The sequence below is a fragment of the Balaenoptera acutorostrata genome, chromosome 1 (genome assembly GCF_949987535.1).
Source record: "Balaenoptera acutorostrata chromosome 1, mBalAcu1.1, whole genome shotgun sequence".
NCBI classification, from domain to species: Eukaryota; Metazoa; Chordata; class Mammalia; order Artiodactyla; family Balaenopteridae; genus Balaenoptera; species Balaenoptera acutorostrata.
In genome coordinates this window covers 123074400-123218578 of record NC_080064.1, presented here as the reverse complement: position 1 = coordinate 123218578, position 144179 = coordinate 123074400, and the positions used below count along the sequence as shown (strand labels likewise).

The 144179-nt window shown below is 37.1% G+C and overlaps 2 protein-coding genes across 2 annotated transcripts; one reads left to right on the top strand and one right to left on the bottom strand.

The window, feature by feature from the left end:
- Positions 1-29726: 29726 nt before the first annotated feature.
- Positions 29727-44300, bottom strand: LOC130705939 (protein piccolo-like). Its single transcript, XM_057536281.1, has 6 exons — positions 44279-44300; positions 36946-37039; positions 35646-35717; positions 33485-33665; positions 31692-31886; positions 29727-30536 (listed from the first exon to the last, which is right to left on the bottom strand). The coding sequence occupies exons 1-6, from the start codon at positions 44296-44298 to the stop codon at positions 30472-30474; spliced, it is 627 nt and encodes a 208-aa protein (XP_057392264.1). The 5' UTR covers positions 44299-44300; the 3' UTR covers positions 29727-30471.
- A 13747-nt stretch (positions 44301-58047) lies between these two features.
- Positions 58048-112553, top strand: TMCO1 (transmembrane and coiled-coil domains 1). The gene is made up of 7 exons (XM_007191080.3): positions 58048-58273; positions 58691-58768; positions 67649-67708; positions 79498-79544; positions 80902-80969; positions 90656-90800; positions 111976-112553. Exons 1-7 carry the CDS (start codon positions 58204-58206, stop codon positions 112072-112074), a joined length of 567 nt encoding a protein of 188 aa, XP_007191142.1. The 5' UTR covers positions 58048-58203; the 3' UTR covers positions 112075-112553.
- Positions 112554-144179: the final 31626 nt, after the last annotated feature.

Sequence of the window (144179 nt, the reverse complement as noted above, 5' to 3'; positions counted from 1 at the left end):
TATATATGTGTTAGCATATGGTATTTGTTTTTCTCTTTCTGACTTACTTCACTCTGTATGGTAGTCTCTAGGTCCATCCATCTCATTACAAATAACTCAATTTCGTTTCTTTTTATGGCTGAATAATATTCCATTGCATATATGTGCTACATCTTCTTTATCCATTCATCTGTCAATGTCAAGTTGCTTCCATGTACTGGCTATTGTAGATATAGCTGCAATGAACATTGTGGTACATGACTCTTTTTGAACTATGGTTTTCTCAGGGTATATGCCCAGTAGTGGGATTGCTGGGTCGTATGGTAGTTCTATTTCTAGTTTTTTAAGGAACCTCCATACTGTTCTCCATAGTGGCTGTATCAATTTACATTCCCACCAACAGTGCAAGAGGGTTCCCTTTTCTCCACACCCTCTCCGGCATTTATTGTTTGTAGATTTTTTGATGATGGCCATTCTGACCGGTGTGAGGTGATATCTCATTGTAGTTTTGATTTGCATTTCTCTAATGATTAGTGACGTTGAGCATTCTTTCATGTGTGTGTTGTCAATCTGTATATCTTCTTTGGAGAAATGTCTCTTTAGATCTTCTGCCCATTTTTGGATTGGGTTGTTTGTTTTTTTGATATTGAGCTGCATGAGCTGCTTGTAAATTTTGAAGATTAATCCTTTGTCTGTTGCTTCATTTGCAAATATTTTCTGCCATTCTGAGGGTTGTCTTTTCATCTTGTTTATGGTTTCCTTTGTTGTGCAAAAGCTTTTAAGTTTTATTAGGTCCCATTTGTTTGTTTTTGTTTTTATTTCCATTTCTCTATGAGGTGGGTCAAAAACGATCTTGCTGTGATTTATGTCATAGAGTGTTCTGCCTATGTTTTCCTCTAAGAGTTTTATAGTGTCTGGCCTTACTAAAGTTTTTTTCTTTAATATTAAAAAAATAAATGGGTAAAAACATTCTAATTTAGAAAAAACTGAAAATAAAGTGAGAATAACAATGAGACGGGCACTGACAGATACAAATAGACTGAAAAGTCAACGAAATATTCCATAAAGTTCATTACCAGCCATGAATATTCTTGAAAATTTTGAGTATGATTGATATGGTATTTCATATTAGTGAGGAAAGGAAAGCTTATTCAACAAATGTTTCCAGGAAAATTTCTTGACTATTACCTCATCACATGGCATAAGCAAAATTTATTTAAATAATTCAATATTACCTTTCACACCACAAAAGAGCTAGAAGAAAATAGAAATCATTATGTACCTAATATCTTCTGTGTGTGTAAAGAATATCTAAACAAATGATTAAAGAAGAAATGATAAATAAAATTACTTATAAATTTGATCCCTCATATTTTTGTATTTAAGTTTAGGGATAAAAGTCAGGGATTTAAATTGTCATTTTAAAAGGAATGGATACAACCTTTTGTTCACATGCTATGTTGCGCACACCCTGGACTGAACAACTGCCCTCTGCACTGTTCATTCTTCTCAGTAACCTCAACAACTTCTAACTCCTGGGAGGCAGCAGTGTGCTGGTTAAAAGTATGAACTTCTTTAGTATCAGACACAACTGGGTTTTGGTCTTGACTTTGCCCCTAATGGCACTAAAATCCTCTGATTTTCAATCTCCCTGTATGACTTGCAGGGGGGAAAAGTCTATCATCTGAGGTTTTTCTTGTATTGGTGGTTGGAGCTTGGAAGAGATAATGCTCCTCTCTGCTCCTGGTTCACGTTAAGTGCTCCACAAATGTTACTACCTCATGACTCTGCATAATTGAGACCTATATCCTGAACTCTAGATTCACATTCCAACTATATAATATGCATTGTTTCTACTTGGATAGCGTATATTTACTTCAATTCTTGAAAAGTCCTAAGAGGGGATTTGAATAAAAAAGAGGTCTACCTTTGCTCTTCCATAGAAAATTCAATATTATTAAGTATTGATACTGTCTAAATTCCTCATTAACATTTAATAGCTTCGCACTTTCACAGAAGCATTGAACTCCCTTGTCTGATCTAACTTTGTACAAGTTAGATCCAATTTTTCTGCTCTCTCTGGCACGCTTTGCTCCACTTGCACTGAATTACCTTTCCCCTACATACCCCTAATCCTTTCTTCCATTTGTATCTTTCCTCAGATTGTTCCCTCAGTCTGCAATTTGCCTCTCCCATTGCCACATGTTTAGAGCTTGTCCACCTTCCAAAGCAGTTACCACCTGTTACCTCTCTCACAAAACCATGCCCCCTGACTCCTACAGATTTAGCAATGCTTTCAAATCCCAAAGCACATAATTTTCTCTCTCACTTATAAATTTTCATCCTAATTCTTCCTTGCATTGCTGTTATTAAAGGTGATCAAATAGTTAACAAGGGGTATGGCACAGTCTCCAACCAATGCCGTTGCTCAATGACTGTACACACTAGTTAAGCATGCATGCCTACCGGTTGATGATGAGACAGGACCACACTAGATCGTAAGCTCCCTCAGATCCGCGTATATATTAAATTGACCTCTGTAGCATCCAAATTTTTAACACGTCTTGCACATAATAGACTTACTCATATTGATCACTAAGCAACTTAAAGAATATAAAAAAGAAAATGATGTATCAGTCAAATTAGGGCAACAAGCTCACAAACAACTAAACATATTCAGTCGATGGAAAACAATTTTACAATATAATGTGCACGGTGGTTGGTTTTTGAAAACAATATGTGTAGGACAAATAATCAAATGACACAAAAGAATCCACTAATCACATTGTTTTTGACAATATCCTGACCTCAAAATTGAGGTAAAAATCAGATAACATCACAATTCCTTCTTAATTTTAACAACACATCTACAATATAAATAGGTTGTCAATCAATTTTATCTATTGCCAGCTTTAGTAAAACGGAACAAAATACACATACTTTTTAATTTAAAAATTAACTCCTTGAAAGATCATTCTTGACCTCGGTAAAATGAAGAGAATTAGGAAACTACCAAAATGATAAAAGGGGAAGTGATAGAAGACACAAAAAAGGCATTACGTATTTCATTTGAAAGTTCCTTGGTTTAATTAGAAACAGAGCCTGAAGAAATGGGAATGTCTGGAGTCGTCATGAATTTTTCTTCAGGAACAAGAGTGTTAACTATCATCTGAGTTGTGGGAAATCTGCTGGGAGCTCCTGGAGGCCAAGGATTATGTCACATTCCAAACTGCATCCCCAGTGCTAATCCTAGTTCCGTTAGCCACAGCATTTGCTGAGGGACTCTCTGGATGCCCTAGTAACAGCTGCTATTCTGTTCTAGTTGGGGGGTCTTCCAGAATGGTTTTGTATTTTTGCCTTTGCAAGCTAATTTTTAAACAACCCAGTTGGACAGGAAAATGAGGAAATTAAATGAGTATTTTACATAGAGCACTTGGATATTCCAATCTACAACCTCCTAGAGAGATAACTATCATTTACTCCATTTTCTTTTCCCTATTTAAAAAGAGAAAATACTTGGAGAAAATACTTTTAAAAACCTTTTTTTGTATTTATCAAAACAAGACAACAAGATAGAGGACTCCAATCCTGGGACCTAGATTTTTCTTGGTTTAATTCAGGAAGTCATTTCTGTTGTACACTTGCTTCATGGACTTTGCAAAATATGTCCATTCATCTAACAAGGATTCGAACTAATCACTATTAGAGCTATGTATGAAACATATACCTATATAAAATAGACTTGAGATGCCAGTTAAAATGAGATTGTTGTGGTTATTATAGATTTCCATTATTTCTACATAAATTGTTATGCTTTTTTTAAAAAAAACCCACTTCCAATAATATATTAAGTCAAATCTTGTTCTCTACCCTAAACCCCTCCGCACCACATCTTTAGGTGATGTGCTTTCACACACTCAAGTATCTGAACACATGTGTGAGTAGACCTTAGCATATTTCTACAGTAATAGAGGTTTATTTGTTCTGGCCCACTGAAAATTGAAATTGAGTAATTAAATTCAGGCTTCCAAAGATACTTAAGAGAATAAATGATGTATTCGGGTTTTTTATTCTTTAAATGCACGCAGCCAGGCAAATTAAGCTTCATACAAAGTCACAATCCTAATGCCTGCTGCTAAAGCTTGTGAACACCTGGTTTAGAAGAAAAAATGGGTCAAGTCAGTCACTGTATGTAATATACATGGATGCCCACCAGCAAAGAATAACACAGTTAGAAATTTTAAAAATGTGGGAAAGAACCAGATCGTCTATTTTGAGGGTATTCGAAGTTTTTAAGGTAAACTGGGAAAACACTTGTCAGACTTGGAAAGTCTAATGGATTTGATCTAAATCTTTAAAGGAAGTGGTCTAGCTCTTCCAAGAAGTGCATATTTTGTCTTGATTAATATCACTCTTTTGGATGGGATTCAAATGGCTCTCTCTTATATCCACTTCTCATTTAATAGTAGCTACAATTTAAAGAACGTTAATCACGTGTCACACATGGTCCTTACTCACTCTTTACATTGTGCACTTACTTAAACTGTGGGCATTCAACCATTCATTAGTAGAGACAGCCCACAAGACTATTATTATTTTCCACTACAACTTAGGTCAGAATTCCAGAACTTTTGATTGATCTTATATTCTGACCCACGGAATTAATCTCATGCTAGGATTAAAATTTATAAGTCACTGCTGTACAGGAGATGTATCATTGTTAGAGAAAATGATTAAGATGAAAGTAGATTTTTAAAAATCAGAACCCAGAATAAGTAGACTTGCTCAATAAGTAGAATAAGGACACAGCTATTTAGCATTAAAAAAAATCTCAACGTGCTCAACACAAAATTTCAGTCCCATAAAACATTACTTTTTGCATTCTGTACACTATAATTCCAAAACAAGAATAAACATTTTTATGAAAACAGACTGTCTAAAGATGATTACTTAAAATCTATGATATGTGTCTGATTTAAAGTATGACTATCCTAGGGCATATCAATTTCACTTAGAGTGGACCGAGGTGTTCACAAAACAAAGTGCTTAAATGAATAATATGAAAGGTTCAAGATGAAGTGGAACATTGCCATATTTACAATTTCAAGAAAACTGTACTAATCTACAAAGAGACACTATTTTTCTGATGCTATGGTGAAGAATTAAAAGGAGGAAAATTCTGGTCAGTAAACTATATATTATGTTTAAAAACAAATTGAACTAACTGTTTTGTCTGTTCTTTGTTTTCCCAGGAATTGGCTGTTTTTGTTGACTGACAACAAAAGGAAGTGAAAGCAATCCTCTGGATCACTCAAAACAGACAAAATTTACATCATACATATATCTCAAGTCCAACACAAGGTTGAGTCCATATTTCTATGGGGACAAAACAAAATCTTACACTTTAAATTGGTATCTTCTTCTTACCTGCTTAGAAAAAATAAATTTCTGCCTGATTCAATAATTTTCTCCCCAACCTCTGCCTATATATTCTTCTTAATGTAAAATTGTTCGTAAAGGTTTTTTCTTTTTTAATATATTTATTGGAATATAATTGCTTTACAACGGTGTGTTAGTTTCTGCTGTACAACAAAGTGAATCAGCTATATGTATACATATATCCCCATATCCCCTCCCTCGTGAGCCTCCCTCCCACCCTTCTTATCCCACCCCTCTAGGTGGACACAAAGCACCAAGCTGATCTCCCTGTGCTATGCACCAAGCTGATCTCCCTGTGCTATGCAGCAGCTTCCCACTAGCCATCCATTTAAAATCTGGTAGTGTATATATGTCAGTGCTACTCTCTCACTTTGTCCCAGCTTCCCCTTCCCCCACCCCTGTGTCCTCAAGTCCGTCCTCTACGTCTGCATCTTTATTCCTGCCCTGCCACTAGGTTCATCAGTACCTTTTTTAGATTCCATATATATGCTTTGGCATATGGTATTTGTTTTTATCTTTCTGACTTGCTTCACTCTGTATGACAGACTCTAGGTCCATCCACCTCATTACAAATAACTCAGTTTTGTTCCTTTTTATGGCTGAGTAATATTGCATTGTATATATGTGCCACATCTTCTTTATCACACTTGTAATAAATGTTTAACATTTACTCTTCTCGCTAGATTGTAAGCTCCATGAGGGCAGTCTGTCTTAATCATTGTATGTAGCACAGTACTTGGCACATAGTATTTGCTCAGTAAATATTGTTGTCTGGCCATAGTTTAAAAGAAAACTATGTTGAAATATTATTTTAGATTTCTTTTTAAAATTTACTAACGATATGAAAATTTTATTACATGAAGAGCATAGTGAACAGGTCTTAATGAAATGATTTATAAAATGAATCTATACCAAGTGTTTTGTCTCCTTATTTAGCTATTTCCTTTGATATGATCAGTACCAATTTATTTTGTGTTTTTGTTATACTATTTCAAAGGAGGGGACTTTCTAGTGCATTAATTGTAAGTGTACACACTACACCCTGTGAAAAATAATACAGAAAAGCAAAGAAAGGTGTAAATGAAAAATAATTTTTTCATAGATTTTGCAGCCTCGACTAAATAAATGGAGAAATTTTGTGTTCCTTTTTAAAGCTCCTACAAGTATAATGTATATTTACTTGGTATCTAAGTAAAATTTCTTCACTTGGGACTTGAATCATCACAGTACTTCACATAGTACTTCTTTGTTTGTTGTTAGACATGGATGCTTTCTGATTCTGGCACGTGGCTAGGCCTAACTGAGATACCCCTCTCTGTGGTATGCTACTGTTCACGTGGGGGCAGGGACCCTGCTGCAGCCAGGGCACTGCTAGCCCACTGACAGCCTCTCTGAGGCCAGAATATCCCTGTAGCTGGTCCAGGGTATACCTGCTGGATTTTGAAGTACAACTTTCCTATAAAGGTTTAATATTTATTGCAGTTTTCTTTTTCATATTATTAGCAATCTCTTATGTATCTCTTATAGAACTACCTACAACTTCACATAAATGTGTTACTTGTAAATTTGCTTATTGTCAAAATGTCATAAGTAACTCAGTCAAAAATAATTTGTCCAAAATATTGCTGCCAAAAGGGCATGACTCATATTACATTACATATTCCATATGGTTCCCATCCTCAACTCCCAACCCTCTGCTCAGTAACTTATCTGAGATTAACTGTTGAAAAGGGTCAGTTCACTAAAATATAAACACATTGACTCATAAGTTTAAATAAAATATAAAGTAGCCTACGACTGGCTTCTTCTTGGAAAACAAGCATGTTTTGTGTGGGACTGATAGGAAATAAGAAGGCAACATTAGGATGAACAATTTCTATTCTTTTCAAATGTTAACATCTATACTAAAATAATTTTATTTATAAACTTTAATGTTAAGAGAAAGATGAAGTTAAGTAGCTAAAACTTTTGGGAAAAAGCACCCATGCATTGCTTCTCTGTATACATGAAGTATAGAGTCAGGTGAAAATCAATGGCCATTACTTTAATATAAGATTATATTGTTTATTCATTCACTTAAACATTCTTGAAGCAACTTTATGGGCAAGGCTTTCTGCTAAGTGCTGGGACACCAAGATGAATAAATCATAGTTCTGGTCTGAGAGTTGTTCAGCCTTATGAAGGAGACAGGCATAGAAATGGGTAAATTTAAGTCAAAGAACAATGATAACACAATATGAAAATTATGGTATAAATAGACACAGATTTTGTGAGTGATAGAAAAGTATAGGAGGAGAAAGAGGAAAAATTGAATTCAGGGCATATGTAGTTTGATGCATCTATGGAATTTCCAGGTAAAGTATTGTACCAGCCCTATGCCTGTGTGCCCTTGGACGCATCTTTGGTCTTTCTCTGCCCTGCTTTCAGAAGAGCTGCTCCCTAGCATGTTTTCCAGGCTCCCCTGTTAGTTGGCTTCCAGCTGATTTGATCAGGCCCTGGAAGAGACTGGAGAAGGGGAGGAAGGGAGAAACTGGGATATTTCTCCCCATCCTTGTCTATCTCAGTATATATTTCTACCTTTTGTTGTATCTCTTCCTTACCTCCTGATCCCAGAAGACAGGCTTATCTTGGTTTCAGCTCTCCCTGTCCTCCAGCCTTTAGGGACAGTGGCTTTCTTCTGCTACCTCCCTACCCCCTGCTGGGTTTCTCAGCATCTTCCACGCGTATATAATAATTGCCAGCCATAAATGTCCTATTTTTTAAATACGTATATATTTTTTTTATAAATTTATTTATTTAGTTAGTTTTGGCTGTGTTGGGTCTTCGTTTCTGTGCGAGGGCTTTCTCTAGTTGTGGCAAGCAGGGGCCACTCTTCATCGCCGTGCGCGGGCCTCTCACTATCGCGGCCTCTCTTGTTGTGGAGCACAGGCTCCAGACGCGCAGGCTCAGTAGTTGTGGCTCACGGGCCTAGTTGCTCCGCGGCATGTGGGATCTTCCCAGACCAGGGCTCGAACCCGTGTCCCCTGCATTAGCAGGCAGATTCTCAACCACTGCGCCACCAGGGAAACCCCTAAATACGTATATTTTTAATATGGTTTCTATTTTCTTGGTTGGGCACAAATGCCTGGTGGACATCTGAGTCTGAATTCCAGTGAGTGTGGATGGCAATCAACATATAGACAAGAGTTGATGAGTTTATGCAGAAGGAAGATGGGTAAAAGGAAAGGTGGATTGAGGATGGGACCGTGGGACCATGGCAACAAGTAGAGGAAGCACAGTCTTTGAATGAGTTCAAAGAAAAAATTTTAGTAGAACCAGAAATATGTGATATCTATTTAAGTCCACTATGAAACTTAAGCATCACTTAGACCCAGCATTTTTCAGATCAGGTTTCTAAAGATAGAAAGATCAGGTCACCAGTCAAGACAAGATTTGAACCTTAAATCTGGGTTTCCTATTTCCCCATCGAATGTCCATGTGGTACCATGCCATTAATCATTCTTTTTAATAGCATGTGATTTGGCATCATTTTCCTGGATTCAATCACTTGCTCTTACCTTGTGTGATGTTTGCACTTCAGTTTCTTTTCATGTAAAACCAAGTACCTTCATAGGTAATTGTAAGAATTAAATGAGATAATATGTGAAAAGTACTTAGAATAGTGTTAAGTACTTAGAATAGTTAAAATTCTTGAGAGTGTAAGTCATGATGGATACCAGTGCTATCAGATCTTATCAAAACATTAGGAAAAAAATTTTTTAAACGAAGGATAAGTCATTGTGCACCTTAGAGATACTGATTATGTGTGGAAGAAAAGGATTTTTTATTTTTGCATTTTGTAATACATTTATAATACTATTTAATAAAACAAAGTTTAATTTCAAATTAAGTTTTCACTTTAGAAGTTAGTTCAGTCATTATTTTTTCTATAAAAAGATTTTTACACCATTAGTTTCTTCTTAGTTCCACATTTTTAAGGCTTGCCATTGACTTAAATGAGGTGTCATGATTTTCTATTTGTATAATATTTTAAACAAAAACATTTTTTTTTTATTTCAAGATATTTTTTCCCTGAGATAGTCTTCAAGTTTCGTTCTGTAATCCTCATTCTTCTTTCCCTTTAAAATTTGTAGTACCCCAAAGTGCTTAAATGTTAAATATGAATGTTAAATGAAGTGACAAAGTCATTCTAATTTAATAGATCATACAGATAATGGTGACTTATTTCCTAGTGCTTTTGGTATTAGTACTTAGAAATTAACATTCATATTAAAACAAAAACAAAGCAAACAGTATAGCATACAGATACAACCAAAATCCAGTGTATTGTAAACTGTAACTTACCTTCAGTGTCTGCTAGTCCTATGCCTACTCCTGGCTGTTTTATAGTCTCTTGCCCATTCTGCCCCATCTTTCCTCTGTTTAAAAAGGAAATAAAAGTTTATATATTCAATTATGATCCTAAATGCAAATGAGGAGTCCAAGTTTGAAAGACTAGAATGACATCATATATTCAGACCTGCAACAAATTACTTGAATGGCAAATGTTGTACAAACACAATAAATCACTCTATATCATGTTAATTTTAAAGTGGAAATTTGTTTATCATTCCTGTTTAGTCCAAACATAGTATCTCAAAATTCAGTGTCTTATTCATGGGCTCATTTATCAGACATGACCATCATGAAATCTTCAAATTTTGTTTTAGAATTGGGTTTTTTTTTCCTGCCATTTTTAACTCAAGAAGGAGAAGGGTTTTTATATCTTCACACTTTGTTATGATGAGTTGTATAGATCCTTTGGTGAGAAGGGTAATTTTGAATTGAATAATTTATAAATATAATATTGTAATTACATGGATTATTATTTCTTTCAGATCCTTCCTGTATTTTCAGCTGTGCGTAGCACATTGGCTTTTGAAGTCATACAGCTTGGTTTCTACTTTTGGCTTTGCTACTTTATGCTATACGTCATGTAAGGTAAATCTTTTAATCTGGTGAAGACTATTTCTTCTTTTGTAATTTAAGGATAGTAACATGAGCTACCATTTGGTTATGGGAAAATCACATGGAAAATGTATGTAAGTGCTTAGCATAGTGTCTGAAACATCATAATATTCAATAAATATAAAGTACTAATAGGTAGATATGTACATAACAGCTTTAGAATTCAGCCAAAGGCTGCAAACCATTTTTAATTTCAGCCTTAAACTTCTTGGAAGGCCAAACAGATGAAGAATTCATTATACTCTGAGCACTGTGGTTCAGAATATTGATAATGTAAGAGCCAAAAGATTATAGGTCACTTCTTATTTCTTCAGAGAAAAAGCTACATGGCATACAAAAGATTTGGAAGTTGCCTTTATGTGTAGTTATATAAGATGTTCTAAAAAGATGGAATAAAAATGCTTAAGTGTTAAAAATGGTGCTTGAACAAAGGAATGTCTTAATACTACATTTTCTAGACAATAATTCAAACATAGCAGTATTTACTAACAATTCATTCTTACTCTCACAAAAATATTCAGTTTGCCCAACCAGCTGAAAATGTAACCATACTTATTTCTCAAGACTCCAATTAGATCTTACTTGAAAACTTCTCTAAAGATCCTCTCATCATTCTACTGAAATGGTTCTGCACATAATGAAAGAGGAACTGATGTAAATTCAAAAATCATTTTATCTTGAAAGCCATTACATTGTTCCAAGACGACAATTCTAGGTCAAAGTTTTAAACACAAATTTTTATTAAGTGATTATGTGAAGGATAAAGTGCATGAAGAAATGTTATAAATTATATATATAATATATATATATGTTATAAAATATATATAAATTATATATATAATATAGTTTGCATCTGAATATATACAAAAAAGACTTAAATTTGTATAATTACTTCAATGAGATTCAAGACAAAGTGTTGATAAATTAAAAAAATTAACTTTGTCTGCCAGGATTAGACATGGAGTAAGCTTAATAACTTAGTAGCAATCTCACCTTTAGCAGTATACTATACAAGCAGAGCAGGCCAAAACACATCTTGTTACTGAGCCAAACTCAATTCAAAGTGAGGATCATTTTAGTAGTGCTAATCAAGTAGATGAGAGTACTGAAAAATTACTATCCTATACTTTGCCAAACTTTAACAAAATAAGTATAATTTTTAGTAATTGTAATAATTTTTTTTGATAATTTTTATTTGATCTTGAGGCCTACTTTTCATATTTTAATGATGCTATTCAGCTGCAGTATTTGCTTCTAATGAAAACTGATTTTAACATTTGGTATTTAGCCAAAATATGTATTAGGTGCATTTCTAAGATTATACAGAAAACTTGCAGCACTGTGAAGCTAAATGAAGTACAAAGGAAATGTAACTGTGGGTCATAAAGGATGCAATTTTTCTGAATTCCCAATAAATAATCTTCATCTCAGAACATTCTGACTGCACAGGTTATAATTTATCTTTGTTAAACAATCACCAAAAAATCTAGAAACAATAAATGCTGGAGAGGGTGTGGAGAAAAGAGAACACTCTTGCACTGTTGGTGGGAATGTAAATTGATACAGCCACTATGGAGAACAGTATGGAGGTTCCTTAAAAAACTAAAAATAGAACTACCATATGACCCAGCAATCCCACTACTGGGCATATACCCTGAGAAAACCATAATTCAAAAAGAGTCATGTACCAAAATGTTCATTGCAGCTCTATTTACAATAGCCAGGACATGGAAGCAACCTAAGTGTCCATCATTGGATGAATGGATAAAGAAGATGTGGCACATATATACAATAGAATATTACTCAGCCATAAAAAGAAATGAAATGGAGGTATTTGTAATGAGGTGGATGGAGTTAGAGTCTGTCATACAGAGTGAAGTAAGTCAGAAAGAGAAAAACAAATACAGTATGCTAACACATATATATGGAATCTAAGGAAAAAAAAAAGGTCATGAAGAACCTAGTGGCAAGACGGGAATAAAGACACAGACCTACTAGAGAATGGACTTGAGGATATGGGGAGGAGGAGGGGTGAAATGTGACAGGGTGAGAGAGTGTCATGGACATATATACACTACCAAATGTAAAATAGATAGCTAGTGGGAAGCAGCCGCATAGCACAGGGAGATCAGCTCGGTGCTTTGTGACCACCTAGAGGGGTGGGATAGGGAGGGTGGGAGGGAGGGAGATGCAAGAGGGAAGAGATATGGGAACATATGTATATGTATAGCTGATTCACTTTGTTATAAAGCAGAAACTAACACACCATTGTAAAGCAATTATACTCCAATAAAGATGTTTAAAAAAAATTACCAAATAGTTATTGGACACTTATGCTAGCCCGAGAAAAACTGTGTTAGATACAAAGAGAGACAGAAAAGAACCACCAAATACTGCTTTTTACTTATATCCTATAATACTTTAGAAAAGAGAATCTTCTTTGTGCTCATATGGGAAAAACAATAGCCTCCTATGCAGTTTTAAAAGCTTTTGATTTACAAGAGGAACAGGAAAATAGGAAAAAGCAAAATTGAAATGTGGTTTGTATGTAAAAAAGCCAATCTACTTCCACTTCAGACATTCAGATATTGAGGAAATAATGTATTTTATGTTCTGAAAGTTATAACTTTATCATCAGTGTTAGATTATATATTTTGAAAGGTACAGATAAATTGGAAGGATAGTAAGTGATGTGTGGTGCAAAACCTTTACAAATTTATATGATATTCACAGCTTGGAGAGAGAAGAATGTAATGAATTTGTAGAAATTCTCTTCAGTTAAATTGGATCATCAGAGTCTGCGGACTAATGAGATCACACTCCTTTTAGAAATAACTGCCAATAAAAAAAGAATTGATTAAATACAAATAACTCCATTGAATCCACAGCCTATGTCTCAAAAACAATAGACAGATAATCCAATAATTAGTCAATTTAAGTAGGAAAAATGTAACCCGAAAATCACAAAATAAACACATTTTTCACTTTACAAATCCATTTTCCCCATTATTTTGCTTTTATAAACTTGAGCCAGTATCTAAATGTTAGAACTATTCTGGGGATCAAAAGGAAAGATTCATAAAAAACCATGATATTAAAACAAAGAGAAATAGAAGTTCCACTCCCAGAGATGGTTTCACTTAACAGAGAAAATGAAAAAGACCCTCTAACAAGGGCCCAGACCAGGGATCTTCAAACTCACTTTGCAAAGGGCCAGACAGTGAATGATCTGAATGGTGCCTGTTGTAATTATACAAGTCTGCCCCTAGAGCACAGACAACATTAGGCAACACGTAAGCAAACTGGTGTGACCGTGTTCCAATAAAACTTAACACATGGACACTGAAATTACAAATTCATGTAATTATCATGTGTCACAAAATGCTATTCTTCTGGGTTTTTGGGAAACATTTAAAAATGCAAAAGCCATTTTTAGTTCTTCACAGACCTTACAAAACCAAGCAGCAGGATGGACTCACCCTGGGCTAGATCCTGGAGTTGCATGGCCCAATGGTGTTTTTGAAAACTTAGAAAACTAGTTACTGGAGAAAGTCAGGAAGTTTAGATTTTGATATTGGAATAGAGATAACATATTTATCTTTGATTTATCTTGGATGCTGCTAGATTTTGCCACCAATATGACTAAACCCATTCTAACACATTTTAAATACAGTCTGCTTTAGTTTTGCATTTTATTTGTAATATGATTTTCTCGAGGCTTAACGTATTATAAATTAACTTTACTCCAAGAGTATCTATTTGGGGACCTATGTACTGCTTGTTATCTGTTCTAGAAAATATGGATCCACTTCAAAATCTTCTATTTTAATGGTAGAGGAATTTATAGTTGAAAAGTCTATATGAGCAGCCCAATGTGTTATTTCAAATGTGATATATGAGTTCTTTAAATATGTTTAAATATCTCCTGATTCAAAATCAATTAATCTATGCATTATGCGATTAAAGCATCCATGTATTACTGCTGCTGAACTTGATTCAGGCATAGCTAAGTTATTATTAGTTTAGCAGTTTTTCTGTTAAATACAGAATGCACTGATTAAGTAGTCCTGGTGGTGACCAGCATTCATGCTTAGAATTCACTAAATTAATCCGATCTTTCCTGAACAGTCTATTTTTTACATAGGCATAAACAGTTGAAGTGCTTCAGGGACACTGACTCAGACTTGGATAATTCTCTAGTTATTTCCTTTTCAATGTCAAGAAAAGCTTACTCATGAGCCTGTTAACTTTCCAGTGGGGGGAAAAAAAAAAACACCACTTACATCCTTGGAATAGGAAATAGATTAGTGTCCCCTGCAGTGCTGCTGCTTCCTCCACTGTCCACGCTATACCCACTGCCAAAGCTGCTGCCCGAGGAGCCAGTGGACACGGAGCTTTCTGCAGGCCGGTGATTGGTGGGCTTGGCTGCATGGTGTGGGAAGAGTCAACACCACAGTCAATCAGTGGACCTCCCATTGATCTCTGAATGCATACTTATATATTTTCTTCATTTACGTGTGTAAAGAAACAGCTCTAGCAAGAACTCCACATCTCTTAACCTGCCTTTCATTTTCTTTTCCTTAACCAGTAACTCTTGGTGGCAACACTAAAGCCCTTGATTGTTTTTGTTGGATATAAAAGAAAAAAAAAATTAACTTCTAGGAATCAACCATCAGATTTTTAGACTGAGTTAAATAGTATTATTATTACTTGTGATTTCTTTATACAGTATTGCAATAATGATATGGCAAACAAATAAGAATTGTGGCTATTTCATGGAGAAAGGAATTTAGGAAGACTTGGGTAGATAGAAATGACAGGATATGTGAAAATTGCTTAATTATTTCCCATATTAATAACCAGTAATTTGTTTTTCTCCTGAGAAGTGAAGATGCAAAATAGAATAGATAATTTCAGGAAAAGACTGAAAATCCTGGACTTGTTTGTATGTAGCTCTACCAACTACCTCCAGCAGGTTTTTAAATTTGAAGATATTTGTTTCCCCTTAGGCATGTCCTAGTTTATGACTGGGACTTGTTTTAAATAACCCATGAGTTTGATTTTTTGTATATAAGAATCCATATTCCCATAGAAGAGTTATGAATTTGTGTTATAAATGATGCAGTAAGAGAATAGTAATATTGTTAGCAGAGTTCTAGATTAGAGATTTGGGAGGAAATTCTGATGCAAAAGGAATGAAAACAAGTGTAGGCGATTGGGATTGACATGTATACACTGATGTGTATAAAATTGATGACTAATAAGAACCTGCAGTATAAACAAACAAACAAAAAAAACAACTAATACTAAACTTTCTTTGGGTTATTTGTATGGAAATATGTTAATATAAATGTTTCAGACATTACATGAAATTTCTAAAAATCTTATATGTTCTGGTATAATGTTATAAACCATAATTCTAGTTATTACTTTAAAATGTATATCTCAGAAATAACTAAAAAAAAAAAGAAGGCAAGTGTTTCCTCTTTTTTTGTGGGGGTGGAGATTCTCTAGGCAAATTTTTGAAATTGTCATTTGTCTTCTGACACATGGTCAGAGTTTAAGAGCATGAGCTCTGATCACACAGATCTGGTTTTGGATCCCAACTCCTGCTGAAGTTAACTCTAGGTGGTCTCAGTTTCCTCATTTAAAAATAATGGGGTCAGTAAAGCCCCCCTCATAAGACTGTGATTATGAGGAGTGAGATAAAACAGGAACTCAGTAACTCACGCTTCTTTGTCTTGTGATTTAATTTGCTGTACCCCCAAGCTCTTCTTCAGGGCTTTATTGTCAATGGCTGTTCCCCACTGAACAGCGCACCTAGTCCTGGACAATGAATTCACCTTGATTCTCTTCTAATTTCACGTGTATTCTAGGCTGCAAAAGTACTTAAGAGTCTCTCTCCTCCATAAATATTCTCCTCTTGTTCACTCAGGAGTTTCTCAAGCAGTTGGATAGATCCACACAACTGGGTAAAGAGTTCATAATCATTTAATGATTCTAAATTATCAACATTTTTCTTAAGGAAATGTATAAAAACACAATGACAATCCGGTGGAGTTTTAATCAATATATCCAAATAAAGTGAAAAGCATAGATACTGTGAGGGAAATCATCTGAGGGCAGGAAACTCTCCATCAGATTAGCCAGGATCAAGTCTTGCAAAGGCTTTAGCTTTTCCTCACTTCTTCCCTTCCATTTGTGAACTAGCAGTTTCTCTAAAGCCACCAGAAATTTTCATACTATCTATTCCAGTGATAGTAGGATTCCTTTCCCAGAATAGAGAAGGAAGAAATGTTTGATAATTAGTCAGTTATATATCAGGTATCTATAAATTGGGAATAGCTAGTTAGAAAAGGGTCTGAATCCTGTTAAATAGCCAGTCACCAGTGAATTAAGAGTAACTCATAGGACTAGATTTCCAGGAAAAGAATAATAGTCATAATGTTTGTTTAATATTTTCTTCAACTTATGTAGAAGAAACCCAGCTGACGTATGTAGTGTTAAAGACCTTTTAAAAGGATGTTAGGGCTTCCCTGGTGGCACAGTGGTTGAGAATCCGCCTGCCAATGCAGGGGACACGGGTTCGAACCCTGGTCTGGGAAGATACCACATGCCGCGGAGCAACTGGGCCCGTGAGCCACAACTGCTGAGCTTGCGCGTCTGGAGCCTGTGCTCCATAGCAGGAGAGGCCGCGATAGTGAGAGGCCCGCGCACCGCGATGAGGAGTGGCCCCCGCTCGCCGCAACTAGAGAAAGCCCTCGCACAGAAACGAAGACCCAACACAGCCATAAATGAATAAATAAATAAATTAAAAAAAAAAAAAAAGGATGTTAAAAAATGTAAAGGTAATATGACTGATATAAAATTATGAACATTATAAAGAAGATTAAACTGTATAACCAACCACATAATGAGTCAGGTAAGTCAACTGATTGTAAACAAGGAAAAGCTATCATACCTTTTGATTGTCATTATATAATCCAACCTACTAGATTGTTAATAATTTTTAGTATGATATTGAATGTAAAAATTTAATTTCATCAACTGGAAAATCTCAATATACTATTTTCAAAGACAAACCTTAATTAATAGACATTAATTTTAAAATCAATTTATCTTTACTAATTTAAAACTTTTTTTAATCCCAGAGCAATCTCACAATATATCAAAATATCCACATTATAGAAATGATGTTTCTTATTTACATATCAAAATATCCAATCTTTTCTTTTGCAAACTTTGATTTTACCTGATGCAATTTCTAGTTGTATTCCTCTTCTGGGAAATTTGAGAAATGTGAACAGAACGTAAAACAATATAGTAATAGAAAAGGAACAAGGATTGAAATAAATTTAAGGAAAGCCAGTTTTGTCATACTGCCTACGTGAATAGAAATTTCATTTGGAAAACCTGTACAAGTGTTGTCAATATTTTAAATGCAAACAAGTAATAGTTTATAAGAAATATTACAAGAAAGAAAACTAAATATAGGGAACATATACATATTTCAGAATAAGTCTAAGTCTACCTTAACATCTTTGCAAAACAAAATTACATGTAATGTTGAATCTAAAGAAATTTTGGGTGGTTAGGTGAATAATTCAAATGAGTCTAGATATTTGGCATTATCTCAAAACATCTGGTGCATGACTGAATTTTTTTATACTTAACCTGGTATGTAAACGTAGAGATAGATAGCCTGACATTTAGTTAGTTTCTGAAAATGACTTAAACTAAAATGCAGAGTGGATCTTCCCTGTACAGTGCTATATATACATAGCATAAAATGAAGTTAAAAATACAGAAATGCTGAGGTTTTGATAAGCTGGTGCTAAGAGTGGAAATATTTTAAAAGACCTTTTTCAGTTACTTGAAACATGTCTATTTGCTAATTTCTTTTAATTGAATCAGCCCCCACATAAGAAACCATCAACTCAATTAAACTGAACTAAATCTATATTACTGCAAACTTCTTAATGAATAAAGTGCTTTTAGGATTTAATATTGGAGGGCAGATCGTATGCAATTTCAAGACATCTCATGATTTCAGTCAAATTCTTTAGTTTGCCTCTCGAAGTCCTTTATCATCTGCTCCTTTCCATATGTACCTCCCATAATTTTCCTTTGTATACCCTTCATTGAAGCCCATTCAGACCACTCACTCTGAATCCCTATGGTTTGGCTTTTTTTCTCCTGAGCTCTAGCCAAGCCTCTTCTTTCCAGTTTTGTTATACCCTCCTCTGACCCTGTCACTTTCTCATATCTAAATTACACTCATCCGGAAAGGCTCAGCTCAGATAGAACCTGCTTCATACATTTTCCTCATCTTTACAATCAGAAGTGAACTTCTATACCTAGACTCTCATAGCACATAATTTTTGTCTTTTATGGCAATTGTCACTTTCTATCTTTAATTGTAGTTGTTACATTCATGTGGCTATTGGAAACAGAACCTACCTATGTTTGCTCCATGGTAGCCTTCTTAAAAGCTTAATCCTGGGACTATGCTTAAGCAATATTTAATAAATTGATAGTAAAATTATAATAATGATAACATATTAATAATTCTTTCCTTTAACCGAACAACTTAAAACATCTGAGTGATTTAGTAGATTTTTCATTTTTAATCCAGTTCTGTTGATACAAATCAAAAATATCTCATCAAAGACACCACAATATAGGTTTTTTTTAACCCCACGTTCTTTGTCAATGAAATTTTGGGTAACCTAGTTTTTTTTGGTAGCTTTTAAAATCAGAGATTCAACCTTAATCTGTCATACTGTATATAAAAATGTGATCACTCAACCAGATGTTCTGTTATCCCAATTCCCTCAAAACTGGTTTGACTGAAAGAAATATTTAATGATAATACATGAAACATGGGAGAGCATAGACTTGTGAATTAAAAAAATTCATAACAGACCATGAATATTATATATATATTTCTAAATTGAAGTGACAATATAATTTGTATGGTAACATTCCATGGGAGGCACTAGATGGTGCTAATACAGATACTAGTACGTAGGCCGATTGCACCTCTTGGTATACAGACAGGTGGTGAGCTCCAGTTTATATTTCAGTGTAATGTCTCTCTTTCTATGTTCTTGTAGAAAATATTATTTTAAAACATTAAAACTAAATATGACTTTCCATAATTTTATGATTTCAAAATTAACAATTAAAAAATATTCTATCTGCTTTATTTTTTCCAAATCTTGAAATCAGAATTTCAGAAATCATGTATTATACACCTGTGTATTACATATGAAAATATTTATTTTACATTAGAATTGAGATTTATTTAATAATGAAAAACATTTTTGGAGCCATTTTCTCAAAGAGTTACATTTTGGGGGGCCTACTTTCTTTTTGAATTTTTATTTGTACTATTAAGTACCAACTAGAAAAAAGAATGTATCATATAAATATGTGATGGAAGAAGTCCACTCCTATAGAGAGGGTCCCTATACGCTAGAATAATAAATACTAGCGTGTTGAATCATTTTGTGACTCAGTTATTGAGGGGGCATTTTAGATAAACAAATTTTATTTTCTGTGAGGCAATTCAATCTGTTTTAAATTATTCTTTGACCTCTTCATTTTCTGCGGCTGCTAGGTGGTTAGAAAACATTTTGTTTTATTACTCCTCTGCGGCTAACCTTAATTAAACCTGGTAGTGTCTCTTTGACTGCACATCTGTCTTCAATTAGTTTGCTCTGTTGATTTTTCCCCTCTACTATATATACATACTTAAAAAATGCAGAACTATCACTGTGCCTACCACACGATGGCAGCACCATGCACAAAGTCTCGGACCAGAATTGTAGATGATTTTATAATTGTGGAATCATGGAAATTAAAAGCTGGTAAGGACTCTAAAGATAACCTGTTCCAGAACCATCATCTTGCTTATAGAAAAACTAAGCCTTGGAAAGTTTAAGTGACTTGTTCCAGGTCACAAATCAAAACTAAAAAGTGCTCATCCACTTTTCTATCATATTGAATTGTCTCAAATTAAGAGAGGTTGCCTACCTTAGAATTCAGTGCTTGGAATGTTTGAAGCCTCACTTCCATTGGTTTTATATCTTCGGTCTAGCTCAAAGGTATTTCCAAATATTTCAGGAGTAATTTATTATGTAGGTAACCTGTAATTTTCCAAATTACTTGGTTGATGCAGTATTATTATTATCTTCATAGATACAATGTATAGGATTTTAGGATCAACTGCTTGAAATTAAGAGAAATCAATCAATAATTCTTTTGTTTATTCCAATAGTATAATGATGGAACTGAAATAACTACCTGCCTATTTTAGAAATTATATACTTATAGCATGCTTTTTTTTTTGGTTCTTTAGCTAGTGTAACTTTAATTTAGCTGGTATTAACTTTAGTGACCTTTTCTACTTTATCTTCTCTACCTTTCACTCTTTCTATTTATCTATCTATCTACCTTTTATTACTGCTGTTGTTTTAGTTGTTATATTTACTAAAGAGATTTTGCAGTCTTATCTCATTTGTTGATTGGATTTGGATGTAGCCCTGAAAAATGTCAACTTTTAGTTTCCACTGTTCCCAACACTGTTGGTAGGTTTCCCCTTGAATTATGTGCAATAACATTTTTAGGTTTTCTACTATCATCCAGGGGTATTAAGAAGGAGTGTTGCATCTTACAAGGACTTTAGAAATTTAATATACTTTTTTTCTGAATTTACCTCAGTATATTCATTATCCAATTTGGAAAAATTTAAAGGAAGACACTAGAAAAATGGCATAGGTAGCTTCAATACAACTATTTGTAGGAGTGTTCACATACCTACAAATTACAAGTTTTCACAAATAAAAGTATTTAAAATAGACAACTCTGATTTCTACAATATATCAGTCATTTGTAAACCCTTGGGTGGGGTCAGTGAAAGGAAGGATGTCATTGAAATATTTTTTAAATGAAAAATTATTGGTGATTATATTACCTCTCTCCCAGGGTCATTGAGGATGAAATTAACACTAACACTGGGCTTGGTCACTCAGAAAAAATAATTATATATATCAGAAAGTTATAACAAACTTATAAAAATCAAAATATGTCCCTCAAGATATTCCATATTATTCACATAGTAGCTTCTTTCAGAGAGGGAGATGAAGATGCGATGCCTCTATTTTCTATGTCCTGGGAAAGGTGGTAAAGCTTTAAATCATGTTCACACTCTTCCCTCTCCATCCACATTGGCCTTACAACTGACTTTTTCAAGACATTTTAATAATCATTCAATCTTTTTTGATCTAATGCATCACCATTTTGCAGGTGTCTCCCATTCACTCCCTAGCTTTACGGATAATAGGATCAATGATCACTTTAGAGAACAAAAGTAATAGCATATAACTTCAATACAACATGTATTTGAAATGAGAGTAAAGTTAGCTTAGTAACATGGTAGAGAGGATTTTTTTCTTACATAAATACAATATGTGATGGCTCAGTGTACTATAGTTCTTGCATTTATGCTATAATGTTGCCTTTTAAGTGTGTCTTTCTTTCTAAAGGTGTTTTTGGTTCAGAACTTATTTTGGAAGAAGACACTTAAAATAAATACAGTTTAAGTGGGGACCAAAATTTCAGAGTAAATATGGATAAAAGTTTGATTAAGACATCATAAAGAAAGTAAATTCATTTTATCTTTAATAAGTTTAGTTTGTAATTCCAGCTATGTCCAAATAAATAGAATGAACAAAGAGTTTATCAAGGACCAAGTTTTGGTTTTGTGCTAAAACAATGCTAACACAATTAAGATCTTTACCTTTAAATAACACAATAAAGATCTTTACCTTTAAAAGATTAATAGTAAGGAGAATCATATTTGAAAGAAAAAAATATTCAAGATCTACATCAATTTTTCAAGGGCAACTCAATTTTTCAATATTTATTTCATTCTCCTTTGAAACTGAAATATTCTCTCTCACAGTTTGCTTGCAAAACAAGCGGTCCTGTTTGAGTGAAAGTAATTATAAAAATAGTTTTGAAAAATGTTCTTACATAATCCTGAAACTGATCACTTAGATCATGAATACTAAGATAACAAGGATGTTATCTTTAAACGGAATCCAAATAATTTGATTTATATAAAAATCCTGCCCAGAGGAGACATTTCCAGTGTAAACAAATACAAATTAATAATAGCATACTGATTTACATGGCTAATGCTACAACAAACACTGAGTATTATTTTTCATATCGTTCAAATGTAGTCAATGGCAATAAAGTAAAGAGGAATTTGGACAATTATTTGGTAAACACAGTCCAGTCCCATGGAATCCAACATCTCTAATTAATTTCATTAATATTCCTACCTTCTCCAAATTGATCATTTTCAAACACTTTCTCTCCTCCTATACTTGGTTATATCCTAGTGAACTGTAAAGATAACGAGAGAGAACCAGACCAGAACAAATAACAAAATAATTCTATTTTCAGATATTTCTAAACATGATGGTGTCTGTGCATATAAACTTAAGTCAATGACTAATTGCAATGTTCTACTTCAATTTCAGTTGAAGACAGACAAAACTCATGCTTTTGTCATTCTTCAAATTTTTCCTACATATCTTTAATCGGTTATTTGATAAATATTACTAGGATGGGAGATTTATGGGGACAGTGATTTTTGTCTATTGTGTCCACTGCAGAATCACTAACACTTTGAAGAGTTTCTGAAACATACTATTCATTAAAAAAAATGTGTGTATGAATGTGAATAAATGATGAGCAACTAATATGGGTAATTCAGATAATATTTTCTGTAAATGATAAATACATATTTTCAGAATTCCCTTTTTAGGTTTAATTATTTAAAAACACAATAAATTATATGTTTGAAATTAAGGATCAAGGATTAGGTAAGAGGTAAGAAACTTAACGTCTCCTCAAATTTGAATCAAAGTGATGATCTTCAGTGTTTCTATTTTTATTTATGCCAACAATGAATTTGCAATGTATAGGACCACTAATATAGATAATACAATAGAAGATTAAAGAAACAAATAATTTATAAATGTTTTTCCAATAAATTTTATCACCAAAATAAGGACACAAATAAAATGTATTCTACCTTTGTAATACTCCCTCTCATTCTACCTTAGGCTAGGAACAACTTGATTAGAGTTGATAGACAACTTACCAGTCAAACTGCAAATGTAAATAATGAATATGGGCATATAATCATAACTTAATCTAAATCATGTCCAATAAAATATTTAAACTAAGAATATAAAATGAAAAATCATTTGTCAATTTTAAATTATAAATTAACATTAAATAAGAAAAGAAAGTAGGGGTTCCAAAATGCAATACAAGATATAAAAGACAGAGAAAATTTAGAAGCAAATATGATAATTATATCTTGTAAGAAATTTCTAATTATCCAACATCATTGACTATTGGAAAAATTATGATTGTGCCCAGGTATAGATCAGTGGCTCTTAAATATTTTGGTCTCAAGACCCCTTTTCCACTCTTAAATATTGTTGAATTTCTTAAAGAACTTAGCTTTATGTGAGTTATATCTATCAATATTTATCATATTCAAAATTAAGAAACATTTGACATAAGCAGTTGACAAATACATATTCCATTAGCCATCAAAGCAATGATGTCATGACATCTCATGGAAATGTAGGAAAAGTCCACTGCACACTAAGGAAGGAATGAGAGTAAAAAAGGCAAATAACACCTTAAGAGTCTTAAGAATTTTTTGACCTTATAGAGTCCTGAAAAGGTCTCTGGGACACCTAGGGATCAATGGACACACTCTGAGAATCACTGGTCTATGTCTACAGTGATGAAAATGAAGTATGAACTGTGAAAATGAAAAAAAAAAAAAAGAAACAATTAACACCAGCTTTTTTTGACAATCATCTTAAACCAGTATATACATGACAATCATCCTATGGTGTCTTTTATTTTTTATTTTCTGCACTAAAAAAATCAAGTTCTAATGTCTTACTTGAAAAGATTTATTATTATCATCACCCTTTTAATTTCTCTAAGCTTCTTCAGAATTTGTTTCACTCAGAACTTTGCAACTCTAGAATTATAAGGTCTGAATTAAATATTATATGTATCATAAAAATTTGCTTGTCTCTTCTATTTTTGCCTAAAAAACCCCACAAAAAAACTGTATTACACAGAAATCCAGAGTAAATAATGAAATTTGGCAGGCATAAAACAATGCAAATTCTTCCCAAAACGGCGTTTCTCTACATTAAGTCTCTTCAATTTTCTTGTACAATAATAGTTGGATGGAGCCAAAGTAGTTATTTACTTTAAAAATGTCAGTAGCAATGAGAATGCTTTACAGTAAACTAAAAGTATATATAGAAAGTATATATATATATCCATATAGAAAGAAATTTGAATTGTGTAGTATAAAAATTACATTTTCTCTCTCTCTAGATTCCAACCTCATTTTACCTAAAGAGTCAGATAAAAATATAATGTGACCTGTATGTATAACTGAATCACTTTGCTGTATACCAGAAACTAACACAACATTGTAAATCAACTATACTTCAAAAATTTTTTTAAATAAAAATAAAAGCTATAAGATTTCTGAAAATAAAAATAATGTGACCTATAGAACTTAAAATAATGTGGATTTTAGTTTCAAATGTCTTAATGAGGAAAAGTAGATTTTGCTTCTGTGTTCTTTTAAGAATAAAGTAGAAGTAGAAATTTTATTCCATTGTCTTTCTTATGTTTAGAAATAGGAACGTGCCTCCTGACTTTTTCTTTTTTTTTATTGACCGCACTTTGAGGCTTGTGGGATCTTAGTTTCCCAACCAGGGATTGAACCCAGGCCCTTGGCGGTGACAGTGTGGAGTCATAACCACTGGACCACCAGGGAATTCCTACCTCCTGATTTTCATCAAGCATTTTCTTCTTAAAAACTTATCTGTTTTTGTTTGATTTGTAATATTAATATTTTGATTAGTTTCTGTTCAAATGATCATTTAATTAATTTTATCTTTCAGTATTTTAAAACACATTGAGGTATAAAGCTATGGTTCTATCTACATTATTTCTCTTTATACATCTGAAAACCATAATACCCCAATCAAAATATTGCTGAAATGTTTTCATTTGAAATCCAAAAGTTTTTTTTGTCACCTCAGTGATTAAAATATATATTTACAGACTCAACAAAGTAATAAAATAAAAAAGGCTATTTTTCACAGTCTGACTCATTATACATAAAGATTCCTTTCATCCTATCCCATCCCCATATGTCCCCCTCCCTCCCAAAGATTATCTTGCACAACAGAGAATGGGTGAAATATAATGATTTTACATAATGTAGTACATTCGGATGAAAAGTGGGGAAAAAATCAAGTAATTCATGGATAGATATCTGGAATTAGGCAATGTTGTTAAGTAGCTACCTATTAGCCTTTGGCATTCCTCCACCTCTCCCCAGGTGGCATTTCACCCAGTTCCAGGATTCTTCCTACCCAGGTGATAACGTTCCCAGCCCCAAGCTCAGATTGTACCCTCTGTCCATGGTCCCGCACTGTGTCCCCATCAGCCTTCTCATGCTCCATGCTTCTCATTTCTTTCCTCCATCAGCATTTACTTGCCTGTCTCATTTGCTCTGGGTCCTGCTCTCTGCTGGTAATTTGGTAAATTAACTTTTTGAAAATAAATTTGTTTAAACCTAAAATAAAATAATTTGCAATCAAAAAAGTAAGTTGAACTTTGTTAAAGACATGTCATAAATAGCATTTAAGGGACTTTGACATATTAAAAATTAGGCCTTTCTCTTCTCGGATCATGTATTAATAGTCCCGCTCAATCATATAGGCCCATAGTTAGATCACGTGACAAAGGCACAGCAATACTGAAGCCAAGTTTGATACTTAGATAGGCCAGTTGGTCTTGCTATTCATGTCAGATGAAATGAACATAGAAGTCCTCAGTATGAACCAGTAATTCTTTACGTGGATGGCTTGACACACTCATGGCTACTACTAGAAAAGAACAAAAGTATCCATTGATGATATGTCAGTGAATTCACCTTTGGGAAGGAAGGTGCATGAACAAGAGACAGTGTCATATGTTCAGAGCTATATATTTACTGTCTGTGCCTCTGCATGTGCAGCAGAGATATTTCTGGCAATGAATGTTAAATGACTATAGAAAGATTTGAAAATGCATAACTAATCTTTCTAAGAAAATATGGAAACTCTTAAAAAACCAAAACTTTAGAAGAATACTTTGATTTTCACAGACAACAAAGAAATACAACCCTTGCCCCCAGAGAAACAGGCAGAAAACTTTGAAAGCTGAAATCCAATTTGATTCTCTCAGATTTTTGCTGGCTATTTGCTGTGTTCACATCATTACAGTTTGTTTTCTTTTTATTTTAAACTGTGCAAATTTTCAGTTTTAAAGCTTTTCTGTGCTGCCTTTCTTTTCTTTGCACAAACACACTGAAATGAGGAATGTTAAGTCTGTTTTTATTAACCTCTTACACACATTCCAGAAGACTTCACCTCCAAATGATCTCATTCTGATTTCTTTTCCTTTTGAACCCTCTCCTTTCCAGAAACAGAGAACACCAAATTCCTTCTGATCAAAAGTGACCATCTGCTTCCGGTCGGAAGAGAATGGACCATTGATCAGCTACTGCCTTTGTAACCAACACTTCTCTCCACTCCCAGTGCCTGCCCTGTTTCCCAACCCAGCCACCCATACCACTTGCCCAAGACAGCAGCTCTCACAGAGAGATGGCTTAGTCAGAGTTCACCACGGCAATATGGATAGGAAACTCTTTGACAGGTGCCGCAAAGGAGCCTTGCGGAAAGTGGAGTTTCCAGCAGCGGTCTGTGGAAGTAGCTTCAGGGCCTTCTCCTAAAATTCAGCCACAACAAGGGACCTTCAGTCATAGTTCCTCACACAACTCAGTCAATGATTCATCTTCTTACTAACCTCTCCAAGCTCTCATCTTATTGCCCAGGGTGGAGGGATACTTCTATCCATCCTGTATGAGTGTTTCTAAACTTAAAGCTTACCTAAAATCTCAGCACCAAACAAAAACAGGTCAGGAATTTAAAAATGCCCTTAATATATATATATAAAATGTAATACATTCCATAGCAACTAAATTAATTTTCAAGGTTTTAAAAATACTTCAATTTGTTTTAGTTTGGGTATGGTTTTAAAAAACAACCTATTTTGAAACTCTTTTCCCTGGTTGGTGTTACCTTCTAAAACAGCCGGGCCTATATTCCACCAAACCAACTGGCTTGGAAAAAAACATTTCCAGGGATTTCTAAATACAAATGGAGAGTTGTTTAGGTATCAGGATGATCTGGCACAGTCTGTCTAAATCCTTCCCTTCAGGTTTCCTAGCATGCAACTAAACCCTGGAGAGAGAGAAAAAGTTCCTCCTGGCTTACTCCATAATTCTTACCTGACCCATATTGTCTGCTACTTCAAGCAGAAATCTGCTGAAAAGCTCACCAAAAAAAAAAGAAAAAAGAAAAGCTCTTTAGGGACAATTTCATCACCCTTGATAGAAATGACTGCAGATGTACACACAGCCTCCTCTACAGAGCCTGCTTGCTGCTGCACTCGGCTTGTGCAGTGGGAGGGTTTTACTTCCCTGGCTTGTGGCAGCTTAATTATCAGCCTTCAGAAAAGAGGATCAAGTAGGTAGACCAAGTCTAAATTGTATTCCGCCATAATTTCTAGCAACCTCTAATCATTTGTAAGGACTGGAGTGTAAATAGCAAATAAGTAAATGACAATTGTTTTTAGTGAAATCAGGAGAGTTTGATTTCAAAGGAGCCAATGTATTTAAAAAGCAAAGGCTTATTAGGTGCAGTCATAAACACGGGTTAGATTGCCGATTCTGACAATTTCCAGCTATGTGTTCTTCATCAGTCATGCTGCCACCCGCACACCCTGACTCTCTGATGGCTCACTCAGGAAACAGAAATGAAAATATCTGCAACGAATCCCTCATCCACTAGGTGTGACAAAATGAGAAAACGGGTGATGAAACACTTTGCACAATGTGAAGAACTATTCTAAATGTATGAGAATATCCATTAGAGCATTATTCAAAGAAAGGGAGTTAAATGCATTTTGCTGCAAATTTTAAGACCCACACCTAGGAAAACTCAAAGTATCACAGAAATACTTAAATCATGATAATTAAAAATAGAGTGAAATAAGAGAAGCATTTGACTACTGTGACATTTACAATTATGAAATATTTGCAGTAAGAAAATGAAGTAAGAAATCAACTGAACTTATTTGATGGAAAAAAAGGTGAGAGGTGGAATTTTAAGTACTCTTGGACAGTACAGCAAGGCTAACTAGAAAAGGGAAACTGCTTTGGTGATAGTCTATAAACTGGGCTGAGTAAATGCATATTCACAATTATCTTAATATTTAAGCTGTTTCCTTAATTGCCTGCTAATTCAAGGAACATCACAGTGGTTTGCCCTTTGTACTGCCACATACATCCTCCATTGCTCCTAAATATCTGATTAGTTGGGACAAAAGCATATTAAATTTAAAAATTTTCTGAGAATACAGAGAAATGCAATAGGAAAGTACAAGTCAATTTTAGTTTTGTGGAAAGTACAGAATCATAGAATCAAGTGTTTTAGGGCTGGAAGGGACTTAAGGGGGCAAACACTACTATTGTTTTTTTTTAATCCTTTCTTTGATATATGTTTTTGAATTAAAATTAAATTTAAATTTGAATTACAATGAAGATAATTTTATATTCACCCTGGTTTGATCCCTGTCACTGGCAGTGAGTGGCATTCTTTCCTGGGGAAAATTCCACAAATTGTTGGTGTCAAGTTAGGGACAGATATTAACTTGCTTTCCTTCCTAACAAAGTCATGGAATCAAGTCTAGGTGCCTGTCCGGAGCAAGACTCATTGGATTTGTCTTCCTCTATCCAGAAAGCTGAGAAGATTGTGAAGTAGATCAGACGTGCAAGAAAGGAAGAGTGGAAGCATTGCCTAGAGTAGCCCAACCCCATTATTTATTTACATGTTTATGTAAGCTCTGGTACTTTTATTTGGTAATAATTCCCCATCTATCTTATGTTTCCGACATGAAACTTTGTCCTGCAACTCAATATTCTATCATTATAGCTCGCACTAGAAACGAAGCAGTAACTTTAAATTCTCTATTGCAAGGAATCAAATGAGAAAGCAAAAACTGACACACTCATTTTAAGCTGCATCATATAACAATGGCTCAGAACCCAGTGGTTTATGAATGAAATAAAGATACTTTATTTATTACACAGGCACTTGGATATTCACATGCCAACACATCTGATACACTTGACAACTACAGAAACGTGAGTGGAAAAAACGTGTTTGTAGGATCAAGAAAGAACTTTCACCATGTAAAGGTGAATGAGTGCATTAACAATTTTTTCCTTTACTTTCTCTAAGAATTTCCAAAATCCACTGAATTTTTTTTTAAAGTTACACTTGAAAAACTGATCTACATTCCAACTGGTATGCTAACTCGAATTGTGAGCAGTTTAAACTTTTATCACAGTGCAACATATTTATAGTCATGCTTGAACAGATTAGGTCAGTAGCATGCGTTCCATTCTGCAATATGAATACTGTTAATCTATTTCCCAACAAAAGTCAAAAGATGCCCAGTGCATAGAAAAATACAAATCACTGTAGTCAATACATTATGGGACTGATCTTGGGACTTACACAGTGCTGATGAAGTCCTGAAATGCCATGCCCACAAAAGCACATTAAAAAGTGGATAAACATACTTTATCAGACAATCTCTAAAAATTAAAAGATGAGGGCTTTAAATTTGGGGGATGTTCTTGCTGTGTGCTTTGAATAGCGCCTTTCTGCTCACCTCCTTCTGGCTTGACTGGTCCATCAGACATCACCTTCCTGAGGGCTAGCTGGCTTTGGTCTTGGTTGCCATTAGCTGGTGGAGGCAGATTATCAGACTGAGTTCTTTGAATGGGGAGGACTCCTGCTATGCTGTGTCTGTGCTGCTTCCTGGCATGATTAGACTGACCGCTTTTATGTGCTGCTGTGGTACTGTGGGTGAAATGGAAACCCAGAGTATGTATCCTCAGATGGAACCAGCTTGAATGTTATTCATGCAAACAGAAGTGATCTTTTGCTCTATCGAAGTAAGTTGTGTTTTCAAATGCCAAAATGACACCACATGCATAGCACTAAAGGGGGTTAAAACTGGCTGTTTCTTTGGAAATGACTTTGGGAGATGGGGAGAACATTCATCTATCTCCGTTGTTTGGCTGATGCCTCTTGGAAGTAACAGTGCCCCTACATTTTTAAAGTCTCTGTACTCACTAAGTTCCTATATAATTCTATCAATTGAAATTACAGCAGTTAAGATGGGTGAATTGTTATGCTTTAATTGATATCTTGACTTCCAATGGTTAGAAAAAAGAATAACCCTATAAATTCTCTTGTATCATATACAAAGTGTGATCCAACAGAATGGACCCAACTGTGCTCCTTAATGAGGTAACATGGCCTCATTGAATATGCTTAGACATATATTAATACTACATACTTTTTTGAGAATATAAGAAACATTATTTTCTTTACAGATTTTTTTTTCCAAAAGACTAGAAAGTTTCTCACACGGAAAGCTTCATTATTTCACATGCATAATTTATTAAAAATTTTAAGCATAAAATGGTTTTTCCATTTCCCCTAGGTTCTAGAACTTTACTGTTGGTTACATGACTCTTCTGCCTAAAATTTTTTAGTGTTTTTCAGAGGTGAGACTCTCATTGCTAATCTGCTCAAAATGCTTATGTGTGCCTTTTTTTGGTGTAATGCCTGGAAATCTGGCAGCCACTTGTGCTTATAATTCCTGTATTCTAAAGGATATTTAAGTGCACACAAAAAGGACACACAACATAGCTTTGCCTGCACACATCACAGACACAGCTACCAAATACTATGAGCCAGGTTGGATGGATGGTGGAGACAAAGGAGAAACAGCCAGTTTTATTTCGTTCTATGTAAATTAAAACAAAAGAGAACTAAATGAGAGAGAGCATATTTATGTATCGATACTGTTCCTACACAGACAAAGGGACAGAGAACAGAGGGAGCAGGGAATGCACAAAACAAAGCAAATGGGGAAGGACAGGAGGAAAGAAAGGCAACAGATGAACATTAAGCTGCCATGCTGAGGAATTTATTTGTGTCTATTACTTGGTTGAAGGCGGAGTTGTTGCACGACGGCTTCGGCAGCGGCTATAGCAGCCCTTGCATCTTCCAGGTGGGTCTGAGTGACGTTGGTTTTGCTTTGACTGCGAGATGGTCCATGAGAGCAGAGATGGCCTTCGGATGAGGATTTCGAGCTACCGGGATTGCTATGGGATTTCTCAGTGGTGGGAAGCTGCATGTCTGGTTACAAAAGGGTAAAACATGAGTTAAAGTTGCTCCAGCGTTCCTCCTGTCAAGCTGGGTCTCACATAATTTGAAACCGTCCAAGATTTATGTTAATTCTGTTTCTTTTTTTGGCGTGTTTATGCAACTGCTCACCATACAGCAATGTGATTCAACATTTGGGAGACAATTTTTGGGAGGAAAGGCAAGAGGATGATAATCTTGAGAAGAGAGGTTTGAGAAGAGGAATGAATACATTCTAAGTAGTCTCATATAAATGAATATATTAACTTATAGTTTGACCAAGCAACTCTGCTAATTCTAGTAGGGACCAGGTAAGAAACAATAGGCTGACACTGCCACAGGAGGAGTTTTAAGTAAAATTCCTGGAGGAAGGTGTGTGAGTCACTGGGATACATGGAAGTGGAGACTGTATTATATCATCATCTCAGGTGATTTTAGAGAATGTATATATAAGATCACACATTTACTGTGGTAGTCGTAGAGAGAGAGGTCTTTATACCAATAATCTTCCAGAATGTTAATTAGTGCAGAGTTGATCTGGCTAAGTGGAATCCAGAAATGATCTATACAACTCATAAGTAATCTATAGCACTTATTGTAGTCAGTGGTTTATTGTATCAACTCAGTGGCCTCCTGGACGTGACTTCAGTTTTTCATCTCCTAGAACACTTGCATTTCCAATCCAAATTGCAAAGAACCACTTTTCAATTTGCTGTACTTCCTGAGAAGAGGCGAAAAGGAAGGAATACTCAGATCCAATATAAAAATTTTTATTTAATATTTATAAATAGCTCAGCATATCCTGGAAAGATATTACATGGTTCTCTCATACAGGCAGTAACTCATTTTATGATGAAGATTACTGTTGTGTTATAGGATAACTGGTTAATGAACCTCCCAAAGGAAAAGCTCATTCCAATGGGAAAGCTGTGCATATTGCCAAACCCAATGTATGATGCTGCAATTTAAAAATAATAATAGTAGTTAAAAAAAATCATAGAATTAGTCTGAATGCACCATTTAGGAAAGGTTTAAGTAATTTTCAGCATACCAATTGTTTTGATGACATGAGGAAAATGTTTTTGATATGATTAAAAAGCAGAATGCAAAACTGTTTATATCCATATATTACATATATGATTTATGAGTAAGAATATACATATGAAAAAATAGGGATTTAAACAGAAGAAACATGCATAAATGGTAATGATTATGTCTAGTCAATGACCTGTTGAGGATTTTTATGTTTTCTTTATGAAATACCCCCAACGTATTTTATAAAATCTTATTAACCTAGATTTTGAGAGCTGAAAAAGACCCAATAGCTAACCCAACCTCCTCCATTTTATAGGTTGAAAAACAGAGAACCAGAGAGGTGAAGATCACAAAGGCATCAACCTAATTATGGGCTGATCTGAGACTAAAGCAAATTTCTCCTGATTCCATATCCATTACTCTTTGCATGATAATATATTAAATATTTCCCAATATAATACTTTTCAAAGGATATTAAATATACAGGCACTCATATTCAAGAAGATAGTGAGTGAACAAACAGACAAAAGTTTTTTTCTACTTGAAATATCTCCTACCCTTGGATGGGTCAGGGAAGATACCATGGCTTCTGCTTTTGATGACAGATGGCTGTGGGGACTGCTGGCTGCTTTGACTGGAATGGGACTTGCCATGATCAATGCTTTCAGTCTGTTCTTTGAGAGGATACCACCTAGGCGTGTTATCGAGGTGAGATGTGCTAGATAAATCAATCAATACCTGAAAAAAAGTGCAATAAGTGAATAAAATTTATGGATTAAGCTGTAATTCATTTGTTGTCTTTTTCTGTGATCTGAAATTTATTCAAGGACATAAGTCAAAGGATATAGTATAACCTTTAGGATGATGAGGTCTTCCTCATTTTTCTTCACCCATGATACTGAGAATGTCTTGTGCATACTAGATGCTGTATAAACGTTTGGTTAAATCGAACTGTATGACATCTCTGACTATTAATTAAATTATTTGGAGATGATGCAAAAAGGTAGAGTCACAAGTCAATCTCTTTATGAAATAAAGTCTTCTTTTTTTTTTTTTGTCACTTTAGCAAAGCTATACTGTAACTAACTTTTAAACCAGACACCCCCATGATCTACTCATATCTGACCCAAGCACACTTTTCAAATCTTTTTTTTAAATTAATTAATTAATTTATTTATTTATTTTTGGTTCTGTTGGGTCTTCGTTTCTGTGCGAGGGCTTTCTCTAGTTGCGGCAAGTGGGGGTCACTCTTCATCGCAGTGCGCGGGCCTCTCACTATCGTGGCCTCTCTTGTTGCGGAGCACAGGCTCCAGACACGCAGGATCAGTAGTTGTGGCTCACGGGCTTAGTTGCTCCGTGGCATGTGGGATCTTCCCAGACCAGGGCTCGAACCCGTGTTCCCTGCATTAGCAGGCAGATTCTCAACCACTGCGCCACCAGGGAAGCCCAAGTCTTCTTTTGTTAAATGGACACATTATATTCTTAAACTGGGCTAGTGTGTTTTTGCAGATTGTTTGATTTTAGTTACAAGAGGGACAAAATGAAAAAGAATGGCTAATTTTCAATTACTAACTTATTCCCTCTATTTTAAAACATACTTTAGTTCACATTTGAAACAGAGATATTACCAACAGTTTACAATAAGAAAGCGCTGTGTCATGGTTTAATTGGCAACATTTTTTCTTTCTTAGCGGTACATAAACAATGGTGCATTTTACAGTAGTTGGCATCTTAAATTTGAGCAGATATTAAAAAATAAAACCACACAATGGATATATGCTTTAGGTTCATGTGAACAATAAATTATAAGGACTTCAATAAATCAGCTTTTTGAAATAGGACAATAAATCAGATATAACCATACTCTAGAGTAGTCCTGTCTAAGACCAAGATTAGTCCAAGTGGCTATACCACATGGAGCCTGCAGGTGAAGTTCAAATGATCTAGTTTTGATGGGAAAGAAGTACAGAGTGTAGGAACCAAACAAGATCTCATGTCACCTAGACTACTCAACTGTTTTCTATTGTCTCTATCAAAAGGATATTGTATTTTCTAGGTGTTATATATTTTCGGAGATTTATTTTTTTTAACATTAATTCATAACTTCTGCTTTAAGCAAAGATCACTAAACAAAATATGTATTTTTGGAATATGATAGATGAAAAATATCACAGACTCTGAGCATCCTGCCACATTTCATAATTAGGTTACATTCCTTGTGAATTTATAAAAATTGTTTTTACTATTTTCTCCTACTTCTAGTTTTGCTTCTTAAAATATTTTGAGATGTTTTGTGGGACACTTAAAAGAAATAAGAATGTAAAATGTCACATCAAGTCATTCATACGTGCAATGAGGAACAGCAATTAAATACCCTGAAAATGCATTTGAAAAAAATCCAGCTCATTTTATAATACAATAAATTTATCTCAAATCTTTTACATAATCATTTAGATTTACAGCATGATTATATAACTTTCTATCAAAACAATTAATATTTCATCTTGCAAATTAATTATAAAGTACATCAAGTGGTAAAGTGAAAATTATTTCTCCAGTTGCTATTCATCTACTCAAAGAGTCATTTGTAAATAAATTCTATCCACCAAAGAATTTTATCCAGAAAGTTATCTTATACACTTAAGAAATATGCTTTCCTTAAAGGTTTAATTGATGGTTTATAATGAAGCAAATAAAAAAAGGAAACCATAGGCTCACCTCACCAAGAAAATCATTGGAAGAAAATCTATCATAATCCCAGACTGTCACCTCCAGTGTTTTCTTCTTGAGCTACAGTTCAAATCAAAATGTCATTAACCTCATTTCTCATCATAAGTTTTCATTATACTCATATAATAGACTCATTTATATTTTTTTCCTTGAACTCTTTCCGCTTATGTAAAAATACTTTAAATTTATATAAAACTGTATACTTACATTCAATATTATGTAAACTGTCAATCATTTTGTGGTCCAACCAAGTATTTGATCATAAGATACCTCACTATTTTGCAAAAAAAAAGGGTGATTTTTACTTATTTCCTGTTATTCTACCCCTGCCCATTATTAAAAGTACCAAGCAGAATCTATATATACTCTTTAAATACATGAAATTCATAGGTTGCAAAAATGTCTAGGTTATTCAAAGTATTTGGATTATAGTTTTTTGTTTCAGTAAATTGCCAAAACACATTAGTAGCACTGTCTTATTTCTGCAGATGAATTTAACTTATTTTAAATTCAAGAACCCAGATTATAATTTATATCCAGTTTCAATTTCATAGTCAACTTAGAAATCTTACAAAGGATAAATTAGAAATCTCATTTTGAAAGACAACTCATTTGTAAATTGTTTTCATGGATGTCTTCTTCCTATTCTATTTGTATTCTTTTCTCTCTGAATTCATCTTTATAAACCATCAGTTATTTTCTATTATTGATACAAAGTTATGACATGAAGACTTTCAGAAACACATTGATGCAATTTTGCTTAGAGTCATCTATTTGTTGTGATAATCCTTTACACTAGTCTTCTTCATGCTTTCTTCTGCACAGTTTAGTTGCACAATGCCAGATCCATAGGAAGCCTCAATTTAGAAAAGAGATGATCCCTAAATTGTTTCCAGGAGGGGTAATTCATTTCAGTGCATCTGAATCTTATTTTTTCTTTGTTTATGAAAGTCAAAATACAGCTAGTTGGAAAATACTTTCCATCAAAATATGATAGAGCCCAGTCTATTGAAATATTTAATTTTGAAATAATCAGTGGAAAATGTCCCACTAGTCTTATGCATTTTGTTTATTTTTTAGCTGTTTTGTCAAAATGTGCATATTTTCTTTCACTGTATCTTCAAACTGCACCCAGTTCATTTTACTGGCTGTACTTCTTGCATGTATTTTACTTAATTTTTTTTGTTTGTATGGAAAAATTGATATGAATCACAATCTTTCAATAATTCTGTCATCACTATTTTTATATTAGCCTGAATCTGTCATACAGAAAATAATCATTGCATACCTGTTCCATGGAGATACTTTTATAAATTACTGTTTGATTCCACTCAGGATTAAGACTTTTCTGAACATATTTAGTCCTTCTCTTGTACTCAGCACTGAATTGGAAAAAAATAATTACCCTGATTATTTACCTTGACCGATGACTTCATAGTCAACCTGAAGGGCATGCAGACTTTTAAAGGTATTTTGTTTTGAATCACTATGTAATCGTCTCATCATACTCATGTCTTAAACTGTCTTTTAAGTTGAATGCACAATGACAATTTAAAAATATCTTGGATGCCTTTAATTTTCCCTAAGGTATTTTATTTTTAAAGGAAAGCTTTTAGGGGTTCTAACTAGGATACAATTTTAGAAATCTTAATCTCTCCTGAATGTGTCAGATAATTACATGAACTATACAGTAACGTCAATATCTTCTTGTCCTACAAATAATAATTTGATATTTAACTTTCCAATAGCTTTGCAACCGATCATGTCAGCAAAGCCAAATGGTCTTTCAATTCATTTTTTTCTATAAAAAACTGAAATAACTGTACTGACTGAGGAAAGGATGAAAAATGGCTGTTGCTATAGCTGAGATTCCATGAACATTTGTTACCTTATATTTATAGTAGATTTTGACACTCTTGGTAAAGTAGAATACTCAATCTAGTTATGAAACAATCTTAATTAAATACAAATTCTTGGTTTATGTCAATAGCTTATGTTACAAATGATGAACCAAGTCAAAACTTTTCCTCATTCATTATAACTTGGGGCATTTCAGTTTATCCTTGACTCTTCCATGACCTCTGATCACCAGTTAGAAGCTTATATCTTACACGTTTAAGCATAACTTATTTTCAAAACTTATTCTAATTAAGTCTGACAAAACATTTATAACTGGCATTAACCAGCTAATGGGGTTGGAATTATTGCTATTTGCTATGAGCCAATGGTGCCCACATAGACAAAGCTTTTCTCTAACACTCACTGGCTTTTTCCAAATTTTCTGCCTAGAAAACAAACCTACTTGTTTGGGGTCCATTCACGTGCCTGGACTTCATAAACTGCCTTACCCTAAAGGCACTGCATCCTGACCCTGGATCTGTAGTTCTATTCCCAACTGTCGGCAGACTAACTCTTGCTATATTCTTGGTCTCAAGCATTGCCAAATTCTGGAATACCTACTATTGTTCCCCAGATGCTAATTTACTTATTCATTTAGATAAAACTATTAAGAATCAAGCTCCAGTTCACCACTCACTTTAGAGATGGGTCTACAGCCAAGTATCTTTTTTTTCTCCCTCTGGCTTTATTCTCTTTCTTATCAGACATACACAAGGGCAATAATTTCCAACACTGACTGCATATTAGGATCACTTTGGGATCTGAGTTCCAAGGGTGGTAGGTGGGGCAACTAGCACGGCACCCACATCCCCCTGCCCTTCACCCCCAAGGAGAGTCTTATTTAACAGGTCTGGGGTGAGGCTTGAGCATCAGAATTTTAAAAATGATCTAGGTAAATCTAAAGTATTGCCAAGATTGAGAACCACTGAGAACCACTGAGCTCATGTCTCCTAAGACCTCACAGTTCAGCCACTGTGAACTGAATCCAATTTAAGAAATGAAGCAGCACTATTCTTATTTGTAACCAACCTATCTGAATGTACAAAAAAAGAGTAGGATTTGACAATTTTGTCATTCAGCACAAAGTGCAAATAATTCTGGGGAAATGTACAGGCAATGATTCAAAGACACAGGAACTTTCATAGACTGTGGACAGAAAGTATACATTTGTACATATACTTTTTAGGTAAATTTGTCTATGTCTGGTGAAGTTTATGCACTCAAGTACCCAGAAAATTCCACTTTGACTTAATTCCACTTCTACTTTAGAGAAATTCTCCCACATGTACAAAAGGAATTTGTTAAAGAACATTCATTGCAACATTGTTTCTAATAGTGTGTTAATAATAAATAAATATATTATGATATATTTATTCAATGAAATTTAAGCAGCAGTTAAATTAAATGAAATACACCTTCATTTATCAAGATAGATAAATCTTAAAAAAAAATCTTGAGCAAATAATTTGCAGAAGAAAACCTATAGTAAGTTATCATGATATAAAGTTAAAATTACATGAAATAATACTGGAAATTATTTATGTCTACATGTATATATGTATGACAAACATTAATATCATAAGACAGCTTGGGAATTACAGACGTTAAACTCTATTTTGTGGTTATCTCAGCACAACAGGGGAATGGTTTCAGAGGACTTCAGGGGTACCTGTAATATATTTTTTATTAAAAAATATCTAAAGTCAATATAGCAAAATGTTACGATTTGGTAAAATTGGATAGCAAGAACACAAGTATTTGTGACAGTATTTTCTATAATTTTCAGTAAGTTTAAACTATTTTATAACAAAATTCAAAACTATTTTAGCAAATTATATCCCTTTATACTTTATGATTTTGATTCTTTAAATTAATGACATAAGAAGAATGAATATGACCACTTTTAAGTTTATAGCCAACTTTGGTTGCTACTTTAGAATTCATGGCTATTCCTGCAGTAGGTATACTAAGAAAAAAACACATTGTGTAGTACAAGCTTTAAAGTTTCTATCTGTTTTGGACTTAATTATCCAAGTGGTGAGATCATGGGAAAAACATATTAGGGATAAGATTCATAATACAGTGAACAGTGGTAAAATTGTTATTTTTTTCAAATTCTGAAAAATTGAATGCACAAAATTTTAAAATAAGATTGAAGATGGAAATTAATGTCAAAGGCAAACTCATATATTTTTACTAAAATTCTATATATGTCAGTATATATTAAAATAGCCTGAACTATTGAAATGTCTTCAAAAAGATGTATTAGTCAACATATTTTCTTAATTTATAAATATTAATAATTGTTATATTTCACATGCATACTTTAGTCATTTTTTCACCCATATGTAGCAAAATTATTGAATGCCAACTCTGCACCAGGAATTATGCTCTATCAACATGTACAACTGCAAAACTCTTATAATTGTACTGACATACCATTATGTCATGAGAAGCACTTTATAAAGTAAGCACATTGAAATAATAACAGCTAACATTTACGAAATGCTACATTTTCACAGGCAGAGTTCTAAGTGCTTTTCATGTGTTACATTATTTAATCCTCAAAGCAACTCTATGAGTCCAGTATTATTTATTATCCTATTTTATAGCTGATAAGAACCGAAGCTCAGAGGAATTCAGGCATGTTGGCAAGGTTGCATAGTTATTAATTCATAGGACCAGGTTTCAAACACAGGGAAACTAATTTCTTGCTCTGAAACATGGGCTCTATGAACTCAATTGATTAGGCCCATCATAAAATTTCTTAATTGCAGGTTTCATTAGCTGAAGTGTCTAGTTTGTCTTCTTTATTTTACAGTCAAAAACTGTACACTTCAAATTAAATATGTTTTATATATACAACATAAATTATTTATAGTGTGTGTATATATACACATATCGAAAATGAGGACAGCTTTAGAGTTGCCTAGGGAAACATTGAATGGTATATCTTAAGACTAAGAGAGTGCTGTGGAACAACTAGGGATAATTATTATAAAAATTTACTTTTGCTCAGATACACTCACATATAACCCCAATTAGTTGGGAAAAATCTAGATGTTCACTTTACTAGGTTATCTTAATCTTACTAATAAGTTTGAATCTCTAGTTCTCTCAAGACTCAAGGTCTGTGTCCTTTGCCTTTAGGGTTAACGAGGGTAAACACACCTTTCTCCTGATCCTGCCTCTACCAGCCCTGGTTGACCTGTGTAAATGCCAATGAGATCCTTTGCAATCTTTTCACACTTGACTTTCCTGACACGCAGAGATGGCCACACAAAGCTCTTCCTTCAAGAACCCTTGTTTGATAGCTACCATGTACTGACCATCTTGGGCATGATGTCAATGGACTGTGTTCCCACAACTGAAAACTCCACAGTTCTCATCGCCATATCAAAATCTGTGGATTCACAAGTTGAAGGTGGCCAGGTAAGCAGAGGGATTCTTGAATGTGAGCAGAAATCCAGGCTGAGAAATAAGTGGAGTTCCTTTTCCTTTCCTACCGTGTCTGGTAAACACACTACAATCCCTCATGGGAAGACTGCAATAATGACATTATTTTAGGACAATTAAGCCATATGTAATAATCAGAGAAGTTTTTTATAAGGGAAAATAAAAAGTCAATTAATCAAGATGGAACACGGTGTTTATCAAACAAAAATCTAGGGACTTCCCCGGTGGTCCAGTGGTTAAGACTTTGCCTTCCAATGCAGGAGGTGTGGGTTTGATCCCTGGCCGGGGAACTAAGATCTCACATGCCGTGGGGTGCGGCCAAAAACTTAAAAAAAAAATCTAAACCTTTATTTCCTTAAAGTTTTGACTAACTTCTTTTTTCTTTCTTTCTTTTTTTTATTATTGGACAATCATTTTCTCATAGGTAGATATGATTTTAAGGCTGGCAGAAAAAGGTACTTAAAATTCAATTACCCTCTCCTAAACCAGCAGAATAAAAACAGTTCTCTGAGTTTCTCTGTAAAAAAATTGAGAAAGAAGAATGGAATATAATGGATTGTTTTTTCTTAACTTTCATAGAATTATCTAAAGTACTGAAGGTCTTCATTTCTTTTATTTGGTTTTTCTTGATTGGAAAATATATATATATATTTCTTTATTGAAAAAATATATAATGAGTCCAATAAAGATGTGTGTGTGTGTGTGTGTGTGTGTGTGTGTGTGTGTGTGTGTGTGTAGTTTTTTCAAAATTACTCCTCTGAGGATGTTGCCGTTAATTTAGAAAGAAGCACAGAGCATATCCCATTTTATAAGCTCTGTTTCTCTGTGTGCAATAGTGCATTTATGGGCTGTCACTTGATTGTCCTCTGTGTTCCCTGAGGTCTGACACTATGGCTGTGTTCTCAATTCCAACCCCAGCACAGAGTCTGGAGCAGTCTGTGCTAAATAAATGGTTTTTGGATGGATCTTTAAAACATGTTTGTACTTCTCTTTTTCCTTTAAAATCTATTGAAATAAAATGTTTTGGCTTTCAAATTGTAAATACACACAACACCTGAATCTGCTTTACATTCTTTCCAGAGGAAATAGTTTGAGATGCTAACAAGGGTGTTTAGAGAAAGTCCAGCCAGGAATTAGCCTTCCAGGTATCATGATAGCAAAAATCAGCTTCAGTCATGGCAAAATCTCACTAGTGGGAAAAAATCTGTACTTTGCCCAACAGTGTAATGAGAGAAAACCACAATGAAATCCTTCAGATATGCTCATTTCCATTTCTTAATTATCCGGGGACAAGTTTTGAGTTCATGGACTCTTCAGGCTATTTCCTTGTCTTTCTTTCACCTCATCTCGGCTGACATTTGGGCTGTCAGAGCTTATGAGTATCTTGACTAAAGGATGGCAAGAGGAAATGAAAGGAGAAAAGAAAAATGGACCAGTGAAATTCTTTTAGTTAACAGGACATTTTTAAAAAAATTTTAAGAATGAAGGATGTATTACACTTATTATTGAAGAAAAGTTGTTTGATTTTCTATATAGTGTTGTTAAATAATTTGCTGTAATTCAGCAGCCCAAGCATTCTGCATTTCTCTTTTTGCAGGGATAACTGACCATTGGCTACATGGAGTTTATTATACATATTTCTAGCAATAATAGCAACTGCCATTTATTGAGAGCTTATTACGTGCCGGACATTATGCTTATCATTTTTGGTGCATTCTCCCTGTGTTTCACAAACACCCTGGGAGGGGGGCTCTTATGATTCCTAGGTGGAAGAGGAAATAGTTTTAGAGAAACTGCACAACTTCTAAGTGGCAGGGCTGAAATTCAAATCCAAGTTCTTAAGGACTTCGCTCACTGGTCTCCTTAGCCTAACGTACAATGTCAGTACCTCATCAGTATAATTCCTTTTCACATTGACAGTTCTCGAAGAGATGATGAAAGTGATTTCAAGATGAAAGATATGATGAGAAAGTGACTCTAGATCTTCTAAATTGTAATCTAATACATCCCAGATTATTCTGACCATTATTTACATTTACAGAAAACATGTTCTCTTCTAAGTTAAATATAGACAGTCATTGTCATTCTGACAATTTCCCCCTGGTTTCTCTGGATAAAAGAGAGGAAGCTTCTGAATAAAGTGACTGATAACATCTGTTCTAAAATGACACTATCTCTTTGAAACAAAACTCATTTCGTGTATCACTCTGAGAGATCTGGAGGTGAAAGAGCCAGTCATAACAAGCAACCTTTCTCAGTATAAAATTTTACTGGTTGCCATAATTATGTGGTTGCAAAGAAACAGAAAGTTTCTGGGCACCAGAAAGCTTGTAGTGACTAATACTATTCTTTGAGATATTTAAATATTTAAGCATTTACAAATCAGAAACTGCCTCTTTTGGGCAACAGCTTGTCAGGTTTAGTAAAGATGCTGAATTTTAATGTCAAAGACAAAAATCCTGTAATATTCTGGGCGGGACTAAAATTCCCATCACGCTGTTGCTACAGATGGTACTAGATTCACCTCCCCAACTAAATAACACATTTAATTTATAATGCAATGAGATGTGCAAAAAATTGCTTTTGGCTATGTGTTAAGAAATATCCTTAGCTGACAATGTAATGATGCAACGTGCTCTAGCAGAAAACAGACAAACCAAGGAGGTTGCTCTTATGCTGTTGCTAACACCCTAGAGCAGGCAGATTATGGCATCCTATATTACACAGCAATAATTTTGTGGTGCAGAAGGTATAAAGGCATGAAAATGTTTCAATATCAGGTCTAAGTGAGGGTAAAAGACCAGACAGCTATCATCTTTAAGATGAGATACACACCTAGTACTCATCATCCAGAAGATCAGTTAATTCCTCTTGAGAAATGACTAGATTTTTTGTTTGGTTGTCATAAAAGACTCAGAAGAATCTGAGCCATGATTTTTGCATGAGGAGCTAAATGAATTTTAGCAGACAAATTATAAATGAAAACTTTAGTTATATCTAATTTCAAAGTGATAGTTCCTTATTCATACCTTTCTATGTTTTTACTCTTTTCTACTTTTCTGGGCTCCAATGCACATACCTGCTACACATATTTAGTAATGTTGTGGTCAGAACAGTCTGCTATTAGCCTAATTCAATTGATACAAACACGTAGAAAAATAAAAATTATAGCCGAAGTTGAACTGCAGGTGAATGTACTTAAAAGGCAAACAAGAGAACTCTAGACATTTCACTGAAGTGTGACACTGAAAGAGAACCAACTCTACCTTGCATTCTGGACAACCATGACTTGACTGCATTGATTCCAAGAGCAAGAATGAAGGATACAGCAGGAAAGTAGGAAAGACGGGAAGAAAAAAGTTAGGAACAGAAATAAGGAAGAAAATGTGAGAATGAAAACTAGAGGAGCTATACCATAATATATTAACAACATGAGGCAGAAAATAATCTTAGAACTAAAGTGAAAATAATACCTCACAAGTGTAGTAAATTCCAAGGTCTTGGCCACTGTAATAATTAGGAGTAATTTAACGAAAGGGCTAGGAATTGAATACGAGTAGCACATTAGCCTGCTTTTTGGTCAAATTCCACCCAGAAGGCAGGTTTTGTTTGACAAATGGCATGGGGATAGCTTTAGGTGGGACCTCACTCTTCATTTCACTATAGTTCCCACCCTACTTTCTCTGTTAAATACTCCAGAATGGACTGACATATTCACGCTACCTGCCTGACCTTTCCAGTTATTCAAGTTTGCAATAGTCTACTTGAAACATATCCTGTAACAAATAAAAGATAACCACTCTCTTATAGTATAAAAGGTGATACTCCAGGATATTAAAGAAGATAGAAAATAAAAGACAGTGCTTTATTTTCATTCATTCATTAGCAAATGCTGATTAAAGAAATATCATTGGCAGTCATTTCCTCTTGTCGCATAATACTGTCATTAAATAACAATGAAGGTCTAATGACCAAAATCAAAGGCAGAATGAAGTTATCAGTTTGTTATATTCATGTTAAAAAAAATAGTGGTGGGATTAACCAAGATGGCGGAGTAGAAGGACGTGCTCTCACTCCCTCTTGCGAGAGCACCAGAATCACAACTGGCTGCTGGACAATCATCGACAGAAAGACACTGGCCTTCACCAAGAAGGATACCCCACGTCCAAGGACAGAGGAGAAGCCACAGTGAGACGGTAGGAGGGGCGCAATCAGAGTAAAATCAAATCCCATAACTGCTGGGTGGGTGACTCACAGACTGGCAAACACTTATACCACAGAAGTCCACCCACTGGAGTGTAGATTCTGAGCCACACGTCAGGCTTCCCAACCTGGGGGTCTGGCAACGGGAGGAGGAATTCATAGAGAATCAGACTTTGAAGCCTAGTGGGAATTGATTGCAGGACTTTGACAGGACTGGGGGAAACAGAGACCCCACTGTTGGAGGGCGCACACGGAATAGTGTGTGCATCGGGACCTGGGGGAAGGAGCAGTGACCCTGGGGGAGACTGAACCAGACCTACTTGCTAGTGTTGGAGGGTCTCCTGCAGAGGCGGGGGCTGGCTCTGTTTCACCGTGGGGACAAGGACACCGGCAGCGGAGGTTCTGGGAAGTACTCCTTGGCGTGAGCCCTCCCAGAGTCTGCCATTAGCCCCACCAAAGAGCCCAGGTAGGCTCCAGTGTTGGGGTGCCTCAGGCAAAACAACCAACAGGGAGGGAACCCAGCCCCACCCATCAACAGTCAAGTGGATTAAAGTTTCACGGAGCTCTGAATGCCACAGCAACACTCAGCTCTACCTACCACTAGAGCCTCCCATCAAGCCTCTTAGATAGCCTCAACCACCAGAGGACAGACAGCAGAAGCAAGAAAAACTACAATCCTTCAGCCTGTGGAACAAAAACCACATTTACAGAAAGATAGACAAGATGAAAAGGCAGAGGGCTATATACCAGATGAAGGAACAAGAAAAGATCCCAGAAAAACAACTAAATGAAGTGGAGATAGGCAACCTTCCAGAAAAAGAATTCAGAATAATGATAGTGAAGATAATCCAGGACCTCGGAATAAGAATGGAGGCAAAGGGCTTCCCTAGTGGCGCAGTGGTTGAGAATCTGCCTGCCAATGCAGGGGACACGGGTTCGAGCCCTGGTCTGGGAAGATCCCACATGCCACGGAGCAACTAGGCTCGTGAACCACAACTACTGAGCCTGCGCGTCTGGAGCCTGTGCTCTGCAACACGAGAGGCCGTGATAGTGAGAGGCCCGCGCACTGCGATGAAGAGTGGCCCCCACTTGCCACAATTAGAGAAAGCCCTCGCACAGAAACGAAGACCCAACACAGCTATAAATAAATAAATAAACAAATACTTAAAAAAAAATGGGGGACTTCCCTGGCGGTCCAGTGGTTAAGACTTCGCCTTCCAATGCAGGGGGTGTGGGTTCGATCGCTGGTCGGGGAGGTAAGATCCCACATGCCTCGCGGCCAAAAAACCAAAACGTAAAACAGAAGCAATACTGTAACAAATTCAATAAAGACTTTAAAAATTGTCGACATCAAAAAAGTCTTTAAAAAAATGTAAAGTCTATAAAAAAAAAGAATGGAGGCAAAGATTGAGAATATGCAAGAAATGATTAACAAAGACCTAGAAGAATTAAAGAACAAACAAACAGAGATGACCAATACAATAACTGAAATGAAAACTACACTAGAAGGAATCAATAGCAGAATAACTGAGGCAGAAGAATGGATAAGTGACCTGGAGGACAGAATGGTGGAATTCACTGCTGTGGAACAGACTAAAGAAAAAAGAATGAAAAGAAATGAAGACAGTCTAAGAGACCTCTGGGACAACATTAAACGCAACAACATTCGCATTATAGGGGTCCCAGAAGGAGAAGAGAGAGAGAAAGGACCCGAGAAAATATTTGAAGAGAGTATAGTCAAAAACTTCCCTAACATGGGAAAGGAAATAGCTACCCAAGTCCAGGAAGCACAGACAGTCCCATACAGGATAAACCCAAGGAAAAACACGCCGAGACACATAGTAATCATACTGACAAAAATTTAAAACAAAGAAAAATTATTGAAAGCAGCAAGGGAAAAACGACAAATAACATACAAGGGAACTCCCATAAGGTTAACAGCTGATTTCTCAGCAGAAACTCTACAAGCCAGAAGGGAGTGGCATGATATACTTAAAGTGATGAAAGGGAAGAACCTACAACCAAGATTATTCTACCCGGCAAGGATCTCATTCAGATTCTACGGAGAAATCAAAAGCTTTACAGACAAGCAAAAGCTAAGAGAATTCAGCACCACCAAACCAGCTCTACAACAAATGCTAAAGGAACTTCTCTAAGTGGGAAACACAAGAGAAGAAAAGGACCTACAAAATCAAACTCAAAACAATTAAGAAAATGGTCATAGGAACATACATATCGATAATTACCTTAAACGTGAATGGATCAAATGCCCCAACCAAAAGACACAGGCTTGCTGAATGGATACAAAAACAAGACCCATATATATGCTATCTACAAGAGACCCACTTTAGACCTAGGGACACATACAGACTGAAAGTGAGGGGATGGAAAAAGATATTCCATGCAAATCAAAAGAAAGCTGGAGTAGCTATACTCATATCAGATAAAATAGACTTGAAAATAAAGAATGTTACAAGAGACAAGGAAGGACACTACATAATGATCAAGGGATCAATCCAAGAAGAAGATATAACAATTATAAATATATAGGCACCCAACATAGGAGCATCTCAATACATAAGGCAACTGCTAACAGCTCTAAAAGAGGAAATTGACAGTAACACAATAATAGTGGGGGACTTTAACACCCCACTTACACCAATGGACAGATCATCCAAAATGAAAATAAATAAGGAAACACAAGCTTTAAATGACACAATAGACCAGATAGATTTCATTGATATTTATAGGACATTCCATCCAAAAACAGCAGATTACACGTTCTTCTCAAGTGCGCACGGAACATTCTCCAGGATAGATCACATCTTGGGTCACAAATCAAGCCTCAGTAAATTTAAGAAAATTGAAATCATATCAAGCATCTTTTCGGACCACAACGCTATGAGATTAGAAATGAATTACAGGGAAAAAAACGTAAAAAACACAAACACATGGAGGCCAAACAATACGTTACTAAATAACCAAGAGATCACTGAAGAAATCAAAGAGGAAATCAAAAAATACCTAGAGACAAATGACAATGAAAACACGACGACCCAAAACCTATGGGATACAGCAAAAGCACTTCTAAGAGGGAAGTTTATAGCTATACAAGCCTATCTCAAGAAACAAGAAAAATCTCAAGTAAACAATCCAACCTTACACTTAAAGAAACTAGAGAAAGAAGAACAAACAAAACCCAAAGTTAGCAGAAGGAAAGAAATCATAAAGATCAGAGCGGAAGTAAATGAAATAGAAACAAAGAAAACAATAGGAAAGATCAATAAAACTAAAAGCTGGTTCTTTGAGAAGATAAACAAAATTGATAAGCCATTAGCCAGACTCATCAAGAAAAAGAGGGAGAGGACTCAAATCAATAAAATCAGAAATGAAAAAGGAGAAGTTACAACAGACACCGCAGAAATACAAAGCATCCTAAGAGACTACTACAAGCAACTCTATGCCAATAAAATGGACAACCTGGAAGAAATGGACACATTCTTAGAAAGGTATAACCTTCCAAGACTGAACCAGGAAGAAACAGAAAATATGAACAGACCAATCACAAGTAATGAAATTGAAACTGTGATTAAAAATCTTCCAACAAACAAAAGTCCAGGACCAGATGGCTTCACAGGTGAATTCTATCAAACATTTAGAGAAGAGCTAACACTTATCCTTCTCAAACTCTTCCAAAAAATTGCAGAGGAAGGAACACTCCCAAACTCATTCTATGAGGCCACCATCACCCTGATACCAAAACCAGACAAAGACACTACAAAAAAAAGAAAATTACAGACCAATATCACTGATGAATACAGATGCAAAAATCCTCAACAAAATACTAGCAAACAGAATCCAACAACACATTAAAAGGATCATACACCACGATCAAGTGGGATTTATCCCAGGGATGCAAGGATTCTTCAATATACGCAAATCAATCAATGTGATACACCATATTAACAAATTGAAGAATAAAAACCATATGATCATCTCAATAGATGCAGAAAAAGCTTTTGACAAAATTCAACACCCAGTTATGATAAAAACTCTCCAGAAAGTGGGCATAGAGGGAACCTACCTCAACATAATAAAGGCCATATATGACAAACCCACAGCAAACATCATTCTCAATGGTGAAAAACTGAAAGCATTTCCTCTAAGATCAGGAACGAGACAAGAATGACCACTCTCACCACTATTATTCAACATAGTTCTGGAAGTCCTAGCCACGGCAATCAGAGAAGAAAAAGAAATAAAAGGAATACAAATTGGAAAAGAAGAAGTAAAACTGTCACTGTTTGCAGATGACATGATACTATACATAGAGAATCGTAAAACTGCTACCAGAAAACTGCTAGAGCTAATGAATGAATATGGTAAAGTTGCAGGATACAAAATTAATGCACAGAAATCTCTTCCATTCCTATACACTAATGATGAAAAATCTGAAAGAGAAATTATGGAAACACTCCCATTTACCATTGCAACAAAAAGAATAAAATACCTAGGAATAAACCTACCTAGGGAGACAAAAGACCTGTATGCAGAAAACTATAAGACACTGATGAAAGAAATTAAAGATGATACCAACAGATGGAGAGATATACCATGTTCTTGGATTGGAAGAATCAACATTGTGAAAATGACTATACTACCCAAAGCAATCTACAGATTCAATGCAATCCCTATCAAATTACCAATGGCATTTTTTACGGAGCTAGAACAAATCATCTTAAAATTTGTATGGAGACACAAAAGACCCCGAATAGCCAAAGCAGTCTTGAGGGAAAAAAACAGAGCTGGAGGAATCAGACTCCCTGACTTCAGACTATACTACAAAGCTACAGTAATCAAGACAATATGGTACTGGCACAAAAACAGAAACATAGATCAATGGAACAAGATAGAAAGCTCAGAGATAAACCCACGCACCTATGGTCAACTAATCTATGACAAAGGAGGCAAAGATATACAATGGAGAAAAGACAGTCTCTTCAATAAGTGGTGCTGGGAAAACTGGACAGCTACCTGTAAAAGAATGAAATTAGAATACTCCCTAACACCATACACAAAAATAAACCCAAAATGGATTAGAGACCTAAATGTAAGACTGGACACTATAAAACTCTTAGAGGAAAACACAGGAAGAACACTCTTTGACATAAATCACAGCAAGATCTTTTTTGATCCACCTCCTAGAGTAATGGAAATAAAAACAAAAATAAACAAATGGGACCTAATGAAACTTCAAAGCTTTTGCACAGCAAGGGAAACCATAAAGAAGACGAAAAGACAACCCTCAGAATGGGAGAAAATATTTGCAAACGAATCAACGGACAAAGGATTAATCTGCAAAATATATAAACAGCTCATTCAGCTCAATATTAAAGAAACAAACACCCCAATCCAAAAATGGGCAGAAGACCTAAATAGACATTTCTCCAAAGAACACATACAGACGGCCACGAAGCACATGAAAAGAAGCTCAACATCACTAATTATTAGAGAAATGCAAATCCAAACTACAATGAGGTATCACCTCACACCAGTTAGAAGGAGTATCATCAGAAAATCCACAAACAACAAATGCTGGAGAGGGTGTGGAGAAAAGGGAACCCTCTTACACTGTTGGTGGGAATGTAAATTGATACAGCCACTATGGAGAACAATATGGAGGTTCCTTAAAAAACTAAAAATAGAATTACCATATGACCCAGCAATCCCACTACTGGGCATATACCCAGAGAAAACCATAATTCAAAGAGACACATGCACCCGTATGTTCATTGCAGCACTATTTACAATAGCCAGGTCATGGAAGCAACCTAAATGCCCATCAACAGACGAATGGATAAGGAAGTTGTGGTACATATATACAATGGAATATTACTCAGCCATAAAAAGGAACGAAATTGAGTCATTTGTTGAGACGTAGATGGATCTAGAGACTGTCATGCAGAGTGAAGTAAGTCAGAAAGAGAAAAACAAATATCGTATATTAACGCATGTATGTGGAACCTAGAAAAATGGTACAGATGAGCCGGTTTGCAGGGCAGAAGTTGAGACACAGATGTAGAGAACGGACATATGGACACCAAGGGGGGAAAACTGCGGTGGGGTGGGGATGGTGGTGTGCTGAATTGGGCGATTGGGATTGACATGTATACACTGATGTGTATGAAATTGATGACTACTAAGAACCTGCAGTATAAAAAAACAAACAAACAAAACAACTAATATTAAAGTTTCTTTGGGTTATTTGTATGGAAATATGTTAATATAAATGTTTCAGACATTACATAAAATTTCTAAAAATCTTATATGTTCTGGTATAATGTTATAAGTCATAATCTTAGTTATTACTTTAAAATGTATATCTCAGAAATAACTAATTTTCTTGTCAACTGCATTATTATGAACTTTCATCAAATCTTTAAATGTGGTCATTTTTAAGTCTTATGTCATTTACAGACAGTTCTGGGTGTACTCTGATGCTTTTGCAAATATGTTCCTATAAAAGGGTTTCATCTTCAAGAAATTCATGGAAAAGACTCTGACAAGTACAGGTTTCTGGTAACTGACTGTACTGCTGAACTGAATGAATAAGCATTTTCAGAACTCTAATGAAAAACTGATGAACTCATAAAAGTGCTAACAAAATATCAAGATAAAAAAAATTAATTACATGGGACTGAGTGAACTGATGAGGATGAGTATAATTTTTGTGACTTTCTGTTTGAATTAAAAAAAAAATCCCCCCCCCAAAAAATAAGTAAATAAGTATTCACTTTTGTACCTAATTTTGACATGTAATTCCATATTTTTCTTTGTAAAAAGAGCCCAAGAATTGTATAAGCTTTAGGTCACAATACACCTAGAAATGCCTCTGGTAGAAACCTTAGAATTACTGAAGTATTCTTGTTCACCTCATTTTATTTAATTCTAAGAATTACTATTTCATCCTTCAAAACTCTCTTGGACTTTCTCTTGTCAATTTCTGCTGATACTACTTAGTTCAGGGCTTCCTCACTTAAAACTGCATCATGATGAATGCCTGATAGTTGGTTTTCCTGACTGCAATCTCCCTTCCAAATAAATCTATCCTATGTAAAGCTGGCAGACTAATTTTCTTAAAAAGAAACATTGCTTATTTTGCAAAATTCCCATCCAAACTCAAGATATTTTGGTGTCTTTCCACTATCACTGATCTTCTACACTTGGGATGCTTAAATGCCCAGGCAAAAGTGACAGTCAATCAGAGGGTACTTGAAGCCACAAGAGAAATGTGACACATTTTTCTAGAGTATCATTTTTTCTTGATAGCAAGTAATTTAAAAGATTATTTCCCGCCTTTCTTTTCTTTACTTGTATCAAAGAGATACCGAATTGAATGTAAAAAGATAAAACACTTTTGAGCTCAGATGCAGAAAATTAGATTCACTATTATTCTTGGCTCATGACACATTCTCACCATTGGTTCATTCAAGGCTCTCAAGCATTCATTCATTCTTTCATTTAAAATAATACAACAGGGGAATTCCCTGGTGTTCCAGTGCGTAGAACTCCGAGCTTTCACTGTTGAGGGCCCATGTTCAATCCCTGGTTGGGGAACTAAGATCCCAGAAGCTGCGCAGCCAATAAATAAACAAACAAACAAATAAATAAAACAAATATCCATGAAGTCACCACCAACATGAAAACTAGTACATGAATTTACATTTACATTCACCTCTTTGACCCTCCATTGCATCACCCAGCCTCTTCCCATTCAAGGTAACACTATCTAAATCATCATTCTCTTGCTTTTCTTTTTAATATCACAGGTATATATATATATGTATGTATATATATGTATGTATAAACATGTGTGTGTATATATATATATATATATATATATATGTGTGTGTGTGTGTGTGCTCCTAAACAGTTTTGGGGGGCAGCTTAGAAGTTATTAACTTTATAAGAAGTCTATCACATGCTGTATGTAATTCTTACAGACTTACTCTTTTCACTCAATATTATATTGCTAGGATTAATGCACATTATGGCATATAACTAATAAATTCATTTGGAGTGCTGTATAAATATATTCTAATTTATTTATCTATTCTTCTACTTGTAGATGGGCATTTGGGTTGTCTTCAGATTTTGATATTAAAGAGAATGCTCATATGAACAATCTTGTGTATGTCCTGGTACTTGTTCAAGTTTCTTTTGGGTATATACCTGGAGCAAAATGGTAGGTCAAGGGGTTTCCAAATGTTTATCTTTACAGGGTAATGACAAACTTTCAAAGGAGGCTGTACCAATTTATACTCCCACTAGAAATGACTAAAAGATTCTGCTGATCCACATCCTCTAGGTATGGTCCAACTTAAAAAAGTTTTTTTAAACTATGGTAACATATGCACAATATCAAGCCTACCATTTTAACTATGTCTAAGGGTACAGTTCAGTGATATTAAGTACATTCATATTGTTGTGCAATAATCACCCACCACATCCATCTCCTGAACTTTTTCATCTTCCCAAACTGAAACTCTATGCCCATTAAACAATAACTCTCCTCTCTCTCCTCTTCCCAGTCCTTAGCATCCACCATTCTACTTTCTGTGTCTATGGATTTCACTACTCTAAGTACCTCGTAGTGAAATAATACAGTATTCATACTTTTGTGACTGGCTTATTTCACTTAGCATAATGTCTTCAAGGCTCATCTACGTTGTAGAATGTGTTAGAATTTCCTTCTTTTAAGACTGAATTTATATATATATATATATATATATATATATATATATATATGTATATGGACACATTTTGGTTATCCATTCATCCATCTATGAACACTTGGATTGCTAAGTATAAGGGAAGAAGGGAAAATTGGAGCTTGGGTGAAAGAACTGGATAGGTTCAGTCTGGGATATCCAAACGGAAATGCCCAGTTGGCAGTTAAGTTACTAGGTCTGAGAATCAGAAAAGAAACCTGAGCTACAGATATTATTTAATGAATTATCAGTGGATAAATGGTAACTGAAGCTACTGAAGAAAGCAAGAGGACAGGGAAAATGAATAGAATGAGAAAAAACTAGTTCAAGGATTATGTGCTAGGTGGTTTAATAAGAACCAGTAACAATAACAGTTAACACTTATTGTGACCTTTCTATGAGCCAGGTACCATTCTAAATATTTTGCTCAAATAATTAAAAAAAAAACAACTTTGGACATAGGTACTATTATTATTATGCCATTTTACATTTAAGGAAACCAAGGCACAGTGCAGTGAAATAATTTGCCTGAAATTGCACATTAAATTGAGTGGTGAAGCCATGATTTGAAGACAGGTAGCCTGACTCCAGAATTTTGTTCTCAACCCTATACAAACCTCACAGTAATTCTGGAAGGTAGGTATTTTTACCTCTACTTCATAGATTAAAAAAAAAAAAATGAGGCTCAGAGAAATTAAATTAACTTGCTAGAGTAATACAGCTTGCATGAAGTAGGATTACGATTCAGAACTAAAGACCATATCCTTTCATACGTCACTTATGAGAAGAGATTTAATTTCTCTCATAATCTTTTACAATGCCTTGCCTAGTACTAAATATTTGTTTAAAAAATGGTATTATTATCCTTAATTATTACTACTAATAATGTAAGAACATTGAAGTTTAGCTCCAATTTACCTTTCACAGGAAGTTACTTGAGGTTGCACCACAACATAAAAAAAGTATAAACTAAGGCGGAAGATGTGGGTCCAGGAAATAGTGACTCGTACCCTGGAGAATAGTGAAAGGAAGTCCCAGTACAAAAGCCTTATAGTAGAGAAATTGGAGCAGGACAGTGAATTTTTGGAGAGTGGTCTTCATGGAGAAAACTTTGAAATCTAAAAATTAATACAATGAGTCTTTAGAGATATGATAAAGGAATCTGATAGCATGTAGTAAAGATGTCACTGAACTGCCTCTAGCACTGTTCTTCAACAAAGGGCATTAGGGTCATGATATTCTTTCCCTAGAGAAGGAAATGTTATCCTAGCAGACAGTTCTGTAGTAAATATTAACATAGGAATAACTGAAATGCTTTTTATTACCGTATTTCACTGATTGTAAGACTCTTCCCCCCATATTTTAAACCTCTGGATGGGATGCATCTTACAATCAATGGTGTGTCATGGTTTAATTATTTTCTTTCTTAGTAGTACATAAAATAATAGTGCATCTTCTAATCAATAGCATGTTGGATTTGATCAACTATGTGTGCCACAGTTTTATATGCTTTATAATATTACTCTTTCTAATTTAATCTTCCTAACAGTTTCATGTAGCTGATGGTATTACTATTTTATAGACAAGGAAATTGAGGCTCAAAGATGTTAAACAGGGCTTCCCTGGTGGCGCAGTGGTTGAGAATCTGCCTGCCAATGCAGGGGACATGGGTTCGAGCCCTGGTCTGGGAAGATCCCACATGCTGCGGAGCAACTGGGCCCGTGAGCCACAACTACTGAGCCTGCGCGTCTGGAGCCTGTGCTCCGCAACGAGAGGCTGCGACAGTGAGAGGCCCACGCACCACGAGGAAGAGTAGCCCCCGCTCGCCGCAACTAGAGAAAGCCCTCGCACAGAAACGAAGACCCAACACACCCAAAAATAAATAAATAAATTTATTTAAAAAATGTTAAACAATATGCTCAAGGACTGCTGTCAATTAAGTTGCAAAGCCAGAATTGAAAACCAGGTCTGGGGAATTCCCTGGCGGTCCAGCAGTTAGGACTCAGTGCTCCCACAGTCGGGGCCCTGGGTTCAATCCAGAAATCTCGTGGCATGGCCAAAAAGAAAAAGAAAACCAAGCCTTACTTCAAAGGTCATGCTCTGTTGCACCTCAACATTTACCATGGGTGATACAAAGCTGAATAAAAACCATCGAAGTTGAATAGTTTAAGGGGGATGAAGTTTTTCCAACGCCTCCAGAAAGAACCAATCTTGCCCTCATCTGTGCTCCCGTAACATTTTATGAGTACCTCTGTGGATGTAAAATGTCACCTGCCATATCAGCAAACATAGGCTACTGTGGCCATCAAGCCATCAGCCACTACATCAGCCCTGAGGCAACTCAGGGTAGAGAAAAACAAACAGGCTGCTGGTCACCAAGCTGTCAGCCACTGCAGCTGTCCCCAATGGTGCAACCTGAGGGGATTCAGGATGGAGTAAAAAACAGGATACTGGCCCTAGACAGTTAAGGTGCATATCAAAGGAAGGATTTCAATAAGCCCAAACTCTTGCATCTTCCCATACACAGCTAAATTCATAAGCTTGAGACGTCTGGTTTTTCTTCAATTAGCAGTAATCTTTTGATTGCCAACTACCTGGTCTTTGTTGCAAAAACTCCTATATATCCTTGCTCCTCCCTTGCTTCTTTGGAGCAGTGTCTCAGAGCTGAAAGGCTGCCTCCCGGGCTTAAGGCCTCAGAAAGTCCGCGTGGAATAAAATGTAACTCCCAACTTTCAGGTTGTGCAATTTTTTCAGTTGACACCTCTAGTATATGTTGTTATAATGTATAACTTACAAGGAAGTCAGGAGTAGTATCTTAATCACCCTTTCCAACCTTACAGTGCCTACCACTGATCCTGACACATGAAGAGAAACTCTGTTTCTGTTAAAAGGAAACAGGGTCTCTGCCACTAAGTGTAAAGAGGAGACAAGAAATGCACATATAACTAATAAAGGCCAAATATAGTGTTATAGGAAAATTATAAATAAAATGCATTGGAGTTTAGGAGAAAAGAAAAAAAAAAAACGATAGAGAGTACAGGTCAAGGGGAAACAGTTCAGCCAGCTTCCAGATTTTCCTACACACTCACACAGACACAGTCTGCAAAAGCTGAAAAGGCTGAAACCAAGCTAATGAGACAATTTCTCTACCCATTTTAAAATTTAATGAGTTACCAGCATTTATAGACTGAACTTTTAAAATTTCACATAAAATCAGGATTTTTGGATTTTCTTGAAAAATGGGAAGGTATTGGAAACTGGGTGCTCATTCTCCAAGGGAAATTGGTTGGATGTATCAATTGTTCCCTTCAGATAAAGTTAGTGCTCCCTTGCTCATCATAGTACCTCCCACCATTTTCTTACGCCCACCCAGGGTAAAATACTTTATACCTGACCATAATGGGTATTTGGGTTTAAGACCCCTTCTCAAGACACACCGCTCACTGCTCTATTACACACCGGGTATTTTCAAGCACCGTGTCTCTGCCTGGAAAGACTCTGCTTTCTACAAAAGCACTCAGACTTCTCTAAGCGACTGCTTCAATTCCTTTTACCAGCTTTCTCTGACCATCCCCTCAACCGGGTCACCGCAGCATTCTGGTCATACCTCTATTAAAACCCTAATCACACCGTATGTACAAGTTTTTCTCCTTTACTAGGATGTGAGTGCCTGGAAGCCAGCGGCCCACGATTCATTGACGTTCGCGCCCCAAATCCGTGGCCCGGCATCTAAACACAGGCATTCGGTACGTGTGTGCGGAAGTCAATCTCCTCACTTTACGCAAACCTAGGGTAAACTACCTACTCGACCTTAGATGTGGGGCTGAGACAGAAACGAAGACGAGTCAAAACAAGTGGACTCTGGGCGAGAAGAAAGCACACCACTCCACCACCGCGAGCAAACGCTACCGGACGAGGTCCCGCCGCCGCAACTCCGATTCAGTTGCTCCAGTTCCAACTCTCGCGAGATTCGGCCTGAGCGCCAGCCCGTAAGCCCCACGCAGCTCGGTTTCCACGGGATTCTCGCGGTAGCGCGACACGCCAGGAGGAGCACTTCCGGCGCTGCGCCCCGGAAGGGGAACTGAGGCTTCCAGGCTGACGGAGTCGGTGTGTTGCTCGGCTGTCCTGAAATCTAGGAAAGTCGTTTTCGCTTCACTTTCCCTGGCTTTCGAGCGCTTCCCCCCTGGCGAGGGGGAGTGCAGAGACTGAAGCGCAAGATGAGCACCATGTTCGCAGACACGCTGCTCATCGTGTTTATCTCCGTGTGCACGGCTCTGCTCGCCGAGGGTGAGAGCGGCTGCTTCTCTGACGTTTGATCAGTCCCCGAGGGAAGGATCCTAGGCACTGGGTCCCTCGAGCCTAGGGAGAGGGCGCAAGCCTTGCTTCCTTTGGCGGGGGTGGGAGTGGGGTTCACCTCCATTCCAGGGAATCTTACCTCCAGGAGCGGGAGGGGTAGTGTGGAATCGATTGCCGAGGTTTCTTCGGTCTAGGGGAGGTTTCACTTGCGTGTTTGTGAAGACACCTTCGTATCTTGTCACAGTTTTGGTTGAAGATTCAGTTGTCTTAACGTTTGAAAAAAGTTAACTATTGGTGAATATAGAGCAGAAAATTGAAATCCATTCTTATCTAACGGTAACCACTAATAAAGGCTGTTGTGACCGTTCCAAACATTTCTCTATTAGCATGCTGCTTTTAATGTTTCAGGTATAACCTGGGTCCTGGTTTACAGGACAGACAAGTACAAGAGACTGAAGGCAGAAGTGGAAAAACAGAGTAAAAAATGTGAGTATGGGAACATCCTTTAAAAACAGTTTTAACACATGAGGCTCACTGAGTGCATGTTCACAGTACATATATTAGGAGCATCAACTGATATAAAAACTTCATAGGAATACAAAGGTGAATCTGACTAGAATTGAAGTCTGTTTAGAAATATAAGACTTTTTTTTAAAGAAAACTTTTTTAATAAATTTATTTATTTTATTTTTGGCTGCATTGGGTCTTCGTTGCTGCGTGCAGGCTTTCTCTAGTTGCGGCGAGCGGGGGCTACTCTTCGTTGCGGTGCATGGGCTTCTCATTGTGGTGGCTTCTCTTGTTGCGGAGCACAGGCTCTAGGCACACGGGCTTCAGTAGCTGTAGCACGCAGGCTCAGTAGTTGTGGCTTGCGGGCTCTAGAGCGCAGGCTCAGTAGTTGTGGCACACGGGCTTAGTTGCTCTGCGGCATGTGGGATCTTCCCGGACCAGGGCTTGAACCCGTGTCCCCTGCATTGGCAGGCGGAGTCTTAACCACTGCACCACCAGGGAAGTCCCGAAATATAAGACTTTTATGCAGAATACCTAATACAAACCTCAGCAGAGTGACTGACAAGAGAGGTACTTATTATGTGCTGTGGTGGTTCTAAAGAAGAGACCCCATTCAGTTGTGAGGGGCTATGGAAGCCTTTGTGATGCAGATAGCCTTGCAGTTCTTCATGCGTAGTTAGAATTTGGACAGAGGATGAGATGAGGAAGGAGTTCCAGGCAAAGGAAATAGTATATGTGCAAAAATAGGGAAATTTTAACTAGTAAGGTGTGTTTGGAGAACAACAGGTCATAATGATAAGTATCAAGGTAAGTGGTGTCTTCAGGGATAAGCCAACTTTCATTTGGGTCTGATGGTTGAAGGAGTATTTGAGGAAAAGGTTAAGAACAAGTCGAGTTTGTTGTTTTTGAAATAAAACAGGAATTCCACAGGATACAGCTGAGGGGGCTGCTATAGGCATAATGTGAATGGTTCCTTACAAGCTTGGTTTGGTTTTCAGTCTCCTTTTCTGCCTTATAAAGATTAACTCTAACTTTCACATCTTAAAATTCTTGTGACTTTCTGTATTCTATGACTTTACTGTATGTCTTCATAAGAGTTTGAAGTTTTCTTTCTTACAACATCCCATTTCTAATATCCACATAGTAACAATTTGTGGTCAGTTGTATAAAATTATTCTCCTTTTCTAGAAAAGGAGATTGAGACTCAGAAAGGTTAAATGACGTATTAATGTCTCAGAGCAAACAAAGAATTAGAAACCAAATTCAGGCCTTTTAAGTTACGGTTTACTGTTCCTTCATTTATTCAATGTTGATAATGCACCTCAACATATTTAAAACCAAACTCATTATCTTTACCTTCACACATGTGATCCTTTTCCAGTATTTCCCTATTCGGTGAATGGTACTTCCTTGCTTCCAATGGTGCAAGCCAGAAACCTTACTATACTTTCTTCATTTGGCTTTCAGGACACCCCACTCTCTTGGTTCTGCACTTAACTTGTCAATTGGTCGTTCTTTTGCAGTTTCCTTGTTGGTTCCTCTTCTTGACCTCCTGTTGTTGGGAGTGACCAAAATTTATTTTTTTTCCTCTATACTCACTCCCTTAATGAACTCATTTATGTGCTCTATTTGCCAGTGACCCCCCCCCAAATTTATATCCTTAGCCCTCTCTGTTAATGCAAGATTCAAATATCCAACTATCAACTTGTTAATTCCACTGGAATGTCTAATGTATATCTCAAACCCAAGCTGTCCAAATTGAACACTGTTCCTCACTTCCAAGCCTGCTACATTTGTAGCCGTCACAGTCTTGGTCAGTGGTAATCCTGTCCTTGTGTAGGACATAAGGACATAATCCTTGTGTAGTTATCTTTGACTCTTCTCTCACAGCCCACATCCAGTACTGTTGGGCTGCCTTCAAATATATCCAGAATCTGCCCACTTTGCATCACCTCCACTGCTAACTACCATAGTCCAAGCCACCATCATCCTTTGCATGAATTATTGTGATAGCCTCCAACAAGTGGTTGTGTTTCCCTGTAATCTGTTCCCAAGATAGCAGCCAGAATAATCTTTTTAAAAGTATATCAGATCATGTCCCTTCTCTGCTCATAACTCTGTGATGGTGTCCCATTTTAACTCGGAGGAAAAGCCAAAGTTTTTACAGTGGCCTACAGAGGTCCCCTGTTACGGCTCTGATCTTCTTTCCCTCTCATTCACTCTGCTCCACCCTCACTGACCTGTTTGCTGTTCCTTACTACACATCAGCCTCACTCCTGTGCTGGGACCTATCTAATGGCTGTTCCCTCTACCTAGGATGTTCTTCTCTGTGATATCTGTTTACCTAACCCTTGTATCTTCTTCAAATATTTGTTTAGAGCTCACCTCAGTGAATCTTAACTTGACCACCGTATTTAAAACTGCAGTCAGCCTACCTCCTGTACCACTGCCACTCCTCATCTTCCTTATCCTGCTATTTGTTTTGTTTTCATTCATCTGCTACAATGAACGCTTCACTAGGGCAGGGTTCTTTTTTTTTTTTTTTATCGTCGTTGTTTACTGATGTATCCCATACACCTAGAAAAGTGGCTGGCACATGGTAAATGTCTAATAAATATTTGTTGATTCAAATACTTACTTCTATCACCCTGTATGTGCAGTCCACTCTCAATCCCTGATACTATTGTCCTCCTGAAGAGTTTTCAGTCTTTCTACATCTCTTCATTTCCGCCACCATCACTCAGCCGAAACTTCTATCACATTTCATTTGATTTACTGTGATAGCCTCCTCATTGCTCCACCTGCAGCCACTCAAATTTATTCTGTTCAGTAACACCTGGAGTAGTTTTTCAAAACACAAATCTGATTGTGTTATTTGCCCTTCTTAAAACACTCAATTTCTTCCCATTGCTTTGAGGACAAAGGTGTGGCCTACAAGGTCTAGCGTGGTCAGGTACCTCCCTCTCTCCCCCTCCGACCACATCTGCGTCATGTTTTTCCCTACTTTCTATTCTCTAGCCATCCTCTGAACTAATCTTGCTTTTTCCTACTATGGAGCTGGGCTTTTGTATCTGCTTTTTCCTCTGTCTGGAATAATTTTCCCTTCTCATTTGTCTAATAAACTCCTACTCATTCTTCAGATCTCAAAGCCTTATTTAGTCTCCCCAGCAGGATCAAATCTTCAGATCATGGGCCTTAATTTATCCAGATACTTCTCCTTAGAGAACTTACCATAATTACAATTTTTTCTATGTGTGATTATTATTATTCAAATAATGTCCTCTCCCCAACTGAACTGTAATTTTATGAGGGCAAAGGCCCTTGTATCTCTAGCACTTAACACAGTTCCTGGCACAGATTCGCTACTTGATAAAAGCGTGTTGAATAGCTTAAAGAATAAATGATCTCTATAACGTAACATCACATGTATTCTTTGTGAGGAATTATTCTGCTATGATCATAAACTAGTTAGCATGCAGTGGCATCCAAAGACAAATTTCTTCATATCACGTGTATCATGGAGTAGTCTTATGAAATACAAAACACATTTAGCTTCGAATTTGTTTGGATTAATATTCTCATACCTTAAATACTTATATGAATTTGCTCTGTAGATTTTGGGCTTCCTTGGTATCCACAACTAATTGCCTTGTTTCTAGTTATCTGTATTATAGAAGTTAAGTCTCCTTCACCTGACACCTAAATTCAAAGTAATAGTTGCCAGGCAAAGCTTCCATAGTTGTATTTTTTAATATAATTGACTAATGTGCTTGCTTTGAAGATAAGTATGAGGTAGGTTGGTGATGATTGGAATGTCTCATGGCATTTCTTATGGTCTTAGGTCCTCTATTTCAGGTAATCTATCAAAACTCAGTGAACATGCACAGACATAGCAAACAGATTTATGATTATCAAAAGGGAAGGGCAGGGGGAGGGATAAGTTAGGAGTTTGGGATTAGAAGATACAAACTACTATATATAAAATACATAAACAACAAGGTACTACTATATAGCACAGGGAATTATATTCAATAGCTTGTAGTAAACTATAATGGAGAAGAATCTGCAAAAGAACTTATGTATATATGTATAACTGAATCACTTTGCTGTACGCCAGAAATTCACACAACATTGTAAATCAACTGTACTTCAATTAAAAAAAAAACACAAGAACTCAGTGAGCATGTATTATTTTCATTTATATGATCAGTTGAAACATATGATTGCTTGCTCGCTGTAGAGGTCACCATGATGAGTGCAGTACGCAATGAACGGGCATAGATACTGTCTTCTAGATATTTGTAATCAAATGGATAACTGTTATTTAGCATGAGATATTTAATAGGAAGAAATAAGGTAAATTCCCTCTTTGAACAAACGTCTTAATTGCAAACATAATCCTTTCTGACATTCTGTGTTCAAAATTTGGTATGGATCCAGGCAAGAAAAGTTTGTAGGGACCAAATTTAGAGGTGGCCCATGGGAATTCCCTGGTGGTCCAGTGGTTAGGACTCCACGCTTCCACTGCAGGGGGCACGGGTTCAATCCCTGGTTGGGGAACTAAGATCCCGCAAGCTGTGCAGTGTGACCAAAGAAAAAAGGAAAAAAAAAAAAGAGATGGCCCAGGCATAGAACTTGTACATAACTATGATTAGCATGTTAAAGGATCTAGTGGAAAGGATCCTTTAAAGGATCTAGACAATATGCATGAACAGATGGGGATTTTCAGGAGATGGAAACTATAAAAAAGTGTCACATGGAAATGACAGAAATAAAAACATATCAGACATAAAGGATCCTTTGAGGAAATTATCAGATATGCAAGGCCTTACAAAATTTTATCTCGGCCAACTATTGGAAAATACACTACACCAAGACAAATGAGTAAACCAAAAAAAAAGAGGAAGTTATGAACTCCAGGAAACAAGAGCTCCAACACAGGACTCAGGTGAAGGGAATTGCCGGGACAATGATGACGGCAGATTTAGATCTGACATTCTTAGGAATGTCAGCTGTGCACCAGGCTGAGCTTATAAGAGGGTGCTAGGAGAAACTTCTTCAGGAAAATTTATAATGCCTAATGATCTGACTTTGTACAGGAAAGATTTAGACAGCTAACTAAGAATCTGGGGCTGACTTAGTGATAAGTACGGAGACAACCAAACAAATTTTAAAATGCCATAAATCTAGGAAAAGCTTGCAGGAAGTTAAATCGTTTGCTACATAAATTACCTGTGAACAGTATTTTCACGGTCATAATTTTGTAAATGTTGAACTCACATTTAACCAAAATTACAACTATAACAATGGTATATAACTATAACAATTTTATGATGTAACTAGCTTATTTCAAGATATAGGGGTTAAAAGAGAAAAAAAAAAACTTTATGGGAGTTCCTTGGTGGTCTAGTGGTTAGGATTCGGTGCTTTCACTGCCACGGCCCGGGTTCAGTCCCTGGTTGGGGAACTGAGATCCCACAAGCCACCGGCACTGCCAAAAAAACAAAAAAACCAAAAAAAAGGATATAGGGGTAAATATCAAAATAATCAACTAAAAGAGGTAAAAGTGGTTGCTCTTTGAAATGAAGGAAATAGGGAGTGGGGGCAAGCATAAGACCATTGCTTATCTTTAAAACTGACTCTTTAAAATAAATGAGTGTTTTACTTTGGTTATTTATTTTTTTTAACTTTTTATTTTATATTGGAGTATAGTTGATTAACAACATTATGTTAGTTTCAGGTGTACAGCAAAGTGTTTCAGTTATACATATACATGTATCTGTTCTTTAAAATGTTTTCCAGTGACAACTCTCATTGGATGATCACCAACTTGTAGACTATTAAAATAGTTACTACCTGATATTTTAAACTTATATAAAAATCTAATCTATTCACAACTTCAGGCAAACAAAAATCCTTTATGAGTATAAATAAGTAGATAAATAAGTAGGCAGCCACAGTTGAAAAGGCAGATATTTTCTGTCTATTGAAACAATTTTGAATCAGTCAATCCATTTTGGACTTTGATAGCTAATAATGAATTTAAGGTGACTAAGGTGTATTTTCACGCATTTCAGTGAACAAACCAATCAATAGTAATAAACCAAACTGAAGGGAAGCCTTGCTATTGCATCTACTCTTTGTTCTGTAATAAAGCGATGGGAAGCACAGGCTCAAAATGTAAAAGAATAAAATGAAATGAAATAAAAAAAATAAAATAATTAAAACCTCAAAAAAAATTTGTAGGGTTTTTGAGGAATACAAAGAAATATAAATATATTTGAATCAGAATTAGGTGTAGATTTCGTATCTTGTGCAGATCTGATCCTAGGCATTATTTGGAGAATACTGGTGTTACCTACAAAGCTGTCCTATTGTGGTGGGACCTTTGACAAAAGATGCTTTCATAAAGGTACCAAGTTGTTTGATTTAGGTGGTCTCTAGACTTATGAGTGTGCTCTAAATGTCAGTAAGTCTTTTTTTGTTGTGTCACTTTTATAACATAGACCAATGAAAGAACACTTCAGTAAATGAGAAAGATTAAAGTACTATATGTAATTGGATTCTTGTAACAAAATTATTTATTTGAGAGCATTTATTAAGTACAAATTATTGTAAAGTATGAAATATTTCTTTAGTTTACAGTGCAACAGGATAAAGCTTTTAGAGTAATTTATAAACTGTTTGACAACTCTGGAATTCAGAATGCAGCAATACCAGGTCATGGGTAAAAAATGTGTTTCATAGTAGACGGCTTTTATTTTTGTCAACTCTGATATCTCCATTTCTTTTCTTTCTTTTTTTTTTTTAGAGAAGGATCTCCCTTTATTTTTTTAAAAAATTAATTAATTTATTTATTTTTGGCTGCCTTGGGTCTTCATTGCTGCATGCAGTCTTTCTCTAGTTGCGGCGAGCAGGGGCTACTCTTCATTGCAGTGAGCGTGCTTCTCATTGTGGTGGCTTCTCTTGTTGCAGAGCATGGGCTCTAGGCGTGCCGCCTTCAGTAGTTGTGGCACGTGAGCTCAGTAGTTGTGGCTTGCGGGCTCTAGAGCACAGTCTCAGTAGTTGTGGCACATGGGCTTAGTTGCCCTGCGGCATGTGGGATATTCCTGGACCAGGGCTCGAACCCGTGCCCCTGCATTGGCAGGCGGATTCTTAACCACTGTGCCACCAGGGAAGTCCAATATCTCCATTTCTTGTTATGGGGTGAGGTTCTGGTGAATAAATATCAGCAAAAAGAGTTTTCTTCGCAACTTCATGAGGTTAAAAAACCATTAGGTTAATTTATATTATCCCTAGAAAAGATTTATCTAATCTTAATCCAGTGTGCTAGAAGATCAGGTTAATGTTCATTGTATCATCTTATGTTTTTGTTCTCTAGCCTTCTGACTTTTTTTTTCCCCCTTGTTTTTTATGCAATCATGGTTAAATGCCAAGTAGCTGTGTTATAGTCCTTCTGAGGTGGGAAAGAAATATTTTTTGTTTCTTTGGTTCATAATAATGATAAAGAATAAAGCATCAATGTTTCTGTCCATTATGTCTTTTAAAATGTTATTTCTGTAACATCTTGTAGAATTTGACTTAATTTCCTTTTATGATCTCATACTAGTAGTTCATTCCAAATCTGTCTTGGGACTTCCCTGGTGGTCCAGTGGTTAAGACTCCGAGCTTCCACTGCAGGGCACACGGGTTAGATCCCAGGTCAGGGAACTAAGATACTACATGCCGCCTGGTGCGCCCAAACAAAAAAAAAAAACAACTCTTTTTTCCCCCTATATATGTCATGTTTTATCTTTTTATCTACCTAGAACAGTACCTGTCACTTAGACACCCAATACATATATTCACACACACACATTTTATTATAGTCAGAACTTTACCATTTTATTTTAGTCAGAACTTTACCATTTTATTTGTAATAGTGGAGTTAAATTGAATTTTATATCTCTTTGATAAAGGAGTAACACCAATTTTGCCTTTAGAATTCAGCATACTTAATATACTAAGGGAAAGATTCCTACCTGCCAATTCTCTTTAATGCAGCTTTTAGAAATAATACAGGTACTGTACTATTTGCTAGTAAAGGAAGTATACTAAGATAATATAAGAAACAGATAATGTAAATAGAGTAAAGGTGATTTTTGGTGTATCTATTGGTAGTCCATTCATAGGTGATTAAAGATAGTAAATATAAAATATAAATATGTTAACACTATTCTTCTTCAAAAGCTTACTGTTACTCTATCGTCATATTAATTGAAAAGCCTCAAAAAAAATTGGTAGCTTTTTTGGCTCTCCTGATCTTCCTACCCTGTGCATGTGTTGCCATTTTTCTATACTATAATTGTTACTTGATTATGTCCCCTCACTGAATTGCTTTTTAGAGGGCAAGGATCATGTTTATCTTTTTATTTACCTAGAATGGTGCCTGTTAACTTAGGCAGCCAATAACTGAATGAATGAATGCCCACCTTCTATGGTGAATATGAGAATGGCACTACAATTAATCACCTGAGAGAGCAGAATTTTAAAATTGTGCTTAGACTCTACCTAAGGCAATCACCCACAGCTAATGGTCTGAAAATCATCTCAGTTTTGATTATGACTTTGTCTTTATAAAGTCCTTTATGGGTATTTAATTAATGATGCTTACAATATTGCTGTTTTATTTTTACAATATTGTGTTTACCTTTTACTGTCAGCAGGTGTGGGAGCATACCAGTTAACCATGACCATAATCAAAGGCAGCATGTAACTTTCTTGTAAGCTTCTTTCATTGGTTCAGCTGTGATAAAACATCCTTTGTTTCTTTTGTGTAATGCATAATTAATTTTTACTGTGTTACTATGTTGTTTACAGTGGAAAAGAAGAAGGAAACAATAACGGAGTCAGCTGGTCGACAACAAAAAAAGAAAATCGGTAAGATGAGTTATTGGTATACAAAATATTGAGGTTTCTTGGAAGAAATAAATTCTTAGATAATGAAAATGTAATAAAGTATTTAATAGTGGTAACTTATGTTTGTATAGTTTTATGATCTACAAAGCACTTGCATATGTTATCTTACTTGATTCTCTCTGCTTGTTTTTGCTCTTAGGTTTGAAATTTCAGTTCAGTGAAATGGTGTTGACAGTCATGGCTTTTGAACTTGGCTGAAGGTTCTTGGCATAGTTTGTAAAAGGGTATTGTTTTTCTTATCTGAGATGATTATTTCCAGTTAAGTCTGAGTTACTAGTATTTATGGTTGCCATAGCTTCCTTACTGAGAATTGACTGGTGATGGAGATCTACCAAGATGTAGGAAATTTTCTGCTGAGTAATTTTACCTAGTCTGCAAAATAATTACATGTTTTTGGTTTTCCAGTGTAATTTAGAATTTAATTACAGAATGTAGTTCAGTTCCAAAAAGACAATTTATAAATGACTGCATGTGATTTGTATTTATACTTTATGATGCTTCCTGATTCTAAAATCAGAACAAAATGGTTGTGAAATTGTGTATTTGGATCAGAACTACGTCTCTATGCCTAGGTCACTGCTGTTAAATCCCGGGAGATTACTCTACCAGGCTAGACTATACAAGTGTTCTTTTCTGGCTAAAGCTTTTCAATTTAGTGTAGGGGTATCAGATATGTTCTAAATGGCCTATTCATTTAGTTCCATGGCAAGATACTACTGTACATCTACTCTGTATGTGTCAGTCACTCTGGTGGGCATTGGAGAAACAAAGTAGAATTCTGTCTTTTAAGACAGGGGTCCCCAACCCCTGGACCACGGACCGTTATCAGGCCACACAGCAGGAGGTGAGTGGTGGGTGGGTGAGGGAGTGAAGCTTCATCTGCCGCTCCCCGTCACTCCTCATCGTATGCACTACCACCTGAACCATCCCCACACACACACCCCTGCCCTCCTCATCTGTGGAAAAATTGTCTTCCACGAAACCGGTCCCTGGTGCCAAAAAGGTTGGGGACTGCTGTTTTAAGAGGTCTAAAGAGGAAAAACAGATCAATGCAGTGTAATACTTACTTTTTAGAGAGATATTCTGAGTGTCATAAAAGTAAAGAAGAAAGGATATCCAAAAGAATCTAGAGGATCAGGTTTTCTTTAAGAGATAACGCTTAAGCTGAATCTTGAAGCTTTAGTGTGCATTAACTAAGTAAAAATATAAATAAATAAAATACTGGTCAGTTGAGTTCTTACCATCTGCAACACCCTGAAGTAAGCACTTGACATATTTTTTAATTCTCTTAACAATGGTATGTGGTAGTGAACAGTGTTACCTCAATTTTAGAGATGAGAAAATTGAGGTTTAAGTAACTTGATCTTGGTCATTCAGTGGTATGATGGATTAAGTCAGTGGTAGAGAAGGGGTTTGATCCTAGTCATTCATAACTTTAAGAATCTGCAGTTTTTAAAAATTTATTTATTTATTTATTTATGTTTGGCTGCTTGGGGTCTTCGTTGCTGCGCATGGGCTTTCTCTAGTTGCAGCGAGCGGGGACTACTCTTCTTTGCGGTGCACGGGCTTCTCACTGCGGTGGCTTCTCTTGTTGTGGAGCACGGCTCTAGGCACGCGGACTTCAGTAGTTGTGGCACGTGGGCTCAGTGGCTTGCAGGCTCTAGAGCGCAGGCTCAGTAGTTGTGGTGCACGGGCTTAGTTGCTCCACGGCATCTGGGATCTTCCCAGACCGGGGCTTGAACACGTGTCCCCTGCATTGGCAGGCGGATTCTCAACCACTGCGCCACCAGGGAAGTCCCAAGAATCCGCATTTTTAAGCCTTGTATATTCTTGGTAGAAGTAGAGGGATCAAATAGCAAGGTATATACCTGGAACTACAAATAGTTTAGTATAACAAATAAAAAAGAAGGTATGTATAAAGTACAAGCAGACAAGGCTAGAGAAATAAGTAGGGCCTAGTTCATAAAGATCTTGATAAATTAAACTAAGGTAAGGAGGTTAACGTATGCAGAAGTCTTCCCATAACCATTAAGGGATTTAAACAGAGATTTGAAATCAGATTTTAAGGAAGACAACTCTGGCAATAGTTTGGAGGATGAATCAGAGAGGGGATGATTCTGGAGGCAGGGAAGTTATGAGGCTTTTTAAGTATCCTAGGCATACAAATGGCAAGAACCTGAACCTAGGCAGTGACAATGGGAATGGTGCAGATTCAGTGGATATAGAGGAAGTAGATGTAACAGGACTTGAAGGCCTTTTTTTTTTTCTTAATTTTATTTATTTATTTGGCCGCATTGGGTCTTCGTTGCTGCACACAGGCTTTCTCTAGCTGCGGCGAGCGGGGGCTGCTCTTCATTGCGGTGTGTGGGCTTCTCATTGCGGTGGCTTCTCTTCATTGCGGAGCACAGGCTCTAGGTGCATGAGCTTCAGTAGTTGTGGCATGCAGGCTCAGTAGTTGTGGCTCGTGGGCACTAGAGCACAGGCTCAGTAGTTGTGGCACATGGGTTTAGTTGCTCCATAGCATGTGGGATCTTCCCAGACTAGGGATCGAACCCGAGTCCCGTGCATTGGCAGGCGGATTCTTAACCACTGTGCCACCAGGGAAGTCCCAGGACTTGCAGACTTTTTAGATGTAGGGTATGTAGAGAGGAATGAGTCTGGGAAAAAGCCCAGATTTCTGATTAGGAGAGGAAATATCGGAGAAGTTGCAGATTGGGATGAGGAAGAGGAGAGGATGATTTCAGGTTTGAACATGTTAGATTTGCAGTGTCTGTGTGACAGTAGGGCGGAAATACTTGGTACACTGTTGGATGTATGGTTTGGAGCTGGCAGAGAGATAAAGGCTACAAATAAAATTTAGAATCATAGGATTATAAATTATAATTGAGTCCACAAAGTAAATGAAATCACACAGGGAGACCATATAAAGTAAGAAAAGCAAAGGGCTGAGGATGGAGAGAGTCTTGAGACATAGAAATTTAAGGGGTAGCAGAAGAAGTGGAGCTTGAGGGGTAGCAGAAGAAGTGGAGCTTGAAAAAGTATTGCCAGAGAAGTTGGAAAGGAGTTGTGTCACGGAAGTTGAGGGGAGAGTTTCAGAGGACAGGAAGGGTTAGAGGCTGGGTGTTAAATATCTAAGAGGCAAAACAGAGATAATTAGTGATTTAGCAAGAATAATTTCAGTGGCATGATAGGGGATAGAAGCCAGATTGTATAGATTAGGGAGATAATGCATGGTGAGGAAGTGAAGACATTGAACATGGGTAATTCTTTGGAGTAGCTTTGCTATAAAGGATAGGCAAGATATAAAAATGGAAGGCACATTACCCACTACCCTTAAAATTGACAACACAAACTATCTATACTCAAATTATTTTACCATGGAATGCTACCTTGAATTGTTTGCTCACCAAAATGTCATCAGAAGGTAAAAGAAATAATATTTATGAAAAGTTGCTTATCAAAATCTAATAGGAGTTACAAGACATAATATTTGTTAGGAGTTGCTTGAAGGGCAAACATCCTATCCATTCTGTAGATGTCTAAATTTTACTCCTAATTAAACCAGACTATCAGAAATCTGTAAACCTAAACTTGTATTGTTTTGGACTTTATAAAATTGCTTCTACTCTATTTCACCTTGACATTTGCACTATTAGACATGTCATGAAAAACTCAGCCAGATAAAATTTAACTGTAGTGCTGCTATGGACTATTTTTGAGAACATTATCTACAACATTACACGATACCCCTTTGACGAGAAATTGTGGAAACTTTCTAGTAGTTTTCAATGTCAAGACAAGCAGTGATTCTCATAAATAATTAATTTATTTTTTATCTTATTGACCCTGTGCTTGAACTGATGGTTTTTCCCTCCACTTTGAGACTGGCTGCTAATAAGCATAGAGTCAGATTTGCTATTCATCTCCAGCAACTTTATAAGACCAGTTAAATTTATTTTTGTATACTGACCCTATCTACAATTTTGTTATTATGCAGCCCTTACTTCCCCTTTGCTCAGATTCCCCACTTGGGTTTCTTTAAAAAATATATATATATACATATACACATATATATATATATATATATATATATATATATATATATATATGTGTATATGTATATGTATATATAAACTTTCCTGGTGGTGCAGAGGTTAAGAATCCACCTGCCAATGCAGGGGACACAGGTACAAGCCCTGGTCCAGGAAGATCCCACATGCTGCAGAGCAGCTAAGCCTGTGTGCCACAACTACTGAGCCTGCGCTCTAGAGCCCGCGAGCCACAATTACAGAAGCCCACACACCTAGAGCCCATGCTCTGCAACAAGAGAAGCCACCGCAATGAGAAGCCCGTGCACCGCAATAAAGAGTAGACCCCGCTTGCCGCAACTAGAGAAAGCCCGCGTGCAGCAACGAAAACCCAATGCAGCCAAAAATAAATAAATAAATTTATTTTTAAAAAAAACAAACATATATATACAGTAATGGGGAGACTATAAAGCATGATATTGCTGCATTGAAAGAAGGGAGTTTTTAGTAAGAGCGGTGTTGTCAGCAATATTCAGTGTTTCAGAGAAGCAAAATATCATTGATATCACTAGGTGAAGCTCTTAGAGATGATGGTCTTGGATAGAGACATTAATTTGAAACTGAAGTATCTGAAGATTTTATGTTTCCCGTTCTTAATTTCAGGAGCAGATGTTTTGGTTATTTTACGTTTCCCTCTCATTGAAGAGAAACTACTTTTGATGTGTGAATTTTATTTAGATATTTTGGCTGCAGTCAAGTTACCTCAAGTAATGAGGAATTTAAGGATATATGTGATCCAGAACTCAGGAAAAGCTGAACTAATTGGTTACAGGAAGGCAGGAACTGTGTTAAAGCAGTTTCTGCAGGCAGAGCAAGACCTGGGATAAAGCCAGACATTGGGCTCCACTCTTAATTTATAGTACTTCTCTCTCTTCTGTTGTTCAACTTCCCCACTTTCTCTGCAGTGCTCTCCTAGCATTTAATTTTTGCCTGCGCCTAACTTTGGCTTGTGTCCTGTGGTTCTTTCTGTATCAGTATTACTCATAATGTGCTCTCTAGGCCACCTATATCAATATTGCTTGAGACACTTGTTACAAGTGAAGGGTTCTGAGTCTTACTCCCAGGCTTTACTGAATCAGAATTTCTGGACATGGGACACAGGAGCCTGCTTTTTTAACAAGCTGCCCAGATAATTTTTAGACAAACTAAAGTTCAGGAGCCAGTTCTACATTACTGTTTTGCTGTTTCTGCTCCCACAGTTAAATGATTCACTTTCCCAAGATTTTTTGGTTTAAATTCCTGAAAGAAGGAATCTGACTAGCTCAGCTCATCTTTTTATGCTGTAGGTCATGGGTAAGCCTATGGATTGGCCTCCTTTTTGGTCAGTAGTGGCAGGGCAGGGGGTATTAGGAATCTTCATAAGGTTGAACCTCAACAAAGACTATGATGAGAGGGAGATATTCCCCAGAAGGTGGCTAGAGAAGGGAGAGCAGGCATTCTGAAGCTTTGCTGAATGGGGTGTGTATCTCCTTTCTTGGTGACTTGGAAATATGGGAGGACATTTTTGAAATTTATTTGGGGCCCTGAATTTATATATTTATTCAAGACGTTTATCTGTGCTATTTGGATTTTCTATAAAAGAAGGCTGTATCAGGCATTTCATTTAAATTTTGCTTCTCCCAATCTACATGAAATTTTAAAGGCATGTCATTAATTGGTCTTCCATTCAAGACAACTCAGAATATAGAAATGTCATGGCATACCTAACTCTTTTAATCTATAGAGAAGCATCTGCTATTTTGATCATCTCTTCCTTATTTGAAAATGTTCCCCATCTCCCAAACTGTCGGTTTGATCAGACTACCCAGTTGCCCCGTGAGTACTTTAATTGATTTATATTCTTTGACAGAAAAGTCACTGGTTATTTATTTTTTATTTTTTAAATTTTTTTGGCTGCATTGGATCTTCTTTGCTGTGCGTGGGCTTTCTCTAGTTGTGGTGAGCGGGGGCTACTCTTCGTTGCAGTGCGCGGGCTTCTCATTGCGGTGGCTTCTCCTGTTGTGGAGCATGGGCTCTAGGCGCGCGGGCTTCAATAGTTGTGGCATACAGGCTCAGTAGTTGTGGCTTGCGGGCTTTAGAGCGCAGGCTCAGTAGTTGTGGCACCTGGGATTAGTTGCTCCGCGGCATGTGGGATCTTCCTGGACCAGGGCTCAAACCCATGTCCCCTGCATTGGCAGGCAGATTCTTAACCACTGCGCCACCAGGGAAGTCCCATCACTGGTTATTGACTAAGGTAAATGATGACGTGTTCCTTTTCTAGTTAAATTATGTTATCTTGTTGTACAAAGCCTAATGCTGTCAAATAAAAATGTGTGATAGATTGGCTTGAGGTTTGTTCATTCTTTGGTCAGAATGGATGTCATAGTTGCTATTAGTGTATTCCAATACCTACAAGAAATGTAGCTTCTTTTTAATTGGAGTATTCCCTTTTAGAATTTTAATGTTTCCTTTTGTCTATCATCTTGGATAATAAATCATCCTAGAATATAAATATATCTTCTTTATACTTCCAGTTTTTTCTCTCCATGAAATTTCCTCAAATTTCATAGAGGGTGTATTCCAAAAGTTCAGTAGTAAAAGGGTGTATAGAATTCCTTTCAGATGGAGGAACTGAGGTATGATTCTCCTCTGTATTAAATCCTGAGGTTCTGAATGGCATAAAGAATAGTTCACACAGGACAAGTAAACACTGAATGACATAGAATATTTATTTCCAGCACTCGGCTTGGAACCTTTAAATTCTAGATCTTCAGGAGAGGTGTAGAAGGTTTTAGACATACGTTTTCTCCCTCCTGATGTCAACATAACAGTTGAAAGGTGGGTTGGGAAGTACAACCATCTTGGAAGCCTTGGGCTTCTAGATGTTGAGTTTTCTCAAAGGAGAAAACTAAGGCGAGTGAACCTTAGGAGGAGGTTCACTAGCTATACTTCTTTTAAGTAACACACCACCAAGATGAAAATAACATTAGACTGAGACAGTGACTTCCCTACCTTATTGGGGCCAAGAAACAACTTTCTGAGAGGAGTTATGCTAGTTAACTGACAACAGTTAAGGGCTAAGTTACACACAGAGCAATAGAGAACCAGTCAATCACTTTTACTTATTTCAGTGTACTCTTAACTATTTGGGGTACTAGAAGTTAAGAGTTAACTAGCTAGCTCTTATTGCGTCATCTCAACCAAAACTGTTCTCATAATTACATGAAGCATTATGGTCAAATATTTGATTGCTGCTAATAAACAATATAAATCATCATTTCAAAATAAATTGTTTGCACTTATTTTACTTACTAATGTGACTTTCCCAGAAATTATTCACTTGAGGAAACAAAGTTTCTTGATAAGGGAAAAGCAGGTTGTTTAAAAAAAGATACTTTTTTCAGTACAGTTTATTAGAAGTTGGATTATTCTTATAAAACCATGTATTACATGGTGGTTATATTGACAAACCTGTCTTCGTAAGCTTATTTAACCCATAATGTAATGTAAAAACTTTATTCTTAGGGACAATAGTTGGTTTTGTTTTTGTTCCTCTTTTGTATTGCTGGTAATTAAAAGCAAAATTGGTTAGGAAATAACATTTAAAATTTACTTAAATCACTGAGGCTTAAAGAAAAGTAGATTTGATTACAGTATGAGAGATAGAAACGCTAAAAGGATGTTTTAAGTACTTTTAAGGACTTAAATGTTTCACTTCTCATTGTGTCTAACAGAATATCCTTGTAAAACTTGAATCTTATATTTTAAAATAATGAGAATGAATAGAATAAATCGTTGCCTAGCAGTTTTATTAGAGTCAGGGTTTGGTAGTCATAATGGAAGAGAGATAGAGAAGGAGTTTAATAATTTTCTAAGACTGGAAAGAAAATAAAGAGGGTAAAAGAGAAGGTGGGTATTGAGAGAGACAGAGAGATTAGGAGGATCTGAGATACAATTAACTGAGCTGGGAATGGAGAAAACTGAAAATGGAAAAACTTTAGATTAGGCATTGGGGTTAGTGGGGAGAAGGGGAGGTATATAAACCTAACTGTGCCTTTATGGCGATATTTACAAGTTTATTGTTCATAACTTGGGGAGTACCTGAAATTGCTTCCCTATTGGTAACATTTTTATTAGATCAGGTTTGCTGTTTCCCACATGGGCATTTCTGGATTTCTGAAAACTCTTACATTGTCTAGGACTTTAAATGTTAAAGTCCTTGTAGTGTTTATGCTTCTTGAGGCATCTTAGCATTTCCTGCCAACTAAGCACATCAAGGTCATAAGAAACTTGACTCTGTTTCTTTTATCCCCTCCAAAACCACATGAACGTTAACTTATTTCTGAATTATTTGAAACCAACAAAACCTACTTTATTTGTATATGGTGGGCACCTAAAAACAATTTGAGTTGAAAAATCTTCAGTAACCAAGCACAGTAGTGTTGGGATATATCATAAACCTGTACTGCTGTATTCTTCGTAAGCCATGTATACATACAGTCTACCTTGACACTACGTATGGTTAGAGCTTCTGTTTGGACATAATTGAAAAAAGTGGAATAGAACTTCATAAAAACTGTGTCACTGTAGTGTCCTCTCAGCCTTTCAGGTTTTAAGTGCCTCTTCAGGCTACCAGCTTTATCATGAAAGACTCCTGTCCCTGGAAGGGGATTTTTGGTGTACGGTATCTTCAGATCAGCTTTTATTATATTGCTGATTCATTAAGCAATATTGAGCATATACTACAATACTGAGCAGCTAACTACTTGCTAATTACTGAGGATACAAAGATGAAGAAGTCCTTGTCCTCCAGGAGCCTGCCATCTAGTTGCATTGTTAAGTACATAAACAGATCATTATAACAAAATGTATAAACTCGGTGAGTATAATGATAGAGATGTGCTTGGAATATTCTAGAAGCATAAAGAAAGGACTTCTAATCCGGTGTCTAAGACTGCATTGTCCAGTACAGCAGCCTGTAGCTACATTTGACTGTTCAGATTTTAAATTAATTAAAATTATTAATAAATGAAGTTGAAATTTTAGTTCCTCAATCATACTGGTCACATTTCATTGCTCAGTAGCTACATGTAGCTAGTGACTACTGTATTGACAGCACAGATATAAGATATTTCCATAATTGTAGAAAGTTTTTTAGAATAGTATTGCTTAAGGAATCAAGATTGTCAAAAGGAGGTGACACAAGAGCTGAGGCTTAAAAGTTGAGTATAGGCTAGCCAGGAAAGGGTTTGGTGGGGTAGGATAAAACAGTCTAGGTGGAAGTAGGGTAGGCAACCATCCCAATTTGTCTAGTCCGAGGAGTTTGTTGGGATTTGAGATTTTCAGAGCTAAAACTGGAACAGTCTGGGGAAAACTGGGACGCTTGGTCACCCAAGGTAGAAGAGACTTTGTGAACAAACACACTGAATCAAGAGAAAAGCATCATATATACAGGAACTTAAAGTTGTTTGGTATTGTAAGAACATAAAAATGTATGGGAGCGGTTGGAAATGTGGCTGCAGAAGTAAGCAGGGGCCAGATGCAGGACTTGCAGGTGATAGTGAAACATGATCTTGGGACTTCCCTGGCAGTTCAGTAGTTAAGACTCCACGCTTCCACTGCAGGGGGTGCATTCGATCCCTCATCGGGGAACTAAGATCCCACGTGCCGTGTGGCGTGGCCAAAAAAAAAGAAACATGATCTTGGGATGAAAAGCCATGGAAGGATTTTAAGCTGGGGGGTATCATGATTTTGTTCAGTTTTGCCTTTTAAGTAGATCTGACTGCATTTATGTGGAAGATGGATTTGAGGGAACAAGTTTGGAGGCAGATCTGTTAGGAGACTTGAAAGTAATATAGGTTAAGAGATGTTAGAAATCCTAACTAAGGAAGTGATAGTAAGGAGGGGAAGAGGTGGATTTCATAAGTATTTATGAGGTATAATTAATAGGACTTGGTGTTTGATTGAAGATAGAGTAGGGAGTCAATGATGTGCCAAGGTTTCTAGCATAGATGCTTTTCTATACCTTTCCTTTCATGTCTCAGTGGTCGTCCTTTTCCCTCTCTACTTGATTTTATGCCTGTTTACCTTCTAGTCATCCCAGTCTTCAAACACCCTATTTTAAAAAGTCTTATTACATTGTAAGAGGGCTGCTCAGGTAGAAAAAGAGCTCTAGTCCCCGAGATACACCTTAGTTCCACCCCATTTTGTTCATTTTCTTCCATATATCTTCATAATCCCCACTTTCTCCTGCCTGTATCCTTTCCCCCCAGGGAGAACAAACTGGATAGGAACGATTTAAGACAAGGAAGCATATATTCATCTCACCCGTACATTGTTTGGAAACTACACTCCAGTCTGCGGTTCCTGTAGGCCTGTTCTTCCTTCCTTTCCTTTAACTGCCTGCACTTGCAGCCCTCGCACAAGTTTCATATATTCCAATTGTATATTTTTTATTTTAGAGGGTATTAAATTTTAATTTCATAATCTTCCTGTGAGGGTGAGGATTTGTGTGTGTTTTGTTCATTCATTTATCCCTAGTGCTCAGAAAAGTGCTCGGCATTTAGTAGGTAATCAGTAAGTATTTGTTGAATAAATTGATCCTGGTGATAAAAATGCATAATCAAAGAAAGCAGTAGCAGAGTATATATAGAGATCATTGGGTTGGGAGTTGGGAAACTTGGTTTCTCATCCTGGCTTTGGCATAAAATACCTGTGTGGTCTCTGAGAAGTCACTTCTCCTTTGCTGGGCCTCAATTTCTTCTTAAGTACAATAAAGTCCCTTACGTTGATGGAATACAGTAAATAAGGTCATTAATGTACAGCTGAGACTTCTTTAGCAGTTTAGGTTCTGTCTATATAACAATTTTCTTGAAATATATGTCAAATTTCCTAGCTTTCCAAGTGACTTAACTATGAAACTATGCTTATTTTCAGATTGATTTGACTGTAATATGAAAGAACCTGAATCTTAAATTCATCTTAATTGGCTTTTAATTTTTAGACTGCATGCTCTCTTAAAGAAACTGAAAGAGGGGGAAAAAATCATAACAGATGGGGAATTAATACTTGAAACCTAAGTACAGTCATTATGGTTATACTTCCTTTTGATGTAAAGTAAGAGTATATCTTTTTTTTTTTTTTTTTTTTTTTTTTTGGCTTGTTGGGTCTTCGTTTCTGTGCGAGGGCTTTCTCTGGTTGTGGCAAGCGGGGCCACTCTTCGTCGCGGTGCGCGGGCCTCTCACTATCGCGGCCGCTCTTGTTGCGGAGCACAGGCTCCAGACGCGCAGGCTCAGTAATTGCGGCTCACGGGCCCAGTTGCTCCGCGGCATGTGGGATCTTCCCAGACCAGGGCTCGAACCCGTGTCCCCTGCATTGGCAAGCAGATTCTCAACCACTGCGCCACCAGGGAAGCCCAAGAGTATATCTTAATGTACAGAGTTCAGACACTTAAAGTTTAAATTAAACTTTAAATATTTTTATTTATTTAATTTGAACTATTTTGGTGCCCTGCTGCATTTGAATTTTCTGTTAGTACAAAGTATACAGTATTCCATGTATTCAGCTTATCTTACTAAGTGATACTGAGACAGAAGTGCTATTATAGTCATCAGGCAGTGACAGTTTAACATCTGCTTTGCGCTCAGCACTGTGTATATTAACCAGTTCATTAATTCTTTGCAGAGCGGCAAGAAGAGAAACTGAAGAATAATAACAGGGATCTATCAATGGTAAGAGTCCTAAATATAACTTCATGATAAACCACATGTTTTTCAGCAAAAGACCCTGATCTTCATCAAGTACACTGCACTTACCTTTTCAGAAATTTATAGTTATGCAGGGTATAAATAATATCATGGTTGTTCCTGGACCAAATAGAAGTGAAAATATGCTACTGGGCTGAAGCTTCATGTTAGTAATATGAATAGCTTTTTTTTAAGGCTCTCTCGAAGTCATAATTTGTCCCTTTCACACAGTTTTTATTAGCTTCCCCCTTATGTTTTCAAATGAAGTAGCTTATTTTCTTTTTCTTCCTCATGTTATTGCTGAATCTTTGGCTTTATGGTGACCTGGTAATCCCAAATAGGAGTTGGAGCATCATAGATGGCCTTTATTGTGGCCTTTATTCTTTAAGAGGCCTTTTGATCTGAGGGTCAGGCATATCATAAAGTGTAAGGAAAAGTGATTTTATTAGCCATTTACTCATTATTTATAAAGAGTAGAGTTCAAGCATGTCTTTCTGAGGTGCAGGTAGGCTAATTATATGGCTTGACTTATTTTTCTACTTAATTTCTGTATATTCAACACAGGACATCTAAACTGTGCAACAGTTGTCTTTTGCTTACCAAGAGACCTTTGCTATATTATTTTATCTTCTGTTTCTTGAAATTCTTATTAAGAAAGATCATAATTTAGAAGTGCATTTTTTTGAAAATAGCTTTTCTGTTGTCGCAATTATTACATGTTCATGAGACCAAATTTGGAAACTGCAGAAAGAAGAGATAAAAATTGCTGATAAACTGTTAATCTTATATCTTTATGATCTTCTATTTGTTTATACTTTTATGGCACATGTAATCAAGAAAGAAGTTAGCTACAAGAAACAAAATGCTTAATAATGGCTTAAACATATAAAATTTTTTCCACTTGCTCAAGAGGTACAGAGGTTGGTAGTCCTGGGCTGCTGTGGCAGCACAGTAATGTCACTAAGGACTCAGGTTAACCTTCCTTAGCTTATGGTCATTTGGTTGTTTGATGGTGCTTTACTGTCAGGCATTATGTTCTTCATTCCAGGCAAGAAGTATGGGCAAAAGGCCTAAAGGGATGCTAGCCAAGTTTGTCCCTTTTAAAAGTTCTGGTTGGTACTTACATCTCATTGGCCAGAGTTGGGTCATATGGCCACCCCAATACTATTCATCAGAAGCTGGCAAGGAGAAGAGGCCTTGGAGGTGGAGGGTGGGTTAGCCAATAAACAGCTTTTTGCCAAGGAGCATCTTTTAAAAATGACATGAAACCAAAACTTTTGGGGTGTGCTTTAGTGGTGCTTTTTCTCTAGTGTAAAATAACAATTCGTTGGTTTCCTTCCAGGTTCGAATGAAATCCATGTTTGCAATTGGCTTTTGTTTTACTGCCCTAATGGGAATGTTTAATTCTATGTGAGTAGCCTTTTATATGGTTTTATCTAAATATTGCTCTATGTGTGTGTATATGTGAACAATTAACTTTTTTGGTAATATTTTGATATTTCAAATTTACAGAAGAGTTACAAGAATAGTACATTGATTAACCAGATTCACAATTGTTAACATTTTGCCTCATTTGCTTTCCTTTTTTCTCTGTTTCTCCATATCATATATGTACTCATTCATACATTATTTGTATATTTTTCTGAATCATTCAAGAGTTTGTTGTAGGCTTCATGCCCCTTTACCCGTAACTACTCAAGTGTGTATTTCCTAAGAACATGGACATTCTCTTACTTAACTTCAATCCAGTTATCAAAACCAAGGGAAATTTAATTTTGATGGGATACAATTATAACTTTTTCACCCTCTTAATATTGAGGATATCTTATGTGTAAGGCAAAGACTAAGGTTTTATGGGTCCTCTAAAAAGAATTTAATATGTCTCCTGGGTTTTTTAAGTTCCTTACTAACAAACTGCTTCAAAATGAAGGTAGTCGTACAGAGATGTTTTGACTCTTAAAATAGAGTCTTAACAACTATAATCTTGTTTAATGATAAGGTAGGTTACTACTGTCTAAACTAGCATATAGCAGGCCTGAGTAATTGTGGGACTGCTTTTGACAGAAACTGGGAAAGTATCCAGAGATGACAAGCTGTCATTTATTACCTTTCAGAGCTCACCTGAACTACCACGCATTTTCCTCACTCACTCTTTTTCTTCCCTTTCTCCTACTCTTCCTCCCCTGCGTCATTTCTACCTGTGTGTCTCTTTCTCTCCTTGTACCCACCCCCCACCCCACCTCCATGTTCTTCTCTTCCCACCTGTCAAGGGCCTACTTTGTGCCAGGCATTGTGCTAGGTATCAGAATATAACAAATAAGGTGTGTTCCCTGCCCTCAGTAATATCAAAATTTTATGGAAAGAAAGGACAAACAAATCAATACATTGATGGATGTTACAATAGATGTGTGTGTGTGTGAAATATAGTAGGGGGGAGAAAGGGAGTGGTTATTTTTACTTAGGTGAGGCACCAAAGGGAATGTCCAAAATGATTTTAATACAGAATTTCCACTTAACTAGTGATTACTAAAATCGTAGACCTTTAGTGCTGAAAAGGACCTTTGGAAGGTTAAATAACTTGCCCAAGGTTTCTAGAAGTCTCATAATTTCTAACTTATAACTCTAAACTCAGTATTGTTTTTTCACTGCTATGCTTTCTCTCATTTCTTGGGTATATATCACCGTGGATTACCAGGCAAACCAAACACTGAAAGATTTTGTAGTTAACCTAGTAAGCTTCATTGGTACAACTCAAATACTCAAATATTCTTTAATTTGTCACATTCTGGACAGTATAGAGCTAGCTAAGTACTCATCTATATTTTAAAAATTTGATGCTTAACGTCTTATTTTTCTCATACTTCTGATTTTTAAAATAATATTTTTATAGGTTAGTGGTGTGTGTGTGTATAGCTATTCTTATTGGTCTTGGCTTTATTGTGTGATACCTACAATAAATTTGAATCACTGCTTTGCTTGAAGTTCAGCATTTGATTTTATTCCTTAGTCTTATGTACAGGTGGGTTCTAACGAAATAGGCTGATTAAGAAAGAACTGTGGGGAATATAGCCAATATTTTATAATAACTCTAAATGGAGTATAATCTTTAAAAACTGCAAATCACTATGTTGTACACCGGAAACTTATGTAATATTGTAAATCACCTATACCTGAATTTTAAAAAAAAGAAAAGGAAGAAAGAATGGTGGCGATTTCTACCAGTGGTAATGCTGCCTTATATTCATGTGGTTCCCTTTCTTAATGTTATTTGTGAACATATCGTGGTATGAATGGCTGCTCTATGGGAGGGGCATCTGATTCAAATATATTTTTCTCACAATGCCATATTTTTCCCCTCAGGTGGAACCTTTTATTACATTTTTTTCTGTAATCATTGAAGTAATAAATTCTTACTGGAAAAATTCCAATAATATATAAATGTATAAAATATAAAGTAAAGATCACTCTGCCTTCCTCAAATGAGTGTGTGTCCTTTCAAGATCTGTACTTCTTCTCTCCGTATACAAACATTTAGATATTTGTATGTATTAATTTTTATACCCCAAAATGATTGTTTTGTAACCTGCTATAGTTACCTGTAATAATTTTTTAAATACAGTATGTGTAACTCTTGCATAATCATTTTTAGAGGATTTTTATTATTTTTAATTTTTTTAAAATTTATTTTTTTATTTTTATTTTTTTTGGCTGCGTTGGGTCTTCATTGCTGCACGCAGGCTAGGATTTTTTAAATTATTTATTTATTTGGTGGCACCAGGTCTTAGTTGTGGCTCGTGGGCTCCTTGGTTGTGGCATGCGAACTCTTAGTTGCAGCATGCATGTGGGATCTAGTTCCCTGACCAGGGATCAAACCCGGACCCCCTGCATTGGGAGGGCAGAGTCTTAACCACTGTGCCACCAAGGAAGTCCCATCTTGCATAATCATTTTTAATGTCTGTCAGTATTCCATTGAATGGATGTACCCTAATTTATATAATCTTCTATTAATCTTCACACAGAATTTTCACAGGTAGTGTGTACACCAGTGTATACTTATTTTTTCCTCAGGCATATCCTAGCAGTATTGCTTAGGTGAAATTTTTTCTTTTTGGCCTTGCTGCACAGCATGCGGGATCTTAGTTTCCCCGACCAGGGATCGAACCCGTGACCCCGTGCGGTGGAAGCGCGGAGTCTTAACCACTGGACTGCCAGGGAATTCCCCTAGAAAGGTTTTTATTAATTTATATTTTTTGATTATTGCCCTCAGTACTTGTGAGTGGTTCTTTCTTCATATATTTGTCATTACTGGGAATTATGTATCTGTTTAATATTTGCAAATCTAATAGCTAAACAATAATATTTCTTTTAAAATTTGCATTTCTTGTGAGATGTAGCATCTTTTCATATACTTATTATGTTTATCTATTTCTAAATTTCTAGTTCATGTTCTTTCCCTTATTTTCTTTTTATAAGAATTTTTTATTTATTGAGACTATTAAGCTCTCTTTTTGAGATATATGGACAATGTTAATTTTTATGTCAAATCTGTTACTCTTTTCTGTTATATAAATAGTGCCTTTCTCATACCAGATTATATAAATTTTTTTCTACTTTTTATTTGTTATATTTAAATTTTGTTTCATCTGTAATTTTTTTTGGTGGTCAGTTTCCAACTTCACCAAGTACTTAGCTATTGTTAATACCAGGTAGGGAACAAATAATATATTTTCCCTGATGATTTGAAATGACTAGTTTATGATATATCAGGTAGCTTCCCAAAGCTTATGCAGTAGATCTTAACCAGGAATGTGCATCAGAACCAAAGTTTAAAAAGAAAAAGAATTTTCTTATACTAGTAATACACAAGTACTTCTAAAAAATTCAAACAGTATAGAGTAATGTAGAATAAAAAGTGAAAGTGAACCCAAATGAGTTGAAAACTTATGTCCGCACAGAAAGCTGCACATAGATGTTTATTGCAGCTTGATAATTGCCAAAACTTGGAAGCAACCAAGATGTTCTTCAGTTGGTAAACCGGTAAACTGTGGAACATCCAGACAGTGGAATGTTATTGATTGCTAAAAAGAAATGGGCTATTGACCATGCAAAGACATGGAGAAACCTTAAATGCATATTACTAAGTGAAAGAAATCAACCTGAAAAGGCTACGTACTATATGATTACAACTATATGACATTCTAGAAAGGGCAAAGCTCTGGAGACAGTAAAAAGGTCAGTGGTTGCCAGGGATTAGGTGTGAGGGAGGGATGAATAAGCAGAGCACAGAGGATTTTTTAGTGTAAAACTATTCTGTGTGACACTTAATGGTGATACATGTTGCTATACATTTATTAAAACCCAAGAGTGAACCCTAATGTAAACTGTGGACTTTGGGTGATAATGAGGTGCCATTGTAGGTTCATCAGTTGGCAATTATGAATAATGCTTCCATAAACATCTGTGTGCAGGTTTTTTTGTGAACATGTTTTCAGCTCCTTTGGATAGATACCAAGGAGCATGGTTGCCGAATGGTATTCATGTTTTTTTTCTGGTCTTTGTGCCCAGCCCGGAAATTTAAATATATATATATATTTAAGTATATATATAAATATATATACTTAAATATATATAAACATATATATTTAATCTATTTAAATATATACATATTTCTTATGTCTAGGACTGTGAACACCTAGAAGTTAAAGAATGTATCTCTATTTTTTATAACCTGGTATGTGAAATTAAAAGTCTAGTACATTTTTTTTTTTTTTTGGTGAGCGAATTCCAAGTTTTATCTCACATATATTGAAAAGCAGACGTTTCAGATCTGATGTTCAGAATATCCAGTCTATAGGATTCAATGCTATCTTCATATCCTCAGATAAAACGTCATTGTTCATGTGACATGACAGTCCAGACAATAGCTGGGATTGAAACCGAATGCACCCCTTTCTTTTTCTTTTCATTAAAAATATTAGCAAATAATAATTTAATCAAAATTTAATCATATTTGTATGTATGAATTTTAAATTTAAATGGGAAAAAAAGGAAAAAAAACATATAGAAAAAAAAAACCCCACCATCCCTCAGCAGTTCTAAACAAAATTAATGTGGGTGTCAATTATTACAGAGTCTAGTACATATTTTGATTGTACTGAACAATCACTATTCATTTTTCGTATAATTTCTCTTAGTTTCACCTTGATCATCTGTTTATTATGGAATGGAATACATTATCTCTAATATCTATTTTAGTCTTAAAGTTGTTGATAGAAAAAAGCCTCAAGTTAGACTAAGATGGGAAGGACTTGAGCTCCCAGATTGCCAGAGTAGCAACAAGAGGCACCAAATTCAGCTATTTATTTGTCTTTGGCTTCTCTTCTGGATCATTTCCATAAAGCTGAAACATTAAATCTTAGAATTAGAAGTGATCTTAAAAGTCATTTAACACATTACTTCTGTGTCAATACGGAAATGCCTCCAATAATACCTCTAGCAGATAATTTTCCATTATTTTTAATCATTTTCAACGATGAGGAGCTTGATGGTTTCTGAGATAATATAGTTTTACCGAGTAGTATTTAGAGTATGAAAGTGGTTCCTTTTACTGGACCAAAATATGCCTGCTTGTTCTTCTGCTCATGAGCAGTGGTCCTGCCCTCTGGAACTGCAGAGAGTAAGTTCACTTAAAGAAATAATCGACCTATTATAAGCTATTTCTCTCTTTGCACCTTTTTCTTTCTCTCCCTAACTCTTTTCATTATTAGTCTACACACCAGTAATGGTATCTATTCTTAGCTATTCCAATGGCAAGCCTCTAATCTCCTGGAAAAATTAATTTGAAGGGGTTTTTTTCTTCATATTTGTGGCTGGTTTAAGGTCTCATTCGTACTAAATGCTCAGTTTCACATAAATGAATAACTCACTTATAGGACATGAAAGGTTTTCTCTCTCCTTTTTCTTTTAAAGCTTTTTTCCAGCTTTATTGAGATATATAATGACATATAATATAGAACATTGTGTACGTTTAAGGTGTACAGAGTGATAATTTGATACACATACATATTGCCAAATGATTACCACAGTAAGGTCAGTTAGCAAATCCTTCATCTCACATAAATATCATTTTGTTGTGGTGGCGGTGAGAACAATTAAGACTTACTCTCTTAGCTTTCAAGCATATAATACGGTATTAACTATAATTACTATGCTGTACATTAGAAGCCCAGAGCTTATTCATCTTAAAACTGGAAGTTTGTACCCTTTGACCAGCATCTCCCCATTTCCCTCAACCCCTGTCCTCTGGCAACCACCAATCTAATTCTCTGTTTCCATGAGTTCAGCTGTTTTAGATTCCACATATAAGTGATGTCATACAGTATTTGTCTTTCTCTGTCAGACTTGTATACAGTATATATATCACATTTTCTTTATCCATTCATCTGTCGGTGGACACTTAGGTTGTTTCCATATCTTGGTTATTATGAATAATACTGCAATGACATGGGAGTACAGATCTCTTTGAGATAGTTTATTTCAATTCCTTTGGTTAAATAGCTAGAAATGGGATTTCTGGATCATATGGTAGTTCTACTTTTAATTTTTTGAGGAACATCCATATTGTTTTTCATAGTAGCTGTACCAATTTACATTCACAGCAATAGTGCCCAGGGATTCCCTTTTCTCCACATCCTTGCCAGCATTTGTTATCTCTTGTCCTTTTGATAATCGTCATTCTAACAGGCATGAGGTGAAATCTCATTGTGGTTTTGATTTGCATTTCCCTGATGGTTAGTAATGTTGACCACCTTTTCATGTACTTCTTGGCCATTTGTATGTCTTGTTTGGAAAAATGTCTATTCAGATCCTCTGCCCACTTTTTAATTGGATTATTTGGGGGGCTGTTTTGCTATTGAGTTGTACGAATTCCTTATATATTTTGGATATTAACCCCTTATCGGATATATAGTCTGCAAATATTTTCTCCCATTTCATAGTTTGCCTTTTCATTTTGTTGTTTCTTTTGCTGTGCAGAAGCTTTTTAGTTTGATGTAGTCACATTTGTTGATTTTTGTTGCTTGTGCTTTTGGTGTCATATCCAAAAAAATCATTGCCAAGACCAATGTCAAGGAGCTTTTTCCCCTATGTTTTCTTCTATAAGTTTTACAGTTTCAGGTCTCATGTTTAAGTCCTTAATCCATTTTGAGTTAATTTTTGTGAGTAGTGTATGATAGGGGTCCAGTGTAATTCTTTTGCATGTGAATATCCAGTTTACCCAGCACCATTTATTGAAGAGACCATCCTTTTCCCCACTGAGCATTTCTGGCTCTTGTCAGATATTAGTTGACTGGGTTTATTTCTGGGCTCTCTATTCTATTCTATCGGTCTGCATGTCAGTTTTTGTGCCAGTAATATATTGGTTTGATTACTATAGCTTTGTAACATAGTTAGAAATCAGGACGTTTGATACCTCCAGCTTTCTCAAGATTGCTGTGCCTATTCAAGATCTTTTGTGGTTCCATATGAGTTTTAGTATTGATGTTTCCATTTTTGTGAAAAGTAGAGTTTTGATTAGAGATTGTATTGGATCTAGAGATGACTTTGTTGTTGTTGTTTTTAATAAATCTATTTATTTTATTTATTTATTTTTGGCTGCCTTGGGTCTTCCTGTGCACAGGCTTCCTCTAGTTGCAAGGAGCGGGGGCTGCTCTTCATTGTGATGCGCAGGCTTCTCATTGTGGTGGCTTCTCTTGTTGTGGAGCACGGGCTTTAGGATGCGGGCTTCAGCCTGTGACATGCAGGCTCAGTAGTTGTGGCTCGTGGGCTCTAGAGCGCAGGCTCAGTAGTTGTGGCACATGGGCTTAGTTGCTCCACGGCATGTGGGATCTTCCCGGACCAGGGCTTGTACCTGTGTCCCCTGCATTGGCAGGTGGATTCTTAACCATTGTGCCACCAGGGAAGCCCTGTAGATGACTTTGGATAGTATGGACATTTTAACAATATTAACTCTTCCAGTCTATGAACATGGATATCTTTCCATATATTTGTGTCTTCTTCAGTTTCTTTATCAATGTCTTATAGTTTTCAGTGTATATATCTTTCACCTCCTTGATTAAATTTATTCCTAAGTATTTTATTGTTTTTGATGCTATTGTAGATGGGATTGTTTTATTTATTTTTTCATATAGTTCATTGTTGGTATATAGAAATGCAACTGATTTTTGTATGTTGATTTCCATCCCAAAACTTTACTGAATTCATTTATTAGTTGTAAAAGATTTTCTTTTTGGCTACAATTTCAAGTCAAAAATGTCAAGGAATAAAATTACTATATAAGATGAATTTGTTGGGTGTGTATGTTAGCAATAAGAGGGCTAAACATTTCGGGCTATATTTATTCCAGCCCTACTCCTCACAGTTTAACTCTACAGATGGAGAATAGAGTGGCGTATGTAGAACAGTATACTGCATACAGCATATAACCAGGAAATATTGGAACAACTGTGTATAATACTTCCTGTGAGTGAATGGGAATATCTCCTCCTGGAAAAGTTATTACAATACTTTGTTTTGCTTTTGTGAGGTTAGTAGATAAGAATAACTACTTCAAGCAGATCTTTAAATATCTTCGTCATATCAAAGTAACAACAGTTCATGATTGAGCCCTTACCCTGTGCAAACTGTATACTAGGAAAGCAGTTGGAAATAGTAAGTGGACAATCATACATATGTATAGAATATGTCAAATTCATTCTATTTATATTCTTTGGAGTTCAGCTGTATAAGAAGATCTTTATAACCACAATAGTTAATATGGATATTTAGGGATTTTTTTCCCCAATGAAAAAGATGGTAATGCTACCTCTCTTTTCCCTCTCCCTCTATAGAAACATTCTAAATACCAAATGTTTTTCTAAGAGGGAATGTTCTAGATATTTTAACTGGAGTTAAAGACTTTATTTGGATAATGTAACTGATGCTGTCATATATTTTTCTAATATTATGAAGTATCACTATCCTTAATCACATTAATTTATAATTCTCAATATTGTCTGACTGTACAGCTTATTCATAGAAAAGTATAAAAGAAGTTTATATCCCCAGCACCTCAAAATAAACACTGATACATATTTTCTTCTAGTTTTTTCTAAGATTTTCTCCTTTCAGAACATTTTTCTTTCCTATTTTAGAAAAAGTAAAAGGAATTACTTTCAAACATTAGAAGTATGTTAAAAGTTATCTCAGAGTATTATGTATGCCATTTTTCATTCACCGCTATGTATATTCCATGAATTTCTCTCCAGAAGTGTTTATCCTGTTTAATGTGTATATACTGGGAATCTTTGAGTCTTGGAAAAGAGGGTTCTTAAAATCTTATTGGTGTCATGGTTTAGAACAGTGGTTCTCAAAGTGTGGTCTGGGGATCCCTGGAGGTCTGTGAGACTTTTAGGAGGTCCTTGAGGTAAAAATTATTGTTGTAATAATTCTAAGATGTTATTTGCCTTCTTCACTCTCCTTCTCTCATGAATGTACAGTGGAATTTTCCAGAGGCTTCATAGGGTGTGTAATATTGCGACAGCCTGAGTAATGAAGCAGCTATGAGAATCCAACATTTTTCTATTAAGTAAAACATTAAAGAGATTGGGGGAAAAAAAGCCTTTCTTCTCACTAAATTCTTTTTCTGTATGGAAAATATATTTTCCATAAAAATACTTGTGTTAACATACTGAATATTGCTACCTTTTAAATGATTTGATAAATGGTTTAAAATTTCTGTTTTAATTTATAAAACAGTAATATTGATAGATATAACCTCTAAGTAAAACCTCTTTAGGGTCCTCAATAAGTTTTCAGAGTGTTAAAGGATCCTGGTACTGAAAAAATTAAGAATCACTAGTTTAGAAAAAGATTGATGGGAAAAATCTAGGCCCTTCCTTACATCCTTATACTTCAAGTCTCTTTTTAGAATATCATCCTTTCTTTATTTTTTAGAGATCAAGGGACTTAGAGTTCTATTTCTGTCCCAGATTCTTCTCTGGAACTAAGAGCCTTGTCTGTCTTCCAAAAATAACAGTTCTTTGTCTTTTCCTTTTTAGATTTGATGGTAGAGTGGTGGCAAAGCTCCCTTTCACCCCCCTTTCCTACATCCAAGGACTGTCTCATCGAAATCTGCTGGGGGATGATACCACAGACTGTTCCTTCATCTTCCTGTATATTCTCTGTACCATGTCAATTCGACAGGTAAGTGACAACATCCACTATTTAATATGTATATCCTTCCTTGCTGTCACACCCTAAATTAGTGTCTACTTCTGTAATACTGGAAGTGTCTACCTTTTGCTACTGAGATCTCTCAGTTGCTTGTTTTAGAATTCCAGAGTATCATCTAAAACTGTTTTAAATGTGTGTAGGTCTAGATTACTGATCCTTAGGGATGGGAAGTAGCCATAAAATCAAAAATGGTTTCCACATCCCATTTTTAGAGCTCTCAAGTTTCTTCTTTATTGCAACTATCTAAAGGTAGAAAAGTAAAGAGTGGGTTTTGTCTTCCCACTATCATTTCTTCTTTATTATACACCAGTGCCTTTTGGCACTTCAGAAACACAGATAAACATAATAATTTGGGAACTTTAAGTTAGTCACAGTTGAGATAAAGTCTGGGTTGTAGAATTTACATTCAAGCAACATGATGGTCAGACATTCATAGTGAAAAAGAGTGAGAACTAAGAGATCCATTATAAGGTTGTGAGAGCCTGGAAGAGAGACATAACATTCAATTAGTGGCAGATGATTCAGGCAGAAAGGTTGAAAGAATGAAGTGGCTTTTGAGATGGGACTTTAAAAAGTGAGTTGTTTTTCTTCTTCTTCTTCCTCTGAATATTGTCTGTGGCGGCAGGTTTTTTGATTTGTTTGGCATGTGGGAATCAATAGGAAACGGAATTATAGTTTGAAGCTCACAAAGATCTTCATGATCTTACCACTTAATACTTTCCTTACCTCATCTCTCACCTCATCCAACACTCCAGCCATTCTGACTTGCCTGACAGTTTCCATGTTCCACTTACCCAGACTCACTTTTTGTGAATGCTCTTCCTTCTATCTGGATGTCTCCCACCTTCTTCTGTTGCATATTGAATGCATCCAAGTTTCCAGGCTTCCTGGAATCATTTTCTGACACTTGCTGCATTCTGAAGGGTAGATATATGACCAGATGCGGAAATCTCAGAAGATTATCACAGTAGTCTAGCAAAAAATCACTATGTTCTAAACTGTTACAGTGATGGGAGAGTTGAAAAGGAGGGGACAAAGTTGAAAAATATATAGAGGTAAACTAGCAGAACTTAGAGATTGATTTAATGTGAGAAAGGAGAAACTAAGGTGACTTCAACATTATGGCTTTGGTGACCAAATGGAGGATGGGAATAGAAGAAAGAGAAGTAGGTTGGTTAGAAAACATGCTGTTTGAGGTGTTTGTGAGGCACTTAAGTGGGTATGTCCACCAGGAAGTTATATTCTTGTGTAGCCGAGGTGTATACTATATCTTTTGGCATGCTTTAGCATTTTGACTTATCCAAGGTGAAAGCCAAGACAGTGACAACATGGATCTCTTTGTTGGTTTAACAGAGGTCATCAGTAACTAGAATATTGCTCTTAAATTTGATTATTAAAGTATGAAATATTAAAATTATAGCTAGGGTCAAAATATTAATAAAAACAATGATGTATACATGCTACTTTAAGCAACAAAGAACAATTCTATTTTAATTACATGCAGATGTTACTACTTTATTTGTGATGGCTCACAACAGTTTTGTATTTTGTTTTTGGGGTTTTTTTTTTTTTTGGCCACGCCTCGCGGCTTTGCAGGATCTCAGTTCTCTGACCAGGGATTGAACCTGGGTCACGGCAGTGAAAACCTGGAATCCTAACCACTAGGCCACCAGGGAACTCCCTCACAATAGTTATTTTATATGCACCATTTGCACTGCTACCTGGACATTGTTACCTAGAAATCACCATCTGAACTGTAGAGTTTTTTTTTTAATGAAATAAATGTTAAGAACGATGATTGAGAAAGTTCAGCTCAAGCTGGTCTTTAAACTCCTTTCAGTTATTTCAGAAAGTCTGGTGAGGTGTATATGTAGCAATTAATTTTATCAGGAATGCCATGGTCATTTACCATGGTGGTCAGCAAACAGAAGAAGTTAGGGGTCCCCAACACCCGGGCTGCGGACTGGTACGACATGTTAGGAACTGGGCCGCACAGCAGGAAGTGAGCTGCGGGCAAGTGAGCGAAGAAGCTTCATCTGCTGCTCCCATTGCTCACATTACTGCTTGAACCATCTCCCTGCTGCCCGTCCATGGAAAAAATTGTCTTCCGTGAAACCAGTCCTTGGTACCAAAAAGTTTGGGGACTGCTGGTCTAGATGATAAATATTTTTGTATTTACTTTTCAGACCATACAGTCTCTGTCACAACAACTTAACTCTGCCATTATAGTATGAAAACAGTCCTAGACAATATGTAAATGAATGAGTGTGGCTGTGTTCCATCAAAACTGTATTTATAAAAACAGGGGCTTCCCTGGTGGCGCAGTGGTTAGGAATCCGCCTGCCAATGCAGGGGACATGGGTTCGAGCCCTGGTCCAGGAAGATCCCACATGCCACAGAGCAACTAGGCCCGTGAGCCACAACTACTGAGCCTGTGCTCTAGAGCTTGCGAGCCACCACTACTGAAGCCCACTTGCCACAACTACTGAAGCCCATGCACCTAGATCCCATGCTCCGCAACAAGAGAAGCCACTGCAGTGAGAAGCCCGCACGCCACAACGAAGAGTAGCCCCCGCTAGCTGCAACTAGAGAAAACCCGTGCGCAGCAATGAAGGCCTAATGCAGCCATTAATTAATTAATTAATTTATAAAAACCGGGCAGTAGACCAGCCATGCTAACTCCTGAGAATACAAAAAAAAGGTGAAAGGTGATGGGTGGGGAGAGAAGGGGCAGCAAAAAAAAACAAAAAAATTCAGTGTGTTTGTTTTCAGCCAAGGAAGATATATATTCATACTTTTAATTTCCGCTTGTCCGATCCTATGCACTGATATTAATAAGAGAAAAGTATATAGAGCTCTAGTATAAGTATTCTGAGATATTAAAAATCTTTGAAAAATCACCTAAATGGCCTACTTTTATCATTTTTATTAGCTGCCAATAGTTTCTGTATTCTGTTCCCCATTGGTTGTTAGTATGTATACTAACAGGAGGATTATGAACTTATATCCAGTCTGAAATACTTCAGCATTTGAAGTGTTACTATGGAATATATGCTTCTTTCTTTAAATTAAAATTCCTTTCTCTTATTCCCTTTCTCTTTCTAAGTTTTGTTTTGTTGTTTTATTTGTTTTTTAAGATCTTAGGTTGCATAAGAGTTGACTCTGTTGATGCATGTGAAATGAGCCGTCATAAAATATGAGGCTTTCAGATTAGAGACTATTATGATTCCCTCAATGAAGCCATTCTTTTTTTTAATTAATTAATTAATTTATGTATATATTAAAAAAAATTTTTTTTGGCTGTGTTGGGTCTTTGTTGCTGCACATGGGCTTTCTCTAGTTGCAGCGAGCGGGGACTACTCTTCATTGTGGTATGCGGGCTTCTAGTGATTTCTTAATTTCCTGTATATACCTTAAAGCATAGTGTGCACCTAAAAGGCATATGTGAAACAAACAGTAGATACTACACCCAAATATAAACTTATAAACTTGGAAAATTGGGGTTATACCACTTTATACTCCCTAGAACAATGTAGGAAAATTCATGTTGCCCCCAACCTCCAGTAGAAATTGTCAAACTTTTGGGTTTTTACCAATCTAATAGATAAGAATTGCTCTCTCATTGTAGTTTTAATTTGCTCATTTGGATTGAGCATCTCTATTTGTCTAAGAGCTATTCATGTATATTTTTTCTTTCTTTGGTAGGCGAGACACTGTGTATGCTTTTTGCCTATTTCGCTATTGGGTTGTTGGTCTTTTTCTTAATTTTTAGCTCTTAGGGAGATTAGCTCTCTCTGTGATCTAAGTTACTAATAATTTTTACAAATTGTCATTCGTGTTTGTTTTACTTAGTATGGTTTTTGCCATGCAAAATTTTGTTTGCTGGAGGTTTTTTGTTGTTTTTTTTTGTTTTGTTTTTTCCTTTTTTGGTTTACTAGTCTTTAACTAAAGTTATAAAGAAATTCATCCTTGTTTTCTTCTAGTACATTTTGGTTTCATTCTTTATATTTAAATCATGGTTCGATGCATTTGGAGTTGACACTGGTGTACCTTATTTATTCTTTGCTCTTGTACTTTGCCAACTATTATGTGATTTTTATGAGGGAAAACATGGATTCATTTGAGATCAAAGATTGCCTATCCCTTGTTTTCAAAGACTGAGAAGCCAGGGGGTCAAAAGAATGCAGTAAGGTTAATGATTATTCTTGAATCTAGTGTGTATTTGAATAGGACGAAGCCCTGTCAGCAGCCTACTATTAATATTTTCTCTGGAGTGCCTGGCTAAATTCCTCTTTGAAATTTGTAAGTCTGTTCAGATCCCAGTGCAAGTGTTTGGCTGGGGACACTCCTCCTTCCTTCACACCTTGTGTAGATAATCAGGTCTTTTGGAATGCGCAGGTGTCATAGGGTGGGCTAAGCATTGTGATCTGAACCCCTAGAGTAAAAGAATATGGAGGAGTGGGTCAAAATATACGTGTCATACCTATAGAGTCTCAAGGTTTAAACTTGTCAGTGTGACTGCCCCTGGTAGCAATTTTCCTGAGGAATCCTCAAGGCAATGCTGTCTTATGTCCAGAAGCTACTTTCTGGTTTCCTATATTCAGTAATTCCAGTGCTTTTAATCTTTCTTGTTTATTGTGGTAAAATAGATATAACATAAAATATGCTGCTTTAACCATTTTTAACTGTACAATTCTGTGACATTAAGTACATTGTACGTTGTCATATGACCATCACCACTATCCATCTCTAGAACTTTTTCATCTTCCCAAACCGAAAATCTCTGCCCATTAAACACTAAATCTCCATTACCCTCTCCCCTCAGTCCCTGGCAACAACCATTCTACTTTCTGTCTCTGTGAATTTGGCTGTTCATATTTGTGAATTTGACCTCATATATAAGTAGAATCATACTTATGTCCTTTTGTAACTGGCATGTTTTAAAGGTTCATCCATGTTGTAGCATGTGTCAGAATTTCTTTCCTTTTTAAGGGTGAATAGACATTCCATTGTATGTATATACCACATTTTGTTTATTCATCTGTCAAAGGACATTGGATTGCTTCTACCTTTTGGCTGTTGTGAGTAATGCTGCTGTGAACACGGGTGTATAAATGTCTGAATTCCTGTTTTCCCTTCTTTTTGCATATATACCCAGAAGTAGAATTGCTGATCATACTGCAATTCTATGTTTAATTTTTTGAGGAATCAACATACTGTTTTCCATAACTACTCATCATTTTACCCAGTACTGTTATCTTAAGGCTTCAGTTCGCCACCAGTTTGAGACCATTTTTAAAAGAATACAAGTAATTTCTCATGCTTTTGTTTCAGTGAGTGAAAACCATAATTTCGTTCACTCAGGGTTAATGTTTATGCTGAACGTGTAAAAACAAAATGTATTTTATTCGTTACCTCCAGCAATGGTGGGGTGGCCTTGCTTGTTTTAATGGGGAAGTCTTCTTGTAGTAAATTAGAATATAGCATCTAGGGGAATGAGAAACATTTCTGTTATTCATGTCCTTAAACTATCAACAGTTTAATTGCTGAAGTGAGTAGATAGTTCTATCACCAGGTTTCTGGAATTTGTTTTAAACATCTTATATTTGTGAAAGATTATGATATTTACATATGTCAGTTAATAACGTCTCTACAGCATTAACCAGAATCCACTTCCTTTACTGAGAGTGATAGTGTGATTAAATCAACTAGCTCCAGTCCCTTCGTGACAATACCCCAAGGGTAGGAGTGTGCTAACTGGTTTTAAAAAAAGTGTCACCTTAAGAACAACTGCTAAAAAAAAAAAGAAAACTGCTAACTTTCTATATCATGCCCCCTTATTATGATGGAGGTATAATATTAGGTTGAATTAAGGGTATCTGTCTGCTTCAGTAATTTTTTCCCCCTGTCTATAAGAGAACTTACTATCACATTAATAATAATCCCTTGATAGAGTCCTCTGTTCATTTATTCATTCAACAAAATTGAACACATATGTGTATCAGGCTCTGTGCTGGGTGCTTAGTATACAGTTATATAAAAAAAAAAACTGACGTGTGATTATGGTCCTTGCCCTCATGGAACTTATGTTTCTTTTCAAATAAAAAGGTTAATTTTCCCCACCTGCAACTTCACTTCTAAAGAAATCATTATCAAATATGAGGGTATAGAAGTACATTTAAAATTATTTCTGTTATACCAATGAGAGTGGAGGCAGATTAAACAAAGATTAAACTTTAAACCTAAACTAAGGCAATTTTATGACATTACTAATTCACGTAAGTATTTGTGAGTCTGGTTTTTATCTATTACTTATTTTTTTCATGTTCTAGTATGTTAGTGATTATATGATTCACCATCGACTTAAGAGTTTTCAAGGAGGCACTTCCCTGGTGGCGCATTGGTTAAGAATCCGCCTGCCAATGCAGGGGACATGGGTTCGAGCCCTGGTCCGGGAAGATCCCACATGCTGCGGAGCAACTAAGCCCGTGCACCACAACTACTGAGCCTGCGCTCTAGAGCCCGTAAGCCACAACCACTGAGCCCTTGTGCCACAACTACTGAAGCCTGTGCTCCTAGAGCCCGTGCTCCGCAACAAAGAAGCCACCGCAATGAGAAGCCCGCGCACGGCAAAGAGGAGCCCCTACCCACCGCAAGAGAAAGCCCGCGTACAGCAACGAAGACCCAACGCAGCCAAAAATAAATAAAGTTATTAAAAAAAAACAAAGAGTTTTCAAGTAAAAGCAGAAATAATACTTACTGATAATAGATTTTAAGACACATTCTTACTTCAGAAACTTTAAAATGGTGGGGAGAGAGGAGGAATGCATTATAAGGTTGAGGAAGTATAGTATTTGGAGGTAAAAACCAAGGTTTGATTCTTGTTGACACTTACTGGCCGAGTGTCCTTGGGAAACTCTCTGAGTCTCAATTTTCACAAAGGTGAAATGGGGTTTGGTGTACAACCTCACCATGTTATGATAATCAGATGACAATGATATAGAAGGTTAGCAGTTTTTCTTAAGGTGATACTTTTTTTAAAAACCAGTTATAAAATAAGTATTTAAATTTTTAAAATTAGTATTTGTTTCCCAGCCCTAGATAGGACCGGTTCTTTTCACAGATTAAAACATGGTGATATGTCATATTAACTGAAAAGAAATCTAATTACCTTTCCTAATTTTATCTTTCTCCTTTTGTTTACTTGCTTAAATGTGTAGTGATTAGCGATTAGCTGCCTTGACCTTCACATCACTGTTTCCTTTGTCTGACTTTGTAGCAGCGGAAATGGTAGGTCTGCCAGCTTTTATCAGAGGTGATAAGTTAGTCCAGGGCAGTGATGAAATTTAAGAATAATGGGAAATTTTCTTAATTCCTAAAATTAAGGTACTTGCTTTTTTTTTTTTCCTTTCCTTTTCTTATTATGAGTCAGTAGTGGGTTGAGTAAATGGTGATCTCCTCTACAGAAGGTGCTCTAAATCTTAGTGAAAATACCCGCAGACTTACCTGGTGAACAGCTAAGGGAAAAGTGGTCTGTTCTTATAAATTTATATGACAGTAAAAGCTATGAACAGAATTCTCTTTTCTTTGCAGGCAAAAAGGGTTAGTGGTTCTGAGGAAAAGTACAAGAAAGAGTTTCTTTTTTTTTTTGTCACTCACATCTTAATATATAACTTTAATGGATGTATGACTGTAATCTGAAGAAGTATCAGTGAGAATTTGTCATTGTCTCCTTCAACAGACATATGTGCTCAGGACAGTGATAAAAATAAGTAAATTTTATTTTTTCTCTCACTTTTGGCTTTCCTAGGGCAAAGAATTTTGATATGGCTTGTAAAAATAGGTTCTAATTATGTCATGTCAGTATATCTTAAAGTCATCAGAATGATAGGACAAGATAGATGCCTGCCATCTCTTGTACCTCATCATTAATTTATGTCACTTTATTTAAGGATTATAACTTAAGTCATTAATTTCAGTATAGCTCATCTATAAGCAAGGCATTTTCATTTGTAATATTTAACTTCAAATCAGAGAATGCATGTGATTCAGAACAGATTATTCAGGCATCATCTTAATCTGATCCCTTTGAATTGTTTCAGTGCATGAGTTCAAGGCTTTATTTAGAATATTCCTGTCCTTGCAAAAGAATGATTCAAGTCCTTATACTATGCCAGGAATTCTTCTTTGATGCTGAGAATGCAAGAGCAAGAAGTGATTGTCTCTACCCTTGTAGAACTCACAGTCTATGTGGGAAGACAGACCCATAAGTAATAGTAGAGTGTGATTGATGCCCTTTGTGTGTGTGTGCATGTACAAATACGGTATAGGAGGGGAAAAAAGTGCTATGGAAGTGAAATGGCTGCAGGGATTATTTCTATGAAACAAAGATTTTATACAAGAGGGCCATTTAAGTTGTATCTTGAAGGATGAGTAGGGGTTTTCCAATCTTATCAGAATATTCTTGGCATGGTATGAGTAAAAACATGGAGGCTTGAAAGTGTGTAGTGGATATAGAGACCACTGAGTCCAGAGTTCTTGGTGGGATATAATAGGAGATGAAGCATGTCACTGCTTGTACTGATTTCTGTCTCTTTCTTTTTCTTTTTTTTTTTTTTAATGGAAATGTGGGAGTTGTTGCACAGAAGTGGTATTTATTTATTTATTATTTTTGGCTGTGTTGGGTCTTCGTTTCTGTGCGAGGGCTTTCTCTAGTTGTGGCAAGCGGGGGCCACTCTTCATCACGGTGCGTGGGCCTCTCACTATCGCGGCCTCTCTTGCTGCGGAGCACAGGCTTCAGACGCGCAGGCTCAGTAGTCGTGGCTCACGGGCCCAGTTGCCCCGCGGCATGTGGGATCTTCCCAGACCAGCGCTCGAACCCGTGTCCCCTGCATTAGCAAGCAGATTCTCAACCACTGCGCCACCAGGGAAGCCCTGTTTCTTTCTTTATATGTGTTTCTTATAGTGCAAATCTACTAGTGACAAATTCTCTTAATCTTCATTTATCCAAAAATATTTATTTTATCTTTATTCTTGAAGAATATTTTCATGGGATACAGAATTCTGGGTTGACTGTGTTTGTTTTAATCCTTTAGCATTTTAAAATGTCTTTCCACTATCTTCTGGCCTCCATTGTTTTTGATGAGCAGTCCTTTATATCTTTGTATCCCTACAGATAATGTGTCACTTTTCTCTGGCTGCTTTCAAATTTTGTTTTAAGTTTGGTTTTCAGCAATTTGACTATGATGTGCCTAGGGCATTTAAAAAAAATTATCCTGCTAGAGTTTATGGTTTTATAAAATCTGGGAAAATTTCAGCAATTATTTTTTCAAATATTTTTTTCTGCCCCATTCTTTCTTGTGTGATTCCGTTTACATATACATTAATCCTCTGGTGCGGATTTGATGGCTCATTCTCCTTTCAAAACTTTGGTATTTTCCAATAGGACACTGAGTCTGTTCAATTTTTTAAAAGTCTATTTCTCTCTGTTCTTTAGATAGGATAATTTCTAGTAATCTGTCTTCAAGTTCATGACTCCTCTTTCATCTGAGTTAACCCTAAGCTCATCCAATGATTTTAAAATTTTGATACTGTATTTTTTAGTTCCAGAATTTCCATTTGGTTCTTTTTGGCTTTTCTCTTTCCCTGCTGAGATTTCCTATTTGTTCATTTATTACGAACATATTTTCTTTTATGTCCTTAGGCATAGTTAAGCTGTTTTAAAAACCCTATCTACTAATTCCAGCATTTGGATCGTCTCAAGGTTGAGCTCTATCTGTTGCCTGTTTTCTTTAGTATGGGTCAAGTTTTCCTATTTCTTTGTATGTCTAGTAATTTTAGACTGTATCTTGGGCATTGTGAATGATAGGCTGTAGAGATTCTAGATTCTGTTATTCTTAAAAGAGTGGGAGGTTTGTTTGTTTGTTTGTTTAAGTGGGCAATTAAGTTGGCACTCAAACTCCAAAGTCTGTCTCCTTTGTGGTAGGCAGCACCTGAGATCTTAGTTATTTTAGTCTTAGCTCGGCTGCTTGAAGACAGTCTCATGCGTGAATGGTTTAAGAGTCAGCCAGAGATATGGGCAGAGTTTAGATGTAAAATTTTGAACTCTCCTTTTAGCTATTTTCCAAGATTTTTTCCCCTCAACTTTCAGTTGCTATGGTTGCCCTAAACTCTGTCCTTTGGTTCTTCAAACCAGTAAGACTACAATTTCATTCTGAGTTATAGATACCCCACATGGTGCCGGCTGGGTTCTACTATCCATTTTGAGATTTTTAAAAGGATAAAACATCTTGTCTTCTTACACAAAACTCAAATTCAGAACATTCAGAACGTTCTCCTTGACTGGTCGAAATTGTCACTTGATCCCCTAATCCCCCCAAAAGAGACATTTATTACGAAAGAGGCCTTTGGACATCCTAGGACAGAAAATATTCATTCAACTTTACAAAGGAGGTGGTGTTACTCTGGTGCAGATTTGATGGCTCATCCTCCTTTCAAAATTTTGATTTCCACTTTGTAAGATATGTGTTGAAGTCTGCAATATAATTTGTTACAACATAGACACATTCTAGAATGTTAGAGCCACAGCCACACAGGACTGTGGCTCCTTGAAGGTGCTTGATGGGGAAGTTTGAAGGGCCCAGTAGGGGGCTTCAGGTTCCCAACACTATTTCATCTCTTTTCTGTGTTGGGTTTTTACATGATTTTGTTTAAAGAAAGGATTCTGTGGCTAAAGGGTCTGAAAACAATCAACCTAGTGAGCCCCCTTCTTTTAAATGCAAGGAAAATTGAGACTTGGTAAAGTGAAAAGATACTGCTTATTACTTTCTTTGCCTAGTTTGCTAGTACTGGAAAGCAAGTCTTCTGACTGCTAACCCAGTATTATTTCAGCTACACTGGTGTTGTACTGTCATTAAATATTTAATCTCTACATCATTCTCCTAAATAGCCTATTTTGATACAATGTGAAAATCCTGGGACTGTTGGATGGGGCCATTTGAGGTGATTGGATTTTACACACAGCATTATGAATAAAGTAAAGATTATGTTATAGGAACTTGATGAGAAATTGTAATCAGTTGGAAAGGAAGGCTGGTTGTCAGATGCCAGAGAAACTAACAAAAGAGTGAAGTAAGGACTGCCATGGCTGAGTTATTTTAGCTAAATGACTAAGAAATAAAATTTAGCAGAATGTGTTTATTGCCAGTGACCTGGGTCTTCCCAGAATATCCAGTTAGCAACCAACAATTTCCTTTTCTTGATCACCGGTCCTTATCCTTTGCAGAGAGGAAGGAACGCAAATCCTGTAGTGGTATTTTTCTGGGTTTCCTGCCAATAGAAGGCATGATTACGGGAAAATGTTTTTCCTTTGTTTTTCTCTTCTGACATATACTCTTCAGTTGTTACCCTGTTACACAGGACTGGACAGAAATGCAAAATAATTGTTTTATATCTTTCCAAAACCTTACCATACTTTTTTTCTTTTTAATTTTTAAATTATTTTTATTTTTTTAATTAATTTTTTAAATTAATTTTAAATTTAATTTTTATTGAAGTAAAGTTGAATTACAGTGTTGTGTAAATTACTGCTGTACAGCAAAGTGACTCACTTATACATATATATACATTCTTTTTCATATTCTTTTTCATTATGGTTTATCACAGGATATTGAATATAGTTCCCTGTGCTATAACAAGTAGGACCTTGTTGTTTATCCATTCTATATATACCAGTTTGTATCTGCTAATCCCCAGCTCCCACTCCTACCCTCTCCTACCCCCCTCCCCATTGGCAACCACCAGTCTATTCTCTATGTCCCTGATTTTGTTTCTGTTTCATAGGTAGGTTCGTTTGTGTCATATTTTAGATTCCACATATAAGTGATATTATATGGTATTTGTCTTTCTCTTTCTGACTTAATTCACTTAGTTTGATCATTTCTAGTTGCATCCATGTTGCTGCAAATGGCATTATTTCATTCTTTTTTATAGCTGAGTAGTATTCCATTGTATATATATACCACATCTTCTTTATCCATTCATCTGTTGATGCACATTTAGGTTGTTTCCATGTCTCGGCTGTTGTGAATAGTGCCACTGTGAACATAAGGGTGCATGTATCTATTTGAATTATAGTTTTGTCCAGATACATGCCTGGGAGTGGGATTGCTTTATCATATGGTAATTCTATTTTTTAGTTTTCTGAGGAACCTCCATACTGTTTTCTATAGTGGCTACACCAACTTACATTCCCATCAACAGTGTAGGAGGGTTCCCTTTTCTCCATATGCTCTCCAACATTTGTTATTTGTAAACTTTTTAATGATGGCCATTCTGACTGGTGTGAGGTGATACCTCATTGCAGTTTTCTTTTGATTTAAAAAATTTTTTTTCTTTTTTTTTTTTTTTAATAAATTTATTTATTTAGTTAGTTTTTTGGCTGCATTGAGTCTTTGTTACTGCGCACGGGCTTTCTCTAGTTGCTGCAAGCAGGGGCTACTCTTCGTTGTGGTGTGCAGGCTTCTCATTGCGGTGGCTTCTCTTGTTGCAGAGCACGGGCTCTAGGTGCACGGGCTTCAGTAGTTGTGGCTTGCAGGCCCAGTAGTTGTGGCTCATGGGCTCTAGAGCACAGGCTCAGTAGTTGCGGTGCACAGGCTTAGTTGCTCCACGGAACGTGAGATCTTCGCAGACCAGGGCTCGGACCTGTGTGCCCTGCATTGGCAGGCAGATTCTTAACCCCTGGGCCACCAGGGAAGTCCCATGCATTTTTTTTTTTTAGCATTTCAACCCCTTTTTCCAGTTAAATCTTACACAGAACCACCAAGTAGAAAAGCAGTAAAAGTGGTAGAAGTGAGAGAGGGGTCCCAGAACCCCAACTATCTGCTTCTCTGCCTTTATCCTCTTCCCAACTCAATCTCCCCCCACCTACCCCACCGCTGGAGTCCCTGGGCACCCTGGGGGGCAACAGTCTGAGAACAATGGATCTGCCCATTTTTCTATTGGGTTTTTTGTTGTTGTTGTTGCTGAGTTGTACGAGCTGTTTGTATAGTTTGGAAATTAAGCCCTTGTCAGTCACATCGTTTGCAAATATTTTCTCCCATTCTGTAGGTTGTATTTTCATATTGTTTATCGTTTCCCTTGCTGTGCAAAAGCTTGCAGGTTTGATTTTGGTCCCATTTGTTTATTTTTGTTTTATTTCTATTTCCTTGGGAGACTCACATCTTATATTTTGCATTTCTGTTAAGTGTTCTTCCATATCATGTTCATAATATATTAAAACTCCTGTCTTTTTAGCAAAGTGCATATTTCTAAACTAAATCTTGCTAATTAAGAAGGCCTGAAAAATTGGAGGAGAATTGAGAGGCTGTAAGAAAGCAGTCAGGTCAAGTTTAATGGATGAGATTGTTGAAAGATATAAAGGAGATAATGTATACACACATACCTGCTATATACACTGTGAAGCTCAGTGACTGTTTATTGAATTACAGCCTGACAGTTGGATCCCCTTTTTTTATCTGCATGTAAGGATAATAATAAGCCTGCTTCATGGAGTTGTTGTGAGGATTAAAGGAGAACATAGATGTGAAGTGCTTAGAACAATGCCTGGCTGGCACTTTGAGATAGCACCTATGGAAATATTTGTCTTTATTTTAAATTATCCTGTTCAGCAATATTTCAAAAAGTTGAAGGCAAAGAATGAGAAAAGGATATACAACTATTATTAATACAACTATTGTTTTTCCATATATTCTTACAGTATTTATATGCATTTTTATAGACTATTTTTTTAGAGCAATTTTAGGTTCACAGCAAAATTGAGTGGACTGTACAGAGATTTCCCATCTAACTCCTTGTCCCCCACTTGCACACAGCCTCCCCCACTATCAACACCTTGCATAATAGTGATACGTTCTTTTTACAATCAATGAACCTACACTAATACATCATTATCACCCAAAGTCCATGACTTACATTAATGTTCACTCTTGGTATTGTACCTTCTGTGGGTTTTGATTTATATGCCTTTATTCACTTAACAATGTAACATATATATATTTTCTATGGTGTGCTCATACATAGTCTTCATAATTGTGTATTTTTTTATAGGCCAGGCCTGCTACAATATTTTTCACTCCTAAGGTGAAAATCCCTTAGAGAGTTGTTTAATAGAGGAAAACTGTGCCTGATTTGTAACCTTTCTCTGCCTCAGCTTTCTCATCTCGAAAACAAGGATAACTAAGGACTGGTATCTAGTCTTTAAAATTATTTTCAAACTTTAAAGTGCATAGAAATGTAGGATAGTATTACTGCTGTGGAGGAAAAATTTTATCTGAGAAAAACCGTTGTGGGTTCATTTGTGAGACTATAGGAATTTAAACTGATGGTTTAGAATTTCACTAAAGGATAAGGTTGCAGAGGGTTGGTATTGAAATACAAATGCTTGAGTAAAGTACCATTGATAAACTTGATTTAGTGTTTCCAAAGGGAGTCTGTGACAAGAACCACAAGGAAATCCAAAGCACTGCCTGGATTTCCATGAACTTGAACCTTGTTTTGACATTCTTGTTGCTGTTGTGGTTGTTGCTGTTAGGGCTGTTTTCCATCTAGAGCAGTGGCTTGTGTACAATAGTCATTTGTGTGTTTTTAATTCATAATGAGACTGTCCACAGTCTACCCTTTCAGTCTGCCTTTCAAAATATTGCCTGTTTTCCTTTCATTTGTCTTCTTTAAATCACAGTAAACGTGCGATTTAAAGGGCATCAGAGGTTTTTACACTGGTCTTTATCTCTAAAATGGTAAGGAGTCACTTAATTGACCCCTGTCTCTACAGAATAACGGAGCAAGGATGCCTTGTATATTTTGTCTAGACTGTATTATTCTAGTCATTAACTAGACAAATGTGTTTATCAGCAGCTAATTCTCAAATGTCTTATTATTTCAAATTTTATCTTTAAAGTAATTTACCATCATGCGTTGCTTAATGCTGGATACATTGTAGGTGGTCAGTAAGTACTTACTGACTAAGTAAAAGAAGTCGGGGGACTTCCCTGGTGGTGCAGTGGTAAAGAATCCACCTGCCAGCGCAGGGGACGCGGGTTCGAGCCCTGGTCTGGGAAGATCCCACATGCCGCGGAGCAACTAAACCTGTGTGCCACAAATACTGAGCCTGCACTCGGAGAAGCCCGAGCACCGCAATGAAGAGTAGCCCCTGCTCTTCGCAACTAAAGAAAGCCCCACACAGCAACAAAGACCCGATGCAGCCAATAAATAAATAAATAATTTAAAAATAAATAAATAAAAGAAGTTGGAAATTTAGTGACATTCTATCATTTGGTCTTCTTATTGCTTTGTGCAGTGGATTTTTAGAGGGAGGCATGAAGGAGCTATTTTTATTATGAAAGTAATACAGACATTCTCCAGCTTTACTAAGGGGACGTAACCTGAACTACTAATGATAGATTTTTCTTCTTAACCTGTTTTTAGATTTCTTTTTAAAGTACAGCATGATCTATAGTATTGTGAGTGACTGAATGAATGAATAAATAAAGTATTTTATGGCAAATATAATTAAATGAGTTCTTAAAGCTGTGTCTTCATATTTAAATATTATGTGATATTCTGACAGAGTGTTATCTCAGAAATATAAACACATCAGTATCAATTATTCTTTTTTTTGAATATTTGAATTTTATTTATTTTTTTATACAGCAGGTTCTTATTAGTTATCTATTTTATACATATTAGTGTATATATGTCAATCCAATTGCCCAATTCATCACACCACCACCATCCCCCGCTGCTTTCCCCCCTTGGTGTCCATATGTTTGTCCCCTACATCTCTGTCTCTATTTCTGCTCTGCAGACTGGTTCATCTGTACCATTTTCTAGGTTCCACATATATACTTTAATATATGGTAATTGTTTTTCTCGTTCTGACTTACTTCACTCTGTATGACAGTCTCTAGATCCATCCACGTCTCTACAAATGACCCAATTTCGTTCCTTTTTATGGCTGAGTAATATTCCGTTGTATATATGTACCACATCTTCTTTATCCATTTGTCTGTCAGTGGGCATTTAGGTTGCTTCCATGACCTGGCTATTGGAAATAGTGCTGCAATGAACACTGGGGTGCATGTGTCTTTTTGGATTATGGTTTCCTCTGGGTATATGCCCAGTAGTGGGATTGCTGGGTCATATGGTAGTTCTATTTTTATTTTTTTAAGGAACCTCCATACTGTTCTCCATAGTGCCTATATCGATTTACATTCCCACCAACAGTGCAAGAGGGTTCCCTTTTCTCCACACCCTCTCCAGCATTTGTTGTTTGTAGATTTTCTGATGATGCCCATTCTAACTGGTGTGAGGTGATACCTCATGGTAGTTTTGAGTTGCATTTCTCTAATAATTAGTGATGTTGAGCAGCTTTTCATGTGCATCTTGGCCATCTGTATGTCTTCTTTGGAGAAATGTCTGTTTAGTTCTTCTGCCCATTTTTTGATTGGGTTCTTTGTTTTTTTTAATATTGAGCTGCATGAGCTGTTTATATATTTTGGAGATTAATCCTTTGTCCGTTCATTCGTTTGCAAATATTTTCTCCCATTCTGAGGGTTGTCTTTCCATCTTGATTGTAGTTGCCTTTGCTTTGCAAAAGCTTTGAAGTTTCATTAGGTCCCATTTGTTTATTTTTGTTTTTATTTCCATTACTCTAGGAGGTGGATCAAAAAAGATCTTGCAGTGATTTATGTCAAAGAGTATTCTTCCTATGTTTTCCTCTAAGAGTTTTATAGTGTCCAGTCTTACATTTAGGTCTCTAATCCATTTCGAGTTTATTTTTGTGTATGGTGTTAGGGAGTGTTCTAATTTCATTCTTTTCCATGTAGCTGTCCAGGTTTCCCAGCACGACTTAGTGAAGAGACTGTCTTTTCTCCTTTGTATATCCTTGGGTTTGTCATATATGGCCTTTATTATGTTGAGGTAGGTTTCCTCTATTCCCACTTTCTGGAGAGTTTTTATCATAAATGGGTGTTGAATTTTGTGAAAAGCTTTTTCTGCATCTGTTGAGATGATCACATGGTTTTTCTTCTTCAGTTTGTTAATATGGTGTATCACATTGATTGATTTGCGTATATTGAAGAATCCTTGCATCCATGGGATAAATTCCACTTCATCACGGTGTATGATCCTTTTAATGTGTTGTTGGATTCTGTTTGCTAGTATTTTGTTGAGGATTTTTGCATCTATATTCATCAGTGATATTGGTCTGTAATTTTCTTTTTTTGTAGTATCTTTGTCTGGTTTTGGTATCAGGGTGATGGTGGCCTCATAGAATGAGTTTGGGAGTGTTCCTTCCTCTGCAATTTTTTGGAAGAGTTTGAGAAGGATAGGTGTTAGCTCTTCTCTAAATGTTTGATAGAATTCACCTGTGAAGCCATCTGGTCCTGGACTTTTGTTTGTTGGAAGATTTTTAATCACAGTTTCAATTTCATTACTTGTGATTGGTCTGTTCATATTTTCTGTTTCTTCCTGGTTCAGTCTTGGAAGGTTATACCTTTCTAAGAATTTGTCCATTTCTTCCAGGTTGTCCATTTTATTGGCATAGAGTTGCTTGTAGTAGTCTCTTAGGATGCCTTGTATTTCTGCGGTGTCTGTTGTAACTTCTCCTTTTTCATTTCTGATTTTATTGATTTGAGTCCTCTCCCTCTTTTTCTTGATGAGTCTGGCTAATGGCTTATCAATTTTGTTTATCTTCTCAAAGAACCAACTTTTAGTTTTATTGATCTTTGCTATTGTTTTCTTTGTTTCTGTTTCATTTATTTCTGCTCTGATCTTTATGATTTCTTTCCTTCTGCTAACTTTGGGTTTTGTTTGTTCTTCTTTCTCCAGTTTCTTTAGGTGTAAGGTTAGATTGTTTACTTGAGATTTTTCTTGTTTCTTTAGGTAGGCTTGTATAGCTATAAACTTCCCTCTTAGAACTGCTTTTGCTGCATCCCATAGGTTTTGGGTCATCGTGTTTTCATTGTCATTTGTCTCTAGGTATTTTTTGATTTCCTCTTTGATTTCTTCAGTGATCTCTTGGTTATTTAGTAACGTATTGTTTAGCCTCCATGTGTTTGTCTTTTTTACGTTTTTTTCCCTGTAATTCATTTTTAATCTCATAGCGTTGTGGTCAGCAAAGATGCTTGATATGATTTCAGTTTTCTTAAATTTACTGAGGCTTGATTTGTGACCCAAGATGTGATCTATCCTGGAGAATGTTCTGTGCGCACTTGAGAAGAACGTGTAATCTGCTGTTTTTGGATGGAATGTCCTATAAATATCAATGAAATCTATCTGGTCTATTGTGTCATTTAAAGCTTCTGTTTCCTTATTAATTTTCTGTCTGGATGATCTGTCCATTGGTGTAAGTGAGGTGTTGAAGTCCCCCACTATTATTGTGTTACTGTCAATTTCCTCTTTTAGAGCTGTTAGCAGTTGCCTTATGTATTGAGGTGCTCCTGTGTTGGGTGCATATATATTTATAATTGTTATATCTTCTTCTTGGATTGATCCCTTGATCATTATGTAGTGTCCTTCCTTGTCTCTTGTAACATTCTTTATTTTCAAGTCTATTTTATCTGATACGAGTATTGCTACTCCAGCTTTCTTTTGATTTCCATTTGCATGGAATATCTTTTTCCATCCCCTCACTTTCAGTCTGTATGTGTCCCAAGGTCTGAAGTGGGTCTCTTGTAGACAGCATATATATGGGTCTTGTTTTTGTATCCATTCAGCAAGCCTGTGTCTTTTGGTTGGAGCATTTAATCCATTCACGTTTAAGGTAATTATCGATATGTATGTTCCTATTACCATTTTCTTAATTGTTATAGGTTTGTTTTTGTAGGTCCTTTTCTTCTCTTGTGTTTCCCACCTAAAGAAGTTCCTTTAGCATTTCTTGTAGGGCTGGTTTCGTGGTGCTGAATTCTCTTAGCTCTTTCTTGCCTGTAAAGCTTTTGATTTGTCTGTAGAATCTGAATGAGATCCTTGCTGGGTAGAGTAATCTTGGTTATAGGTTCTTCCCTTTCATCACTTTAAATATATCATGCCACTCCCTTCTGGCTTGTAGAGTTTCTGCTGAGAAATCAGCTGTTAACCTTATGGGAGTTCCCTTGTATGTTATTTGTCGTTTTTCCCTTGCTGCTTTCAATAATTTTTCTTTGTCTTTAATTTTTGCCACTTTGATTACTATGTGTCTCGGTGTGTTTCTCCTTGGGTTGATCCTGTATGGGACTCTCTGCGGTTCCTGGACTTGGGTGGCTATTTCCTTTCCCATGTTAGGGAAGTTTTCGACTATAATCTCTTCAGATATTTTCTCTGGTCCTTTCTCTCTCTCTTCTCCTTCTGGGACCCTTATAATGCGAATGTTGTTGCATTTAATGTTGTCCCAGAGGTCTCTTAGGCTATCTTCATTTCTTCCCATTCTTTTTTCTTTATTCTGTTCTGTGGCAGTGAATTCCACCATTCTGTCTTCCAAGTCACTTATCCATTCTTCTGCCTCAGTTATTCTGCTATTGATTCCTTCTAGTGTATTTTTCATTTCAGTTATTTATTGTTCATCTCTGTTTGTTTGTTCTTTAATTCTTCTAGGTGTTTGTTCTTTAATTCTTCTAGGTCTTTGTTAAACATTTCTTGCGTCTTCTCGATCTTTGCCTCCATTCTTTTTCCGAGGTCCTGGATCATCTTCACTATCATTATTCTGAATTCTTTTCTGGAATGTTGCCTATCTCCACTTCATTTAGTTGTTTTTCTGGGGTTTTATCTTTTTCCTTCATCTGGTACAAAGTCCTCTGCCTTTTCATTTTGTCTATCTTTCTGTGAATGTGGTTTTCCTTCCACAGGCTGCAGAACTGTAGTTCTTCTTGCTTCTGCTGTCTGCCCTCTCAGTAGCAATTATTCTTAATGATAAAGGATTGGGGAGTGTATACTTCAGAGGAGCCTAGATATAGATATTCTCATAGTGCCTTATGCACATTAGGTACTCAATAACTGTTGAACGAATGAATGCATACAAGCTAACCTGCCTACCCTGGTGTAGAGTTTGTTCTGAAGAACAGAACTTTAATAGAGGAGGTACTGTGTAAGAGAACCCATTAGATTAAGAATCAAAAAACATGGGTTTTAATTCTAACTCTGTTCTTCATTGAACTTTGTAATTTTAGACAGGCCATCCTACTCTTCCAAGTTTTAATTGGAATTTCTGAAATATAAAATGAAAGACTTGAGCAAAAATAATTAGACGATCTTTAAGGTTTTTTTCCCCCTTACAGGTGCTGTACAGTATCTTAACTGACCTTATTTAACCTCTCCACATTCATGAACCCCTTCCCTCCCTCTTTAAAGCAAACCACCTCATCCCCACATCACACTGTCCACTCCTGATTGCTCTATAGAACTCCTCCACCTGTCTGCTCCCACCAGTTGAGTCATTGCCTTTCAAGAGCCAATTGTGTTTATCCCTAAACTGTTTATGCTAGTTTTACTCATTGTTGCATTTATGTTATTTAATTTAATGTTATATTAACTGATGAAATCTGAGTATAAAATAGTCTTTTCTATGAGAACTAGTTTCATAAAGTTGAGTTTCTAGAAAAAAAAACTATTGAATTAGATTTAAGTGAGACAGCTGAAAAGATGAGGGGTTGTGTAGAAACCTAGGAGGATTCTGAACTTAGATTACTTTGCAAAATTCTGAATTCTCTCACTTCTTTGAAGACATTGATACTGAATATTTCAGTTTCAGCTTCAGACGGTGCAATAATGACTAAATCCAGCTATAAGACCCATACTCAGAGAAAAGGCCTTCCTACACGAAATAGCTAATGAATGTACTTTGTGTTGAAATAAAAGATTACCTCTTTTTATGATTCTCCACTTGAAAAAATCAGCTTCTTTGGTTAGTAGACCAAGATCCCATGAGGTAAGAGGCCTTTTACTGTTCTGTGATCTCTATAATATTATAGGCCTTTTAAAAAATAAGTAGTAATCATCCTGTTTTAGGTCATATCAGTACTTTTTATTTGTAAGTTTTCTCTTTATATGAGATCTATGTTAAATACTTTTCTCTGTATCTCATTAAAACCCAATTTTTATTCTGTTTCCTTCACAGAACATCCAGAAGATCCTTGGCCTTGCCCCTTCACGAGCCGCCACCAAGCAGGCAGGTGGATTTCTTGGCCCTCCACCTCCTTCTGGGAAGTTCTCTTGAATTTAAGAAGAACCCTATAATTCCTGTCATTCTTTTTAGACACTCAAATCAGACCGGCAACTATTTTGTAGCAAGAGCCATAGGCAGCCTTAGCACTTGGGCCACTTTCTAATTTTGAGTTATTTCTAGGTTTTTTTGGATATGATTTGAATGAGAATGGCACTCAACAAGCATGATAGTGCTTTTGGTCACAGATTAATTTTTTTTAAACAAGTGTTTTGATTAGATAAGCACAGGTGATGTTTATGTAATGAGAAACGAATTCTTATTTTGCTTACCCAAATATTTCTGTGGGATCAACTTTCAAGTATGTGCTGTGTGCCATGTACCATGGAAGTTGGCTCTCTATGAGCATTTAGAGATCTGGAAGAAAAATTTAGTTTATGTAACTCTTATTTGGAACTATTTGTTGTGTGTTTTTTTCAACCCAAATATATGACCTGAGATCAATAAAAGAGGCCAAAATTTTAGCTATTTCATCTATGAGGAGAGACATGTTTTGTTTTGCCATATTTCTAGATACATATTTTTAGTAATCTGAACATAAGGGTAAACATTGGCCAGGAAGGGGCAATGCTGTTTTTGCTTTTGTTTTTTCTCTCCCATCCCCCTTACCCTGGGGCAATGTTTAAATGTAATATTTTATCATACTTGCTTCATATGCTCAAAATACAGAGTTGCTCTGTTATAGGAATTCGAAAGCATGAGAGGAAAGGAAAGTAATAACTCACGAGAGTATAAAAATGAGGGTCCTCAGCAGTTTCCTTCATACCTTAGTACAATCTGTTGGATTCTTGGGAAGGCACTCAGTCCTCCCCTGGAGGCAAGGTTATGGTTGTATCTGTGGTTAATCTTGCAGAGCTTCCTTGTAGTCACAGTGGCCTTCAGTTCTTGCCCTGCTCCTTTGTAAAGGATGAGAGGATGTTTATACCATGATCTTCCCCCCGAATCCATGGAATTGGAAATCTTATGTGGAGTGATAACTCTAGTACTAAATGTTTACTTTTATCAGTAGTGTCCTTAGATGCATGTATTCTACCAGTGAGAAAGGTACATTATTTGCAAAGTAACAACTGTTAAACCAACAGCAAACTTTTCAATGGCATAAAGTCCAGAAGACAGTGGGATAATATTTTTAAAGCTGGAGAAAATAATTATCAACCTAGAATTTTATGTACAGCTAAACCAGAAGTTTGAGAGCAAAACTGGGGAAAATATTTTCAGAGCTACAAAATCCAAGATAGTTGAATTATTAAAGGATATATTTCAGGGACGGGAAAGAATACCAGGGGGAAGGTGTGGGATCTAAGAAACGATGGTCAACACAGAAATTGATAAAATATATGGATACATTTAAATATTTTATGGATTATCTAGTTTAAGGATTATCTCAAGACAACCCCACAAAGTAATTACTGTTCTTGCCCTCATTTAACGGATGAAGAAACTGAGGCAAGAGAGGTTAAATAACTTGCTCAGCATCCCTTAGCTAGTGAGTGGCAGAGTTAGGATTCAAACCCAAGCAGTTTAAAGCCATGTAGTCCAGGCTCTCAAATGCTGTGTTGTATTATAACATCCCAATATAGTATGTGGTGAATCTCTTCCCATCTCTTTCCATTATCTCCTCAGCTAGAGTATATGAGCTCTAAAGTTGAGGCTTTGTCTTTTTTTGTTGTTGTTCTTGTTTCCTCAAAGCCATCACATGGGTGGGAGGGGGCACAGCAGGAGCTCATTAAAAGCAGATGAAATGGAACAGAAATCTCTATTGCAAGGTTACCTTTATCAGAAAAGATGCCTGATAATGGATAGTGATAACTTCTAATGGTCTTTTCTCCATGTCATTAACTGTTCCAGGCAAAATAAAAATTAAAAGGGTGATAAAGAAGGAAACGATGATCATGATAACAATGATGAGAAAATGACGGAATATCTAAACTAAAGCATAAAAAGAGAAGAAACCATACTCAAAATTCTGCGTCACCTTGTAAAGTGAAAATATATAGTTCATCCTGCCATCAGCCCTCTTAGGTTTTGAAGCTGGTGCTTTCTAATCAGATTTCTAATGGATGTTGAGGTTTTCATAAAGTATATTTCAGTGGAAGAGGGTAAATAAGAGGGAGAAGTAAAAAAGGAGAAGGAAGGAGGAGAGAGAACATCTATTCACCCTATTCCTAAAAGGACACAATAGCAAGGATGTATGCAGAGGAAACAGAGCTATCACATCACAAGAATGTAAATTCAAGGAGATATTAAGGGCTACTATAGCCTCACAGTTAGCTTTTTTATTTACTTGCCCTGAAAAATTTTCAAGACTAGTCATTTGGATGACTCTAAATCCAGACCATCACTGAATTAATGGAGATGACATTTCAAGCCAGAGAAGCCTCTGAACAGCTCTCAAAACACGTGATTTGGCTACTTTGCTTATGTAAAGGATAGATTGTCCCCTTCCTAGTTAAAAAAAAAAAATCAAGCATTATTAATATTTACATTAGGCTACTCAGGTTGTGCTCTTAATATACTTAGTAGTAAACTTTTTAAAAATGCAGGTAAACCTAAATTTATTAACAGATAAGACTTAAAAATCTAAGCCAGTTTGAAACCTGGAAAGCAAACGAGTGTACTCATATGCCTTTGACCAGATTGTGGTTCCTCTTCTCTCATGTGTAAATTATTCTGTTCAGTTTGTTTAGGGATTTAAAATGACATCAGTGGGTTGATGAGCATCCAGAATTTTCCCTTACATCCAAATCAAAATCATTTTGTCACAGGCTAGTGTGTAGTAGGGTTTTTTCAACATAACTTAAACTTATATTGTGTATTTCAGTCCTGCCCTTCAATACAAGTAAAAGCACCATATACTTTCTCCTTTTTTGGATTAATTCTGCTTAAGTTATAGTCTCTTATTTTCTTTGAATTTACTTCTTGCTTTGAGTTTTAAAGCTTTTTAGAATGGAAAAAACCTCAAAAATAAATGAAAGTTAAAAAAATGTATAGTATAAAGAACACCCAGATACTGATTATTCATCTTCAGCAATTAATTCATGGCCAATCTTATGTCTACCCCTTCTTGCTTCTATTCCTCTTATATTATTCTAAAGCAAATCCTAGGCATTGTATCTTTTACTCATAAACGTTTCAGGGCTTTAAAGAATATCTATATCTCTATATATATCTCAATACCATTTTCACACTTTAAAAAATTGACAATTCCTTGATAGGATAATTGTCTATAGATGTCAAAATTTTTTACAGTTTTTTTTAATCAGTTGGTTGACAAGCGTTGTAAATCTCTTCTAATCTATTATCTTGGTTCTCAAACTAGAATACATCAGAATCACCTAGAAGCCTTGTTAAAACACAGACTGCTGGGCCCTACTGCAGAGTTTCTGATAAGTCTGCAGTGTAGCTTGAGAACTTGCACTTCTAACAAATTCCAGGGTGACGCTGATGTTGGCTGGCTTGCAGTCCACTCACATTTTAGTTCCCCACCATCTCTCTTTCATTTCCCCCCTTGTAATTTATTTGTTGAAGAAACTGCATTGTTTCCCCTGTAGGGTTTCCCTCAGATTGAAATTTGCTGATTGCATGCCTGTTTTACACACTGTTGGTTGTCTCTTTTTGTAATGTTAGTTTTTGCTAATCACTAATTGCCAATAATTAGGGATTGAAAAATTATGATACTCTACTATCTCTTCATTTATTAGGTAAAAATACCTCTATAGGTAGAAGCATCCCTTCATCTACTGTTTGGTTACCCAGTGTTAAATTTTATAGGAAAGGCAGACTAAATGCGTGATGATCTGGTTTTCAAAATAATGAGCTGTTCACTCTAATGCTCCAGGGGTGAACAATGTGTGTGATTAGCAGTTCATAGGTTTAAACATACTTGATTCATTTCAGTTCACTGAAGTTATTTTTCTTGTGGATGCTCAAATTGTCCTATTTTTGGCCAGTGAGAGGCTCTTTAAGCTGGCTCCTGGGGCTGTTTGACATGACCCTAGTTTTCATTGGTGGCATCCTTGCTAAGTGATATGACAAGATGTTCCAGGGCCACCTCATATTTCCTGCCTGACCAGAAGGCAACACTTTCTTCAAGGAGGCCTGATTCTTTTTACTGGGGAATGGTATTTGGAGACTGCAGTCAGAGCATAAAGATGCTCATTGAGACTGGGTTACTAGGTTTCTAGGCCCTTTTTGTGGACTAAGATAGGTAATATGTTTTGTTGTTGTTTTAAGATAAAATGCATCATGAGTTTATACCAGCACTCTATGCCCCTCTTAAATTCCGAGCTACAGAGTTCTTCCTTAATTTCTTTAACCTGTGTCTCTTTTAATTCTCATGCTAAGAATTCCAGTTTTCATTGCCAGAAATGATGGAATATCATATACTTAGTCTTTAGCATAATCCCACAATATCCACCCAAAAGTCTCAGACTATCAATACCAACATTACTACCAACAATATAATTCCTGAAAATAACTGAAGTTTTTTTGGGGGGGAGGATGGGGGGGTTCTTTAAAATACATCCCACTCCAGGTTTACAGTCAGATTACTGAAATTTCAGATTATCTGGAATAGTTTCTTTTTTGAGTTTCTCATTCATGTCCTCATCACTGTCCCCTTAATTTCCCTGAAGTAGCCTGTCAGGTAGTCTCCTTTACTCTGGTCTCTCCTGGCTCATCATCCATCCTGTAAAGGCAATAATCTTTCTAAAATATAAATCTAATTGTGTTGCTCCTCCAAGGAAAGTTGTCCACCGGCTCCCAGTAACCTGTAAGTAAATGTAAACTATTTAGCATAGAAAATCACCCTAGTCTGGATCTCCAGCCTCTCCCACCCCTAGGATCTACCCTTCTCCCATCCCTGTCTCGCATACATCCTAGGCTCTAGTCAAGCAAATTTATTTTTTAAATTCTGCATTTTTCACATTTTTAGACTTTATTACCTTTATTTTCTCTGCCTGAAATATTCTTCCTCTTATTTGCCTGATTTTCTCATGTTTCCTTCTCAACTCAGCTCAAGCATCTCCTCCTCCTAAAGGTTTTCTCTGACCTTTACGTGGTCGTGTTAGGTTTCTTTTCCCTGTATCTGTTTGAGCTTTTCATATGAGTCATTTATTAAAAATGGGCAAATCTCTTAACTTTCTAAGCCTCAATGGCCTCGTCTGGAAAATGGGATGAATACTCCAGTTAAAACTGTCATATCCAACATCACTCATCTGAGTCTTCAGCTAGATTCTCTTAGTTCCCTCTGAAAAGCCTGCTGCCTGATGCCCATAGCTTACTGGACACTGTCAGCCGCACGTATGCACTTTAGCTCTTACCAGGGAATTGTATAACGTTACTTGTTTTACTTGTTAATTTTAATTATATACACTAAGTATTGTGAAAATTAATGAAATATGAATGCAAAAAAGAGAATTGTGTCCATGAAAACTAATTTGAATGGTTTGGAATGACTCAATAGAAGCAAATTGCTAAAAATAATTGCTTTGACTTACATATGGGTAAAATAACAGAGACTGAAAAAAGTAATAAAAGTTTAGAAAGATTCAGTACTCACATTCATTCTTAGTGTTTTAGTTCATACTTCACTTTAAAGAAACCAAAACTGGAAATCAGAGGTGATACATTTTTGTCTTAAAAACATTTTATTTTAGGAAAGCATTGCCACAAAGCATGGAATTTTCATCATCACAAGTTCTGTTTAGGGACTTCCCTGGCGGTCCAGTGGTTAAGACTTCATGCTTGCACTGCAGGGCACGCGGGTTCAATCCCTGGTTGCGGAACTGTGATCCCGCATGCTGCGCGGCATGGCCGAAAACTAAGATTAAATAAATAAATTATTTTTGTAAACTCTGTTTAAATTCTTTCAGTCTTTGAAACCTTTGAGTTGCAAATGTTTGATTCTGTTGTTTTATTGCTATAAACTATGCATGGAAAACAAAATAAAGGTAAGGGTTCTTTGAAATGAATGAGCCAGTCATGATGAATCAAACAAACGAGAGGTGATACATTATCGGTTTGGTGTATACAAAAAAAGAAAAAAGGGACTTCGCTGGTGGCGCAGTGGTTAAGAATCCGCCTGTCAATGTAGGGGACACGGGTTTGAGCCCTGGTCTGGAAAGATCCCACGTGCCGCGGAGCAACTAAGCCTGTGCGCCACAACTACTGAGCCTGCGCTCTAGAGCCCACGAGCCACAACTACTGAAGCCTGCATGCCTGGGGCCCATGCTCTGCAACAAGAGAAGCCACCGCAATGAGAAGCCCGCGCACCACAATGAAGAGTAGCCCCCACTCGCCGCAACTAGAGAAAGCCTGCGTGCAGCAACGAAGACCCAACGCAGCCAAAAATAAATTTATTAAAAAAAAAAAAACAAGACTCCAAAAAATAACCTCATATTCAGGGAAAAAGCCTTGACCCTACATCAGAAGTGAATAGGTATGTATTTGTTATAAGTTAGACGTGTCTGAAGTACATATGAATTTTTTTTCATGATTCTGTAGTTAACTTTTTAGATTAACCTACAAATTACTGGTTCTAGTCACATCAGCTACATGGATTTTTCCCTCATAGTGTTTTGGATGGATTATATAAAGCAATTGACATTATGCCTGGCATATTGAAAGCATTTGATCTTCAAACACAGCAGTCCTATAAGGTAGATAGGATATCTTTTTATTGTCCTGATTTTATATGTGACAGATCAGGTTCTGAGATGTTGTGATGTATCCAAGATCACAGCAAGTGGCAGAACCAGGAAGAGCCTTAGGCTTCAGGGTCCATGCTGTTTCTACTAGAGCATCCGGTAGGCTGACTCCATTGGGTCTACAATATAAGACTGCTGAGCTGGAATCCTGTCTGGACTTGTTACCGTTTATGCAAAATGTCTTCATGTAAGGCAAGCTGGGGTTCCCAGGGAGTATCATTTAAGTGACTATCACTGTCTCTTTTCCCTCTCTTTTTAAAAAACTTGCGCACATTCCTGTTTCACCATCTGAATGGTACATATTAACGTGACTTTGTGAATCTTAGAAGAAGATGTTAAATTATTAAATCAGGAAATTGTCCACCGGTCACAGATGAATATGGAAGAGGATAAACATAAGTCTACTAAGAGATGATGTTTTTGAATTTCAAAATTGCTTTTTTTAATTTTTATTTTTCAAACTTATTTTACTGAAGTATAGTTGATTTACAATGTGTTAATTTCTGCTGTACAGCAAAGTGATTCAGTTATACAAATATATATTCTTTTTCATATTCTTTTCCATTATGGCTTATCACAGAGATGATTTTTTTTTAAATCTTTGAGTCTTTAACTTCTTTTAATTTTTTAATTTTATTTTTGGCTGCGTTGGGTCTTCGTTGCAGTGCACGGGCTTCTCATTGCGGTGGCTTCTCTTGTTGCGGAGCATGGGCTCTAGGCACGCAGGCTTCAGTAGTTGTGGTGCGCGAGCTTCAGTAGTTGTGGCACGCGGGCTCAGTAGTTATGGCTCACAGGCTCTAGACCACAGGCTCAGTAGTTGTGGCACACGGGCTTAGTTGCTCCGTGGCATGTGGGATCTTCCCGGACCAGGGCTCGAACCTGTGTCTCCTGCATTGGCAGGTGGATTCTTATTCACTGAGCCACCAGGGAAGCCCGATTCTTTAAATTTTTTTTTCAATTTTATTTTTGGCTGTATTGGGTCTTAGTTGCAGCATGTGGGATCTTTCATTGCGGTGTGTGGGTTCTGTAGTTGTGGCGCGTGGGCTTAGTTGCCCCACGGCGTGTGGGATATTAGTTCCCCAACCAGGGTTCGAACCCGCATCCCCTGCATTGGAAGGTGTATTCCTAACCACTGGACCACCAGGGAGGTTCCAGAGATGATATTTTGAATGACTGCTTTCTGAAGATGCGAGGCTAAACACATATTTTAAACCAGAAAATTATATTTGGATCCAAGGCCCATCTGGCTGCTTATGAATGTAATCAAAGGCCTTTTTTATGCAAGTGATTTTTAGGTTTGTAATTAATTACTGCAACCATTTGCTGAACAAAGTCATCAACCATAAATAGAGATCATATCAAGAAGGTTGAAAAAGCCTACAACCTGCTTGAGCTGGTGACAGACTGTTCCATTCTAGAGAAAATTTCACATTTTTAAGCAAAATAGGACAATAACTTTAGAGCAGTGGTTTTGAATTTTTTTTGACCACAATCCATGGTAAGGAATACCATTATTGCAACCCAGACACTGAAGTTTCATGAAACAATGTTTACCTCCTATATGCACTTTGATAATTTCATACTTTCATTTTTCAAAAAATTTGGTCACATTCTTTAAATGCAGTTCTGCTCTTTTTTGATAACACTGCTCCAAGAACACTCAGATATAAACAGTAAAGTCAGCTTGGACAGGAAAATGGAAATTCCACTGGCTTCCCTATTCCCATTTATATCCCTTGACTCAGGGGTGATATTTAAAATATAAAAATATCATTTAAAAAGTCAGCTTGCCGAAGAGATCCCTCTGAAATTTTATTCTCCATATTCACACCAATTTTTCTAACTTTATAAAAGTACTGTATCTACAAAACATTTTGGTCTCAATCTACTAATTTTACCACCTACTAATAGGTGGTACCAGGTAGTTTGAAGAAAAAAAAAAAAAACAAGACGGAGAGATCTCTTTGTAAGTTGCATTAGGAAATTTGGCTGAAGTCAAATTTGGGAGAATAGAATAGAAAACACTGCTTAAATTAGATGTGGTGGGCTCATCTAAGACTTTGACTATATTATGTTAATCAGTAATTGGGTTTTTTAAAAAATTTATTTATTTTTGGGTGTGTTGGGTTTTCGTTTCTGTGCGAGGGCTTTCTCTAGTTGCGGCGAGCGGGGGCAACTCTTCATCGCGGTGCGCGGGCCTCTTACTGTTGCGGCCTCTCTTGTTGCGGAGCACAGGCTCCAGACGCCCAGGCTCAATAGTTGTGACTCACGGGCCTAGTTGCTCCGCGGCACGTGGGATCCTCCCAGACCAGGGCTCGAACCCGTGTCCCCTGCACTGGCAGGCAGACTCTCAACCACTGTGCCACCAGGGAAGCCCCAGTAATTGGGTTTTAAAAATAAAGAATAATCAAATTTCTAGAAAGGCTTTAGCCAAAGTGTGACTTCTTTCCATCAAATATGTTGGAATGACGCTTCCTGGATGACGAGAAAACACAAGAACCTGAAATTAATGTCAGGATATAATTACATACATTCATTCACGCATCCACCAGGCACATACCGGGCACCATCTTTGTGCAAGACCCTGTGCTGGGGGCATAGTGGCCACAAAGGTGAGTTGAGTAGGATTCTATGTTCAAACAACTGACAACTTGTGGCTACTGTGTCAGTTACCTTATTTTAAAAAAGAGGATGATAATTTCTTCAGTGGCCTGCTACTCACAAAATTGTTATAAAGATGAAATGAGAAATAGATATATACTTTGTAAATTATAAGGGGACATTAGTAAAAACAGTTGAACAAGTAAAATGTTCAATTGTTTTATTTCTATATATACTAAGCAATCATTTGACAATTTGTTTTTCTTCCCCTTTAATCATCAATTTATAATAACTAGGCAGCAGCTAGAAGATTTTCTTTCTGAAGTTCATTTGTCTAAAAGCTTTAACTGTATTTAGTAAAATGTTGCTGATAAAAAGTGCTAGACTTGTAGATGAACAAATTTCATTTCCTTCTAGTCTTGGTTGTACCCTATGTCCACAGGATAATTTAACTAAAAATGTTATCTTCCAATAAAAAATAATGAACCAACTTCCTGCTTATCTCAGTAGATAGGATTTATTGATGCACAATAAAGATTAAAAAATACCCAGAAGACTTCAAAATAACGTAAAGTACTATTAGGTCACTCTTAAAAAATTACATGGCTACAGATATAGAGGTCATAATCTCTATAACTCTGGTAAGACTCAATCCTTAAAAGTTCTAGCAATGTGAATATCACTTCCCCAAGGTGATTCTTCTCAGTCACATCAGAGCAACTCAACAACACCAGGGAGGTGCAGAGATTAATAATACATAGTCAATATCCTCTAGGAGAAAGGATGAACAGTAATGATTGTGGTATACAGTGCAATAGAGGTAGCTACACAGAGAGAAGGAGACCATTGATTCTGTTTGGGGAGGGTTGGGAGCTATGGGTTAGCAAAAATTAATAAAACAAAACCCCTGCCTTCAAAGAGCTTAGAGTATAGATGGGGCAGCATTTGATTGACTCAGCCAAGTATGGCAAGTAGAAATGAACATAATGTATTCTAGGACATAGAGGAGGATATCTAACACAGGTCCAAGAAAGGGTTCTGAAAGAGGTGACAGGAGCCAAATTCTAAAGGAATTATTGGAGTTGGCTGAGAAAAAGTTGGAAGAAAAGCATTGGAGACAGAAAGAATAATGTACAAGAAAGTAAGGAAGCAAGAAAGAGTAGGTAGTTTAGGATGACTGGAGCTCTGGGGATACGTGGGGAACCGGCAAGCCATGAGGCCAATTCCTGACCAGCTAAGGGGTTTAGGTTGAAAGCTCTAAGCCATTGATTACAAGAAGAGAAATTGCATGATCGGATTTCCATTTTAAGCTCACTCTGGTGGCAGGGTGGACAGAGATTAGGAAAGGCAAGCCTTTGGACAGATTAGGAAGCCATTCATTCATCATGTGTATATTAAGTGCCTACTGTGTACCAGGACACTGTGGTCATCAAAAATATACATGGTTACACTTTCATGGAGTTCCACTCTGGTGGGGGAAGTAGATGTCAAACAAATGAACACATAATTACAAAATGTAGGTATTCTAAATCACTGTGAGAGAGTAGGACAATGTGACTGTGGTACATCTCTGCTGTTGCTGACTGCCCAACATTCCTTCCTTCTATTTTTTTTTAAATTTATTTATTTTGGGCTGCATTAGGTCTTTGTTGCTGCACGCGGGCTTTCTCTAGTTGCGGCGAGCAGGGCTACTCTTCGTTTTGGTGCGTGGGCTTCTCATTGCGGTGTCTCCTCTTGTTGCGGAGCATGGCTCTAGGCGCACGGGCTTCAGTAGTTGTGGCATGCGGCCTCAGTAGTTGTGGCACACAGGCTCTAGAGTGCAGCATTCCTTCCTTCTGACAGCAGTTTCCTTTAGGGAACCATACCTTCCCTACTCCATATGATATGTCTATCACATTGTCCCTTCTTCCTAAAAGGTGGACAAATAACAAAGACTAGTCAATTAAAGTGCTCTATCCTCCTGGCCCTGGTGCTTAGGCTCCAGGCTGGGCATAGGGGCCAAACAAAAAACCAGCCAGGAACTACTCTGATATTTGATATGTGGATGCTAGGAAGGAGAGGGCCTCTCATTCTTTTGGCTCAATGGCTTGGACCATTAACATCTTTCCTGATAAATGTAGAGAACCAGAGAATGAATCCAATAAACAGGTGGAAGTAGAGCAGAGAGAGAGAGAAAGAAAAACAAAAAGTTTTGACAACATTATTTGAGCCCCTGGATCTAACTATGCCTAAAGCTGAAGCCACCTTTGAACATTCCAGTTACTCTGAAGGGAATACAGGAGAAGGAGGTGCATGCTTTGGGAAAAAATAATGAGGCCAACTTTAGACAAAATGAATGGAAGAAGCTTGTGGGATAACTAGGTGGAAATGCCTAATAGGGTCTGGATATATGTTTCTGTTGTGTAGAAGGGAAATCAAAGATGGAGTTACGTACTTGGGAGTTACTGAAATACAAGTGAAAGTTGAAGTCAGGTTTGTCTCTGAACTACAAGGAGAATCTATAGCTTGTGACGGAAGAAGAACAAATTCAGGGGAACATTGTCATTTATAGAAGAAACAGAAGCAGAGATGCCTACACAGAATAATGAGAAAACCCAGGAGAAAGGGAGGCTATTTGAGCTGAAGATGAATAAGGTTTTAACAAGTGGGCATCCTAGGTTCTTCTCTCTCTCACATGCCCTCCCCACACCCAATCTACCAGCATATTTTGTTGGCTCTGCTTTTCTCAGCACTTCTACCTAGACTACCACCTTGGTCTACCATTGCCTGTCACCCAGGTTATTGCATTAGCATCCTAACTGGTCCATTTGATTCCACTCTTCTGTTCCTAACACAGCAACAATGTGTGATTCCTTTACAAAGTCAGCCAGATTGTATAACTCCTCTGCTTAAATCCCTCCCTTGGCTCCCTGTATTAGTTTGCTAAGGCTGCCATAACAAAGTACCACAAGCTTAATGGGGACATAGGTATATGTATAACTGATTCACTTTGTTATGAAGCAGAAACTAACACACCATTGTAAAGCAATTATACTCCAATAAAGATGTTAAAAAAAATTTAACAAATGCAAAAACAAACAAAAACAAAGTACCACAAGCTTAGTGGGTTAAACAGCAGAAATTTATTGTCTCACAGTTCTGGAGCCTGGAAGTCCAAGATCAAAGTGTTGGCAGGGCCATATTCCCCCTGAAGACGCTAGGGAAGGCTGTATTCTAGGACTTTCTCCTAACTTCTGGTAGTTTCTCAGCTTGTGCATAACTCCAGTGTTTCACATGGCATTCTCCCTGTCTTTGCGTCCAAATTTCTCCTTTTTTTTTTAATTAATTAATTTATTTTTGACTGCATTCGGTCTTCGTTGCTGCACGCGGGCTTTCTCTAGTTGCCGTGAGCGGGGGCTACACTTCGTTGCGGTGTGCGGGCTTCTCATTGCGGTGGCTTCTCTTGTTGCAGAGCATGGGCTCTAGGCTCGTGGGCTTCAGTAGTTGTGGCTTGTGAGCTCTAGAGCGCAGGCTCAGTTGTTGTGGTTCGCAGGCTTAGCTGCTCCGCAGCATGTGGGATCTTCCCGACCAGGGCTCGAACCCATGTCTCCTGCATTGGCAGGAGGATTCTTAACCACTGCACCACCAGGGAAGACCTCTCCTTTTTTTTTTTTTTTTTTTTTTTTAAGGACACAGTCGTATTGGATTAAGACCCCCCTTAATGACCTCATTTTAACTGGATTATCTCTGTAAAGACCCTGTCTTCAAATAAGGTCACATTCTGAGGTACTGGGGGTTAGGACTCCAACATATCTTTTTTCCAGGGGACACAAGTCAACCCATAACACTTCCCAACTCAGAGTAAAGTCCAAAGTCTTTGCAAAGCTTCTACAAGACTATAAGATGTGCCCATTCCCCTGCTCTTCCCCACCCCACCCCTTCTTACTGTCTGACAGCATCCCCTACTATTCTCTCTCTGTCATTCACTCTGATGGTGACACAGGGATTTCCAGGTTGTTCTCAGTACACTAAGCACACTCTACCTCAGGGCCTTTGCACTTACTTTTCCCTCTGCCTGAAAAAGTCTTCCCCCTAGATTTTTGCATGGATCTCTTCATCACCTTCTTCAGGTCTTGGCTCAACAATCATCTCAGTAAGTCCTTCTCTGACCCATTATTTAAAACACTCTACATTCAGATTATTCTAGCACTCTATCATTTTTCTTGCTTTACTTTTCTCCATAACACCTTCTGATGTATCATAACACTTTCTCCTAACACATTCTGATGTACAATATAATTTTCTTATCAATTTACTTTATTGCCTATCTCTTCCCACCAGAATAGATGCTTCATGAAGACAGGGACTTGGGACTGTTTTATTCACTAATATATCTTCAGAACCTAGAACAACGCCTGGTGTATGGTAGAGGCTTAATCAACATTTACTGAACAAATGAATGAGTGGTTAATAGTGTCAAATGCCACACAAAAAAGTCAATATGAAAAAGTTAGAAGAGCATCCATTGGATTTGGCAAGATGGAGCTTATTAACACCTTATCCAAAGCAGCTTCAGTAGAGTGGCAGAGATTACAGTGGATTGGGGAGTGAATGTGAGTTGAAGGAGTAGAGATAGCAGGTGTACTGTTTTCCTATCAGGCTGGTTCTGAGGAAGGAGAGATACAGGTCTGCAGCTAGACAGACACATGGGTAGGGTAGAAGAGAACTGTTATTTTTAGATGAGAGGCACTTGGATTTGGTTAAAGGCTGAAGAAGTAGCTTAAGTAAGAGGCTGGGCTCATGTGTGGCATCTGGGCCCATGGATTACCTGGAGCCACGTGGCTGAGTCTCTCCGCACTGTGCACCTTAGAAGCAACTAGAACAGGGGAGGGGCGAGAGGAGCTCTGTGAGGCTGGCCACTCCTCAGCTTCCTCTGCCCTGGTACTGAGGCTGCAGGGGGCCCTTGCAGCATCCTCTCCCCCTACCCACCTGAGGAGAACTGGGGAATGGAAGAGGAGGGAGTGGGAAGAGGGCCACAGCCACGGCTGAGGCTCAGCTCTGAAGCTGCGTGGGGCCTTCCCAGCAGCTTACACACTCCTAGGAGCATTGCCCCGTTTTCACTGCTCCCCCAACCCCCAACCACGGAGCAAAAAAGATACTCTTTCTCCTCTTTCCCTGACTTTCTGATGAACCTCTTCCTTGCTTAGACAAACCTATTTTTCATACTGTTGGGAAAAAGAATGAAGGCTCTTATTATATTGGAGCTTTTTTTTTAATTTTTAAAATAATTTTAAAAAACTATTTATGTATTCATGGCTGCACCAGGTCTTAGTCGCGGCATGCGAACTCTTAGTTGTGGCATGCATACAGGATCTAGTTCCCCGAACAGGGATCGAACCCGGGCCCCCTGCCTTTGGAGCGTGGAGTCTTAACAGCTGGAGCACCAGGGAAGTCCCTCTATTTTTTTAATTGAAGTATAGTTGATTTATAATGTTGTGCTAATTTCGGCTGTACAGCAAAGTGACTCAGTTATACACTATATATATACATTCTTTTTTAATATTCTTTTCCATTATGGTTTATCGCAGGAGATTGGATATAGTTCCCTGTGCTATACAGTAGGACCTTGTTATTTATCTATTCTAAATATAATAGTTTGCGTCTACTAACCCCAAATTCCCGGTCCATCCTTCTCCCTCCCCCTCCCCCTTGGCAACCACAAGTCTGTTCTTTATGTCTGTGAGTCTGTTTCTGTTTTGTAGACAGGTTCATTTGTGCCATATTTTAGATTCCACATATAAGTGATATCATATGGTATTTTTCTTTCTCTTTCTGACTTACTTCACTTATAATCTCTAGTTGCATCCATGTTGCTGCAAATGACAATGTTTCGTTCTTTTTTATGGCTGAGTAGTATTCCATTATATATATATGTACCACATCTTCTTCATCCATTCATCTGTCAATGGACATTTAGGTTGTTCCCATGTCTTGGCTATTGTGAATAGTGCTGCGATGAACATAGGGGTGCATGTATCTTTTTGAATTATAGATTTGTCCAGGCATATGCCCAGGAGTGGAATTGCTGGATCATATACTAGTTCTATTTTTAGTTTTTTGAGGAACCTCCATACTGTTCTCCATAGTGACTGCACCAACTTACATTCCCACCAACAGTGTAGGAGGGTTCCCTTTTCTCCACACCCTCTCCAGCATTTGTTATTTGTAGACTTTTTGATGATGACCATTCTGACCAGTGTGAGGTGTTACCTCATTGCAGTTTTGATTTGCATTTCTCTAATAATTAGTGACGTTGAGCATCTTTTCATGTGCCTACTGGTCATCTGTATGTCTTCTTTGGACAAATGTCTATTAAGGTCTCCTGCCCATCTTTCAGTTGGGTTGTTTGTTTTTCTGTTGTTGAGTTGTATGAGCTGTTGTATATTTTGGTGATTAAGCCCTTGTCAGTTGCATCATTTGCAAATATTTTCTCCCATTCTGTAGGCTGTCTTTTTTTTTATATTATTATTACTTTTTATGGTTTCCTTTGCTGTGTGAAAGCTTGTAGGTTTGATTAGGTCCCATTTGTTTATTTTTGTTTTTATTTCTATTGCCTTGGGAGACTGAGCTAAGAAAACATTGGTATAGTTTATGTCAGAGAATGTCTTGCCTATGCTCTCTTCTAGGAGTTTTATGGTGTCATGTCTTACGTTTAAGTCTTTAAGCCATTTTGAGTTTGTTTTTGTGCATGGTGTGAGGGTGTGTTCTAACTTTATTGATTTACATGAAGCTGTCCAACTTTCATATTGGGGCTTTTTTTAAGAGCTGGGAAATCTTTTCCCAGAAGATGCCCAGCCTCTCCAGTGCCCACTGGCTGGATCTGGGTCACACGCTCATCCCCAAGCCCATCAATGCCAAGAGGAATAAGACAACCCTGGCTGGTTTAGTCTACTCATGATTTGCCCTAGTTATGTGGCGAGGGAATTAAACACTGGGGAAAAAATCCAGGGTCTGTTAAGCCTGGGAAAAGGGAGAAATGGCTTTGGGTGGGATACAAATATTAAGGGGTATGGATAATGATTCAGAGAGGCCATTCAAGAGAGAATTGGGCTGCCTGAGGAGGTAACCTGGCTCTAGATGGGTCATCAGCCTCTCTTATTTTGTATCTTGCTATTTGCTGCCACCTGGGGCAGAGACATTTCTTTCCATCATGACCAAGCATCCAGCCTCAAGTTTGGGGGCACCGGAAAAAGCCACTTGGTAGTCAAAATTTCAAAAAACGCAATAGATATTTGAATCTGTAGACCTCATTCTTGAATTCCTTCTTTGCTATATGGGTTTGATTTTTCTAGTTGTCTAATTTTTATCCTTCCGCCGGTTAACCTACAGCTTTTGTGTGTGTGCCACCTAGTGGTGAGACTTGGTCCTGCAGGCTCTCCAGGGGAGTGAGGGTCTGTGTTCTTGGAGCCCCTTGGCCGCTGTACAGCAAAAGGGAAGCAGGCAGAGTGGACTGCACACTGAGAGGATTCTAGAATGGCTACTCGAGTAGGGCCAATGGGAGGCTCCCTGGGGTTTAGCATGAAGGCACAGATCTCATAAACGCATGACAGGTATTATTACCTTTTTCCCCTCTTGGACTCCCCTTCTGCCACTCCTCAAACCTCTCAATGTCCGTCCAAGAAAAAACAATAACAGCAACAATAAAACCCACAAAAGGTTTGCTTCTTCCTTGACTTGGCAACCATCCTAAAAAATTAGGAGAGAAAGAGAGCAGGTGGACCTGGAAGGGTTCCCCTTATCCTACTGGCCGCCCCACCACTGTCTGTCCTCTTATGGCCCATCTCCATCCAGCCAAGCCCTTCTTCCTCCCGCTTCCCCTTTCCTCGACACCAAGTCCTCTGCTGCCCCGCTCTTTGCTTAGACTTTACCACAGCCTCAATTTCATCATAGAATACTCCAACCCCCGTAACTAAAAACCTGGCTTTCTCATGAGGGAAGTATACGTATAATTACATAAATGCATCTGGCAATACACGGTAATTCACAACCCTCCTGAGCAGAAGCTGCTGTTTCCCTGACACTCCTATCTGAGGACCAAGAGGTGGGGATGACATGCTTTTAGCTACCCATTGCCCGATCCTCAGTTTTTCAAAAAGCCTGTCTTCTTTTCAGACTTATATCATCAGTCTATATCATCTTATCTCCCTTCTTAAAAACAACAGTTTTTTTAAAAAAGAAAGTAATATATACACACGGTAAAGAAACAAATATTTATGAAGATATAAAAATAACAAAAATCTATGCCTGGGGCTTCCCTGGTGGCGCAGTGGTTGAGAGTCTGCCTGCCAATGCGGGGGACACGGGTTCGAGTCCTGGTCTGGGAGGATCCCACATGCCGCGGAGCGACTGGGCCCGTGAGCCACGGCTGCTGAGCCTGCGCGTCTGGAGCCTGTGCTCCGCAACAAGAGAGGCCGCGATGGTGAGAGGCCCGTGCATCGCGATGAGGAGTGGCCCCCACTTGCCGCAACTGGAGAGGGCCCTCGCACAGAAACGAGGACCCGGCACAGCCATATATAAATAAATAAATAAAAATAAATAATTTTAAAAAAAATTAAAAAAAAAAAAAATCTATGCCTACCTCCCCTATACTGTCCTCCTGCCTCACCTTCACTGCCTATTCCAAAATAACTACAGTTAATACTTAGTTGTCTATGATGGTTTATTTTATGTGTCAGCTTGGCCTGGCTATGATGCCCAGTTGTTTGGACAAACAGCACCTAGATGTTGCTGTGCAGGTCCTTTTTAGATGTGATAAGAGTTCATGATCAGTAGACTTTGAGGAAAGCGGATGATCCTCCATGATGTAACTGGAGCCTCATCCAAACTGTTGAAGGCCTTAAAAGCAGAGAGTGAGGTTTTCCAGATAAGAGGGAATTTTCCTCAAGACAACAACACAGATATCTTGCCCAAGTTTCCAGCTTACTGCCCTGTGGAATTTGGTTTCAAGATAGCCACATCAACTCTTCTTTTTTAAAATTTATTTTTATTGAAGTATAGTTGATGTACAATGTTGTGTTAGTTTCTGCTGTACAGCAAAGTGACTCAGTTCTACATATACAAACACTCGTTTTCATATCCTTTTCCATTACTGTTTATGCCACCTCAACTCTTACCTGAACTTCCAGCCTGCCAGCCTGCCCTAACGACTTCAGACTTGCCAGCAAACCCTCCCAACTCACATAAGCCAATTCCTTAAAATCTCTCTCTCTCTCTCTCTTTCATTCTCTCTGTCTATATAAATGTATCCTATGGATTCTGCTTCTCTGGAGAACACTGACTAATAGAATATCTGTAGTGGGGGTGGATAGCTGTCTCCACAAATTCATACTTCACTCTCCTAGTTAACCGATGATGAGTTGCAGCTTGGTGTGGCCATGCAGCTAAATTCTCTCCACTGGTGTGGGAAGAGAACTGAAATGAGCGACTTCCATGCCTGACCCATTATACCTCCTTGCTCTTTGTCTTTCCTGGATGACTGGCAGGGTGACACAGAGGGCATCCTCAGAAACCATGTGTTGAAGATGGCATCCCGGGTCCTTCTGTAACTATAGGGAGCCAAGTCCCCTCCTCCCCACCCCTGGCCTCACAGATCTTAAACATCCTAACCTAGATGCCCCTGGACTGTTAGGTAAGTTGTAAATAAATTTCTTTTGTGTTCAAGCTCTTACATTTTGGATTTGTTTCATAAACTAATTTAACATACCCTGACTAATAGAAAAATTGGTACCTTGAAGTGGAGTGCTATTTAAAATAAACACCTAGGGAATTCCCTGGCAGTCCAGTGGTTAGGACTCCTCGCTCTCACTGCCGAGGTCCCGGGTTTGATCCCTGGTCGGGGAACTAAAATCCCGCAAGCTGCACCTGTGCAGCTAAAAAATGTAGAATAGAATAGAACAGAATAGAATGATTGGCTTAGAATTGGTAATATTGGCTTAGCGGAAGCATAGCAGGAGGTTAGGAACTGGTATCACTGGCTGAAGATGGCATCTCCTCTTCTGCCATGGCAAAACGTTTGGTAGAACTGATGCTGTGGTAACCTGAAAGGCAGACACAATCCCTATTGTGCCAGTCGTGTGAGGGAAGGTGGTTGGAATGAGCCAGAAAGTATGAGTTGGCTGCTGCCTGCTGTTTTTTTAGTTTTTTTTTTTTATTGAAGTATGGCTGATTTACAATGCTGTGTTAGTTTCAGGTGTACAATACAATGATTCAGTTATATATATATATATATATATATATATATATATATATATATATATATATAAAATATATATATATATTCAGTTATATATATATATATTATATATATATACATATTTTTTTCAGATTCTTTTCCCTTATAGATTATTACAAAATATTGAGTAGAGTTCCCTGTGCTATACAGTAGGTCCTTGTTGGTTATCTGTTTTATATATAATAGTGTGTTAATGTTAATCCCAAACTCCTAATTTATCCCTCCCCCCCTTTCCCCTTTGGTAACCATAAATTTGTTATGTCTGTGGGTCTATTTCTGTTTTGTATATAAGTTCATTTGTATCTTTTTCTTTGGCCATGCCTCAGGGCTTGTGGGATCTTACCCAGGCCCCCTGCAGTGGAAGCGGGGAGTCCCAACCACTGGACCGCCAGGGAATTCCCTCTTTTGTTTTGTTTTTGTTTTTGTTTTTTTTTTAGATTCCACATATAAGCGATATCATATGATATTTGTCTTTGTTTGGCTTACTTCACTTAGTGTGATAATCTCTAGGTCCATCCATGTTGCTGCAAATGGCATTATTTCACTCTTTTTTATGGCCGAATAATATTCCATTGTATATATGTACCACATCTTCTTTATCCAGCCCTCTGTTGATGGACATCTAGGTTGCTTCCATGTCCTGGCTATTGTAAATAGTGCTGTTATGAACATTGGGGTGCATGTATCTTTTGATATTATAATTTCCTCCAGATATATGCCCAGGAATGGGATTGCTGGGTCATACGGTAGCTCTATTTTTAGTTTTCTAAGGAACCTCCATGCTGTTCTCCATAGTGGCTGTATCAATTTACATTCTTACCAACAGTGTAGGAAGGTCCCTTTTTCTCCACACCCTCTCCAGCATTTATTATTTGTAGTGCTGCTTGCTGTTTTTATCTAGGTATTACAAGCAAGAGATGCACTCAGACCAGAACCTACTGGTTTGCAGGCAGAAGAAGGGAATAAAGAGCTCAGAAATTTGAGATGTTGTAGATATTAATAAGCCAACTGCTTCAATACCATAAATAGCAAGAGATGAGACTTGCTGCTTAGAGGCCTCTCATTAAGACATCTCAGTCAGACAAAGAGCTTATTTCAGTCTTGCCCAGTTGTTTCAGATGTTTTCAAGGCAACTACCACTATTGAGAAGGAGAAGCTTGGGGCAAGGAAACAAAGTGCTGAAACAGATTAAGGACTCTGTCTAGAAAAGAACTCTGCGTGTCTCCCCTGGCACATGGAACTGAATAGAAGCAAACAGATTAAAAGCCTTGTAAGTTTGTAAAGTGAGAGTATTCCTGAAGAAGCCATAGGAAGCCTGGCCTAAAAAAAGTTTTGTTAAAATAAAACAAATCCTGGACTCTCAGATTGCAAAATCAGGCTGCAAAAGCCAAATAGTCCTCAAAGAAGGACTCCTTAGCACCCACTTTAAAATATCTATTTATCACAGGTTCCTAGCATTTTGATTAGAATGTGTTTTGATTTAGTTTCCTTAATATTTCTTCTGTTTGAGGTTCATTGAACTACTTGGATTGGAAAATTTATAATTTTCATGAAATTTAGAAAAATGTTGACCATTATTTCTTCAAATATTTTTTCTCTCCACCTCCTAATCCCCCCACCTTCTGAGAATCCAGTTATATATATGTCAGGTCACTAGATATTGCCTCATAGCCCGCTAAAGCTCTGTTCATTGTGTTTTTCAGTATTTTTTTTTCTGTGTGTTTCATTTGGGAGTTTCTTCTGCTGTCTTCAAATCCATTAATCTTTCTTCTGCAGTATCTAATCTGTTAATCCCACACAGTGTGTTTTCAATATTCAGATATTATGTTTTTCATACATATATCTTCCATTTTCCTTCTCATCATGTTCATGTTTTCCTTCTTAAGCATATGGAATACATTTATAATAACTATTTTAACATCCATATCTAATAGTTCTATCACTTGTGTGATTTCTGGGTCTTTCTTTTGACTGATGTTCCTTCAGGCTCTTAGCATGCCTGATAATTTTTAATTGGCTTTTGGACATTGTGAATTTTACTTTGTTAGGTGCTGGACTTTACTGTATTCCTTTAAATATTTGGGGGGTTTTGTTCTGGGGCACAGATGAGTTACTTGAAATTGATTTGATCTTTTTGAGGCTTGCTTTAAGATTTGTTCTGTCAGTCCCAGAGCTACCACTAGCCTAGGGCTAATTTGGTCCCACTATTGAGGCAATATCCTTTCAAGGACCCTACACAATGCCCTATGGTATAAGGTCTTTCCACTCTGGCTGGTGGGAACAAAATCAATTTCCAATCCTATATGAGCTCAAGGGATTTTTCTGTCTCCTCCTTTCTGGTGGGTTTTCCCTTGGCCCTGGGTAGTTTCCTCATTACTGAGTACTGTAGATCAGTCGTCAGCCTTCAGATCAGGGACTCCCTGCAGCTCTCCAAAGCTCTCTCTTTGCACAGCTCCTTCCTTTCTAGCTACTCTGAATTATGTCTCCTTCATACAGGAACATGGCTGGGCTATCTTTGGGTTTCCTCTCTTGCACTATGGCCTGGAAACTCTTTTAAGGTAGAGAGCTGGGAAATTTGAAGAGCTCACTTGCAGAGATCACTGTCCTATGTTACCTGTTGTCCAATGTCTGTAAATTATTGTTTCCTATATTTTGCCCAGTCTTCTAGTTGTTTAAGGCAGGAAGATGAATCTGGCCCCAGTTATTCAATCATCATCGGAAGCAGAAGTCTGAACAGCCACTTCCAATGAGGACATGGAAGATAGTGAATCAGAAAGTACCACAGTCAGGGACTCAACATTCTCTGGGTTCTCTCAAGTCTTTTTTCCCCCCTCATCTCCATCGAGGTATAATTGACAAAGAAAAACTGTATATATTTAAGATGTACGACTTGATGTTTTAAGTATGCATTGTGAAATAATCAAGCTAACTAACGTATTCATCTCCTCACATATCTCACGTAGTTACTATTTCTCTCTCTCTCTCTCTCTCTCTCTGTGTCTGTATGTGTGTATGTGTATGTGATGAGAACTCTTAAGACCTGCCCTCTCAGCAATCTCTCAGCTCCTGATCATCCCCTTAGCAAATTACAAGTCAGTTCCTCAGTTTCGTGGAGGACTTCATCATCTGGCCTATTCTGATCTTTTTTTTAATCATTTTTCTGCCATCATTCCAGGCATCTATAAAATCCTCAGAGCCAACCAATCCAATAATTATAGCTACTGCTTTTTAAATTCACTGTGCCAGATACTTCATGTATGTTGTCTTCTCACATTGCTCCTACCAGATAGTTATTATTTCCCCCTTTTCTTTTTTTTTTTTTTTTTTTAAAGGATTTTCTTTTCTTTCTTATTTATTTATTTATTTATTTATTTATTTATTTATTTATTTATCTATTTTTGGCTGTGTTGGGTCTTCGGTTCGTGCAAGGGCTTTCTCCAGTTGCGGCAAGCGGGGGCCACTCTTCATCGCGGTGCGCGGGCCTTTCTCTATCGCGGCCCCTCCCATCGCGGGGCACAGGCTCCAGACGCGCAGGCTCAGCAATTGTGGCTCACGGGCCCAGCCGCTCCGCGGCATGTGGGATCCTCCCAGACCAGGGCTCGAACCCGTGTCCCCCGCATTAGCAGGCAGACTCTCAACCACTGCGCCACCAGGGAAGCCCTCCCCCTTTTCTTAAAAAATAAGGAACACAGGGACTTCCCTGGCCATCCAGTGGTTAACACTCTGCACTTCCACTGCAGGGGGCACGTGTTCGATCCCTGGTTGGGGAGCCAAGATCCAGCATGCTGTGCAGTGCGGCCACAAAAACAAAACAAAACGAAACAAACAAAAACAAAACAAAAAAAGGAAACACGCTGAGTAGGTTGAGCAACTTGTTCAAGAGACAGAGCCAGGATTTAATGGTAGCTATTGTTGTTTTCACTATGTTGTATGTCCTGTTTATTAGCTTTACAATTCCTAGATATCCTTTACTGCAGCAACCTTCCCCTCCAGTTCACTCCAACAATTCATTCCCGTGAATTGATCTAATTACCACCTAAAACTCTGAAATCTTGAACATAGAAATCTCATGTGAACACACCCTGTTAACCTCCCAACTCTTCCACTCCTATATCCCCACCAAACCTGCTCTTCCACATCCTAGAAACCTCCAGAGCCTTAACCTCTACCCATCATTCTCTTTTTCTAGCTTCCTTTTCTTACCAACCCAACAAAATTATCATTCAACAACACTCTTGGGTGGGCCTTTGGTTCCCTTGCTCCATCGATCCTTACAGATACTAACACCTGCTTGCTCCTCTCCTGGACCACTGAGGATGGAGAAAAATTTATTCAACAGTCCAATCAGAAATGAGTTTTGCTCAACAATATTTTTACTAATTCTGAATCAGCAGTGTTTCGTATTTCTAATAAAGTGCTGTTCCTAAATTTTTATATCCCATTTGAAGCTTTTCTTTGCTCCTCGTTTTCAGCAGGTGATTTTGTTTCCTACTTTATAGAGAAAAACAGTTCCCTTTCAGCCATGCTCCTTCACTTTCAAACATATGTATCTACACTCATGTTTTTATCTTTTTTTATTTTTTGAGGGAAAAACCCGTAGCATTACTTCTCTTCATGTCTTTACTTACTCTCTTTGTCCCACCCCTTTTTTACTTCCTTTGGAATTTTCCATCAGTTGTTCCTTCTTTCTTTTGGATTTGCAAGCTCTCTCTCTCCCTGGCTCCTTTTCTCTTCCTGAAACAGTTCTGAACTTTTCTTCCTTTCATATATTTCTTGAAAGTACAGTTGTACATTCTCTGTGTCCATGCGACCTCCAGTTCATTCTGTAATTTATAGTCCAGCTTCTTCTCACTGTTCAACTGAAATTGCTCAATTTAAGGATGCTCGAGATTCCTTAACTGATAAACTTTAACAGTCTCGTCTCCCAGCTTGACTCTAAAACAACATTTTCCAGAGTGTTTAACAGTTGCTGCTTGAAAAAAACAGTGTGCTGCATTCAAATAAGATTGGGAAATCATGGGTTACAACATTGAACAGATTTCTTTCTTTCATTGCTATTATTTTTTTATTGAAGTATAATTGACTTACAATATTAGCTTCAGGTATATAACATAGTGATTCGATACATCTATACATTACAAACTGATCACCATTATAAGACTGATGTAAAGTTTTCACAATATTATTGACAGTATTCCCTATGCTGTGTATTACATCCCTGTGACTCATTTATTTTGTAACTGGAAGTTTGTACTTCTAGTCTCCCTCACCTATTTTGAACAGATTTCTTTACTGCAGCACTTACTTGAGCTCTAAATGTACTAATAATTATTGCTGATTTCCAGGAGAAGGATATATTAAGTAGAATCCTTTTTTATAAGGAGCATCTTGCAAAATCAGTGTTCTGAGAGTCATAATTTGGGAAACAATGCTTAGTCGTTCTGAGTGTGGTCCAAGGACTACGTCAAAATTACCTGGCATTAGAATTGCCTGGGATACTTGTTATGATATACAAGATGGTAGCTAAGTCTCGGTATGTCAGAAGCTCTTCTATGAGAAGTTAAGTGAGAATGGCCTTTGAAGGAACATGGAGAAATTAACATGTGAGAGTATCAGAGCAATGAGACAGAGGGTGCCTGAGTCCCTAACACTTTAGGGCCGCCATATTATTCCTGCACTGCTCAGCATGTTGTATGATGGAGAAAAAAATTTATTTCTTCTATAAGCATCTGCTATGTTTGCCTTTGATAATGCAATCAAATATGAAACGTAATTAATTCAATGGTAAACAGAGAACCTACTTTCTGACCAATCATGGTGAGATTAATTTAACTGTTCTCTGTTGTTTATCATGTGGGATAGATTTTTCTGTTGTGCTTTCCTGCTATTGCAAAGTGAAAAAAATAAGGACTCCCCTTTCAAAGTCTGTGTTACCTATTTGAAATGTAAACCTTAGTATCTGTATGGGGATCAAGGTTTGAGAGATGTGTATTAGATAATTGAAGACTAATATGGCCAGATAGGAGATATTGATCATTTATATGTAGTACCTATTGTTAATGACTTCAGGTCAAACTGAAAAATGAATCCTAGCTTAAAAACTTATTTTTCTACAACACTATAAAAATTTCACTGAAATGTCTGATGTTTGAAATTTCAAATCTGGTTTCTTGTTTTTCTTTTGCAAGGTTTAACCAAAGTACTTTGGACAATTTCTAACATAAATCATAATCCAGAACTTTTTTTTTTTTTTTTTTAAAGAAAGGCAGACTGCCACATGCTGGGCCTCATTTGGATGTGTCTGGAGTCTTGGAAGCTTGACTACCCAACATTTTCCTACAAATGGACCTTAAGAGCTTATCTGAATATTGGCAGGGGAGTGCTGCTAATCGTAGATCCTTGATGGAAGAATGGTCCAATTCATTATCAAGTCTTATCATTTCTACTTTTAAAACATATCTTGGACTCATCCACTGCTCTGCTACTCCAGTCTGTCCAGATACCGTCATCTCTTGATTAGATGGCTGCAAAAACCTTTCCTAATTGGGTCCTTCTGCTGCCTTCCTGTGTTGCTCCCTCCCTCCAATCCATCATTCACAGAGCAGGCAGGGTGAGCTTTTAAAAGTTTATGCTCGATCAGGTCACTCTCCTGCTTAACACCTTTGACGACTGTCCTATTGCTCTTAGGATAAAATCCAGACTCCTTTCTGTGGCCGGATGCTGATCCTCCAGCTTTGTCTTGAGCCACTGTCATCCATCACAGCAACACTTCAGTTACCCCGAGTCATCAGTAGTTTCTAGACCATGCCCAGCTCTTCTCTGTCTGAGAACTTTCATGCCTTCAGTCCTCTCTGTCAGGAATGCTCTGCTCTCAACACTTTCCTTGCCTAATTTCTTCTTTTCCTTCCAGTTTCAGCTTAGTCGTCACCTCCTCTGCCAGACATTTCTGTTCATTTACTCACACAAATGTCACAGCATTTTTCAACTTTGTGATTGCATATTTATTTATTTGCTTATTCTCTATCTTACTCTCTTAAATCTTAGCTCATGAGCGTACAGATCATTTTTTTTAAGGGATATCACTTTTTAAAAATTTATTTATTTATTTATTTATTTATTTATTTATTTATTTATGGCTGCGTAGGGCGTTGCTCCGCACGGGCTTTCTCTAGCTGCGGCGAGCGGGGGCTACTCTTCGTTGCGGTGCGCGGGCTTCTCATTGCGATGGCTTCTCTTGTTGTGGAGCACAGGCTCTAGGCGCACAGGCTTCAGTAGTTGTGGCATACAGGCTCAGTAGTTGTGGCACACAGGCTTAGTTGCTCCGCGGCATGTGGGATCTTCCCGGACCAAGGATCGAACCCGTGTCCCCTGCATTGGCAGGTGGATTCTTAACCACTGCACCACCAGGGAAGTCCCCATGTTTGTTTTATTCATCACCATTAACTTCATGCCTAGCACACAGTAAAATTCTGTTAAATGAACAGATGAATAGGACTCTTGAAGAGGATTTCTACAGGACAGTGACATATATCAAGGTTGAAATAAGCTATTCTTAAACGTATTTACTCTGTAAAAAAGCCAAGGCTGTAATTTTTTTGGGAGGCAGAGAACCATAACTACCTCAATTAATTCAGTAGTGTATTTGTTATCTATTGCGGCATAAAAAAAAAATTACTCCAAGCTTGAGTAGCAGCTGACAACAATAAACATTTTAATTTCAGTTGGTTTCGGAGGGTCAGGAATCCAGGAGTAGCTTATCTGGGTGGTTCTGGCTCAGTGTCACTCATGAGGTTGTAGTCAAGCTGTTCGCTGAAACTAGCATCATCTGAAGACTAGGGCTGACGGGTGTGCTCCCAACCTGACCAGCATAGCTGTTCAAAATAGGCCTCAGTTCCTCACCAAGAGGGCCACTCCACAGCAGCCTCACAACATGTCAGCTGGCATCCCCCAGAGCAAGTGATCAGAGAGAGACAGTGTCCAAGAGGAAAGCCACAGTATCCTTTATAACCTAACCCCTGAAGTGACTACTTCTGCCGTTTTCTACTGGTCACAGAGACCAACCCTGGTGTAGTTTGAGAGGAGAGTACACAAAAGTGAGAATACCACAAAGCAGGGATTATTCGAGGCCATCTTGGTAACTGGCTTCACAAACAGCTATTTAGAGTTCTTACTATGTGTGAGGCTTATTCAGCCCTGTATACTCTCACATCTAATTCAATGCCTTGTGCAGAACAGGTCCTCAAAAAAATGCTTGTTGGAAAGGCAGGTGAAAAACTGCCTACACATATCAGACTTCTCAACAGTAATGTTGTAAACTAGAAGATGATAGGTGTGTTGCCTTCAAAATTCTAAATGAAAATTATTTTCAACTTAGAATTCTGTACTTACCTGATCCCACCTAGATCATCAATCATGCAGGAGGTGAGAATGAACCTTTTTCAATCAGGCAATTTCCAAAAATTTACCTCCCTTATATCCTTTCTCAAGAAGTTACTACTAGAAAATGTCTTTGTTAAAATAAGGAATACACCAAGAAAGAAGAAGACATGGTAGGCAGGAAGCAGAGGAGACTACAGGGCAGAGGCAAAGGGAATGAATGCTTAAGATGACAGCAAGGGAACTCCCAGGGCAATAGCTGGGCAGCAGGTTGAGAGAGCAACCAGTGCAGAGTAGATGAGGTCAGAAGGCTTCAACACAGATATCTTCAGGGGAATAAAACCCATTCTCTAATAGATCTGACCACATAGAAATTGTATGGAGCATGGTTTTACAGAGCTGCTAGAGGGTGTGGAAGGACTTGGTCAAGTGTTCACAGAAAACTAAACAAATGGAAATTAGAAGCAATTATGAACTCCAGGAAAAATAAAAAGTTATAAAGAAAGCAAATGTAATTAAATTGGCCACTTATTACCATTGGCTCAGTGGCGACTAATATTTACACACTCATATAATAAAAAATAAACTGCCCACGTATCTTGAGTGAGGTGATGGTTACATGAGTGTATACCTTTGTCAAAACTCATTGAACTGTCCCTTTAAAATGAATGTATTTTGGGACTTCCCTGGTGGTCCAGTGGGTAAGACCCCGCGCTCCCAATGCCGGGGGCCCGGGTTTGATCCCTGGTTGGGGAACTAGATTCCACATGCATGCCACAATTAAGAGTTTGCAGGCTGCAACTGAGAAGTCTGCATGCCTCAACTAAGAAGCCCGCATTGCACAACAAAGATCCCACGTGCTGCAACTAAGACCTGGCGCAGCCAAAATAAATTAAATAAATAAATAAGTATTAAAAAAAATACAATGAATGCATTTTATTGTAAACTATACCTCAATACCTCTAGCTTTAGGATGCCTGCAAATTTGTATCAAAAGGTTTAAAAACAATTATACACCTAGGTCTAACTAGGATTCTGTCCTAAGAAAACAACTAAGCCAATAGCCGATTCATTCATTCTTACTATCTTACTATCTAACATCTGACAAATTACTCAGTTTTGCCAAATCTCAGTTTCCTCACTTGTAAAATGGGGTTAATAGTTCCTGCCGTATAGTGTCATTTTGAGGAATAAATGAGATAATACAAAGTAAAACAGTAAAGTATGATAGTATTTAATAGGTGCTTAGCTATTAACATTATTTCTAGGTGGTGAAATAATTGCTTTAATTTTCTTTTAAAAAATCTCTAAAGATTTTTCTATAGTGAGCATGTGTTCCTTTTTAATTTTTAAAACTTTATTTTGAAATACTATAGACTCAAGAAATTGGAAAAATATTCCAATATTCCTCTATAGAGAGGTCCTTGTTTAAGCTTTTAAAGTTTGTTTTTAACTGACTACATATTATACCCATGCAAATAATCAAAGTTCTATTATGTTTTAGAAAAAAACACTAATACAACCAATGATATATCATATACGTGTAAAAGAGTTGAAATAATCCCAGTATAACTCTGCTCTCTCAGATACAGATGGGTTCTAAATTTTTCTGTAAGATCCATGATCTTTCATATTCTGGGGTTATTAGCTCCAAGAACAAATTCCAAAGTCAATGACTCTGATTTTCATTAAACAAAACAAAACAGAAAGGCACTGCAAACTATGAATGCATTATGATTATAATGACAACAATTGTACAGTACTTTTTTTAAGACCACTTTCACAAATTCTGTTTCATACTACCTGATATTTACCAATTCGACCTATTTTTTGAACATATGACTATTACAGCATGAAAAATACGTTGAAAATGGAAAAGACTGGATTCTCCAAGTAGATATAACTAACTGGCGTCCTGGAACATTTTTATCAGGGTGATGATGTCAAAGTCCAGATTTGCAACACCTCTGACTGAATTACTGTTCATTTGCTTATTCAACAAATATTCATTACAGACCTAATCCTAGCGTCAGGGTGCATAGATCAGGAAACCTATTAGATCTTGAGTAAGACAGTTATATTCTTTTTTTTTTTTTTAATTAATTTATTTTTGGCTGTGTTGGGTCCTCGGTGCACGCGTGCTTTCTTTTAGTTGCAGCGAGCAGGGGCTACTCTTCATTGCGGTGCCCCGGCTTCTCACTGTGGTGGCTTCTCTTGTTGCGGAGCACGGGCTCTAGGCGCGCGGGCTTCAGTGGTTGTGGCACGAGGGCTCTAGAGCGCAGGCTCAGTAGTTGTGGCACACAGGCTTAGTTGCCCTGCAGCATGTGGGATCTCCCCGGACCAGGGATCGAACCCATGTCCCCTGAACTGGCAGGTGGATTCTTAACCACTGTGCCACCAGAGAAGTCCCAAGACAATTATATTCTATATGTGAAGAATGTGTGCATTCTCAAGGCTTAAAATGGAATTCAATCTGTAAACTATTATAAGAGAAAGTCCCTGTAAATATGGGCAGGAAAAGGATTCTGAATAATTTTTTTCCTCTTTTTGTGTGGATGGTTTTCTGGTTCCTCACTGAAAGAATTAAAAGTGTAATAGATATATTATTGTATCCAGGAAAAAAGTTGTATGAGTGTTTATTTTTAATGTAGTTCTAGAAGATGGAGTAAGAGCTGGCTACTCCCTAAAGACATTTTCTTTTCCTCCTGGTGGATGTATCAAAGCATGGAGTACCGCTAATGATGAAACTAAGCCAAAGCAACAGCCTGGCACCTTGATGACATGGGGGTGAGAGGGGAGTGAGGGACCCCAAATGGGTTCCCAAGGGCTCCCTCCTTTGGGAATCCTGGAGATGGGGGAAGAGGATCTAGTTGCTTTTCTTCTTCACCTCCAATTCTCTGGGGAAGGAAATTTGGATATGGGGGCGGCTTTAGTGGCACCCAGGCTTGGCTTTAAGCAAATTGTGAGGTAGGCAGTTTCTCTCAGCTTCTCCTCCTCCTTTAGCAACGATTCCACTCCTCCCACTCCTCTTTATCCCTTCACCTGTGCCGTCCCTCGTGCATCCATCTCAGGAGGTGCACTCCTCTCACTCAGTGTGTGCCTGTCTCTTTAAATTTTCACCCTGATCACAACTGGCCAACACCCTCTGTGGCTTCTCAGCTGCTTTGGGAGTATTGCTAACAAGCTCCTCCCAGGAAATGTACAGGTTCTTTAAATCTTTTCCCCAGGGCCAGCTTCCTGGGTTTCAAAATCCCCCTTTTCTTTGATAAATGACCACCCAATTAAGAGTGAATTTTGATGGCAACCTTCATGGGGACACCATCTGGACCTGGTGTAGTGAGAAGAAATGTGCTTTGGATTTGCACAGACCTGGACTCCCATGCCGGGTCCTCCAGGCGGGGAGATCTACAGCCTTTCTGAGCTAGTTGCCTCATCTACACAAAGGATGATAAAACCTGACTTGCAGAATTACCACTGAGATATTTATGAGTGCCCTATATGAGCTCCTCACTCAATCTGTACTAGTCTCCTTTTCTTTTACAGGGTTATTATGAGCATTATGTGAGGAGATAAATGTGAAAGGGCTTTGCAACCTATAAAGCTCTCTCTACATGTTGGGTTTTTCAAATAATAATATGTTAATATCACTAATAATAAAAGCACCGATAGGTAAGGGGCAGAGCTGAATATTTTCGTGGAGTTTTGTCATTTTTATAATCTATGAATTATAGCAACAGACATCATGACCATATGTCTAAAACAAACATCAGGAACCATGATCTGACAAGTCAAAATGCATTTGTTGGGGCAGAACATTATAAACAGGAATTGCACCCCCCCAAGTAAAAACCTTGAGACCGTGTGGTCTCTGTACACGCAAATGACCATCTTTGATCCAGTGATCCTGGAAATCTACATTGCTGGTTATCAACTCATGATATGTTTCAATTCTGTTTCCAACGGCCAATAATAACAAAGGTAGTAGCTGAGTTTGGCCCCAGGTGTTCTAAGTTTGAATGTTGCTGTTTCCACTTGAGGACCAAGACCTACAAATCTCAGAAGCATTGCAGGGGTTAACAAATTGGCATAGAGTTCTGGAAAAGTTCACCAGTGTAGTTTATTTCTGTTTCAAACCTGAAAATCAC

Excerpts from the sequence above, each read along its gene's own strand:
- LOC130705939 (XM_057536281.1), bottom strand. The coding sequence starts at position 44,298 with ATGGTTGTCCAGAATGCAAG. Across the intron at positions 35,718-36,945 it reads AAAGTATCTCCATGGAACAG|CTCAAGAAGAAAACACTGGA; the intron begins GTATGCAATGAT and ends TTTGAACTGTAG. Across the intron at positions 33,666-35,645 it reads CCAATGATTTTCTTGGTGAG|GTATTGATTGATTTATCTAG; the intron begins GTGAGCCTATGG and ends ACTTTTTTTCAG.
- TMCO1 (XM_007191080.3), top strand. The coding sequence starts at position 58,204 with ATGAGCACCATGTTCGCAGACACGCTGCTCATCGTGTTTATCTCCGTG. Across the intron at positions 58,274-58,690 it reads CACGGCTCTGCTCGCCGAGG|GTATAACCTGGGTCCTGGTT; the intron begins GTGAGAGCGGCT and ends TTAATGTTTCAG. Across the intron at positions 67,709-79,497 it reads ACAACAAAAAAAGAAAATCG|AGCGGCAAGAAGAGAAACTG; the intron begins GTAAGATGAGTT and ends AATTCTTTGCAG.